Source organism: Pelodiscus sinensis, chromosome 23 (genome assembly GCF_052426305.1).
Source record: "Pelodiscus sinensis isolate ZL-2025 chromosome 23, ASM5242630v1, whole genome shotgun sequence".
Classification (NCBI taxonomy): domain Eukaryota; kingdom Metazoa; phylum Chordata; order Testudines; family Trionychidae; genus Pelodiscus; species Pelodiscus sinensis.
Window position 1 is genome coordinate 21,777,231 of NC_143074.1, and position 110,272 is coordinate 21,887,502.

The 110,272-nt window shown below is 46.5% G+C and overlaps 2 protein-coding genes and 1 long non-coding RNA gene across 6 annotated transcripts; 2 read left to right on the forward strand and 1 right to left on the reverse strand.

Moving 5' to 3' along the window:
- The first annotated feature begins 339 nt into the window (after positions 1–339).
- STOM (stomatin) lies at positions 340–27,101 on the forward strand. Its single transcript, XM_075905467.2, has 7 exons — positions 340–498; positions 14,479–14,582; positions 15,531–15,603; positions 17,171–17,253; positions 22,110–22,313; positions 23,064–23,198; positions 25,240–27,101. The coding sequence occupies exons 1-7, from the start codon at positions 438–440 to the stop codon at positions 25,429–25,431; spliced, it is 852 nt and encodes a 283-aa protein (XP_075761582.2). The 5' UTR covers positions 340–437; the 3' UTR covers positions 25,432–27,101.
- A 1,597-nt stretch (positions 27,102–28,698) lies between these two features.
- GSN (gelsolin) lies at positions 28,699–78,984 on the reverse strand. Of its 3 annotated transcripts, XM_075905465.2 has the most exons (18): positions 78,828–78,924; positions 76,456–76,507; positions 49,733–49,934; positions 48,368–48,522; positions 46,453–46,614; positions 45,917–46,066; positions 45,264–45,356; positions 42,848–42,980; positions 41,443–41,531; positions 40,471–40,686; positions 39,676–39,809; positions 38,467–38,557; positions 36,888–37,058; positions 35,789–35,963; positions 34,005–34,129; positions 30,608–30,685; positions 29,841–29,901; positions 28,699–29,073 (listed from the first exon to the last, which is right to left on the reverse strand). In XM_075905465.2, exons 2-18 carry the CDS (start codon positions 76,486–76,488, stop codon positions 28,904–28,906), a joined length of 2,238 nt encoding a protein of 745 aa, XP_075761580.2. In that variant the 5' UTR covers positions 76,489–76,507; positions 78,828–78,924; the 3' UTR covers positions 28,699–28,903. The 3 variants fall into 3 exon arrangements, with proteins under 3 accessions (XP_075761580.2, XP_089629091.1, XP_089629092.1); XM_089772965.1 differs by lacking the exon at positions 76,456–76,507 and having other exon boundaries at positions 78,828–78,984; XM_089772966.1 differs by lacking the exons at positions 76,456–76,507; positions 78,828–78,924 and adding an exon at positions 51,255–51,497.
- LOC112545416 (uncharacterized) lies at positions 67,969–100,358 on the forward strand. 2 transcript variants are annotated; one of them, XR_003088878.3, is made up of 8 exons: positions 67,969–68,025; positions 72,659–72,788; positions 75,346–75,485; positions 87,551–87,621; positions 93,574–93,620; positions 95,808–95,876; positions 97,237–97,439; positions 100,149–100,358. It is a non-coding gene; the product is annotated as an uncharacterized LOC112545416 (long non-coding RNA). The 2 variants fall into 2 exon arrangements; XR_003088876.3 differs by having other exon boundaries at positions 68,011–68,147.
- The last annotated feature ends 9,914 nt before the right edge of the window (positions 100,359–110,272 follow it).

The window sequence follows — 110,272 nt, forward strand, 5'->3', positions numbered from 1 at the left end:
CTCTCCTAGCCCCACTTCCCAGTGACACCCCTATTCCTGTCACCCATATGCCTGTGTCTTCCCAGTCTCCCCCCTACATGGCTCCTCGCATCCATGTCTCTCTGCTAGCCCCACTTCCCAGTGACACCCCCCATCCCTGTCACCCATATGCCTGTCTCCCCCATACATTCCCCAAAGCCCTGTAGCTGTGTCCCCCCACGTCCCTGCCTGCTGCTGCCCCCAGGCCTCTGACACGCCTCAACCCCCCTCCCCAGCGGGGGAAATGAGGGCGGGGACTCCCCTCCCTCAGGCAGCCAGAAATGGCGGGAGGGGCGAGCTCCGCCTCGAGGCCTGGGGGCGGGGCGGGGCCTGGCGCAGGGGCGGCTCCGGGCGGAGGGAAACGCGGGGCGGGCGGCCGCGGAACGGGCACTCGGCGGAGCGGAGGGGCGCGGGCGGCGATGGCGGACAAGCAGGGGGACAGAGCCGACCGCAGCCGGCGGGTGCCGGACACGTTCAGCGGTAAGAGGCGGGAATGGGCCGCTCGCGCGCCCGTTACTCCCCCCCGCGCGCCCGTTACTCCCCCCGCGCGAGCCGCGCGCTCGGTGCCCTGGCGGGATTCTCTCCCCTCAGGGCCGGGCCTCGCGGGCAGCGCCTGGGCGACGCTCGCTCCAGGCGCCCAGCAGCTTCCCCAGCTCGCCCCTTCCCGCCCTCCCGTCGCCAGCCCGGAGGCTTCCCCGCCGCGCCCCGAAAGTCCCCTCACAACCCCCCCCCCTTGCCCGGCTTGCATGGGCAGAGCCTCCCTCAGGAACCGGGACCGGTTCGTCCCTGCGGGGCTGGCCGCCCTCGTGGGCGGCTGCAATGAGGGCAGCAGCCAACCGCCCCACTGCACGGTCGCCGAGTGGCCAAAACCGTCCTGGGGCACCTCTGGATTAAGGCGCCCGCTTCCCTGGGTTGAAACCCGCCTTGTCCGTCGCATGAATGCGCCCGAGTGGTACAAACACCCCAACTCCACCGCAAACCCCTTTGGGGGGGGGGGGTTTGCAATCAGGCAACAGCAGAGTTGTGACACACACACACAAACGACCAAAACACATTCAGGAGGCTGCTTTGTTAAACAACACCTGTTCACAAAGTAAAGGGGGAAACAACATGTTTTTCCCCTTCTGCGTAGGAGAGTTGCCCCCCAGGCTATGTCTAGACTGCAGGCTTCTTTCGAAAGAGCCTCTTTCGAACGCATCTTTCGAAAGAGCCTCTTTCGAAAGAGAGCGTCTAGACTGCACGGAGAAATTTCGAAAAAGCGGCTTGCTTTTTCGAAAGAAAGCATCCAGTGAGTCTGGATGCTCTCTTTTGAAGAAGCCCTATTTACATTGAAGAACGCCTTCTTTCGAAAGAGGAACTTTCGAAAGAAGGCGTTCTTCCTCGTGAAATGAGGTTTACCGCCATCGAAAGAAAAGCCGCGTTCTTTCGAATTAATTTCGAAAGAACGCGGCTTGAGTCTGGACGCAGGGGAAGTTTTTTCGAAAAAAGGCTACTTTTTTCGAAAAAACCCCTGAGTCTGGACACAGCCCCAGTGTGAGATCAGGGTTCGGGTGTACACTTTAGAAAGAGCCACCCTAATTGGGGCTGATGAGAGACTTGACTGGAGCTGCCTCTGGGACCTCCAGAAGGGGTGAGAAGGGGGAATTGCCTCCCCCAGCTAGCCCTTCTGCACCGCTGGGGCTGCAAAGCATGCGCTGCTGGAGCCAACGGTGATTTAAAAGGCCCAGGACTTTAGCCACGGTAGTACCAAGGACATCCAGTGGCCCTAGGCTCTTTTAAATCACCAGGCCTTGGAGCAGCTGCCGCCTTTGGCCCCATCTCTGCCCCCCATCAGCATCCCTGACTAATGTTTTGTTTAGAGTTACAAACAACCTCCATTCCCATGGTGTTCGTAACTTTGAGATCCTACTTTATGCTCAGTCTAAGAAGAAAATATGTGGCCTCCGAATGGGATACCTGGCAAAAATGGATGAGAAGGAGGTTTGAAACTGGGTTACATTTTTAAATAAGTCTAAAGTTTTCACAGCTCCTTGTATGAGATGTCAACTTGTAGTGTGAATAAGAAGGTAGGCAAGGAGGTTTACTTCATTAGCAAATGGCCGGTAGGCTGGTGTACCGGCTATGCAGTTTTTCTTTGAAAGGAAATAACATGGCATTATCAGAAAGAAGTGAAACTCAAGGTATCATTAAGATCATTGTCAACAAAGCTAATCCTCTTGGGAAATTCTAATTGTAAATGAGAATAAGAACTTCTCATTTGTTTACTCCACTTAGTGCATGTTAGTTAATACAATCCATCTAACATTTTGCTAAACCAGATGAAAATAATTTGTTGGGGAAAAGTCAACAAATGGTTGACTGTAGAGGGAAATCATGCCTCACTAATCTACTAGAATTCTTTGAGGAGAGTCAACAAGCATGTGGACAAGGGAGATCCAGTGTATATAGTGTGCTTAGATTTCCAGAAAGCCTTTGACAAGGTCTCTTACCAAAGCCTTTTAAGCAAAGTAAGCTCTCATGAAAGAAGAGCGAAGATCCTCTCTTGGATTGGTAACTGGTTGAAAGAGAGGAAACAAAGGGTAGGAATAAATGGTAAGTTTTCAGAATGAAGAGGTAAATAAATAGTGGTGTTCCACAGGGTCCTGTACCGAGACCAGTCCTATTCAACATATTCAGAAATGATCTGGAGAATGGGATAAGTAGTGAGGTGCCAACATTTGAAGCTAATACTAAACTGCTCAAGATAGGCAAGTCCAATGCAAGCTGTAAAAAGCTTCAAAAGGATATAAAAAACTAGGTGAATGGGGAAATGAAATATCAGATGAATTTTAGTGTTGATAAATGCAAAGTAATGTATATTGGAAAACATAATCCCAACTATACATATAAAATGATAGGGAATAAATTAGCTGCTCTCAAAAGAAAGATCTTGGCATCATTGTGAATAGTTCTCTGAAAACATTCACTCAGTGTGCTGCAGCACTCAAAAAAAGCAAATAGAATGTTAAGAATCAGTTTTTAAAAGGGATAGAGAATATCTTATTGCTTCTATATCAGGGGTGGCCAACCTGTGGCTCCAGAGCCATATGTGGCTCTTCAGAAGTTAATATGCAGCTACTTATATAGGTACCAAATCCAGGGCTGGAGCTACGGCTGCCAACTTTCCACTGGGCTGGAGGGTGCTCACTGTTCAACCCCCAGCTCTGATCTAGGCGCTGTCCCCTTCCACCCTTTCCACCTAGGATCCTGCCACTTCCCGCCCTCTACACCCATACTCTTTCCTCCCCTCCCCCCAGTGTCTCCCACTGAGAGAGAGCTGATCCCAGTGGGCAGAAGGAAAAGGAGAAGGAGGCACTGACTGGTGAGGTTGCCAGTGGGCAGGATGTGCTGAGAGTGGTGGTGGGGAGATGATCAGGGCTGATGACATATAACTGGCTCTTTGGCAATGTGCATTGGTCAATTCTGGCTCCTCAGGTTTAAGTTGGCCACCGCTGCTCTGTATAAATCCACATCTAAAATTGGTGCAGATGTGGTCACTTCATCTCAAAAAAATCTTGGCATTGGAAAAAGTTAAGAAAAGGGCAACAAAAATTATTAGGGGTTTGGAATGTTTGCCATATGAGGTGAGATTAATAAAACTGGGACTTTTCAGCTTGGAAAAAAAAAGCCTAAGGTGGATATGACAGAGGTCTATACAATCATGATTGATGTGGAGAAAGTGAATAATTAAAAGTTATTTACTTATTCCCATAACATTAGAATGAGGGGTCACCAAATGAAATGAATAGGTAGCAGGTTTAAAACAAACAAAAGAAGTATTTCTTCATGCAACACACAGTCAACCTGTGGAACTCCTTGCCAGAGTATGTTTTGAAGACCAAGCCTTTAACAGAGTTCAAAATGAACTAGATAAATGAATGGAGGATAGGTCCATCAATGGCTGTTAGCCAGAATGGGCAGGGTTGGTTTCCCCAGCCTCTGTTTGTCAGAAGCTGGGAATGGGTGACGAGGGATTACCTGTTCATTTCATTCCCTCAGAGGCACCTGGCATTGGCCACTGTCAGAAGATACTAGGCTAGAGGAACCTTTGGTATGACCTATTGTGGCTGTTGTTATGTTCAGATTATTCAAACAACAAATGGTTTAATTAAGGATGAGGTGGTGGTGGTGGTGTACTTTCTGAAAATAGCACCCATATGCTTATAAATTAGGAAGTGCACAATGGTTCTTTAGGATTGGATGGAAGTGAAACAACCCTGAGAGCAAGATTTCAAAATAATTGTATTGGAAGTTCATACAACTTTATTTTAACCAGATATTGATTTGTATGTCCATATATGCATGCTTTCATCGCTAGAGACAGATCAGTAATAGATATATAGTCGGATTAGTCTGGTCTAGCTGAAACAAAAAACAGGACTATGTATCACTTTAAAGGCTAACAAGATGGTTTATTAGGCGATGAGCTTTCGTGGGCCAGACCCACTTCCTCAGATCAAATTGTGGAAGAAAATTGGCACGACCATATATACCAAAGGACACAATCAAAAAAATGAACACACATGAAAAGGACAAATCAAATTTCAGAACGGAAAGGGGATGGGGGGTGGGGAGGTAAATGTCTGTGAGCTAATGATATTAGAGGTGATAATTGGGGAAGCTATCTTTGTAATGGCTAAGGTAATTAGCATCCTTGTTAAGACCTAGGTGTAAAGTGTCAAATTTAAGCATTAATTACAGTTCAGAGGATTCTCTTTCAAGTCTTCAATTTCCGTTTTTTATCATGATGCTTTATGCTAGCAGTTCGGGCTATACTAGAAAAAGTTAGAAGATTCAACATTCTTTGGTATTTTGGTTGTCATGTAGTATCTGCTCTTATCACTTTAACATCTCATTTGACCTTTCCAGAGTTGGTTTTCAGAGGATGAACTCTATATAACAGGGTATTTTCCACATCTACCATCCTACAATACTAATTTGACTACTGAAAACAAGTTTATTTTGGCATTAAATACATGATGTAATGGAGATTGAGAGCCAGAATGCAACTAAATATGGGTTTGTTCTTCACTCTTGCTAATTTGGGGTGGAGGGAATTATTCATAAGATAGTGTAAATATAAAGGTTTAGTTAAGCAGCTTGTGTTGTGTAAATATGAGCAGGTCGGTGGTGTAAGGCGTGGGGCTAACGCCTAGTTCTGGTATTCACTAACAGGATCTATATAACTCTTTACGTATTTTGTATATTAATAACTAAATCAGTCAGTTTGAATAAGTGCCTAGAATAAGATTAAGTGAATTTCTCTCTCACCTTTTCACAGTCCAAGTTGTTGGTATCAGTCATTCTGAAGTTATTGTATGCTTTATGTTATTATAGAGGCTGAGGTACTGACTATACATTATTTTTGCTATGATAGATAAAGTACATTGATTCAGCATACTGATGTCTGTAACTATTTTGATTCAGTACAATTTGCCATCACTAAATCCATTTGTCGCTCCATGGGTTAATGTAGAATGGAATATTGCTTATGAAGAGATAGAAATACTTAACTGTAATCATGGCGAACTGGAGAAGCTTATGTAAAAGTTCTGTTGCTGGCTCCAGCTGACAGGATCTTACCCAAGGGACTAGGAGAGAATCAGCAATAGGAATTCACTAGAGACCAGAATACCAAATTTGCATAAGGGAACAAAGAATAGAACATAAGAACGGCCGTACTGGGTCAGACCAAAGGTCCATCTAGCCCAGTAGCCTGTCTGCCGACAGTGGCCAACACCAGGTGCCCCAGAGAGGGTGGACCGAAGACAATGATCAAGCGATTTGTCTCCTGCCATCCCTCTCCAGCCTCTGACAAACAGAGGCCAAGGACGCCATTTTATCCTCTGGCTAATAGGCTTTTATGGACCTAACCTCCATGAAATTATCTAGCTTCTCGTTAAACTCTGTTATAGTCCTAGCCTTCACAGCCTTCTCTGGCAAGGAGTTCCACAGGTTGACTACATGTTGTGTGAAGAAGAACTTTCTTTTATTAGTTTTAAACCTGCTACCCATTAATTTCATTTGGTGTCCTCAAGTTATTTATTAGTTCCCATAATAGAAGAACTATTCTTTATCTGCCCTCTCCACACCACTCATGATTTTATAGACCTCTATCATATCCCCCCTCAGTCTCCTCTTTTCTAAACTGAAAAGTCCCAGTCGCTTTAACCTCTCCAACAGTTATCAGTGGGTGTGTCCCTGTTGGATGGATACATCGTAAAGCAGGGCTACTCACAGGTGGGCCGTTTGTTTGCAGCCCACAGGGAGGTTAGGGTTTATGAAGGGCTCAACGCGCGGCCCCCAGGTGGGAGCCAAAACAAAAAAGTAGTCCATATAGTGGTCTTCTTTTGCGTTTTAGTGGTTAAATTCCTGGACTGTCATTGCTTATTAAAAGTGCTGTCATATGGGTGGAAATCGGGTAAATATTGCATTTTATTAATATCAGCAGAACTGACTTAAATGGGGCCTGTGTGTTGTGTAGTGTTGCCTTAATCTTTGTATTCATGCCTGTCAGTGTGAACGCAGCTACAGTACTTGCATATATATTTGCATGTGTATGCAATCACATTTCAGTCGCAGCCCTCCACATGTGCTATGAGTATCATTGTGGCCCACGCGACTTCCAAAGTTGAGTAGCCCTGTCCTAAAGAGACAGATACTCAATCCTCCTCCTGTTAACTTTTTTTTTAAATCGATATTAGTGAAATGTGTTGAACTGATCTACCTGGAGAGTTAAGTCATCTGTCTTAATTACAAATACAGCATGGGCAATACAAATATACGTTTCTGCCACAACGCTGACTTATAGAGAGACCTTCTTTTAGGGATGAGTGGTCAATTAAGTCCTTGCTTTTCAATTCTGTTTGTGATCTTGCTGCTAAGGGGATAAATTGGTGCCGGTGTTTAACTGGTTAACCAATGGGAGGCAGGCAGTGGGACTGCTCCAGCCCCTCCACCTCCTGTTAAAGGCAGTTAGCAGGACGTTTAATCATTTAACCAATTAAAAGGGATTTTGCATCCCTAGTATTTACAGAGAAGAATTTAGAATTTGTGTTACAACAAGACAGGCTGAAGCTTCACCTGTGCTAAGCTGCTAGCACACATGGACTCAGATATTTCTGCCTTAGTCATTAAAACCTGCTCAGAGCAGTGTTAGCTAGCACTGTGATAACCAGCTTGCGGCTGGTACAGCTGCTGGGGCGGCTGGGGCTGATAGTACCTATATTACAGCAACTGAATTTTGTAGAGCTTGACTGATGTAGGGAGTTATGGTGTTAAAAAAATGGACAAAGACATTTTTACCACTATATAAAACTACTGTCAGTTTTTGGTTTAAGTGAATTTCTCTTTTACCTTTTCATAGTCCAAGTTGTTGATATCAGCCATTCCGAAGTTTTTATATTTTATGTGGTTGTGCAGGCGGTGATACTGAACGGTAATTTTTTTGCCATAGTAGACAAAGTATTTATACTGTAAATTGATACGGCATACTGATGTCTGTAATTATTGTGATTCAGTATAATTTGCCATTATTAAATCCATTTAACTGAAGGAATTAAAGGATTTTTTTTGTTCATTATTAAAGTCAGTCTTTTAGCAGTTGCCTAAAAGATTGATGTATATTAAAGCTTAAATATGTATCCTAAGCAATAAATGTTAGTGATGGTGCAGTATGCGTGTGTGACTTTTTTTTTCTTCTGAGATGGAGTGGGACAATAGTTGCCCTTCTCAGATTCGAGTATGTAGAAACATGGTAACGTTCATTCCTACTAATATTTAATATGAAATGCTGTTGGAATTTGCATGTGATTAACTAATCAGACGTTACACAGAGCCCTCCTTTCTCCATGAATGCTAGGAATTCTCAGATAAGCTAATTCTGCGGAGTTCACTGGGTGTAAAAAGCCAACTGCGGCATGAACTGTTCTGAATGGCCTCTTGAGCTCATCCTGCCAAATTCTTTTTTTGATCTCATGAGTATCCTATCGCTGAAATGTGCACAGCAGTAAAATACTGACATAATTTGTGTAAATAACCTTTCCATTCTCACAATAAAGGTCTGACTTGAATTTCGCTCGCATTGCAGAGCTGTATTCTACCCAGTTTTATTTTGAGGTTGACTTTAAAGAAGCGAATTGAAAGATTTTTTTTTTTTTAAAACACCTTTTTTAAAAGTAGGCTAATTTCTCAAGCACATGTGAAATAACTTCCATTCAGAAAAGAGCTTTCTATTTACCTGTTTCAGTAGCTCTGAGATGCAGGAGTGTGGTAGGAAGTTGATTATGGGGAAAATTTTCTGGGATTTGGGGAAGGGTAGAAGCCTGATTGGCCACTGGAAAATCTGATTCTATTACTCTACTACATCAAATAGCTCTTTGGGAGGTGTAAGACAAAAACCTTCTGTGATTCTTTTCAGAATCTGAATACTCATAGAAAAGACAAAATACATAGGGTCAGCAAAACACAGTTGAATAACCCAGAGGTTGCCCAAGAAATGTAGGAAATAGCTTGAGTTTTGGTAAACTGCAATTCCTTCCCAAATATACATTTTGTGTCCAATTTACACAATTTCTTTGTGGAGGAAGATACAATGTTACCTTTTGAAGCCTATTAGAAAACAGAAGGACCAAAACTTAATTTAAGAAGAACAGATTGCTCTTAGTTTTCCATAATACAAGATGCAGCACTTGAGCTGCTGACATAGCTACATCCAGTTCTGCGGCTCCATTAAACAGACAAATAACCATGAACATATTATGGGTGTATAGTTTAGTCATTCTTTGGTAACCTAATTCTTAATATATAACTGAATGATAATATAGTTAATAGAGGTACCAAATCTTCACAATTGATTTCCCCAATTTCTCTGTCATGATGGAATATGTAATTATATTCACCTGCTTTACAGATTATCTGAACATGAAGGTATTCCACATAACTTGACATGAGTGGGAATTTGTTAAATCAATCTTATAAGCATTGTAGATAGCATGCACTTGTGAAGATGATTGTGTGGCTGTGAGGACCACAGAACTGTATGATCAGCTTCTCGCTTGTGTATGTTTTATGTCCGTTTGGAGTCTCTGGAAGCTTGTGCAAAGAATCTAAGGCAAATGCTCCTTATATCCATACAGTAGTACTCCCTTTTGGTATCTTCCCTCCTCCCACAAGAGTCGCTGCCCCTTTGGTATTTCTCTCATAAGAGTTCCAAATGTGTAGGGAGACCAGAATATTGAAGTTCAGTACACTGATACCTGTATAGGAACTTATTAGTTCCTGTTCCTTATTAGGCAACTTTTTGTATAAGATGTGGCCTAAAAGAAACAGAAGTGGTACCCAATTTTACTCAGTATAAGCAGCCAGATTTTGTCAGTCCCATGTTTGGTCGTGTAAACCAGATTTCACTGAACTAATTTGTGGAAACAAAGATAAACTTACTCTGAATTTGCAGAAATCAATTTCTTTCAGAGCTCACCTGTTTGTTTGGAAGAGATGCCCTCTTATTTACTAAATACAGTAGAGTCCTATTTCTTGATCTCTTCTGTGGCCCCAGATGGCACTGCAGCAATTAATTTTCCAATTGTCTGGATTATCTGGATTTTTTTTTATTATCCTGTCTAACCATGGTCACAATTAAATCAGATAAATGGGGTTCTGTTGCACTGAGTCTTAAAGTTTGGATTTCCATATTTTGTATGATAACACTAAATCCTTCTTGTTAGGTTGCTGGTGTGCTGAGGCCATTGCCAATTGTACTGACTAATGCTCTTTTCTTGTACTCCCATCTCTATCCATCTGTTGACTCTTTATGCTTCAGTTGTAGGATTCTTGGGGCAGAGACTCTCTTTTTATTCTGTATTTGTACAGCACCTAACACAATGGCATCCTGCCATGACTAAGACTCCTAGGCTGTGCAATAATACAACTAATAATAATTTGTCTTTCAGCTTTTATATGGTGCTTACTGCTGTAGTATCAAATGATATCATGGACCCACAGGTAAATCTTCACAATATGCTGCTGGGATTGGAGGAGTGTTTTACAGATAGGAAAGTGAGGCACCTGCAGTGAAACTGGGGAAGCTATGGTAGAACACAGAACCTAATTCTCAGAATCCCAATCCAGGGCCTTCTCCATAGAAAGTTCGTCTTCTCTGATAATTTCTAGTTTAGTCTATTAATCTGTCTTGATCCAGTTCCACAAGAACAAGAGAATCAGAACTCCATTCTTTAGTTACCTTTGCTGAAACCAAAGTAGGTGTCTTTATTCATCTGCAGCTGCTTCATCCTGGAACCTAATATGCTGCAAGTCTTTTTGCTTAGTAATTCTATAGTCAATTATTTGGTGGGCATTTAGAGTACGGCTAGTCTGCGGGGGGGGTTTCAGGATACCAGAGGTCCGCGTCCGGGGCCGCATTGACTCATCTGCTTTTTTTTTTTTCTTGTGGAAAAGCAAACACGCTTTCAGAACCCCTGTATTCCTCGTTCTACGAGGAAGAAGGGGACTTTCGAAAAAGGGTTTTTTTTTCCAACATTTGGCCCAGTCTGGACAGGCCAAATATCGGAAAAGCCTCTTCCGACAAAAACTTGTAGTCTAGCCGTACCCTTAGTGAAAAGAATGAGTTGTTCTTTGTTACACTCTGCCTAGCACTACAGTACTATAGATAGAATCTGTTAAAAGTGGATGTGAGATGGACTGAGTCCAGAATTGAGTGCTGTATTTAAACTGTGAACTCTTTTAAAAAATCTGTTTGATCTGAGCACATGTAGCATCTGTCCAAGCAAGAGGCACAGGGCTGAGACTGTACACCAAACATATTACAATATCATCTTCCTTTTTCCCCCCCAAATGACTTTAGTGCCTCCGAATGGTATTGAAATCACTGTACCAAGGACCCAGTCTGAGTCTGGCCACCAAAAATGCAATTTAAAACCCCCAACTGGCCCATGCCAGCTAATTCAGTTTTCACAAGGCTCAGACTCATGGACTGTTCTATTGCAATGTGGACATACCCTGAAAAGCCAGTTTCTGACAGCTGGTTGCTTAATAGTTCTGAGCACCGTCATTTATCATTTCCTTGATTACTAAATTGCATTAGTAACTTCCTTGTCCTCTCTATGCCCTGTTACCCACAAGTAACATTATTACTCAAAGTTCATGAGCAACGGGTCATGGGGATTTTCCTTCAGGAAGCCTTTAGTTGGTATTGTGAGCACATTCCTGAGCTTGAACTAACTTGTCTTTGATTCTTTTCGTTCTTGGCCAAAGACAGGACACTAATTGGTTCTTCCCATATATCTGAGTAATACTGTATTCTGATGTCAATCCCCATTCAAGAACAAGCTAGTTACATTGTCTTATCTGAAAGGCCAAAGAATAGCTCAGAGAAGCATAATCCGTTGACTGGAGGAGAAAACTAGAACTCAGAGCTTCTATTCTTAATACTTTTACTGATTTTTTTGGGTGAGTTTGGTCAGATCAATTTATGCCTACGTTTTCAAATTTTTGGTGTGTCAGTTTTTAAGAACATAACATAAGAACATAACAATGGTCATACAGGTCAGACCAGACCAAAGGTTCACCTGGCCCAGTATTCTGTCCTGTGACAGTGACCAAAGTCAGGTGTCCCAGAGGGAATGAACAGAATAAATGATTTCTTCTCTGTCACCCGTTCCCAGCTTCTGATAAATGGTGGCTAGGGTTGGGACTCTATTGGTGTACCTATCCCCCATTCATTTATCTAGTTCTTTTTTGAATCCTGTTAAACGTCTGGTCTTCACAACATCCTCTGACGAGGAGTTCACAGATTGACTGTGCGTTGCTTGAAGAAATACTTCCTTTTGTTTGTTTTAAACCTACTGCTTATTAATTTCATTTGATGGCCCCTAATTCATGTGTTATGGGAACAAAACTTTTTCTTCTTCACTTTTTTCACACCAGTTATGATTTTTAAAAACCTCTATCATATCCCCTCTCTTTTATAAGCTGAAAAGTCCCAGTCTTTTTAGTTTCTCCACATATGGCAGCTGTTCCAAACCCCCTAATAATTTGTGTTGCCCTTTTCTTAACTTCTTTAAATGTGAAGATCTCTTTTTGGAGATGAGGCGACCACATCTGTATACAGTATTCAAGATGCGGGTGTACCATGGATTTATAATTTTTGAGACTATGGAGTTTGAATTTTTGAAGGCACTGAGTAGATGGCAGATCTTACTGATTTCAGTTGGGTTTTTGGGTGCCCAGTTCCTCTAAAAAGTAGTCCCTAGGTATCTATGGTTAGGTGACCAAAATCAGTGGACACTCATGAAAATGTAGACGTAAACCTCTCTAATAAGTATTCCTGTGTATAAAAAGGAACTACACTTACCCGCAGGACCTGATAGAAAAGGGAACATGACGGTTAATCCTTTGTAAAGCAATTGAGTTATAGGGAACGCTGGCTGACGCTGATAGGTTCTCTGACCACTGTTCTTAGTAGAGATGTTAAATATCGGTTAATTGAATAGTTGATTAACCTCATGAATTATCAGTTACTCATTTATTCTGTAGTGCCCGGGGATGGGGCTGTCTGGCAGTGCGTTCCTGCCCCACTCCCAAGGAGCTCCCTGCCATTCTTCGCTACTGCCTCTGTATTAGAGACAGCTGTGTGGGGTACCAGGCAGGAGCTGATCCGTGAGGATTCCCAGTTTAAAAACCAGCTCCCCTTGCAGGCCTTCTGCCTGTTGCTGATACAGCGTGGGGTGGCAGCAGCCCCTGTACCAGGGGCTCCCAGACCCGTCATGAGCTGTAGCCAAACCGGGCTGCCTGCCTGCCTGGCTCCTAATATACTTTAAATGAAGAGCTAGCAGCGGGAGTAGGTTCCGAACCCGGCGCAAGCCAAGACTGAGCCAGGCTGTTGGCTAACCTGCTAAAAAACTTATGGGCGGGGGGATGCGTGTAGTCTATAGCATTAATGGATAAGCTTTTGCTTATCAGTTAATCAACTACATTATTACATCCCTAGTTCTTAGGATTCTAATGTCTGGCTAATGCAATCCATTGCTTAATAAATCCCAGGTCTTCTGAATTGGATTGAAAAACTGAGTTTGCTTCGAATGACAATTAAGTCAGAATAAGGATCTTTTTGTTTGCAATTGAGCATGCAGCATCTTGATGTTGTAGAATAGCAAAACCCAGAATCAGGATCCAAAGAAAAGTTAGATGTTAAAGTATTGTGTTCTAAGATGCCTGCTAAAATATACAGCCTTGTGATTTTTATATCCTTATTTATTTTTGTATAGCTATTCTTGTACCACGTCAGACTTTTGTTTCTAGGAATTTTAGAGGTTCAGGAGTGTGGGAAGGATGAAGTTGGGAAATGAGTTTCAATGATTAGATGATGTTTTATTCACTTAATAGCCATGCAGCATTTGCCCACAATTGCTTTGACCCTGGGAACTCTAGAGTTGGCAACAGAGCTTGGCCACGAGTTGAGAATTTTAGCTGGAATGGATATGGAACTTCCTCCTCAATGAGTGTCCATTTTCACTGTCTGCACCTGACAGCTCAGCATCATTCTAGCATGGCAGTTGGCACACTCTACTCAAGCTCTGAACCATTCAGAACGACTGGCTCTTGTTCTTCTTTGCTCCAGGAATTCTTTCTTGTTGAGTGTGGTTGGAAATGAGAGAGCAGACATTTCACAGTAGAGGACTGGCATGGTGTATTCCTGATCTAATATCAGTGGGAAGCTGCTGAACAGGAACATGGCCTATGCTGAATGGCCAAGCTACCTTCCTAACTCTTTTATCTCACCCTGCCTTCTAGAATTTTTTTGATGGGATATCTCTAAGAATGGGCATCTTCCCAGGTGTTCAGGTGACTTTTTGGGGGGTGGAGGGAAAGGGGATAGCTGCAGCACTATGCACCTTCTAGTGATTTATGTCTCTGACTCTTAACTAACTTATTACAGAATTATTTGCAAAAGCAACTAGTGTTTTACTCCTTTCTTGGGCACACGTAGCAATGTGTTCCTCTTACTTTTAAATCAGACTCACAGACAGGTGTCTACTATTATTACTTCACAATCTCTGGCAGAGAGAGAAGAAATTGATTTGGGTAAAATATTGCAGTGTCTTACCTTAAAGATATGAAGATATACATTTGTGGAATAAATCTACATCACTTGTGCATTATCATTCATTGACCCAAATTCTGGTCTCAGAGATTTACAAATGCAGCTTTAGTGACTTCAGTAGACGCAAAAGCAGAATTAAGTCCATAATGTGGCCAACATGGTCTAATGCTAATGGGGTTTGGCTTTGTCCTAAGGGATATGTCTCATGATGACTTATGGCATGGAATATTTCATTGTCTCTTTAAATTGCAAAACCAAAGATGATTGTTTTAATTTCTAAAATATCTACATTTCTCTTCCAGAAGAGACCAACGTTGGCCTTGGTGTGTGTGGATGGCTGCTAGTGATCATTTCATTCTTCTTCGTCCTTGTTACCTTTCCAATCTCAATCTGGATGTGCATAAAGGTAAAGAAACTTAATCTGAAGTTTAAAAAGTGCAAGGTGTTTCCTAATAGTTTAACAACATTATCCAGCTCACTGTTGGCTTCTTCTCAAAATCCAGCTGTTCCTGATCCTTCTTATTTTGACCATAACATATGGCTTACAGCAATCCTTAACATCTCAGTGAATTCAGGCCCAGCATGCAAGAATTGCCATGTTTCTGTAATATTGGCCAGAAACTAATTTCAGTGGCATCTCAATCACTACTCCGTCAATAGGAAGAGGCAAGAGAAGACACTGAGAGGTTGTGCGAAGAAAGAGGAATCCCAAATTTTCATTCCTGTCTAAACAGCTTTGGAAGGTCAAAATAATAGCAAGAACAAGTATTAATTTTGAGGAGCCACTCTTTAAATGTGTAATGGATGACAAGCACTTACAGAGTTGTGTCATAACTCAATTCCTTAACCTTGGAGTTATTGGTGCTGGGGAATGCCAACTTCTGTTTATGTTTTGGCTTAATCTAAATCCACCCTGCTTTTTTGAATGCATTTTTATTGGGACAGAAGAAATTACAAACCTTTTATTGAAAAGAAAAAACAAACACAACATGAAAAATCAGAAATCAAAAGGCCTATTAAACCTATCAAGTCCATCTGCCCTCCTCTGTGCATGAGTGCTCCTTACAGTATATTTCCGAAACTTTGACCCCTCCAGGTGACAGAGTTGTCACTTGGATCCTTGGAAAATTACTCCACTCCCAAAATGATTTAATCCATTAGAATATTTTTCTGATAGATAACCCTGTTTGGTATGTTCTGCTTAGAACAGGTAGGTGGAGACAGGAACAGTATGCACGTTATGTTCTGCAAAACCGGAGACTGTTCAGCATTATCCTTAATATATTCGGAAGCCAAGATTTTATATATAAATTGATAATGACTCATGTATTAAACATCTGTTTTCTCCTTACAGATCATAAAGGAATATGAGCGAGCCATCATCTTCAGACTTGGACGCATTTTAAGGGGGGGAGCAAAAGGACCAGGTCAGTTCTGTGTAGGATCAAGTATAAGGCATGTGATTCAGTAACATGATGATCTGCAAGATGAAGGCACTTTGACAGTGGAAAGGAACTTTATTAGCTTGGTATTTTTTTAATTATTCGCAAAAATTAATGAATGGATTTATTTGAAATTTAACTCAAGCAAATTGGCATTGGGTAGCAATAAAACAAATGGCCTAAAACAAATGTTCATTGCCTAGAAAATAAAATATTTCAAAATTATATGTCAGGTCCTCTCAATATAAATTGGAGTTCAGTGGTGGTAATTTTCTAAGCAAAACTGAAGATATTTCTATTTCCTCCTATAATTTATAAGAACGACTGTATGCTGCTGGACATGTCTTTGAGATGAGTTTCAGTAAAACTCCTCCTATCAAATTATATTTAGTGGAGGTAATGTCTTCAACTTTCATTGGTTACATTAAGTGGCTTTTTGTTATTTAGAGATTTCCTATCCCCAAAGCTATATGGATATATAGGACTCTACTCTTTACTCCAGTTCTGATTTCTTTTAGAACATGTTCCTACCTTTAGGGTACATGAGATCTGGAGGCTAAATTGCCTCATAAATACATAAAATTATACATTGTTGTAATTTTGTAGGGATTAATAAAATAAGAGTCCCTGTAGTTTAACCTTAAATGAATTGCATGCTCGTGTAAGTCACTGGATTCATAGCCCTGGAGAATGAAGGCTTCTGCTTATCCAGGGAGTGGTATGTTCCAAGCAGTGACTGCCTAGCTTTCCTGTCTCCTCCTGACCAAAGTGAGTCTCATCCAGCCACCCCCTTGGCCTATGAATATTTTAGGGGTGTGGCTGGGGAATAGTGCCTGAAATAAGCAATCTGATTAAATTAAGGCTTTTTGGGGGGAGGGTGGTACTTGCTATGTGAGGTAAAGTTTTCAAAAATGCCTATATGACTTAAGAGCCTAGATGCTTTTGAAAATGGGATTTAGGTTCCTGTGTCACTTAGGCACTTTTGAAGACTTTATCAGTGTACTTTAGAAGTGATGCCAAGACCTTAAAGACTTACTACATTGATTTCAGCTGTCAGCCTACAGCTGGGAATAAGCATTAGAAGCATTAATTTACTGTCATATTATCCCTTGAACTTGGTGCTTCTGGACTGTTTCTCCATGTATGACACATTGGAAGTAAATAATGACATCTGCTCTCCAGTGCCGTAGAATGTGAATATATCCTGTATAAGTAGCACTTGGGACCAGATTTTCAAAAGAGCACCTAAACAAAAGATAGATTTTTCAGAAGAGCTGAATGCACTGTCACACTGCTGTTGTCTTTTGAAAATGCTAAGTGGGAGTGCTAATAAGTCTGGCCCCTGATAAATGTCTGATCCCTATTTAAGACTTACTAAGTGTAGTGCAACACCATGCTGCTTAAAAAAAAAAATCCGATGCTGGTGGGAACCTTACAAGCATAGCAGCACCTAGAAATGTTGAATTAGGATGAGATGATATACAAGTTTATTTTACCAGCAATTTGGAAAGGGATCCAGTGTCTCATTGTGTTGGATGGATTTTGTGTACAGGTTTATTCTTTGTCCTGCCCTGCACAGACAGTTTTATCAAGGTGGATATGAGGACAATCTCATTTGATATTCCTCCCCAGGAGGTAAGTTTTTCCTTTCCTAAATGTCCTTACTTATTACCAAATGAAACAGAGCTCCACACTATGTACCCCATTCTTCTCCTTAAGATTCTCTGACTCCCCTTTCTACATCCTGATTTGCTAGAAAATGTTTTCTTCCCAGCTATTGTTGCCCAACTAAAATCTGTTGATATTGACCAAATCCATTTTGTAAGACATGTCACTGGAAGTATGTGAGTTAGATTCTGAGCTGTGTCATATGACACATTCAAAACTCTTTCCTTATGATGTTACTGAGAAAGAGATCTTGGAGCTATCGTGGATAGTTCTCTGAAAACTTCCACTCAGTGTGCAGCGGTGGTCAAAAAGGCAAATAGGATGCTAGGAATTATTAAGAAAGGGATAGAAAATAAGACCCACAATATCTTACTGCCCCTGTATAAAACTATGGTACGCCCACATCTTGAATACTGTGTACAGATGTGATCTCCTCACCTCAAAAAAAGATATTTTGGCTTTGGAAAGGGTTCAGAAAAGGGCAACTAAAATGATTAGGGGTTTGGAACGGGTCCCATATGAGGAGAGGTTAAAGCGACTGGGACTCTTCAGTTTAGAAAAGAGGAGACTGAGGGGGGATATGATAGAGGTATATAAAATCATGAGTGGTGTGGAGAGGGCGGATAAAGAAAAGTTATTTATTAGTTCCCATAATAGAAGAACTAGAGGACACCAAATGAAATTAATGGGTAGCATATTTAAAACTAATAAAAGAAAGTTCTTCACACAGCGTGTAGTCAACCTGTGGAACTCCTTGCCAGAGGAGGCTGTGAAGGCTAAGACTATAACAGAGTTTTAAAGAGAAGCTAGATAATTTCATGGAGGTTAGGTCCATAAAAGGCTATTAGCCAGGGGATAGAATTGGTGTCCCTGGCCTCTGTTTGTCAGAGGCTGGAGAAGGATGGCAGGAGACAATTTGCTTGATCATTGTCTTCGGTCCACCCTCTCTGGGACACCTGGTGCTGGCCACTGTCGGCAGACAGGCTCCTGGGCTAGATAGACCTTTGGTCTGCCCCAATACGGCCGTTCTTGTGTTCTTATGTACAGCTCCTGTAGGCTTATAATAATATATTTTTGGGTGTAAGAGCAGCATTTGGGGTGAAGTTGATCCTCTTCCTCCATGTCCCTTGTAAAAAGCCACAAACCCTTAGACATGGCCTCTATTTTTTCCAGCCCTGCACAGTGTCGTGTGTTTTTTATTATCATCTAAAAAGGAACTAACATAAACAGCCTTGTGACTTTATTTTTTATGTCATTTTCCCTTTTCAAATGTCATCTCTTGCTAAGTCACGTTCATTGTATCTATCCTTAGTTATAAACTTCTTGAAAGTAGCAGTGTCTTTGCTTGCTCAAGTGTGTCTCTTGCACTGTTTACAAATATTAAATAATTTTAAAAAACATAATAGACCATTAGAACTTACCTTGGAAAGTCTCTGCAGCATACCATTCCCACTGCAGTCAAGGATGACACCCTAGTCCAATTAATAGCATGCAGTGGATGTTTGGCAAATCCATTTCTCATTCAGTAAATAAAACTGGTGCCAGGCTGGCCAGATGAAATGCATCAAGCTTTCTGGCTGGCAAAAGGAGGCATTTCTTAAGTTGCTAAGTGATGGGAGTGGTTACTCACAAGCTTTTCTAGAGTAGTTTTGAAGCATTTACGCCCCCCCCCCCTCCTCCCCTCATTCCTCCTGTTGACCAAGAGAACCAAATTCAGTGTTTTAAACAGTTTTTTTTAAGAAGTCATAACCTTGCTCCAGTTTGCTCCTGCTATTCAGAGAGCCTGTTGAAAGGATCCCATGAAACCCTTGAAGAGTCATCGTTATGTCTTCTGTTTTCTTTGCATTTTTTTAAGGCTGACTGCTTTTAAGCATTCCAGCTACTCTTCATATCTGTGGAGGCATCTGAATGCAGAGCTATATTCCTTGGCAAACTGCAGTGTTTTCTTCTCTCCTTTGAACCCATTTAAAAATTGAAATAAGCATTTGGCCCTGAAGAAGAGAAAGGGCCAAGGCTGGTTGTTATCATACGAGCGTTTGAATTTTATGTTGTATTTATTGAAATTTAAAACTTCATCTAATCAAAACTGTTTTATGCTCAAAGAGAAAGAGCACAGTTAAATATTGGGTTGGGCTTTCCCGTTTCTGTATATGTACTGTTGTAACACTTCCTTTAAACAGTAGAATGGAAACAATCAAAGTCCTTTCTCTGTGGCAACCAGTTGATGGTGTTGTAATAAACTGACGTAAGTTCATTGCCTCTTGCTATACTTGGAGTGCCAGATTATGCAACATGTACTTCAGCTATTTGTCACTGTAAAGTCCTCCAACAATAAGGAAAAAGGATTTGACATTATGGATGTCATTAACTGGTAGGAGCCGGAGCAGCTCCCTGACTGCTCTAGGCAGGGGCTGCTCCAACCCCACAGGGCCTACTGCAGTGAGCTGCTCCAGACGGCTGGCAAGAGCAGCTCCTGTCTATGGTGGGCCCAGTCTGGATGGCATGCCAAAGGTTACATACTGGCTCCCCATGAGCTGGCTGCAGAACCTACAGTGAAGTCTCCCTGGGAGCAGGACCAGCAGCCCTTCTATATAAACTTTATATTGCATGTAACTGTGTAATCACTAGCATTTTTGTGGTTACATGGTTAAATTTTTAAATGACTTTTTGCATCTCTATTAGACATTCTTACTCAGAAGAAAAGCATCTGCAGTTGCACAAATTAGGAAAATGCTTGCAAGGGTAATTTAAGGGTTTCTCCCAGTTAATGCCTATCTATTGTATAGCTTTATACAGCAAGGTATCTTATGGGGGGGAAGGGTTTAAACTTCTCTCTAAAGAAGATGGCATTGGCCACTGCTGAGACAGGAACTCTGGCTAGATTGGTTTGTCAGAAAGGTACTGTGTAAGGGTGTTATTTTCTGTGTTACCCACAGCTACACAGACATTCCTCTTTGAGGAACTCCTTTTAAAGAGCAGAGTGAAAATATCGCTTGCTTTTTTTTTTTTTTTTCTTATGTAGGTCACCTACTTTATTCTTGACGCACATAGTCAGGTGCATCTTATCTGATGAGTGTGGTTTCACAAATAATGTACCATGGATGTGAAAATCACAAGCACACTATACTTAAGTTATAGGTGACTTCCCCACACAGGCAAACCTCAAATAAGTCATCTATCATTATAAGTTATTTGGATATTCGCTTTTTTTTTGCTTTTAACCATAGAACAGTCCTTAACCATGTGCAAATGGCATGGGTCCTTTGCATTTAACACTAACAGACAAAAAATTTTGGAGTGTTTCTCAGCCAGATTGTTCTCAGAGTCTCCTCTAGCAGAAGGACTTGGGGCCCTCAGTGATGCACACTGACTCACAATACTGTTCAGTCCAGGGTGCTAATGCAGGCTTTTGCCCACTCTCTGATGTATGCTATCTATCCTTGCCTTTTTGCTTATGACAAATTAGTCTGCTCTGCTTCTGGGAAATATCCAGGAACTAGCAAAGCTTCCTATCTTCGGGACAGATATATTTGGTGTAAATCTTTTTACTGAGGACTTTTTGTTGTTTGTTTGTTTACCTGCAGGTGGATTGTTAATACCTTGTGGCCTTGAGGTCAATAACACCTTAGTGCAAATCTAGAAACAAGTTATTTTTCCTTTACAAATTTTTCCATGACCCCAAATTCATTCTTGTCTAAAGAAGTTTAAACTGGAGATGGTTCTTTCACATACCTATGTATATATAAATATATACACATATGTATGTGCACACATACATGTTGCATTCTTTGTGCACCTGTTCATTTTGAGATGGAAATAACATACAGTTTTAGGATTACCAGAAGGCTGGGTAGACTCAGGATTTGTGCCTCACATGGTATTACCAACATATAGTTGTGAGGGATAAAGATGCTAATTTAGGTACAGAACTGAGTAGTTCTTAAATACTTTACTAAATTACCTTTAACTCTGGGGAAAGTGTTGTGACTCTTGTTGCAATTTGGAAAGAAAAACAGCTTTATTGTTTTATGGATTTTATTATAAATTAAAAGGCAAACTTAAACTCTAAATTTGTAACTATAACTATAATTTTTACTGAACTAATTAAAGATTAAAGAGCACACGTATCAAACCAAAATTACAGTTACAATAGAATCAGCTATTTTAACCATCTTATTGTATGACTCATAAAGTCAGTGTCACACATTATCAGTTGTATAGTACACTCCCTGGAAACCTGAGGAGGTGTGGCTGTCTGTCCTTTTACCAGGTGATTTCTACAGCTGACTAATTTCGCTGACCAATTTATTTCTACTATGCTACCTAATGATTAACAACCCATAAGTTCCCTTGGGAGCAGAGTAGTTTGCACAGACACATTTGTATTGTCCATGTTAACACACAAGTGATTTAAAGTAGCACTTAGAATTTGGATATGCATGTGCTATTTCTTACACACACATACACCCCTTAGAAAGGGGCTTTGGTCGTAAGTGCGGATGGTCGTAAGTGGAGGTGGTTGTAACTTGGGGAGCGGCTGTATTGAAAATATTCTGGGCTGCTTGTTGGCAGAGAATTGGGGGAGTAACAGTTGGTGGCCTGATTGGATGAAGGGTCATCTCTGAGGGAAAAAACTGGCAGATTCTATTAATATAAATCCCATTGAAGCTTAAAAGAAGGAAAAGTTTACAAAAACTGAAAGATAATTGGAACTTATAGATGAGGTCTGAAAGAGGTCCATTTCCCCTTCATAGTATTTCTGTTGTCTTTTCCATTCATCACTGTTGTTCAGTTTAATTGTTAGATTTCTTACCTCCCTACAGATCCTTACCAAGGACTCTGTGACAGTTAACGTGGATGGAGTGGTTTATTACAAGGTTCAGAATGCCACCCTTGCCGTTGCAAACATCACAAATGCAGATTCAGCCACTCGGCTCCTGGCACAAACGACGCTGAGGAACGTTCTGGGGACCAAGAACCTCTCTCAGATCCTGTCTGATCGAGAGGAAATTGCACACAGCATGCAGGTATGATCAGCGTTGGGTGCACGGCTTCAGTGATCGGAAAAGTTAAACTATAAGGCTGTGAGTACCTTGCAGGCTCAGGTCTGTACTCCAATACAGCAAAGAGCCAAGCAGATCCAGATGAATCTTGGATTTAGAGTTTTGTATAAAGCTTCCATGAGAGCTGTTGCAACAATGTACAACTAAAAAAAGAGCAAACTAGGCAATAATGGGCTAGTGAGCCAATGACATCTACAGCTTTTAGCTTTAAAAGTAGGTGGCAGAGTAAAGAAAAATAACCCAAAAGAGGCAAAATGACTGCGTAATAAAAGGGTGGTGCCCGGAGCTGTGGAGACCAGCTTCAAAGGGATGCTGGAATCATGTTCATGGACTCTTGAGAAGACTCTCCCAGCTTGATAGAGACAGAATCTTGGGATGGAGAGAGGACCACTGTGCTGACCCTAACTGCCTGAAGGGTGGGTTGTATCAGCTTTTCAGGCCTGTGTTGTTTATAGTGTATAGAGGTGGCTTCCAGCTTATTCACCCTTCTCAGTGTTTATGATATTACATGGGTCAGTAGTGACACAACACCCAGCTACATGCACTGAAGTTCTCAGATACCAGGTAGTAATATTATTTATTGACCCTCAGTTAATTTGTTTTATGTCTTTGTTTTAAATGCTAAGATTTTTTTTTTAAAAGCCATTGCTTTTTTTTTTTTTTTTAATGGAGTCAAGTAAATTATTTTAGCATATTTGTCCTGGGTCTTAACAGGCTACTCTCGATGATGCAACGGATGAATGGGGAATTAAGGTGGAACGTGTGGAGATTAAGGATGTGAAGTTGCCAATCCAGTTACAGAGAGCAATGGCAGCTGAAGCAGAAGCTGCCCGTGAGGCACGAGCCAAGGTAATAGCTTCATCATACTTTGTGTGTTCATCAGTAACTTCATGTGACGATTTCTCTGAGGGATGGAGACCTTCAACCAGAACAGCAGAGGGAGTGCAGGGCAAGACTTTGGGAGAGCTGTCTTTGGAAGCTAGCACTCATCCTGGGTCACCCCATCTGTCTCACTTTTGTGAACTCTGAAATCCCTATCTCCCCTCAGTAGCAAGTTCTGAAAAACTTAAGAGTATGGCATCTTGAAAGATCATGTGATCTAGTGGCTGAAGTGTGAAACTGGCATGACTTCTGCATTGTTTCCAGCTCTTCTGTTAACTTGCTGTGGCTTTAGGCAAGCCACTTATGCGCTCTGGCTCTCTGCCATTTAGAAAAAAAAAGCACAGTGCATTGTGGATGTCATGTGACTAAATGTTCGTAGAGTACTCCAAGCTCCTCTGCCTTTCTGCAGCTCTTTTAATCCATTGGGTGGTGTTACTCCTTTTGCTTGTAATGTAGGGTGGGAAAATCTGATGTAAAGCATTTAAGATCCCCCTGAGACTTTTGGCTTTGATATTTGAAACTCAGCCTGGTTGCCAAGCTCTGGGAAGCTTTCTCACCAAAAGGCCCTTGTGCTGTGGAACTTGCTCCCTCTGGTGATTTCCTTATCCTCTGGGGAATGTAGAAAGCATTGTTTACTGAGTTAGCTTGAATGTGAAATGGCAGGTTATGTTTAAGAATTCCAGTCTGAGACAAAGGTTCCGAAGTTTGTCTCTCACTAGTAGGAGCACGTTAATCATCTGCTTAGAGCCTCATCTGATCCGAAAAACAGAATTTCCTTGTGAAACCCCTAGATCACAATTCAGCAGTGGGAGGTCTCACTATAGTCCATTGGATGCTATGGAACTTATCTCTGACTTAAGAATATCCTTTTATTTCGTTTTGAATCTTGGCATCTAACTTACCATGTATAGAGGAGAGATTCACTCCAAGGGAAATAATTAATGAGACCCCCTTGAGCTCCTTGTATATTCTTTTTTTTTTTTAAATTTTCAGACTTTCTTGTACTTCTGTGGGGAAATAAAAATGAGAGCAAATATGTATTTCATTGGATCCAGGTGCTGTAACCTATAGAAGGTGAACTTGGGAGGGCAGCTAGAGAGAGACCTTGGTTCGAAGCAATAACTTGTAGTCTCCATATACCCCAAATCAAGTCTAGGAGTTAAGCAATATGAAATCTGCAAAAAATTTAATTTGGTCTGATGGTTAAAAGGATGGAGAACCATTGCATAGTGGACTAGACTGTATAGAAAGAAGTATTCTCCACACACGTACCTTGCCCCATGCAGGAACCAGTTCACTATTGCTTATCATACTGCCACCCTCATCCTATCCAGTCTGGCTTCTGTAGGTTTAAAGGGAGCTGGTGTTGATGCACAGTCACAGATTTGGATCCCATTTGGGATTACTGGCTGGTGAGGTCTAGAATCATGAGGTCTGATGATGTTGGTTTAGCTGTTTAGTATGTTGCAGTCAAGAACAGCCCGTTTATATTCACCTCTTGACTTGTTTTGTGACTTGATATTCTCTAAATGACTCTTAGGGCATTGAAATCTAAAGATGTTTATTCCTCTCTCCCATCCCATCTCTCCTAGGGTGTAGCAGTAGAGTCAGTGTACATGCTGCTTTGATTTAGCTCACAGTAGAAAGCATGTTTAATGTATAACCTTGTGGCACAGCTGTGGATTCAGGTTTAATTGGCCCCTCATGGCTCCTCTGCTCAAGTTTCTATACTGCAGTTTCCATTAATATCCACAAGAAGGGCCTACACGGCGTAGCAGCAGCAGGTATTCTAGTCCCTTCAGTTGTTTGGCAGGGTCCTGGCAGCTATTTCGTAAGGTACAAATCTCTTAAGTTGTAAAGCAAATCTGCCCAAAGGGTGCCCGGAACTTGTTTGAAGCCCTCCCATTTGAGCACTGCCTTCTCTTACAACTGATGAGACTGAAAGAGTTAAACTATCCTCCATTTTAGCACTGATAGACCTGCTAATTCTTGCATTTTTCCTCCTCAGGTAATAGCGGCTGAGGGTGAAATGAACGCCTCCAGGGCCCTGAAAGAAGCCTCTATAGTTATTTCTGAGTCCCCTGCTGCCCTTCAGCTTCGCTACCTGCAGACTCTGACCACTATCGCAGCAGAGAAGAACTCCACCATCGTCTTCCCGCTACCTGTGGACTTGCTACAGGGCCTCTTTGCAAAACACTAACCTGGTTGGGAGGTAGTGGAAAGGGGATCTTTCCCCAGCAGGCATGATCTGTGAAACCAAATTAGCTGCGAAAGCTTAAAGCAATGATAAGAGGGAGCTTTTAAGGCACCTTTTTTTTGTGTGAAACTCGAGTGTGTATGTGAATGTCAGTTATCAAAATCCTCTGCAATTTATATAAACGAACTCTGCTCTTAATTTAAAATAGAGGCTTATTTTAATGTTCCTATGGGGTCGCAAGTTTTTGTAACCTACACACATACACCCTGTTTGCAAATGGCATGACCACTTTGTATGAAGAGCTCACACTTGGAAGGGCTGTGAGGTTATCTTCCTTTTAGAGAAGAAGGTCCCTGGTGCTGGCTGTGGAGGAAAAATGGTTCCTTACCACCTGCTTCATGGCCAGTTGCCTTGTAAGCTGAAATCTTTTGGTAAGCACACAAACTGCTCCTTCAATTCTGTCTGTTTGCTGAAGTAGAACAATGTGTATGCTCAGTATGTCTGAAAATGCAGTCTTCCCTCTCACAAGATGTAGCAGTTACCCGGTTGGAATGAAACTTTCCACTCCTGCCTTGCTGTGACACTGGGAAAAGTATGAACACACTGTAGTTATGGAAACAATGTTTGTATATGTTATCCAGCTGTCACAGTTTGTGTGTCTGGCTGTATTGATTAATGCCTTTTTTTAAAGCACTTAAAATATCTCTGGATCTGCCTTTAATTTGTACATCCTTTTTTTAAAAGAATATTCCTTTTTTTAAAAACAATTCTGAGTTTCATTTGTAAATTATTTGTCTTGATTTTAAATATGTTCGATAAATAATTCAAAGTGCTGTAACTTACTCCTAGAACTTGTATCTCCTGCAGATAAGGTAATTTTAGAGTCTTATATTTTATTTTAATTTCCTTTTTTTACAAAATACCCTGTACACAGCTTTTCTGTCTGTTAGAGGAAATTGGTGACTATTTTTAATCTGTATTCTGCTGAAAAGCAAAATTTGGCATTCAACTTGTGATTGCATTCTATGTGAAGATTTCATATTTTAACCTTGTCTTGTTAATCTTAATGCAGTGTATGTGTTGTACAAATTAAAACATTTCTATGTTCCAGTGATAACTATGCTGATGCAAGAAAAGAGGATTAGCTATTTGGCCCACTATTTCAAAATTCAGTCAACTCCCCTTCTTTTCTGTGGGATTACTTGTCTGTAGTTTGGATTCCCTCTGATTCCTTTTCTAAAGTAATACTAGAAGTTTTATTGCTTTGATCTTTCTAATTGCTCTGTGTAGTGCTATTAGTTCTACAAATCTCTGATCTGACTGGAAGCAAATGAACATAACAGAGCAAACAGGAAATAAAAATTCTCATATGTGATTTGCATATGTAGCTAAACCAGAAGCACGTGGCTGCTTCTGCTAGTCCTCGCCTGTATGTGCATTATCTGTGAAGTGCACAGCCATATCTTGCACCTGTTTGGCAGATGTAATTAAAGTCTGTTGAGAGATGTTGAGTCAAGAGTCTGGACTGGAACAACTCTACTAAACTGGGTCCCTCATCTGTAAGTAGGGAGAGTTGGAGTGGAAGACACAAAGCAAACATAAAGAAGATGGATGGATTCCAGAAGTGCCCTTGTTATCACACTGCCCTTAATAAAATGTCTTTTCTTTGTTCATTCACTTCTCAGGTGTGGTTCATTTTGTGTATACATCACTTCTATTTAGTAATGGCATGATGAACTGAAAATCAATAAGCTTATTGTGCTTGATCGGCATTTTCTGGATGAATTCCTACTGCACTATACAATGTGTGTGCATTAAGCACTGTTGATACAACACTCTCTTCTATGTTGTATGTGACTACTGACATACATGCTATGAGTCAGAATTTCAAACTACCCAAAGTCCAATTCTAATGCAAAGTGCACTTCAGTGCCTGGCATTTGTTCAACAGCTGTAATTAGAGGTTGAACTCTAGTTGCCTGGCTTGGTGGTGGTGGGGTATGTCACTGCCCCACCCCCCCTCCTCCTCCTGCTGTGGCGCTCAGCTGACTTCTGCGCCGCTCAGCCGGGCTGCCACGGGGGAGCCCAAACAGCCGCTTGCTCCCCCGTGGCGGCCCGGCTGAGCAGCGCAGAAGTTCAGCCGAGCACCACGGCGGGAGGCGAAGGGGGGGGGGGTGGGCGGGGCGGTGACATGCGGTGTGACAGCAGCTCCAGGCCTCACCCCCTGGACGTCACCACCCTGCCCCCCTTCGTCTCCCGCCATGGCACTCAGCTGACTTCTGCACTGCTTAGCCAGGCTACCGCATGGGAGCAAGTGGCACAAGCAACCGTTTGAGCTCCACGTTCCCCCGAGTGAGAGGGGGGAGGAGAAGAGAGAGGCAGGAGGCAGAGGAACGCTTAGAGAGAAAGAGGGGGAGGCAATAGGAGGAGGGGGGGGGGAGGAGAGAGAGACGGAGCGAGAGACCGGAGGCTCAGGAGAGAAGACTGACATGGAGGAGACACCTGAAAATCTCGTCTTATGACGGACTAATTGGCTAGTGCGTTAAAAGATTTAGCATTTAGTGCTGGAGTTTTGAGCCTGCTAATAGCAACAGGTTAATAAAATGAAAATTCCTGCAAGGATCAAGAGTGAGAGCATGTCTATGCTAGAAATACAGAACTCTAGCTATGTAGAGTATGTAGCTAGTGTTGGCTTACCTTAAGCCAAGCTTGGTGCTGGCTTTCCTTATGCCTCAATACTGCGAGAAGAACAGGCACCAGCCAGGGCTGCCCTCTGCATTCAATTTACGGGTCTATACTAGACCTGCTAAATTGAGTGCCAGAACGTCTATCATCAGGGTGAGTGAAGATGTGCCCTTAGCTCTTTAAAACACCTTAAGCGAGTAGACCAAACCTCAGTTGCTTCTTTGATATACTGTAAACAAAAGAGGCAACCTCTTGTTCATTGCTGCTTTCCATAATACATTCCTACTAAGTCAGTCCTTTTCCACACACTTAGAAAGCACTGGAATTTAAAAAAACAAAACCTTCAAAAGACTAATTTGGTCCCCAATCATTGGCTAGTTTTGTACAATAATGTAACATTAATAACATCTGCACTAAAAGGGACTTTCAAGTGTGGCAGCTAATGCATTTGTGAAAGTGGCACACTGAAGACAGTTTGGGGTTTTTTTTAAGTCTCAGGGTAGTCCAAATTTTAGACCAAGGATGCTATACCTTCTATTTAACCCAGTTTCTTGCAAGTTGCCATAACAAAACAAACGTGAACACTTTTAGTATTCCATGTAAGCTTTATTGTATTAAATACCGTATTCAAAGCAACGGGTAGGGTGATAGGTCTCATCATGAATTTCTTTAATTATTGCACAGCTAGTTGGCTATTAAAAACATGAATGTTTATCCTGCAGGAGGAAGTAGCTCTTGTAGGCAGTGAAGGCACCAAACTTGCTCTATTTAAAAAAGGATCCTCTTTTACTTAGGCAGCCAGCTCTGCCATGGCCCTCTCCAGAGGATCAACAGTCCAGTAATCGTCATCCCAACCCAGGAACCAGCCAGAGAAGGTGGGAGGTTCGAATCCTTGCTTGATGATAGTGATAGGAGTTCTCTTATCTCTGTTGGCAGGATCAGTTTCAATGTACCTTTTAGCTGTAAATACACAAAAAGAGCCCATAAAATCACTACAGCTGCTTATGGAGCAAGCAGAGAAAGAGGTTCTGGAAAAGCTAAATGCGGAACACAGGCTCTAGGTTCTAAAAAGTTTTTTTTATTTTTTAAACAGGCGATGCTACTAGTGGGGTTTTATCTAGGTTTGCTGACAGACTGTCCCAGGAGATGCTTTCAACCACACGCTGAACAGTATGAAAGGTTTCAATCAGGCATATAAACTGCTCTTTTCACGTGTGATTTACATAATGAATATTCGTATTTAAACAGCAGAGCACCATCCTATCCTGTCAGCCACAAAATGATCATTTAGCTCCCATTAGGGATTTAATTTTTCCATTAAGAACAGATTACCTACTTTGCTGCCTTTGTTTTTTAACTGCACATGTCAATGTGATATGTCTGTACTGCACATCTGTGCATTTAGGTATAGGGCTTAGAGCGGCAGCAAAGACAAAAAATGATGGATTCTCTCACAGTCAAGGAATAAAGGAATGATTTTTACAAAAGAGTAATTTTGTCACTGCTGGAAGTTGAACGCAGTATGTAAAACCACCAGTAGCTTCTGGGGCAAAACTAGAGGGATCCTTCCAGACGTTCAGTGACTTCTTGTACATGTATTAGTCTGTCAATTTTATGCGGTCATGAAGACAGGAGTTTTTCAAAACATTCTGCCCTCTACTCCAAGTGATCAAGCTGGAGGTGAAGAAAGAGAAGAGTTATTTAGGAGAGGGCCATGTGATTGTTACCAGATGTCACGGCCTCAGTCTTTTCTTCTTCATGAGCCTCATTTCCAATCCAGACAAAGACCTACAGATTAAAAATCAAACAGTGTCAGCTACAAAATGCCTCTCTCTGAAGTGAAACAGAAGTCCAAAGTCTCAGGGAACACAACAAGAATAAATCCATGCCACTTTGACTCAATTACCCACCTACTCATAGCAATAAATAGAGATTGCTACTGCTAGTGAAGTTTGAGAGAAAGTGTCCAACAGGGGAACAATTCCATGCTAATCAGATACATGGAAGAATCAGCCGATGTCTGAACTGCATCTTTACACTGAACAGCTACCCTGTGCCTCTCTACAAGCTGCCTTTTGGTTAACCGGGGCAAAGCAATCAAGGCGCTGTCCTGTTCCCACAGGAAATGAGGAGCCAACTTAATTATGTACTGAATTCTGACTACATGCTCAGGCAAATACAGACAAGGCATGAGATCAGCCCTTCATGAGTTCACAATGTGAGAGAGACAACAGATGGTGCTGGGAACTCCCATAGCCTGTCTCTTTCAGTCTCTCATCTGACCCAAGCAAGTGGCAGAATCCCAACTCAATCCTCAACCTTTGGGTTAATATTAATATAGTTTAATATCTGACCCATCCTCTGTTGGGTGACTTGGTCCCATGCGTGCAAGGGGGGGTGGGTGTCATCTTATCCATATCTATTGCAGCTGTGAGTCTGTCAAACTAAAGCCATATGGTCCATGTGCCCTCCTAGTCAATATAGTTGAAGGTACCTGGTCCCATGTGTCAAGGATCATAACATCATCTGTAGCAAGGTCATCCTGGGTCAACTCTCCAGGAACTTCTTCAATCTGAAAAGAATGAGGTTAGAGGGGGATCAGCTACTTCAGGGAAAGCACCCAAGTCTGCATCATTTTATGTGAAACAAGTTCATGGAGATGCTGGTAATGCCATGAAGCGTATGCTGATAACAGTCTGTCCTCTTATGGGCAGTGGCACCTAAGTGTCAGTCCTCCCCAATCACCTGGCCTGGCCCTTTAAGATTTTGGGACATCTGAAGTGTAAAAACCTGAATTCGATCTGTGTTAACATGTGGCTGAGAAACGCGGACATTCAAAGGGCATAATAAAGAAACGACATTCCTTCAAATTACGGGGCTACAGAAGAATTCTGAAGATACCAAGGACAGAACACATAGTCAATTAACGTGTACTGGTATTTGTAGGGCACATCTTAAGAAGTTCATTGCCTGGTGTGTGTTTACAGGCACTGGAAGGGAAAGCCGATGACAAAAGAACATGAGGCAAATGATCGTGGCTGGACCATGTGATATCAGGTGGCTCAAAAGATGTAGCCATCCACAAACAGTCGCAGAAAATGGTACAGAATGGGCTACCATGGTTACAAACCCCCAGGAATGGACATCCACCCAAGAGAAGTGTGCAAAAACCTCAGAAATAGTGGAACAGGATTTATAGGAATAAATAGAATTTGAGAGGAAAGCTCATTACTGCCTCTTTAAGGATCTGGAACCGGGGCACTTTGGAGTGGATGGGGCAATGCTCCCCTCTCTCCCAGCCAATTGGGATGAGCTTTGGGAAGGAGACCAGCTTATATGCTGCCTGCTCCCACATAGTAAGGGAAACTTGGTGGGAGAAAGCTCTGGCCTCCCAAATCCTGCTAATAGGAGGAGGAGAGGTGTCAGCTGAAGGAGAAATTGGCTAAGGGCCTACAGCTGATCTAAATCACCACCCCAACTCCAAGGAGGCTTGGGGGAGGAGCAATTGAGCAGGGGCTCTTGTTTTAAGGAAAGAGAGAGAGAAAGAGGCTGCCAGCCTGCCTGCAGCACAGCCCAGCGGCTGCCAAGGAAGCTGAGAAGGGCCTTAAACTCCTCTGTAGCCAGCTGGGAGGAAGCTGCATGAGGAGCCATTGTTCTGAGTGGGTGTGTGCAGCCCTGTGAGGGACACTGATACACAGGGGAAAGCTCGGAGCTGCCCAAGGAAGTGGATTGGAATAAGCAGCCTTTAGATGTGCAACACAGGATCCCAGGGCTGGAGCCTAGAAGAGCAGGTAGGTTCCCCCAGTAAAGGAGGGTCGCTCATAGGGCCAGCTTAGCCTTTATTCGTGTATTTAGCTGTAACACCAGGAAGCTACTGGCTTGTATCCTGTCAGACCGTAGCTAAGGCATGTTAGCACAAGGATAGTCAGGTAGAGCAAACCTGTGACCTTCGGCTAGATAAATGGCCTGATAGTTCGGCTTAGTTTGCTTAATAGCAGGCGGTGAAGCCTAACAGTAAAACTGCAATTGCAAGAACATGGAAGTGATCACCACAAACCTGCCTGAGCTAGCGGTGACTGTTCTAGTGAGTTAAATGTCATGAACATGTATTAATACGTTAACCCATAGGCTAAGTGATCCCAATATTGTAAAAGTGAGGAAGTTAATGTGGGCCCGTAAGGCTGAGCCTTCCCATGACTATTCCGGATGGTGTTCACCAGCGTTCCCACCCAGCAGTGGCTTGGCTTTTCCCCTCGTTGGTGGTGTTCCATCATTTCCCCTCCCCCCCAGCTCTATCGTTCTCTACCATCAGCCTTGGGCATTGAGGAACCTGAGCCATTGGACTCCAGCCAGGGACAGGACTGGTCCTTTGTCCCTTAGCCCCAGAGCCTCCGGGAAGGGTGTGAGCATGCAAATGTAAGAGTTCATAGAAAGAACAACTCAGACAGCCCCAGTGCAATATTATTCCTGTCTGTTCATGGGATGGGAGCTTTTCTGGCTTTATTCCTTATTTTAATACAAGTCTCTAAGGGCTGACTTTGCCCTCGGTGGGCATGTCCCTCCCATGTGCCCTGACCGTCCCTACAAGCTATTGAATTCATTGGTTCTAGTTCTATGGCGCCTGATTCTGGAACAAGAACCGTATTCCCTACAACAGCCCATCACTGGACATGCTACTGGCTATTAACAAGGATCAGGCAACAAGAAGCACAAGCCCTGGGATTTAAAGAGGCAAAGACAGATGAGTCTTTGGGAGCTGAAGGCCTGGCATACAGAGCGTTAGCCTTTGGTTTTTCCCTGTTACCTCAGAGAAGACCCGGCAAGAGGACTAGGTCTTCCACAGTACCTGTGCACACAACACCTACAGCTGGCTAGTGGGAGCAGCCTGTTTTTGCCATGGAAACACACAGTTCATTCACAATTCCTCTGGTAAACGACAGAGTTTAGGCCCTGGTTTTGTGTAGTCATTCACATACCCTGTACTTCCAATCCTACCACCAGTTCCAGCCAACAGAGCGGGAGTACTTGCATCCTGCAAACCAGACGTAGCTTGATGCTACGGAAATTTGGTGTAGTGGGAAGGCGGCTTCGGGGTGTGCTGCTTTCTTTGCGGCAGGTGACACTAACACAGGGCTGGGCAAAATACGTCCTGTGGGCCGAATCTGGCCCACTGAGACGCTGGATCCGGCCCACAAACACAGGGGGAGCCTCAGGCAAGCCCTCTCCTCCCTCCCCCCAAACGCCACTTCAAAGGCAAATGGCCGAGCAGCTGCTTTTCCACCAGCTGTGAGCCTGGGGGAGATTTGAAGACCAGGCAGCATCTGAAGTATCTCTCCTCCTCCCCTCAGGCTCATAGCTATTCACAGACTCACACGGCCCCTGCCATGGCCGAGCAGCGAGCCTGGCTGAGAAACACACTGGGCTGCTGGCTGGGAGTCACCCACGTAAGTCTCCTGGCCAAATCCTGCCTCTGGCACCCCAGCCCCTCTCCCCCCCAAACCCTCCGCCCCCCCCCTTTTGTACCCCAGTTGCCTGCTACAGGTCACAACTGCTTCACCCAAACTCCTTCCCAGACCCCACATCCTCTCCTGCACCCCAATCCCTTACTCCAAGCTCCCTTCTGCACCCAACCTCCATCCCAGTCCCGGCACCTCCTCCTTGAATATCACGGAAGACTTGATCGCTTTCCAAATTCTGGGAGTGGCCTTCCCATCAAAAATGATTGCCCACCCCTGTGCTAACACTCTCCTTGGGGAGGAGCCCGCTGGGCATTTGCTGGGGGGTGGCCTGGGAGGCAGAGCTGTAGCCTCCTGCCTGGCCACGACGGGTCCTGGCAGCTAGCGGCTCCGTAACGTATGAAACGCCGCCTCTTTAATCGGTCTCACACTCACAATGAAGCGCCCGCTCTTGTTTGAGCAGGCGAAGAGGCGAGGCGGGTGAACGTCCATCTTCCTGTCCTTCAGCCGGGGGGAGGTGCGATATGCTGCTTTTCCACCCAGAGCCTCCCAGAAGCTATCTGCAAGAGAGAAGGGTTGGCTGATGCTGCTGCCACGTACGCCACGCCCACCCAGCCTCACGCCACGGGGGGGGAGGGGGAGGGAAGAGTCACCCATCAGGATCTCAAAAATCCACTCTGCGTGGCTGAGACCTGGATGGCAGAGGGACACACTGCCCATGCACAGAGGTTGGCCGGGACTGGTTGCTCTGCTTATGCCCATGGCAAAAATCCCCAATGGCTGCTCCCCACAAGCGCAATGGAGGTGCCAGGTCATGCCCGTGCAATGCCCCAGACTGTTCCCAAGCCGGGGGGGCTGCAGTGGCAGGGGACAGGGCTCGCCATAACGTGCTTTATCCAGAACATTGCGACTCCCCTTGCCCACTCCCAGCCGGCAAGGGACTATGGGCAGAGTCTGATCACGAGCGCCAATGACTTCTGCATTGGAGCTGCCTCAGTGGCACGTCTTCTCAATCCAGCCGGGCGGAGGGAGGGATGCACATGCCTCTAGCAAGGAAGCGAACGTAGGCTGGGGAGTGGCACAGGATCCTTGGCATGGCAGGGCACTGCCCAGGCAGGGAAGAATCACACAGGACAGCAGGGTCAGAGCACATGAGAGCCCCAGCGTCCGGCGTGCACTTAGATCAGGTGGTCGGAAGGTTCGAATGCTTGTGGCTCAGGGTAAGGGCTGGGGGTTAGACCGTCCCCCGGTCATGTCCAGTCTCTAGCAATGAGTTGAGCGGAGATGTGGGGACAGGGCCGGACTAAGGGGTGGGCTAGCCAGGCAGCTGCCCGGGGTGCCCAGCTCCCGGTGGGCTGCAGCAGCCACCCAGGGCAGGGGCCGTGTTGACCCCTGCAGCACCCTTTCCCCCGCGGCAGCAGGGCCCTGCACGGCCAGGCGCAGACCACCCTGGACGGCCCCAGGCTGCGCGCCATCGGCGGTGGCTGGGCTGACTGGGCAGTGCATGCGTTGTGTGCCCAGAGGCGGGGCTGTACGTCTCGGGGGTGGGTCTGCGCATGCGCCATGCGCCTGGAGATCCCGCCGTGCGCCTGGGGCCCGGAGCACCAAAATGGCTCGGGCCAGCCCCGTGTGGGGAAACAAAGATTGAGGCTACAGCTGCATTGCCATTTTTTTGCGGAAGGAGATATGCAAATCGCACTCACATTTGCATATCTTCTTCTGGTTCTTTTTGCAGAAGGGGTTTTGCTGCTATTTGGCCCCGTGTAGACAGGGCCAAATGTCGGGGGAAACCCCCTCTCTTTCACAAGACTCCTTATTCCTCGTAAATCGAGGTTTACAGGGTCTTGCGAAAGAGGGTTTTTTTCCCAACATTTGGCCCCGTCTACATGGGGCCAAATAGCGGCAAAACCCCTTCCGCAAAACGAATTGGAAGAAGATATGCAAATGCGAGCGTAATTTGCATATCTTCTTCCGCCAAAAAAAAACAAAAACGGCAGCATAGCCATAGGCTCCTACCTGGACTCCCCCTATAGGACGTGCTCGTATCTTCTGCGGCCCAGTAGGGTGAGCTCCCCAGAGGCAGAACCACTGGTCACCTCTTTGCCTGACCTTTGTGTGGGAAGCCCCCAAGTAAATACCCGTTGGGCAACTGTCAAGGAGAGCAAGAACTGGTGGCTACAACGGAAGGAATCCCCGCGGCCCAGCCACGCCTCCCTCACCTGGCTCGCTGCCCTCGGCGATTTGCACCGGGCGCGCCCCCAGGATCTTCAGCAGCTCTTGTGCCCCAGCTAGCTCGGTGTCGCTGGCTGCTTGGCCCACCCAGAGATAAGCAGCAGATGGAGTTTTCAGGACAAAGGCATCGTTGGAGTTCAGCTCGCTGGCCACAGCCTCCAGCTGGAAAGCAACAGCACCGCAGCCATCCCGCGGGTCAGGAGTTTTGCCTCTGAGAGATCTCTGATTAGCACCCCGGGCGCTCCTGAGCAAACGTGAACCACCCACCATTCAAACACCGATGACTAAGGATAACGCCCTCGGCCAGGTGCAGTCCAGCTGTCGGAGCGGAAAGTTTCTATAACATGCATGAGAAGATTAAACTGTCGACTGTGCCTGTGGGCACGTGAAGCCCTGACGCCGGAAAGGCAGGGCTGAGACCTTGCCACACCTCACCAGTGACAGCAGGATACTTATGGACTTGGAGGGGAGACCGCCACAGAGCAAACCCCAGCGGCTGCCAGTGGTGATGGTGTATTTGGCTTTATCCCCCTCCCCCCAAGTCAGTAATGAACCAGGACCCCAGCATGGAGCTAGGAGGCTCCATGAATTCTTGGCTAATGAGCAGGATTCTTTTCTATTATTTTTGAAAGATTGGGGGGCGGAAACCTGTATCCTGGCTCCAATTCTCTTTGGATACAAGACGCTTGTCACGTCCTACCCTCAGCTGTGAAGTGCCATTGTTGTGTGCTGTTAAACGCCCGGCTGCATCCCACGCCTGCAGTTTTCAATAGTGGGTGAAAGTCTCACTTGATATTAGTCTGCAAAGTCCTTTGGGAACTTTGGAGAAAAGCCTTTAACGGCATAAAATAGCATTAATAAATGCCTGGGAACGAGGCGATTATTAGTACTAACCCACGGGAAAAGAGGAAGCTCCCGATAGCTTATCTAGACTCCAAAGTTTGTTTCAATTGCACTCAAGTCCCACTGGAAGTTGAACTCGGCCTTGCCCCGGCCCCCAGAGGGAACATGCTGTGACAGGACATCAGATCTCATGTTCCAACTGCTGTCAGTGTTCCGGGTCAGCTGGGCTTTCCCATCACGTACCTCCACGGCTCTGGTGGCCCCGGACGTGCTGGAGCGGACCTGGAACAGCCGTGTGGCGGCAGGTGCCGTCTGGCCTCCATCCCTGGAGGTTCCACCATTGTAGACAATCAAAGGTTTCCCGCCAAACATGCTCATCAAATGAGGAGGCTCTTTTCCCTGCACCACGCGTTTCTGGGGGGGAAGGAAACTCAGAGTCACACATGAGAGGACGCAGAGCAGCCTCGGATTCCCAAAGGGGCTGCTCCTTTTCCACCTCAGGTCAGATCCCCTCTAGGAGCAGGGAACCAGCCCTATTCTCGCACCTGATCCGTGGGTAAATTAACCCCCTTAAAATCCCATAGCAGGGACCCCACCTGACACGCAGCAATGAACACGAGTGTAAAGTGTTTGCTGCCTTCTAGCTACACAGCTGAGCTGCCACCTTCTTAGGCCTCTTACTGGGATCTGTGCCGCTTGATGTCGATGCAGCAAAGAAAAGACCCGTGTCACGCGGCAGACACCACTTGCACAGGTGGCCGCTGGCACAGCAACTGGAGCAGACACTAAGAGCAATCAGGACCTCAGCTGTCCATAACCCAGAGCACAGCTGGCCAGGGCCAAGTCAGTAACTTCTCCTTTGCTTGGGCTAGTGGTTTTGCTAGATACAGAGCCTCTCTCTCGCGACTCTGGCAGCGCCGGGTGTGCAAAGGCTGCTGGGGTCGGAGGGCAGAGAACTGCGTGGGGAAATGAATGTGCAAACAGGCCTGTATTTTTCATGCAGTGCATAGTTAACCTGTGGAACTCCTTGCCAGAGGATGTGGTGAAGATCAGGACTTTAACAGGGTTCAGAAAAGAGCTAGATACATTCACAGAGGTTAAGTGTAGCAATGGCTATTAGCCGGGGTGGTGTCCCTAGCCTCTGTTTGTCAGGGGCTGGAAATAGATGACAGGGAAGAGATCATATGATAATTCCCTCTGGGGCGCTGGCATTAGCCACTGTTGGAAGACTGGCCTAGATGAGCCTTTGGTCTGACCCAGTCTGGTCATTGTTATGTGGCATTTGCTCTGAAGACGCTACTGAAACCGTCACGGGATGGATTTCAGTCCCCATGGCTCCTTTTGAGTCACGAGACCATACACGCAGGGCACTGCAGAGTTACACATTTTGGTGCTTTCCCTTTAAAGGAAAGCCAGCTGAGAAACTCTGGGATATTCATTCGGCTCGTGGGAACACTTTGCCTCTTTCTCCCGCCTGCACTGACCCTCTGGTGCCAAAGGCTCTCCTCTGACCTTTCTTTTTCCCTTGCGCTTTGATTTTTAAATGCAGCCAAGAACCAGAGCAGATGTCTATGCTGACTCTGGCAGTTTGCACTTCAGTACAGCGGCCTGCGGAAAGGGAAGCTAAATATAACCCCCGTTTTTCCTCTCCTCCCTGCCAGGAAGCAGTGTCAGCTACCAACTCTTCACACTAACTGTGAGGATGCAAAGTTGATGCATCTTGCGCAGGAGGGTGTCCCTCCCCAGAGTGGGGCGCAGGAAACTGGCTTGCTCTGGCAAAGGCACACGCCTCGTTAGTTACAGAAGCAGCGGCTGGAGCTACCTGCACTGGGCTGCCTCCCAGCTCTTCGTCCAGCTGAACGCTGAGGAATGCGGAGGCCGTGATTTCATCCTGGGAGGAATCCGCACCCTGCCTGAAAAACACAGATCAAAACCTCGCAGCCTTGTCCTCGGGCCGCAGTGAGATTCCCAAGCCCTGAGGAGGTCGGGACAAGTCCAGGGCCTCCTGGCTGTTAAGCAACTTGCACAGCATTCCACTGCGGGCCTGGAGGGGGATCCGCTAACATAGGGGAGCAAAGCAGTGGGGGCAAGTGCTACCTATTCACGGTGAGCAGGGATTTCTAGGTCTCCACGTTCTTCCACTGCGCCTCTCCTGCGCAGAGCTGCGGGGCTTAGCAGGAGCCAGGCATTCCACTTCCGCATTGGAACGTTCCCTTAAGGCAGGGGTGGAGAACCTACGGCCTGGGGGCCGGACCTGGCTTCCTTGGATTCCACTCCCCCTCCACCGTCAGGGAGCTGATGCTCCAACCCTGCAGCCCCCCAGCCTGCTGCTGCACCCTACCTCCTGCCCAGCCCTCCCACCCCCAGTCCACTCCCTCCCAGTCCTGCACCCTCCCAGATCCACAAACCTCCCCCCACCCCAAGCCCACTTCTCGGCAGCCCCCTCCCACACACTGAACCCTTCATTTTTGGCCCCAGCCCAGAGTCCCATAAAATCTACGAGCCCCCCCCCCCCCCCCGGCTCTGCTGTGCCAGAGGAATGTGGAAAGTGTCTTTCTGCTACTCAATCAGAAGCCACGTCTGTGAGGTTTTTGCGGGGGGGGGGGGGGTTACTTCTCACTTCTGTGGGCCCCCCCCCCCGACCGATTTTTTTCTGGGGGCCAGTGGCTGAAGATTCCCCACCCCTGCCTTCAGGTTTCAGCTACACAGCTCGTGTGGGTGTGAAAGCCACGTGCAAGAGCTAGCGTGCCCGGGCAGTGGCTGCTGCTTTCTCAGCTCCACGGGGGACTGCCACAGGGCCCAACCACGGGGTGCCCGGTTCCTTTTTACACCGACCCCTTCCTGCCCCACATCCCCCAGCTTTCCCCCTACTTGCATTTGGCCTGCAAGAGGACCCTCTCCGGGGAGAAAGCCAATTCCCAGCGGATGGCGGGGTGAGCAAGGGTGATCTCACAGCAACGAGCTCCAGCCCCCCCCAGGGACAGGGACGGGCATGTGCCTTTTTGGCCTCTCTCCAGAGAACCCCTCTTACCAAGTGTAGATGATCTGTCCCGTTTTCCCTCCATGCTTGTAGTCATACAGGATAATGTAGCTGTCCCCGCCGTAGAACTGGCCGTACGCCGATGGATTCACGGGCACTTTCTCGGAGCCTTCTATTCTCCAGATCTACAAAACCGCCAGCGGGAAGGGGGAGGGGATATAATCCGTGAAATGTGAGAACAGAGCGAACCAAGTTGCATCAAACACGGGACTTTTTTTTTTTCCCCCGTTTCCTTCACATGTTCCACCTCCTCCAAGCCATGGGCCCGCAGTGCCCCCTGCTAGGGAAAGGTGGGAAAAGAACAAGCTGGTGACACACAAGCTCTTTCCAGAAAGACCCAAACCCAAGGCCAAACTGCCCCGGTTTCGTTAAGAACCCCAAGCCTTGGGCCACATGCCCCAAAAGGGTAACTGAGGCAGGGGCAGTGCTTGTGGGCTGGGCGACAAGTCTGGTTGCTGCTTGGTCGTACCTAAGAGTTTCTCCAGCCTAGGGCAACCTGGGATGTAGCTTTGTCCCAGATTTCCAAAGGAGCAAGCCCTGCCTGCTGGGATAGTACAGAAGAGAGAAGAGGACGCCATGGCATTGAGCCCTTCTGATCACAACCTCCGTCTGGCTTCTTGGCACCAACGCAGGAGCCCGCCGAGAGGGAGACGCTACTTGCCCCTCGTGTACTCCCACACGGTCCCCGTCACCTCCTCCCATGCCAACGGAAGAACCGAGAGGGACACGAACTGGCCCCCAGGGCTGCCGAGGCTGCCCGGCTCTCTCCATGCCCTGCCCCCTAACCTGTTTCTTTCCAGAGCCGTCGTCCTCCATGCCGTGCTGGGCAGCCATGGCTGTGGAGTTGTGAAGCGTAGCAGCGTCGAAGGGCACGTTCTCGACCTTGGCGATGTGGCTGGAGACGTAGGCCGTGCCCAGCCCCTCCGTCTGGTCCCTCTCCCGCCAGTTCTTGAAGAACTGCTTGAACAAGGGGGTCTCGCCGCTCTCGGGCAGGACTTGGATCTGAAACGAGGGAGCTGGCCCGTCACGGGGAATCTAGCCCTGACCTCGGCGGTCCTAGCCAATCGAGGGGGGCTTGGTGGCCTGATTTTATACGGAAGTCCCAATATTCAGGGATTTTTCTTATATAGCTGCCAATAACCCCCAACTTCCTGTCCTGATTTTTTCACACTGTCTGTTTGCACCCAAAACTAATCCCAGATGTTACCCAGCCTGCGGCTGGAGAAATCCCTGGAGTGACTCCTCATCAGCTGTCCCAAGGGGGAGTCAGCCAAAAACATCCACTGAGGGGCAGCCCTGAACTGGTAAGTCTCAAACCCACAGCCAGGTGCCTGAGGTGCCCACAGGTCTCACTGGCCTCATTCGGGAAGACTGGGCGATCAATCCTCCGCTATCTCCAGGAGGGAGGTGGCGTTCTACCCCCCTTAGGGCTTGGCTCTCAGAAGGTTTTCACCAGCAAAGTGACCACTGGCTCGTTTGTACCCGGCTCATCTGTCTGTTCACGCCTGTTTTGAACACAAGTCAACCTGGAACGTCTGTGTTACCACAATAAAGCCCTGGAGCTCAAGAGCATGTTACACTGGTGACCACCGCATGGCAGGGCTGAGGGAAGAGGGATCTCTCTGAAGAAAATGCCAGAAAATACCAATAGGGTCCTTCCTTGGTGGGTTCTCTGTTTCTCCTGCTGCCCTTTGGACCATCTGATCCAGTCCCCCACCCCCACCCCAGAGAGTCTGAGGGGTAGCCGGCGCTGTGTACCTGGGTGTGTTTGGGGTACTTCATCTTGGTGATGAAGTCGGAGGCAGTTTTCAGGGCTGCCTTCTTCTCATCGGAGTTGGCCTTCTTGCCTTGAATGAGAACACAGAGGGCAGCGTGGAGGATTGTTAAACAACACACCCTGATTTACAAACAAAACAATCGTCCCTGATTTCCTTCATGCCCGAGGGCAAAGCGAGTCTCTCAGTCCACAAGCAAACCCCTTCTACAGCTGCAGTGCAGCGGGGCAAAGAGAGAACGGCACCCATCTGCGAGGTATCCATTAGGGTCATCTGGGAGAGCACATTAAATCAATTCTCTGCCATTTTGGGGGTCCTCTGGCATTGGAGTTCCTCGGTCCCTCCTGTTCCCTGGCTGTGGCACGCGCTAGTTTAGTTTCCTGATGGCTGATATACTTTGGTGTGATTCCGGTGGCTGGTCTGCAGGTGGAGGTGGCTGGACGGGGTTGGTGTCTTGTGATGCTGGTGGTCCTGTCTGGCCTTGAACTCTGGGATTGCATGTGCCAAGTCCTGTAGCATATGGCCTAGTGACACAAACTCCCACCCCCTGCATCCTCCCAGTCATCCATGAGCCACAGTCCAGCGGACAGGTGTCAAACATCTGTAATGCTCTGACAGGCCACCAGAGGGCAGGAGCCCCACAGCCACGGATCCTCCAACCACACTCTGCGTTGGAGTCTCCAAGACTGCCAGCAAGCATCTCTCCCTTGGAGCTCTGGCATCAGGCGCATTCAGCAGGAAAGAGAAGACTGGCATACCTACTGGAGGGAGCATTTCCACACGAGTGTCCTCACTGCACAGGCAGACCCCCACTGCCACCAGGGCGCCCCACCTAAAGATCCCTGTGCCGGTATCCAGGGATCTTTTCATCTTTTTCTAAAGCTTTGTCTATACTCAATTGCTGCCATGATCAATCTTCTGGAGTTTGATTTAGTGAGTCTAGTTAAGACTCACTAAATTGAACTCAGAGAGCACCCCTGTTGGTGGCCGGCACTCCTATTCCTGCGAGGAGTAAGGGACGTTCCCGTCGGCCTCCCGCTGTGCGGATGTCACCAAGCTCAGCTTAAGGTAAACCAACGCCAGCAATGTATTTTACCTAGTTGGATTCATGCACCGTAAGCCAAGCTGTCGGGTCTAGTGTAGGTCTGGCCTAAGTCTCCGGCCTGAGACCTTCCCTTTGGCTCCCACGTTGTAGCAACCCTCCCTCCACTTGAGGAACGAGATGCCCTTCTGAGCCCTTGCATGCTGTTAATTTCCAGGAGGCACTGCAATTGACGGGCACCACGCCTTCCCTCCCCACCCCATCGTGCAGGAAGCTGGGACCAAGGATTGAAGCTAGATCCCACACCCGGTTAACTGGATCTACTTCTCCTCCCTCCCCGCGGTACCTTTCCAAATGAAGATTTTCCCATCTGAGCCATGGTCCAGAATGAAGCAGTCGTCTGAGTTCAGTGCAACCTGGGAGAACGGATTCTCGTCTGCCACCAGAGAGACGGCCATGGTCCCTGCCCCGTTGGAGACCTGGGACAGTGAAAGACGAGAATCGGTTTAGAGGCGCTGTGTGGAAGAGTCTCCCCTCCACGTTCCACAGCGATTGGAGCCGTGGGAGGCAGACCTCACAATCTGGGTGCTTTGGTTTCTCCCGTGCCTCCTGTCCTTCCAACGTGACGTTCTTGGCACAGCGGTGATGCGATACAAAGGGGCATCTGTCCCAAGGAATTCAGGAATTTCGCCCTCCACGGCAGCTTCCTTAGGAGGCTACAGAAAGGGTGGCACATCTCTCCAACAGTGCTAATGCAGCCAACGGGGCCTTTTCAGCACAACCGTCCTGGACTCCATCCCCAGGAAAGGCCACTGGTGGGGCATGGGGGGGAGGCTCAGACTCTGGAGTTGCTAAGGAACAAGTGCTGATGTCATAAAACTCCTTCCATTTATGAAACCACCTCCCCGTAGAGCAGGCATGTCCAAAGTCCGGCCCGCGGGCCAATTGCGGCCCGTGTTCCGATTTAATACGGCCCCCGCTTCCTCCCCCTCTCCTGGCTCCCTGGTGCTCTTTTGATCTGGCGCGCCCAGCGCGCCGCTTCCGGCCGCGCCGCCACCGCCTCCGCGGTCCTAGAGCCTGCCCTGTAGGGCACGTCCGCAGCCCCGCTCGGCTGCGGGTTCGCCCTGCCCCTGGGTCGCCGTGGGGCCGGCGTACCCTGCGCTCGCCGCCCGCCTCTGACCCGGCCCTCACGCATGTTCACTTCTTCAAATCTGGCCCTCTTTGAAAAAAGTTTGGACACCCCTGCCGTAGAGGAACTAAAAATCGAATGGGCTACGGAGACTGAACTCGCTTCTTGCCCCTTGAAGTGATCCCCCTCCAGGGCAGGGCTGAGGGACACTGGCAGGCCCTAGTGAGACAGTGTTCCCCGCTGCTGCCCGCGCTGGGCCTAGCCACAGCGCTGAGCCCCCAGAGCTGGTGAGCCCATCTGCATGGTGGAGCGGAGGAGATCAGAGTCTGGGTCCCAAGCTCATTGATTCTCCATCACTCCTGACCGGCCAGAGGAGGGCGCTCGTACTTCACGAATAGCTAGCGATGCAGGGAGAGAGACACAGCGCTCCTCTCTCCGCTCCAGCTCTGCCTCGCTACAACAGGTTCGCCCAGGGGTGAGCAATAAAATGGCAGTTCGTCAGGGTTATCCCCTGGCAGGCCCCCCCTACTATCAGGGAGGTAAAAATCTGTTTAATTAGTTAACCAGTTAACCATTACGTTTAACCGGTCATCCAATGAAAAGGAGCGAGTGGAGGGAGAGGGTCAGGGCTGCTCCACCTGGGCTGGAGAAGCCCCCAGCCAATGGCAGGTGGGGGGCTCCTCCAGCCCCCACCGGTTAACCATAACCGATAAGTCTCACCCGTTAAGGGTAAGGCTTGCCGGTTAACCGGTTAAACATTCACATCGCTAGGTGCTATATTTTCTTGCGCCTCTGCAGGTACAGGCGACTGCAGCTCCCATTGGCTGCAGATCGCCATTCTTGGCCAATGGGAGCTGCGGGAAGTGGCGTGCACCAGGACACCACTTCCTGCAGCTCCCGTTAACCAGGAACAGCGATCTGCGGCCAACAGGCGATGCAATTGCTCGTATATGTATTATGCAGGTACATATAGTAGCAGGGGCCTGAAGGGGTAACCCTAAGGAACCGGATCCCTGGGTCAGACATATATTTGTCAAGGACGGTCTAAGTCAAGGCTATTCAACATGCGGCCCGCAGCCTGTTTGTGGTCCGCGGTGCAGTTTAGGTTTATGCAGGGCTCAACATGCAGCCCACGAGTAGGATCCTTTGAACATGGCCTCCACTGGGAACACGCTCCACAACAGCGAGTCAATAGAACGGTCTTCTGTTGAGACGCGTTTTAGTAGTTAAATTCCTGGGCTGTCATTGCTCATTCAAAGTGCTGTCGTGTGGGTGGAATCGGGTCAATAGTGCATTTTATTAATATCAGCAGAACTGACTTGCTTGGGGCCTGCGTGTGGCGTAGTGTTGCCTTAATCTTTGTATTCATGCCCGTCAGCGTGAAGGAAGCTATTTGCATATATTTGCATGTATACTTGCATGTACATGCAACCACACTTAAGTTGTGGCCCTCGGCATGTGCTGTGATTGTCACTGTGGCCCCCGGAGCTTCCAAAATCGAGTAGCCCCGGTCTAAGTTCACTTGGCCCTGCCTTAGCGCCTCTCAATTTCTCTTCCAGCCTGACACTTGAATGGTTCTGTGATTCGACCCTTTGTGGGGCTCCTCTGACAGCAGCCATCTGCTTCGTGTTACCTTGTACAGCTTAGCCAGCTTTCTATTGGATGCGTCAGCTTTCACGTCCTCATCAGAGACTCCTTCTGGCAGATCGGGCTTCGGTCCCAGAACCTGGGAGAGAGGAAAACAATTGCTAGCTGCGAGCATCGATCCAAGAGAGCCACTGCTCCTCCAGATGCTCGGACCGCAAAAAAAAAAAAAAAAAAAACCCACAACCCACACACACAAGAGAAAATTGTGGGTCGACAACATCCAAATTGATACGTTCCGATCTCCAAACCTGGCTTTAACAGTCACTGTTTCCTTGTCCTTCGCATAGAGAATTATGCACTTCGGTAGTCCCTTCCCCCGAGGCTCTCAAAGCACTTCACACACATTAAGTATGCAGGAACCAGGGGAAACCGAGGCACGGAAAGGCCATATGACCTGCCGAAAGCCACACAGCATGTCAGTGGCAAGGCCAGATGTAGAGCCCGATACCGCGACTCACAAGCCTGTTCTGTAGCCATTTTACAGCGTTTCTCCTGCTGATCGTAGATGGGCAGACACATCCTGGATTGCCCACGTGCATGCGAGCCGCCCTTTCACCCGCAGCCCACACTGGCCACCCCGCAGCTCACTGCCCAGGGAGGCCTTTGCTCTGCGGTTCAGTGAAACACAAGGAAAGAGACCTGCAGCATCTGCTCCCGCTCTGACCCTTCCTCTATCACGTAGACTTTGCCACGGCCGCTCCGCTCGTTATCCCGGATTCCCTTGGCCATCTGGGTGGCTTTCAGCCGCTCGAAGCGATTGCTCTTGGCGCCACACCACTGGTGGATGTCCTGTGGGGCAGAAAGAGAACGGGATTTCAGAGTGCCCCACGCCGGGAACACAGGGCTTCTTTAGAACGCGCCCACGGAGGGGTCAGCAGACCTGCGCGATGCAGTGGCAGCATATTAGGACCACATCCTGGCGGCAGGGGAGTGCTTGGGAAGCGTGGATCTAGGGGGCCGGGGTCCCACAGCTCATCCGACCAGGAAAACACGGCTCACTTTCCAGCCAGGCAAGCGGAGAGCGAATAGATCAGCGGAACGGTGTGTGAAACCACGGTGACCTGAGGTAGCCTGGCACCGCTTCACACAGAAGAGGACGAAGAACGAACTGTCCCACCCAGACCTCCTCCGTTCCCCGAAGGTTCGGCACGCGGGAGTTGAACTCGCGGACTTACGCTGCCCAGATCCAGGATGAAACAGTCTCCGTTGTTGAAACTGTCCCAGCTCACCGGGACCTCGGTAGCTCGAACCACTCGCCTGCCTTTGATCTGAAGGAGCCTTTGGACGGTCACCTCATTGGGAACCACGTGCTTGAAGCCAGAAGCCACCCCACCAGCCTAGAAGAACAAAGACGATGGCGACACTGTTCGATGTTGGGTCGATGTCAGAGGCCCACACTTCCCAAGCCAGGCCCCCATCTCTGTCTCACTACAAGTTGAACCTCTCTAGTCCGGCACCCTCAGGACTTAACGGATGCCAAAGCCGACAACTTACCAACCCACAGGAGGTCAATGTTGTCTAGCAGCATTTCTAGCACCTCCACTGCTTCTTGGACTTTTCGGGGTCAATTAGAGCTAAATAATAGCACCGAACACTGAGAGCCAGGACTGGCGGCTGCAAACCCACTTTATGGGATGGCGGGAAACTTGGCCACGCCCATGCCAAGTGGACATCCGGCTAACTAACGTCATGCCAGACCATGGATGTTTCCAGACCGGAGAGTGCCAGACTAGTGAGGTTCAACCTCTACATCAATCATCATGCCCATCTCATATGCAGGGAAATGGGTGCAAAGGATTCTGGGACACACCCAAGAGGTGTGCCGCATGCCTCTGACTATGAATATAAAGGGGGTGAGCAGGAAGTGGAAGAAGCCTGGGGTGTGTTGGTCTTTCTATCGCACAGCGTGTATGAGGTACCAGCCATGCCCCTTTGCCCGTTCCCCGTTACCCATCGCCCCCCATTCACTCTCACTGCGGCTAAGAGAAAGAGCGAACAAAGCGCAGAGTGAATTCAAACAAGAGACCGTATCAGGGCAGAGCTGGGAATAGGACTCACACTTCCCGACCACCCCGCCCCTTGCTCTAACCACTGAAACACGCTGCCCCTCTTTGAACAGTCTGTTTCTGGACAACTGCCTATCGCCCAGTTTTTCACTCTCCATACGGGAAGAGAAAACTCATTCTCTTTTTTGGGGGGGGGGTTGCTATCTGCCATTTTCATGGCTTTTGTCCAAGGCGAGGTTCAAAACATTCTCAAAAGTGAGGTGTCCACAGATTAAAGATCTCAATCTGGTAGGCACTTTGGTACTATTCTGGGACAATTTAGGCAGTAGGTTCATTCAGCCATTCCCCCAAAGTGAAACCAAATTAACACGAGAAAGGAATGGAAAATGCCAGGTTATGAATAAGGAAACAAAAGGATTGCAGGATCGTTGGGACTGGTCCTGCCTAGAGCAGGGGGCTGGACTTGATGATCTTCTAAGGTCTTTTCCAGCTCTATGGTTCTATGATTCTATGAAAATCCCGGAGAAAAGGCCGTGGGGCACAGAACTTTGCTGTGTTTGTGCCGGTGTAAAGCCAATGTAGGTAACTATTCCTGGACAGTCTAATTCCTCCCCCTTGTGTCCACCCTTTTGCAATCCTGTGGAGAAATGACTCCCTGATGCTGTCCCTCACCTCCCGAATATAATGGATGATAGCTGCCCGGAGAGCAGGGAGAGGAAATGTGGCAGGCATAGAAACAGAGATAATGGAAAGACCATGGGAGGTAGGTACGTGGGGATGGAGACAATCATAGGGCAAGGAATTTGCCATTAACTCAGATTTCTATTGCAGACAGCTCCCTTCTTTGAAGAAAAACAAAACCCTACAATGTGGGGCTTTCATGTCTGTCTCATTGAATCCACCCAGGCTCTCTTGCTGAGGGCAGCTGTTCTGCATCCTGCCCATTTTAGAGCTCTGAAAACATCCGGTGAGGGATGTATTCCCCGTGCTCAACAATTTTGACTTCCCCTCAGTGACACGGGCAGGCGGGGACTCCAGCGAATCCGATTCAGACCCGCTCAGTGGATGTCCTGCAATTACATACTTTGTACTTCAGGCCGGATTTGAAGTATCCTAGGAAAGTCGAAGACTCGTGCCCCTGCACCTCCCGATGCTGGATAGCCTTCCCCTGGAGATAGTCGTCCAGCTGGACAGTGAATATGGCAGCTGCACCGCTTTCATCCTGGCTACAGAAATCCCCTAGAAATCAAAGGAAGACCAGGCAGAGTGAAGGGAAGGCCTGTGGAAAGACTAAGTCCCTGAAGGGCTAGTTTCCTGGAAAACCTCTACAGCTAGGTATTTGATTACAGTCAGGGAAAGGGCTCAGTTTCTTTCCTTCTGACATTTTCCCTTTCCCTGGGAGAAAGCCAGGCAAGGACTGACCCTCAGAATCTCACTTTCTCCATCTGTACAAACAGCAACCGCGACCCATATCTCCTTCATAAAGCGCTTTGAGATCAGTGGATGAGAAGTTCCGGATAAGAGCTTGGTGTTACTGTAACGCTGGCCAACCCTGGTTATCTGAGGGTGGAATCAAACCTGGGACCTGGGGAGCTTAGTGCATGAGCCTCTACCACTTGAGCTAAAAGCCAGCTGGCTCTGAGCAAAGCCTGTAGAGCAAACTCATTATTCTCTCTGAGCGTGGTCTCAGTGCCACTAGATGGGACAGTGCGCCCCACTCAGCAGGTGTGTGGGTTACACTAGCTCAGCAGGTGTGTGGGTTACACAACTACCACTGACAGCCTGGCCAGTTGTTGGCAAGAAGGTGCGTCCACTCTGCCCAACAGCCAGGAAATCTAGCAGACCCTTAACGTGGCACTTGGGTATCAGCAGCCTGGCTCTGCAGACTGTCGGGAACCCTTGAGAATTCGGGGGATCTGGTATGGCTACAACACAACTACGACAATGCACTGAACTAAAGCCCCATTTACCGTTAGCAGACTACACTGTTTGATAGCACCCCAGGGCTGCCGGGAGCGGGGGGTATTTTGTATGAGAACTCAACAGAGGTCCTGTCTGCTCTATGCGGGCAGTAAAGATCCCAGGACACTGCACAAAAGCATAAGGATTTGTTGCAGCGTCTGAACAAAATTTTCACTTCTTCTGATGGAGCAAGGGTGTGATTAGTTGCAGCTCTCCACCCCAGAACTGGCTGCATGTCAATTGTGCAATGTACAGAGAAAGCGCAAAACACTTTGGGATGGGAGGCACTTTGGGAACATAACAGTACGTGACCTGAACTGTGCCACTTTCGTCTTCCTTTTCCCCTGTGGCAGGACAGGTTTACCCAACAGTCCCGGACCAGCGAGAGGAAACCGGTGCAAGAATTTTCACCTCCCCGGGTTTAGCACCAGGAGCTGGAAGACCTGCCAATTTCCATGAAGACAGAGACAAGCCCATCGGACCTTACCTAACCAGAAATGCAGGTCATACTGCAGGTTCCCGCTCCGCTGTTTGACGGTGTTCAGAATCAGATACGCATCTCCGGTGAAGAAGTCTCCATACAGGTTTTTTGGCACCGGGACCAAATCAAATTTCTCAATCCGCCAGATCTGTAGGCCTGGCTCCTTTCCAGCCTTCTGAAATTCAGCGTGTTCCACCATGCTGACAGGCTGGGGGAGGGAATGAAAGAGAGAATTCTCCTAGGCATGCGCAGTACAACAAAGCTCTTGTGAAACACAGACCACGTCGGGACTCCTACTTATTGCGATTCCAAACAACGATGGGGAAGTTTCTATGGGCCCTTACACGGAAATCATCGAAGGAAAATCCCTTTTCACTTTTAGTACTTTCCATGGTCACCCACCTCCATTTCCTGACTTCCTTCCTAGCTTCTTTCTGCCTCTATTCCCTATTCTCAGATTACTTTCTCCCTACCCATTCAGCTTTGTAGTTCTTTCCTCTCCGCTGATTAGTCATTTATTTGTAGGGAGGGCAAAGGCGAAGACAAGAAAGACCCCTCTCTGTCTATTTATTCCTTTTCATAAATGTTCCATATGCTAGAAGGCTCCAGGGGAAATTATATATTGTGTTTTATAGATGTTACGTGGTTTGCAAAATCACTGTTCTATTTCCCTAAAACACGTGTGATCTATTACAGGAAAGTGCTTTGAAGCCTCCCATTGCTAGACTGGGAAAACCACAAGAGAGAACTATCTGAAGTTGGCAGGGATAGGTGACCTACTAGGACTTTTGCATCCCTAATGTCTATGCTGCTATGGTATTATGATGCGCTATTTACTCCGGCGCTTTTGTGTGGCTTCTATGAATTACACTAATCCATCACTACGGCTGACAGCCGTTGACTCCCTTTAAATTAGCCTGTCTCTAGCAAACTCTGCAGTTCTAGCTTGCCATGGCTGCCTCTATATTATTGTTATTAAGGACAGATAACATGTCCTCACGTCTTTTGAGAAAATAAAGTTCTAGGAAGAATTCAGGATAATAACGTTAAAAAGAAGTACCCCAATCCTGATGTGTTTTAGATGGAAGTGTCCCCCTTCTAGGGCAGCCTAGCTTACTTCTGAGTACTATAAACTAATAAAGGCGAAGAAGAAAGAAAGAATATTACATCATAAGCAACCAGTACTTCAACAAAGAGGAAAATTCACAGCAGTTAATGAACAAAAATAAAAATGTATGCTCAACTCATAAGGCAGAAATACAAAAGGCTGCAGACTGGAAAGCAATATGGCAAATTAGCCGCTGAATCCACGTCTAAACTGAACCCTGACTCCAAATGCTTAATCCAGTGCTCTCTTACAGTTTCCACTCTGCCGACTGCACAGCCGCATTACTCCCAAATTCCGACCACAGACTCAGGAAAACCTTTTACAAAAGCTTAAAACTCCCCAGGAGACCACGACCTTTGCAAGTATTTTCTTAGCAGAGGAAAAGTTTGACGGTTTTTAATTACAGGCTTGGTCACTTACCACAGCTGAAAAAAGCAGAGCTGCTGTAACGAGACAGCCGAGCCCTGCAACAGATACAGAACTTGCGTAGCATAACCTCAGAGCCATTGTACAAAACACTGTGAGAAGAATGCAACTGTAGCCCTGTCTGCCCGGGACACTAGGAAGTGTGTTTAACAAGCAAAGGGGTTCTTCCCTCTTTCCCCTCCGACAGAAGAGAGGCTGAGCTGTCCCAGTTCTTTTTCTGTTTCCCTGTGAATGAAGATGTGGGGCATAGGCCGGTGTTTTATCACACACGAACACACCCAGCTCCCTCTGGAATACGAGGACGTAACATGCCTATGCACACGGTCCACTTGGAGGCTACACAGATTTATTCTGTACAGTCATTTCTGGAGGCTTAGTCCCAAAAGTCAGTAATATGATATTCATTACAGCGGGCGGTACAATGGACAAATCAACTAAATATTTGGTCAAACGGCCAGTAACAGAGGCAGGCATCCACAGCAGAGACCAAAAATTTATCTGCTGAGGACAGGAACTAAACAGAGAGTTGATGAGGTGCAGAGGGAGAAAAGGATTGTTCCAGATGGCAAAGCCGGCGGAGGAAAAAGAATCTCATGCCAACATCAGTGAACTGCAGAAAGGACAGAGAGTGCTGAAGGGAGCCGGCTGGCTGAGTGGAGGATGCGGACGATGTGCTCCTATTTCCCGGTACATACAGATAAGCAAAAAAAAGCAACGTTTGGCAAATGTGTTGGGTTTCTTGAACAAGGATTTAAGACTCTATCCGAGCTAGCATGAAATTGGAATGGAGCAGAGGGGTCCTAAGGAAGACAAGGGAGGTCCACTGGCAAAAGGGCCCAGACAAGATGGGAGAGCCAGAGTTAACCCGATCATTTCACACCGTACGCGTTAGGGCTTTAGCATCTCTCTCGCAGCCTTTGGGCTTCCACTAAAACAGCACAGAGCTGGTGTCAAAAAGACGGGAGAACCAGGCCTGTTATCTCCTGCCACGAGGTGATCAGAGCCAGAAATGAGCCTGCTTCATCCAAGTAGCACACAAAACTAGAGGACACCAAATGAAGTTAATGGGTAGCAGGTTTAAAATTAATAAAAGAAAGTTCTTCACACAGCGTGTAGTCAACCTGTGGAACTCCTTGCCAGAGGAGGCTGTGAAGGCTAGGACTAGAACAGAGTTTAAAGAGAAGCTAGATAATTTCATGGAGGTTAGGTCCATAAAAGGCTATTAGCCAGGGGATAGAAATGGTGTCCTTGGCCTCTGTTTGTCTGGAGAAGGATGGCAGGAGACAAATTGCTTGATCATTGTCTTCGGTCCACCCTCTCTGGGGCACCTGGTGCTGGCCACTGTCAGCAGACAGGCTGCTGGGCTACATGGACCTTTGGTCTGACCCAATGCGGCCGTTCTTATGTAAAACAAAAAGTGCCCCTATAATAAGACTTCTCACGGAGTGTACCACCAGGCCGCATATATGCGTCATATATGTCAATGGATTAGCCACCCGAGGAGGATAATTGCCTACTACCACTACCACATGATAGAGTTGCTCCTAGAATTCCAAGCACTTCACTGCGGAACTAAAGGCTCGGGGTTGAAATGTTACTGAAGACCCAGGCAAAGGTTTGCTGTAGCCATACCGTACAGTCTGTGATCATAGAATAATAGGACTGGAAGGGACCTCGAGAGGTCATCGAGTCCAGCCCCCCGCCCTCAAGGCAGGACCAAGCTCCGTCTACACCATCCCTGACAGATGTCTATCCAACCTGTTCTTAAATATCTCCAGAGAGGGAGATTCCACCACCTCCCTTGGCAATTTATTCCAATATTTGACCACCCTGACAGTTAGGAATTTTTTCCTAATGTCCAATCTAAACCTCCCCTGCTGCACTTTAAGCCCATTACTCCTTGTCCTGTCCTCAGAAACCAAGAGGAACAATTTTTCTCCTTCCTCCTTGTGACACCCTTTTAGATATTTGAAAACCGCTATCATGTCCCCCCTTAATCTTCTTTTTTCCAAACTAAACAAGCCCAGTTCATGAAGCCTGACTTCATAGGTCATGTTCTCTAAACCTTTAATCATTCTTGTCGCTCTTCTCTGCTCCCTTTCCATGGTAGGCCTACCCTAGGAGGTCAGACAAAGAACGCTGATTGGGTGGAAATAAATCTTTGTATGTGTTTGTACTGCAGCCTGCACTTCCACTTTTAATGTATTTGGAGTGGAATTGAGTGGAATCCTCCAATTAATTACCTGACTCTCTTGGGAAACACTCATACAAAGGTCTGCTGCTCCTCCCACCCCAGCTGACGTCAGTGGCCAAACTTCTGTTTACCTCCGGGAGCAAGATCAGGGATACCCCTGACCTCCAGCATAGGAAGAATCGTGGGAGAATCGTTTTTGATCTCTGTTGTGCTAGAACATTGTGGGGTTTTTTCTAGTTTTCCAGAGCTGGTGGTCTGTGTTTGGACATTGGGCTATTAAGTATTTCAGATCTTGGCACACTCCGGTTGACAGTAAGTATCAAAACAAAATTTCTTTGGACATTCACAAATTTTAACAAAAAATAAAAACAATGTCTTCATCTGGCTGGCTTAGACGGGATTTTTTTCCCCCTCTCCCTGGGGAGGGTGCATCAACGGTCTGTAAAGCAACAAACATTTGCTGGAATTGTAAGTGTTGGCCAAGGCAAGTTGAGCAGTGCTGGGAAGCCATCCGGGAATGGCTCTTCCAGCTGCTCCAGCTGCTGTCCACCCAACTCCAGAGGACTGAAAAACAAATTAGTAACAACAATGGAAAGAGAGACAAGTCCCTTGCAGATGGAAAGACAGCTTCAAGTACTTATTCTTAAACATTTATACAGAGCCAGAACTTTGCATGCAACTCCACCGAGACTGAGGGAAAAAATCCCGGGGTAAAGAGCCTAAGTCATTCAGGAGCCTAAATCCCATTTTCAAAAGTGACACGGGTGCTTACATCTCATAGGCTAAGGCTCCTAAGTCACTTAGGTGGGTTTGAAAATGTTACCCCCTGGTCCTGCAGAGCTTACAATGTCAATCAGACAAATGCGAAGCATGAAGGTAAACCAAGGAAAGAGGTTAAGGAAAGGAGAGTGAAACAAAAATAACATGACCAACATATTTTAGGACATCAAGTGAGAATGTGTAATATTCCAGTGACTGATCCAGCCTATTGCTACTGTCAGCAAATATAGTTATGCCTTGGCTTTTACTAAGATGGCAGAAAACTGAGTTTTGGTGCTGAAGTGTTCAAAGCATTGTTCCCTATAAGCTGTGTGCTTGTGCGGCTGCTCAGGAAAGATTCCAATGACACCCAGCTGATTAGCAGAGTTCCCGCAGCGAGGTTACTTGTTGCTAACAGTGGTGCACATCCGCACCTGTCTTGCTGCACATAACAAAACTTATTCCACACGTGGGTGGAAAAGATTAGTGGGAACAATGGCTCAAAGCCTGTTGTTGACATGTGGCAGAAGTCACCAGATGGATGAGAGAGAAGACGCCACCGGTGGAAAGCATGACAAAGAAGTGGGAGGCAGATACTAGCCTGGCCCCCAGAAACATCCTCACAACTGATGCAAAGTAAAGCCAACGTCTTGCATTCCAGGAGAGCAAAGCTCCATACATACAGGCAGAGATGTAGCCGTGTTAGTCTGGAGCAGCTGAAACAAAAAACAGGACTGTGTAACACGGAATACACAGTGTTAGTGCTGGGGGATTATCGACATGCGGCGGCGCTGCTCAGAGCTGGAAATAAAAGCATGTCAGGAAAGAAGCCCCAGTGTTTTGAACCAACCGCGGAAGACAATCGCTTATTACGGAAGCCAGGTGCGTGATTAACATCTCAGTAAACATGACAAGTCGAGTCGAGAATGTCTTTTTAACGTGCACCTTCCCATCGAGATAATTGTGGGGAAACGCTCGCTCGGTACAGCGCAGAGCACCCCAGACACACAGCGAACGAAAAGTAACATCTACAAGGAAGCTTTAATTATCCGATTGCTCAGCTGCCGCGTACACCCATGTTCTAGTGGGGGGGGCTGCTTTTTTCAAAGTGTTCGGTGAATGCGGTGAGATGTTCACCCCGCACAAGTAGCAAAAGGGTTCATGTGGGCCTCAAAGGCCAATTAACTCCCCGGGCTGAACCTGGAGGATGCCCCAGGCCTAAGGAAAGAAGCAGAGAGGAGCTGGGTGGAGGCCTGGCACAGAAGGGGGCTGCAAGGGAGAGAGAGGAGGATGGTGCAGGTGTGCCCTGGGAATAAGACAGGTCAGAGATGTGGGAGATGCTCCTGCGGGGCCAGGAGGAAGCTTGTGTGGGAAAAGCAGAACTGGAGCAAGCTCCTGTAACTGACCCTGGTACCAGGGCAGAAAGCAGAGCTTGGGAGAGATGCTCTAGGGAGCCCAGTTTGCTACCCAGAGCCCAGCAAGGGGCTTGGGGGAAGGCGCATGGTGGAATGGGGTCCAAGGAGGCTCTGATGGAGTCGACTGTGGCTGCTACCCGCCTGGGAGCCCCTGTATAGGGTGGGCCTGGGTTCCTCTTCTGGCCATTGGGATGATGGTGTGAAACCCCTGACCCAGAAGAATCAGGAGGCTTTAAAGCCTTAAGAGACCTATGTTCACACTGTGGGTGTGGGGCCTGAATTTTTGTGCTGGACTTTCTGTGACCCCAGGAGGGGTGGAACTTCAACGTGACCTGCCTGAGTTGCAAGAAGAGGCAATACCTCTGCCACAGCCAATTCCTGGGGCTAGGGTTGCCAGGTGTCCAGTCCAGTATTTGTGGCCCCTGTCTGGTTAAAAAAAAAAAACCAGAAAATACTGGACATGTAAATACCGGTATTTCTGTTTTTCTTGGACAGAAGGCTGGCAGGGAGGAGGAGCACGGGAATTTAAAGGCACAGAGACCTTTTTTTTTTCTCAACAAGTTTGGTTTCATTTTTGGGGGGTTTTTTGGTCAACCAAATTTCTCCGCTACGTTCAGGATTTTTTGTGAAAGTATCTGGCAACCCTCCCTGGGGCACTTAGAGAAGAAAGAGTCTCAGCCAGGAGGGGGGTCCAGGGGTGGTGAGGCCACACTTCCACGGGCCGTGACTACTACTGAGACGCCAGCTGGCAGCCCTGGGGACCCTGATTAACATTTAACCGGTTAACTGACTAAGCAGGATCCCAGGCAGGGGACTGTTCCTGCTTCCAACCCTGCGTGAGGCTGGCTCCTGGCCCCAGCAACAAGCCGCGCAGGGCAGGCTGCTGGACCCGCATGGGGGCCCGACGGGGTTGGAGCAGCCCTCCATCCGCAGCAGGCCATGGGGGGCTGCTCCCAGGGAACTGGTTAACCATTCCATGGGGGATACTTACCAGTTAACCGGTTACCCGTTCACATCCCTAGTACTGAGGGGTTCGGCAGGGATACTAGTCAGGGTTCTTTCTGCCTCAGCCCGCAAATCCGCCCTTGCCAGAAGCCCCCATTTTCTTCTGATTAGACGCCCTCCAGGAAAGGGGCATTTGGTCTCCTTGTCCCAATTAATTCCTGGTGGCTCGTACAAGCTAGGAACCGGGGGGAGGCGGGGCTGTTGCAGTGACACTTTCTACGATACCAGGATCTGCACCGCAAGTGCCGCATTCCGGTTACAGTGTTACTATCCCTACTGGTTAAAAATGTGGCCTACCCTGCAAGCTGAGATAACAAGCATTTGTTAGTGGATTGGCTGAGGGGGGTGGACTCACTGTCCCTGACCGTGTATGTTTTCTCACATGCTGTCCAGTTCCCTCCCCAAACCCTGATGGGGTGCGGCTCCCACCACTTCTCCCCAGAGACAATTCAACAAACTCGTTTTTTCCCCCTAGGATCCAAGGGAAAAGTTCCTTTTCTTAAGTCCACCCCACTGCCCCAATGATACTTGAGTTTTGCGTCCCGAAAAAATGCTTCTTTATGGGCATTTAAGCCCTTCCTATCTTTGTCTTTCACACTCCGCTGTCATGCAGCCAAGCTACACTCCCACAGACCCCTATAAACCTGATCTTTCTGCACCGTACCCGTGTTTGTGGCACCTTGCACTATGTCTACCCTGCAGAATTTCTGCGTAAAAACTCACAGAGCATCCACACCTCAAGCGCATTTTTGCGCAAGAAAACTTACAGTGAACTGACAGAACAGAGGGGGTTTTGCGGTATAGGTATTCCTCTTTCCACGAGGAATAACTCCTTTTTGCGCAAAAAGGTGCGTGTGACAGGAAATGGGGGGGAGGGGTTGCGCAAAAACAGCCTATCGAAAGACGCACAGATGTCCTGGTGGCCATTCTGTTAATGACAATCAGAGCTTTTTTGCAAGTCTGGACGCTCTCTTGGGGTGCATCTACACTGAGCCTTTAGCTCGAAATCAGCTACACAATCTGAGCTACGCAACTCGCATCGCTTATTTCGAGTTAGTTTCGGAATAGCTTAGTTCGTCATTTGACAGGGCCAAATTTTGAAATAAACCACTATTCCGAAACATCCCTTCATCTTGGTGGAACAAGGTTTCCAGGGACGTCAGAATAGCGAGCCCGTTATATTTCAAAATAATGGGCCTGCTTAAAAGACGCGGAATAGCTACTTCGGGATACCGGGAATATCCCAAAACAGCACCACTGTCTAGACGTACTTTAAGGTGCCACAGGACGACTCGTTTTAAATTAAAGACGATCACAGCTATTCCCCCCCCACCGAAACGTCTTAATCGGTTTTGTTGCTCCGCTCTGAATTCTTTCCCTCCCCTTTGTCTATATGTTTCTGGTAATACATCCGGAGCTGCAGGCGCTTTAGATATACAAATAAAACCAAAATGGACGGAGAGGCGCTATCACCACTCAGGCCCATGCGAGACTCTGTGGGCACGTGTAGCCCAAAATCACATCTGTTCATTTTTCCTGTAAAATCCCACTGCCAAGTCAATTACAGGGTGAGATCTGACCCTGGCATCTGTACATCCAACAGCCTCTGCCTGCCTCCCTCCAAACACCGCCTGCAACAGCTACTAGCCAAAACCCCCTTTTAAAAGGTGGCAACAGGCACTGGAGAAGCATCTGGTGCCCGGGGAGAAAAGGGCGAAGGCTGCAGCCACGGCAGGAAAGAGGATACGTTTTCCAACGTTTTCCATTCAGCTCAAGCTTCTGATTTACACTCGACCACAGACATTCCAGCAGGCTCACCAAAGCTGAAGGAATGCGCAGATTCTCCCAACACATCAGCGACTTGCTGGCAACGCCAGAGCACAGCAGGCCACACTAAGCACAAAACAACAAAACTACCCTAACTGTTTGCAAATTAAAATCCCCTCAAGTGAGATCCAGGTTTAAAGAATCCAGGGGCCTGGCTATTCAAACAGCCCAATAGGAAGAAACAAACAAATATGTGTACGCAGGTCTTCCCGCAGAGCAGCTGCAGCTCAGAAAGCTGTAAGCTCAGCCACCATTCCAGGAAGATGAAGGCTTTTAGTTGCCTTTTATTTACTCATAATGGGGGAGGGAGAGGGTGGAAAATGACTGTTCCACATCTGGTTATAAACAGCCTAATTTGGAAAAACGGGTACAACAGGGAGAGTATCTTGGTTTAGAGAAAGGGGATGTGTGTGTCTGCGCTTGTATGTAAACAAAGTGGGAAGTGGTGGGTGGAATGAGCCGCAAAATGAGTTTCCCAAGCAAAGAGGAAAACAGTCCCTTGTGTTTCTGAAGCAAATTGGAGCGGGAGGAACCGAGTTAAATGCTTCGTGCAACCGTTCACAGGACTATTCAGGCCCGGCCAACGAGTGGGAGGGGCCCAAGGCAGCATGCTGTGATTGGCTGTGCTACATGGCCAGGCGGCTCCCAGCCAGGGCCACGAGCAAGCAGCCAGGCAAGCGGGCAATGGGCCACGCAGGGCCCAAGGCAACCGCCTTGCTCGCCTGGCCCTAAGGCCAGGCCTGTTACTATCCCACTGGGCACCTATTACTCTGCTACAGACCGTTCTGAAGAAACACTGTTTGAAGTAGAGGTGTGAATGGTTAACCAGGAAGCACCCCCCTTAACAGGTGATGTTGGCTACCTCAGCCAGAACAGCCTCCGTCCACTTGACAACTTTGGTCTCCCCCCCCTTTTTTTTTTTTCTCAACAGAGTTTTTTTCCTCAGTGTTTTTTTTGGTGGGGAGAGGGAGGTTCAGTATTTTTTGTTAAACCATCTGGCAACCCTAGCAGCAGGGGGAACCGTGCCAACCCGCTCCCGCCACCCCAGGCTTTTACTCGGTTAACTGGTTAAACATCGTGTCTGACCGGTTAACCAATTACACAGGAGTTTACATCCCTAGGGTGGAGCCGCTCCCCATCTGACACAGAATCCAGCTCAGAGGGGCCCAGCGTAGGCGGGGGGCACTCTGGCATGGGGCACTCCAGCCTGGCCGAAGCAGCCCCCGACTGCAGCGGGCCCGGCCTGACTCGCGCAGGGTGCCACAGGCCGGGTGCTCCGACCCAGCTCCCCACGAGCACTGGCTCCCGTCTAGCGCCTGTGCCGCTGCCTCTAAGACGCAGACAGTTTAGATGTCTCTCGAGATGATGGGGACGTACGTGGTTACACTAGGCATGGTAAAACGTGGGGGGGGGGTTGTAAACCTGTAACCGCTGAAAATGTCAGTGGTTACATGTTTACACATGGGGGGGAAGGCTCCGTGGGAGCCAGTGTTCGCAGGGAGCCAGCTTAGAAGCCGGCTCCCCCAGGACCATCAGCTCCTCTCTATCAGAGGCAGCAGTAGTGGCTGGGGGGGGGGAGCGGGAGGGACGAGAGGGGTGGCTGTATGTAATCCTGAAATCTAAGAGAGCTAACCAGCCACTTAATTTATTTCCCATATGAGCTTTTATTGCTGGGTCTCATTAGCAAGGGGTACGGCTATAAATTCTTTCCCTTCCGCGAAGCAAAGTACATGGTTTGATATCAGAAACTTGAGCCCTTCACATTGCAGGGAAGAACTTGGAAGTAAGTAAATCTCAAAGCTCCTTTTAGCTGCCTTGGTTGGACTGCATCCAGCATGCTGTGTCCAGTCTGCACAAGATCAGCCACAATATGCTGCTCTGTTTGCTTTATGCTGCCTGGTTCTTTAACTGGAATACCCTCTCTTTACCCACATGCCCACTCTACCCTGGAATGCCCCAGTCTAGCTGTGAAGCTGATTGCTTTGTGTTTTGAAAAAGAGAAATCAACTCACCACGAAGCAGCCAGTTTTTCTTTTCGTGTCCCAAAGAAACCAGCTCGCTGCGCTCATAAGCCCTTAGCTTCTGCAGTGCAAGGAATTCCATTTACAGTAATCGGGAAGCTGAGAGTTTGAGGGGTTTTTTGTTTTGTTAAACAAAGCTGTGGAACAATGCAAACCAAGCCGCTGTCTGCAGGCTGAACTACAGGTTGAACCTCTCTAGTTTGGGGCCAAACCAGAGAATTTGCCAAACCCCGGGAGGTCAAAATTGTCTAGCAGCATCACCAAGACTTCCACTGCTTGCTGGGCACTTAGAAGACATTTGGGGTCAATTAGAGCTAAAGAACAGCACAGAGCACTGAGCGCAAAGACTGGCGGCTGTAAACAAACTTTATGGGACCACAGGAAACTTGGCTACACCCATGCTAAGTGGACATCCGGATTACTGAAATCGTGCCGGACCACAGAAGTTGCCGGACCAGAGAGTGCCAGACTAGAGAAATTCAATCTGTACAAGAAATCACTTGCTGGCTAAACTGAGATGATAAAGGCGGCCTCGTTCACTGCAGCTGAATCCCAGGGAAGGTGCAGTTGGCATAGAAATGAATGACATTGTCACACCCACACTCTTGCCTTCTCTCCCCCTTTGTGCACACTCGTCTGGGTCTTGCAGCTCTTTAAAGACTAATTAGGGATAAGCTTTCATGTACCTGAGAAAGTGGGGTTTGACCCACAAAAGCCGACGCCCAAATAAAACTGCTGAGTCTTTGAGGTGCCACAAGACTCCTTGTTTGGAACCAGAATAACAGAGACCCCTCTCGGACTCGTCTGGGTCTGTCCCTTCCCTTTCCCTCACGCTTCATCTGACTCCTGCTGGCTGCTAACAAAAGGGGACCCTCCCCCTCCCCCCTGAAGCCCCAGCTGTCTCTGCTGTGGAGGCTGGGATCGGGGCAAGGAGTCTGGGGGAAGGCAGGCAGCAGGCTGGAGATGTAACCCTGACGGTCCCTAGTGACGGGCCAGCCTTATTCCAGGAGGTGTCCGACCCACATGTCTGCTGCAGTAAGTACCCCTTGGAAGCAGCACCCTGCAGGCCCGCCCACAGCCGTCTGTGAAAGGCAGTTCTCTAGCTCAGACACTCGGCTGCCTTTGCACAGCCCTGGAGTGGGAGGGGAGCCGGGCAGAGATGCACACCCCGAGGGAAGGCTCGGGGCTGTTTCGCCCCGGGGAGCTCCGGGTTCCCAGATTCCTTTCTGGACTGCAAGGAAAACCCCTCCATGCAGCTGGTGTGCAGGGGAGGTAGTCAAAGCCCTGCCTCCTCATCACCCCCTTTGGGACGCTATGCACCTTCCGGGTGACAACTCCCATGACCGTGCACTGGAAAGTCTCTTAGGCTACGTCTCCACGACAAGTTTTCTTGGCAAAAAATATGCTAATGAGGGACTCATTTGCCTGAGTCGTGATCTCATTTGCATATTTTCTGCCAATCCATTTTTGCACTAGGGGTTTTTGCGCAAAAACAAGCCGCATGGACGTTTTCTTTTTGCGCAAAAACCCCTTTTCCCGCAAGTTCCGTATACATGCATCAGGATCTTGCGGGAAAAGGGGGTTTTGCGCAAAAAGAAAACGTCCACGCGGCTTGTTTTTGCGCAAAAACCCCTAGTGCAAAAACAGATCAGCAGAAAATGTGCAAATGAGATTGTGACTCATGCAAATGAGTCCCTCATTAGCATATTTTTGCCAAAAAACCGCATAGGGTAGATGCAGCCTTAGAGAGCCCCTCTGAAGGGCACATGGGAAACAGTCAGTGCATTCTTTCCCTGACCTGTATGCGATCCTAGCGTGGCATAGGCTCTGAGTCTATTAACCCTTTTCCAGATGAAGGGGGGGACTTCCCAGCATGCATCTCTGCAGACAGGAAACAACAAGTCTGTGGTCAGGACAGGCAGGCCTGGACTGAAATAAGGCTTTTCAGTTCACAAAGTCCTGCCCCAAGCTAGACGTTGGAACGAACCCCTCTACCCAGCCTAGCTACTTGCTGCTGAGCGTGGTAGCCTGCTGGAGAGCCCCGGGAGCCAACTGCGCCTCCTTCTGGAGAGGAGCGCTCCAGCCGGCTCTTCCCGGAGCTCTGCGCCGGGGCAAACCATCTTCCTTTCACCTCTGGCGTTCACACGAGCCCAGAAGTTGAGCCCAGGTTTGCAGAGAACTTTTTGAGGAACCTGGTCTGAGTTTGTAACGAAAGCTGAAACCACAGTAACGTGAGCTTGGCTGGAACATTTTACAGAGCTCTCCCCAAGTCTTCATCATGCATTATATTTGTCCTTCATCACTGAGCTCTCTGCATTGTGCAGAATACAATCAATGACCTGGTTAAAATAATAACAGTAAGTGGCCCTGTAAATTACTACAGCGATAACACCGGGTTCAAGAATAGCAAGATGGCTTGCGCCAACATACTTGTCCAAACGTCCTGCTCATAGAAAAATGGTTCCTTAAAAGAGGGATTTTTTTTCAAGTTAGGTACTCAGGAAAGTAAGAGCTGCAAAGTTCTTGTCTGTCCTATACATGTTCCACTCAATGGAAAAAAAGCCTTAATTACATGTTTGTATGAATGGCTTTGCGAATATTCTGGACATTTTTTAGATATATTTTCCTTTTGGCTTAGTAAAGGCTTTTACAATCTGTCTGATTTTATCCAGAGACACAGAAAAGCCAGTGTCACAGGTATAATCACGAACGATGCAGCAATGTGTTTTCTATGTCTATATAATGTCCATGGAGCCTACTGTTCTGTGGATACGCTGCTCCTATGTTATTTGACATTGCCTAACTTCCTACCTTGAACTCTTCCTCCGCTGCTTCTGCTGCAGCCTTATTTTGCTTTTGTTACTTGAAAAGTGCGTATTTTGCACATCGCTTTCTACTCAGCTTATAGTTTCCAAACACACTTTACAAGAGTATTGTTCTGCTAGAAAGACAGGAGGGCAGTGTGGCAGGGCTCTATTAATGGGAATAACCCCTGGCTGGCTTTACTGACCTTTTGTCTACCGACTAATGCTGCTTTGCATGGTTATAAATAGCTAGTTAGAGAAAAGCATCAAGAATAAAAAGCACAAGCAGCCTTGCTCTGGACTTCCAGCTGCAACGGACAAGCTGGTTCGGAAGGCAGATAACAGAAAACTCTTTGGCAAGCATTGTGCAGGGTTATTCTCCATAATCAAGTCTGCACGTAGGTTCAAGCTGCTGGATGCAGAGAGCAGCAATCACTGAGAAGTCTCACTTTTCTCACTTTTCTCCACATCCGTTCTGCACCAGCGATCAGTGAAAAGCCTTGGTGAATTTGCCACAAAGGGAGGGAATTTGCACTGTGGGATCAGCAAAGCATCTCTGCAGCTTTACAGAAACCCTGTCATACTCCACAAGACAGCATAGTGACAGAGAGCAATTCGGTACTTAACAGCTGATGACACTGCATCCTGGAAACAAATATTTGTCTTTATTTTTTCTGGCGCTTTGCCAAATGTGGGTATTGCGTGAGTAACAAAGTCTTAAGTCAGCCACGAAAAACCAACTATATGGACTTTCAGGTTTATCACCACAGTGACAAACACTGAAAAATATCTGAAACGGTAGACTGGATCCGTCTTTGCTCTCCACACAGCACTAAATTCACATATACACAAGTAAAAACAAACCCGCTTGAGGACAACCATGGTGACTCCATAATCTATTTTAGTTTTGTCTCTCACTGTCTGAGGAACAGCATTGCTAATGGGGTTCAGAATACTGGCTGCTCTTAGCTTATGCCTGCTATGAACAGTAACTACTGCGCTAAGAATTCATAATAATAAAAACCAACATCCATGTGGAATATATAAAAACATGGTACAAATGTACATTTAAAACAAAATTCAGGACACGAACTGAAGGGGGCTTTATTAAAATTTCAGAACATTCAACTTGACAGTGTCCTTTCAGCAGCTCTCCCTTCAACTTTAAAAACTAAATCCTATAGGGAACAGATTAAAATCCCCACCCCCCTAAAGTTTAGCAATGTCTTTGTCATGAGCAAAGTTGAGTTTTGCAGTCTCTGATTATAATTCCTTTGGGATTCTTTTAACCAATGAGAATAGCTAGGTGAAACAGGACAAATTATAATATGCTTATTCTGGGTGCAGCCTACCTGTGGAACTCCTTGCCAAAGGATAATGTGAAGGCCAAGACTGTAATAGAGTTTTAAAAACTAGATAAGTTCATGGAGGATAGGTCCATCAATGCCTGAAGAAGGGCCACACTTGCCGCCCACTCATTAGTGTAGGTTGCCCATCACTGGGCTAACAAGTGTGTCCAGCTTGGTGCAGTTACACAGAAATAAGAATGACACATCTCTTTAGTAAAAGATAAGTGACAGTACGAGAAGAGAGGCTACAACCTGCTTTAATGCCTTTGCCCAGCAATAGCGGATGAGGCATTTTGCAATGTTAGAAGCAACCTGGCTCTTCTTTCAGAGAAGGAAAGAACGTCTCTGTGCAACATCTGTGGATCTCGCCAAAGCAGAGGTTGGAGGTAAACAAGTCTGGATCTGCACTGAGCCTGTAGCTTTTCATCTAGGCTAGCTGAGAGAGACGGAGGAGCCTCATTGCCTGTTACTCTGAATCTTTTGTGGCCATTTATATGTATGCAGAGGGAGAGAGGGTGAAGCGCGCAAGTCAGAACTGTGACATGTTTACCCTTCCTTGGCATGGTGTCATGGTGATGCAACATGCAAGTCTATGGAGAATCAAACCCACTGTTCCTCATACTATCCCACGGGACCAGAAGTGCAGCCAGCTAAGAGAAAGGCTCTGACCTTCTGCAGGAGTGTCACTAAAATGGGTGTTGATGGCAGAGCTCCTCAGCACCCCTAAAAATCCATCTCCAAAGCTGAGATCCTGAAAACCAGTGGCCACTTTTAACCCAAGAGACGTGCCCTTGGCCACAAAGGGTGTGTGTGACAGAACCAGGAAGAGAGAGGCCAGATCACCTGACCTGATCTCAAAGACCCGTACGTCAGCCTCAAGACTTTCCCGCCTTTCGCGCCACTTGCTGAATTCCAGCTTTCAAGCAGGCCCGAGTGCCTCTCTCAATCACTTAAGCGACCGGTGATTGCTTCAGTTGTGAAAGTCAAATCCTACCCCCTCTTTACAGATGGCGCACACACTTTGGCTATGTCTACGCTACAGGCTTGTTGCGCAAGAAGCTTTTTGCGGAAGAAATCTTCCGCAAAATCTTTGTGCGCAAGAGCACGTCCGCACTACAAAAGCGCATCGAAAAAGTGATGCGCTTTTGTGCAAGAGAGCGTCCAGACTGCACGGACTCTCTCTCAAAAGGAAACTCTGATTGCTATGCACAGAATGGCCACCAGGATACCTGTGCGTTTTTCACTTGCCTCTTTCTGCGCAAAAATCCCCTATTCCCCATCCACACACACCTTTTTGTTCAAGAGCTTTTGTGCAGGTATTCTGCTTTCCCAAAGTGCACCTATATACACACACACAAATCCTTTTAAGAGAGTTTGTTCCTGATTACAGGTGTAAACGCATCTTACTGGAATCTATCCAGAGCACCTTCTCCAAATGGCAGAAGACCTGGTTATTTATTCTACAAGAACGAGGCTCTTTTGACATGCTTCCCACTGTGGTAAACATGTAAACAAGAATCTGCTTTTGGCATAGTAGCCCAGAATTATTTTTTCACCGCAGCCCTATTGGGCACAACTGGCCTGGATATGCACACTGCCACATGCTGGCTTCTAGAGACAGACGTATGTACCCAGTGATATACAATTCTCCACAACAATCTTGCCACAGTATAAACTGCTTTAAGATTGGGAGGCAACAGCAAAACACAAAAGCTGAGCTGTCGATGTAAGAGGTAGTCACACGCCCAGGCTCTAAACAGCGTCAGCTGGAGGGAAACAGACACATGTTCTCCCCACCAGCCCCCATAACACCACACAAACAGGAGCAACGTTTTCCAGGGTCAGGTGATTCTTTGGACTCCTGGAATGGTAAAGCTGGCAAAGCTGTACGTCCCCCCACAATGAAGATTTTCTTGTTCCATTCACTAACAGTGGGACACTGCGGCAAAAAAGGCAAACACGAGTCTGGGAGGCATTTACAGGAGTGTTGAGAGCAAGATACGAGAAGTCGTTCTTCCGCTCTGCTCTGTGCTGATTAGGCCTCAGTTGGAGTATTGTGTCCAGTTCTGGGCACCACATTCAGGGCTGGCCTTACCATGAGGCGAACTGAGGCAGCCGCCTCAGGTGCCAGACTGGGAAGGGCACCACTAGGACCCAGAGTGTAGAAAATTGTGTCTGTTGCTGATGCGTATGTATTCTCTCTGCTCTAGATGCACAGAGACGGTGCAGTGCTGTGCTGGAGGAAGGAGGGCACAAGAAACTTTTCAAAGTTTTGGCCCAAGCGAGGGGGTATGGGGGCGTCATTTGAGCTCCCCGCCTCAAGTGCCAAAATGTTGTGGGCCGGCCCTGACCACGTCAAGAAAGACGTTGAGAAATTGGAGAGGGTCCAGAGAAAAACGATTAAAGGTCTAGAAAACATGAGCTGTGAGGGAAGACTAAAAGGGGACAGGATAGCGGTTTTCAAGTACTTAAAAGGGTGTTACAAGGAGGAGGGAAAAAAATTGGCCTCTGAGGACAGGAGAAGCAGCAAATGGGCTTAAATTGTGGCAAGGGAGGTTTAGGTTGGACATTAGGAAAAATATCCTATCAGGGTGGTTAAATACTGGAATAAATTGCCTAGGGAGGTTGTGGAATCTCCACCACTGGAGACAGTTAAGAGTAGGTTAGACAGACACCTGTCAGGGATGATCTAGATGGTGCTCGTGTAACCCACACGTCTACTGAGTGTGGTTCACTGTCCCATGGAATGGCATTTAGACCACTTACAGAGAGAGAGAAGAAGAAGTGAGCTCTACAGCCTAAGCTGGGAGCCAACTGGCTTTATAGCTCAAGCTGTAGACGACTCCTACACTCAGCTCCAAAGGGCCCAGGTTCAGTTCTGCCTACTGCCAGTTATACATGCTCCTGCTAGGAGGGCAGGGGACTAGATTTGATTTAACCCTCTCCAGGTCTATGATTCTATAATCTACTAGCCAAATCAAGGCTCAAGAAATAAGTCACAGAAAGGAACTGGAATCCATGCCAGAAATGCCCATCCGAGGAGTTGGGATGAAATACGTCTCCAGGGGTGTAGACCAGGGCCCTCCACTGTAACACAAAACTGGAGGATACAAGTTGTTCAGGCTGGTAAACTCTGACAACAAAGTGCTGATATCTGCCCAGCAAGGGGTGAGAGGTAGAAGTGGTTCCTAGGTTTGCACAGGAGTGGCCCGAGGCCGGCTGGTGCCCTAGGTGGGGAGGTGCAATTCCTGCCCCTGCCTGCACAGCTGTCAATGGCTGTGATGACATCACAAGGTGCCCCTGGAACTCCATGACATCATCATTGGACACCTGGGGCAGTGGTGCCCTAGGCAACGGCCTGGCTCACGGGCCACCCCTGGGTTTGCAGAGGGTATGTTTGCGATTTAGCTATAACTTTGTCATATCATAGTAGTCGACCTTCTCTGAGTGCAAGCGCTAAGCACTAATCCCTATGGTGTCTACAACTTATGCTACCCATAGTGCCCGTGACAGGTAAGGGTCACAACTGCGCTGGTCAGCAAGCACCCATGTCCCAACTGTCTGCTTCCCCCCTTTACAAGCCCTAAAGCAGCATTGAAAATATACAGCCTAAACTTAAGGAAGCTCAAACCTATATGTTCAAGACCCAAAATAAGTCTCAGGGTAGGGAGATTGTTTTAATTCTTGCCACATGTCCTTTGCTTAGATCAGCCACTATGTAAGCCCTCGGTGCTTGCATTTAGTTTTTGGTTCGTTCATCTCAATCACCAGTTCTCGACCTGCGTGCTACTTGCGGCCCAATCAGCATACAGCTGCAGTCCATGTGACATGCTCAGGGCCAGACAGTATATATACTGCATAAATGCAGCCCCCATTAACACAGAGACAGCTGCATATGCAGCCCACATTACAGGGAAAGCCACTGTTCTAAATACAAGCAAAACAAACTGCCTGCCAATCAAACATTTCTCAAGCCCCTACCCCAAATGCTCACAAGCACAAATTGTCCCTGTTTTTGCTACAGCATCTTTCTTAAAAGCAACTCCGCTTTTACTCCGCTGCTTTCAGGGTGTGTCTCCCCATGGAGCTATGCTGGGAGAGCGGTATAGCACAGTAGGCGTAATGAGAGAGGCAGTGTAGTCTACTAAATAGAGTATTGGACTGGGCCTCAGACTACACCAGTTAATTCATGGCTTGCCGCTGACTTCGGGTGAGTTCATTCAGTTCTTTGTGCCTCTTTTTCTCCCCTCTGGTTACTTGGGCAGCAATTTGGAGCAGAAACGGTCTCTCTCAGTGTTTATACAACATCTCTCACGCTGGAGACCCCGATCTACGACTGAAATGGAACACAAACAACTTTTGTTGCAAGCGGAATGCGGCAGGTTAGCTGTTGTTAATCCTTCTTGCCGGTGGCTCATCCCTCCTGAAGCAAAATTGAAAGTAAACATTTTCAGGCCTCTGGGGAGAAGAGGTTAATTACGGCCTCTCCGTCCAGGGACTGTGGTTACACTGGTTGTTAAATGCAGAGTGCTCATCTGTCCGCACGCAGTTTTCACTCATGCCGCTCTGTAAATCTAAAGGACCAGCTGAATCTTTTCTATTAGGTCTCTCTCAAGAAACAACAAACTTCGGTGCAATTACGGTATTCACCAGACACTCCTGAGCAGCCAGGACTGGAGTGCTTGATTTAGTTGCAGAAGAGAGTCCAGCCACAACCCAAGCTAAGGAAGTAGACCCTTTCCAGCTAGCGGTTAGTAATCTCTGCCCGCCAGTCCCTAGAAGGCAATATCATTAACACTACGGAACCAACGTGCTGCCTGGTTCCTCTTCCCATGAAGGTGTGTCGAGTTCTCCTTGCAGCGATGACACAGAGAGCTCGGGAAGGGGTTTTTTTGTAAGTCTGAACTTTTAGTGTTGAGGAACCTAAGTGTTCCTCAGGCTTTGTCCACACTTAACACGTCAAAATGCAGCCGCAGCAGGGCTTTGAATTGAAAGCGTGGGCATGACACAACCGCTACACAAACCACCTCCACGAGGGGAGTAGCTGACAACAGTGGGAATGCAGCTCCCAGCCTTGTGGCTTGGTTCACACTGGTGCTTTACAGCGCTGTTGCCTGTTGCGCTGGAGCGGAAGTGGGGTTTCCACACCCGAGCCAGACAGTTACAGGCCAATGTAGACTTGGCCTCAGATCAGAAAGCAGGAAAAAGAACAAAGCCCCCAAATGATTTTGATTTCAGCTACGATGTGGGTCTTTGTCCAATCCGAAAGAGTTTGCTTCTTTTGGATGATTCACTTCCGCCTGTGTTTTCTAGATTTTGTTTTGAATCGTGGCTATCATTTTGGGGTGGAAACATTCACCCATATGTTTAAACTGTCGGATGATTTCCCACGGACTCGCTCCTAATATGGAGGAGCACGTCTCTCTCCAGTAACAGCTGGGCACAGAATGGACCCTGCCATGCCTGAAATTAATCGGGATTCTTCAGGCTCCCCCTCGAGGAGATGGATGATCACAAACCCAGATCGTCCTAAAGACTGGGGCAGGAAGGGAGTTACTTTTCCAGGCAGGGAGGCAGGAAGGAATCAGTTTTCTTGAGAGTTCACCAAAGCAAGTTCTTCTCCCACCCCAACACGGCTCAGAGTTCTGTCGGCGTCACTGACGCCTGCTCGGAATATCTCGCACACATCCAACTGGACGCCCCTCGGTGTAGCTGCAAACAGAGAGAACCGCTACGCCTAGGCAGAATGATCCCTGGGACCACAGAGAGCTACCGTTATCACTTCACGGGGCCAATACTGACCTGCTAGAGATGGAGGTGACATTTCAAGTTCTCCATACTGCTCCACAAAGCCTGCTCGCAAAACCTTGTGCCATACGCTACAAAGAATCACCGGCTGCCCTGCAATTAGCGCAAATTAGTCCCTGTGAAAGACAGTCACAGGCTAGCGCTTTCCTTCCCCCGGAGCCTACCTTTGTGTCAGTCACAAGTGATTTCCCCAGGGAAGGTGTGTCCCTAGAAATTTAATATTTGTACAGATACGAGGCCAGTCTGTTGCTTTCCTTAACTGGGTGCCGAAAACTCATAACTTCTCCAGGAGCCTGCTATGACTCAGTATTACTAGGCACACCTACGACACCTGAAGGAATCAGGTCGAAGGGTAGGCAATTCAATTCTAGAAACAGGTGCTTCTGAAATGCCTATTCTATAGCCACAGTAGCCTTGAGCTAGAGTGTGGGAGCCTGACAATGCAACGTGGGTGCCCTGGGAAAACCAGCTAATTTATTAAAACACCTGTTAAAAACCCACCCTGAAAAATAATCCTCTCTCAATAGAACTAGCAAACAAGCGGTGCTCTGCAAACAGAACAGGTACAGGTTACAGCAGGTATAAGCTCTTTTGGGCAGGGTTCACAGCTTCATATATGTTTACATCACCCCTCCCATAATGCTCCCGAGGGCAGAAGGCAAGAGTAAATCAATAGCAATGTATGTGGGAACAGGTGCACAGAGCGGAATACGTAAGCACTTGGTGGGGGAGTTACAGTAGACAGAGTCCTCCAGCCGTGTGCTAACAGGAAGCCTGACAAACCTACCCCGCCAACCCAGACATCAGGAATTGGGATGTGATGTCAATATCGTCTGTTTGCCAACATGCCTTTCCAAAGGCAGGGGGTGAACAGGTAATGTCTTCCGCAGTCTAAGGCCCGTGCGGCATTTGCCCCTGCTGACTTATTGCTTTTATTTTCCCTTTTCCTGTGAAAAATCTCTTCTCCCCATATTTTCTAGGGCTTGGATGGAGACGCCCACAGGAAATCAAGTGTAGGAAGCAGGGTAGGCACGCTGCACTCCAGCAAAAACAAGGAGGCGTCCTGTGGCATTTTGCAGGCGAACACCTTTCTTTGGGTGTAAGCTATCGTGGGCGGGGACCCACTTTGTCACTTCAAAAGCTGACGCCCAAATAACAGTGCTGGCCTTTAAAGTGCCCCAGGACTCCTGGTTGTTTTTGCTGAAACAGACTAACCCAGCGACCCCTCTCAAGCTTGTCACACTCCATTTCGTTCTCCTTTCTGTCTTGCTCTGGGTTTTCTTTTTCCCGGTGTTGCGTTAAAGGAGCTTTCTGCTCAGAGAACACTTTTGGAAAGACACGTTTTTCATTCCAACAAACTCCACAGGCTGTGCGAGTCAGTGTGATCGCTGGGGAGCAGCCTGTCTTTTCTGCGGTGGACCACGTGGGAGGGGGAAGAAGTTATGCAGGCTGCATTTTAAGGTAACAGCATTCCTAGTGGGCATGCCGAGTAAGTTCCAAGGGGACGCTGCTCTGAGACCCGTCATGGAGGACGCAGACGTAACAAATATAGACCCCCCCTCTCTGACATCTTGACAAGGGTTGCAGAGTCTGTTTGGAAACAGCAAAATAGGCAAGGCTGTCTATCTGAACCATCCTTGACCTACCAAAACCTGGCATGAGGCATATGCTGTGTACCATTTGCATCCAAGAACTTCTCTTTTTTTAAATCTAGTCTCTGATATCCTTTCCAAATAGCACAGTACATCACACACAGTGCAAGTCCGTCCCTTGATGGAGAAGCCGAAGATCATTTTAAGTAGGGATGTAAATAACCATGAAAATAGTTAACCGGTTAAACAGACCAGTTTAATTATACCTGTCTGATGGTCCAGCAGGGCCAGATTTCCACCTGGCTGGCTGGGCCGTCTCGCTGGTCCAGCCGCACCCCGCGGTGTGTGGGGCGAGGATTTCAGGGCCGGAGTCTTGTCTGGCCACCAGGGCTGTTCTGATGCAGCCAGGGCGATGGTCCTGCTGAGGATACTCTGGCATGACAGGGCCAGGGTCTTGCGTGACAACCTGGGCCACCCCAGCAGCCGGGACTGGGGGCTTGAGACAGGAGCAGCCTGGCACTGTTGGTTGGTTACCCGGTAAGCATTCGGATAAGCCTAATGCATACCAGGTAACGGTTAACCTTTACATCTCTAATTTTAAGCTCTTTTTCTCTATCCCCTCAGCCTCCTAAAACTGTTTATACCTGTAAGTGTGGAGTGATAAACACACAAGACCGGGACTTTGTGGAGGAGAACAAGAGAAGACAAGGTGGCAGTGCGCAAAATAATTTTTTGCACAGAAAAGATAAATCAGGTATGTCTATGTATCCCTCCTGGTAAGACAAGTACAAGGGGAGAACAAACGACACTGAAAAGCAGTAAATTTACAAAGGATAAAGAGACATTTTAGGTAGGACATAACCATAGACATGTAGGGCTAGAAGAGACCTCACAAGGTCACCAAGCCCTGCCCCCATGCTGAGGCAGGTAAACCGAGACCATCTCTGACAGGTGTTTGTCTAACCTCATCTTAAAAACCTCCAGGGATGGGGACACTCTGATCTCCTGAGGTAACCTGTTCCAAAGATTAACTACCCTTGTAGTCAGAAAGCTTTTGTTTCTAATATCAAACCTAAATCTCTCTTGCTGCAAACTGAGCTGACTTACTTCTTGTCCTACGTTAGGTGGACATGAACAGCCCAACAAATCACTTTATATTATTTATATATTTTATACTATATGTTTATATGTTTGAAAATTGTGTCTCCCACCCCTTTCCATTCTTCTCTCCTCCAGACGGACTCAACTTGCCCAATTCTTTCAGCCTTTCCTCAGAGGTTTTGTTTGCCAAACTTTGTATCATTTGTTGCTCTTCTATGAACCCCTTTAATTTAGTCAGATCTGTCTTAAAGAGTGGTGCCCAAAGCTAGATGCACTATTCCAGTTGATGCTTGTGGAACTCACTGCCACTGGATATCACTGAATCAGGAGTTCAGAAAGATTCAAAATAGGATGAGAAATGTATACAGAAAATGAGAACATCCACAGTGTAGTTTCCCTAACTCTTCCTTTGGAGCATCTGATATTGCTAGTGTCAGACAACACTGAACTAGACAGTGGCAATTCCTGCATTTCTAAATGGGGATGTTAATTATATTTGTATAAACGTGTAACCATTTGAAATTTTAGCAGTTACACGTTTACACACAAGGGGGCAGGCGGGAGCCGGTGCTCACGGGGAGCTGGCTTAAAAGCCGGCTCTCTGCGAGCACTGGCTCCTTCCCACTCCCACCCCCATTGCCTCTGATAAAGAGGCAGCAGCATAGGGGGAAGCCGATACATGTGAGGAGCTGACTTGAAAGCTACTTACCATGTATACCAGCCTCCCTTCCCCTCACTGCCTGTGTCGGAGGGGGAGGGGGAGGTGGCTCCGCAGAAGCTGGCACACACAGCCCTGCCTCCCTCCCTCCCCCCCCCCCCGTGCTGCTGCCTCTGATACAGAGGCAGCAGGGAGGGGGGAGTTCATGTAGTCAATAGGATTAACCAGTAAGCCCAGGCTTATCTGTTAATCATGCAGTCGACTACACATTGTCAACCCGTTTTTAAATGCTGTACAAATGAACAAAAACTAGCTTGAAATGGCTGCTTTTTGCTGTCCAGCGTTACCCAGCGTCTTACAGAAGTTATTCGACAATTACATTAATAGTGATTTGGATCTGACTTGAATGAAGGACTCAAAGTTCCACTGGCTTCAATGCAATTTGCTAACTCTTGCCCCATTCCAAAAAAGCTGCTTCTTGAGGCAAGAGTAAAAATGGGGACATGCTGAAGTGCTAAGTGGCCCATCCCTGCCCGGCATGTTCCTCCAGCTGACAGCTCTTGATTAGCTGCCCTGATGTTCAAGCTCAGGCTGCAAACCAGAAAGATCAGATTTGCAGAGAATGAAAAAGCAAATCTAACCACCAAGTGCATGGCAGTTATTTTCAGAATGGCATGGTTCCCACCAAAAAGATCAGATCACTTTCCTGCACCACAAAAGAAACTGTTGTATTCAAATCCATATAAGGCAGCACTCAGAATGGGCTTTTTTTTTTTTTAATATATTAAAAACTGCTTTGTGCGTTATCAAAGGGCTCTTATCACACGGTTAGCACTTCTCCTTTTGCAGCTGTTGCATCCAACTTTGTGAAGTTGGCAGACACATTCACAATTTGTGAGCTGCCTGAAGTATTTGCTTATGAATCTATATAAAATATTTATGATGTCAGGATTTTGTAGTGGAAAGCGTTAGACTGGATTATAGGTGGAGCTGACAGCAACACTTCTGTACTATGAAAGTAGTTTGTAGCATGGTGTAAAGCAGTGGTCCCCAACGTGGTGCCCAAGGGCGTCATGGCGCCTGCTGGGGCATTTATGTGCGCCTGCCGAACCATCTGGGCTAGCCCTGCCCCCGGGCGCACAGCCCATGCACGGTGCTGGCCCCGGGCAGCCCCTACCCTGGGCTCATGGCACATGGGCAGCCCCTACCCTGGGCACGCGACACTTGCCAGTGCCAGCCCCAGGCGCGAGGCGCATGGGCGGCCCCGCCCCCAGGCGCACGGCACATGTGTGACCCCGCCACCGGGCGTGCGGCGCATGAGCGGCCCCGAAAGGTTGGGGACCACTGGTGTAAAGTACTGGGCTGGGTTCCCTAGGGAGGGGGGGTGGAATCTCCATCCCTAGCGGTGTTTAAGTCTCAGCTTGACAAAGCCCTGGCTGGGTTGATTTAGTTGGGTTGGTCCTGCCTCGGGCAGGGGGCTGGACTTGATGACTCCTGAGGTCTCTTCCAGCTCTATGGTTCTATGAAAATAAATGCAACCTCTCCCTTCTAGGAATTCGTCTATAGAAGACAACTGCCCATTACTGCAATCAGCTCACGCTGCCCCCACCTTCAGCTCAGCTGGTAGAGATGTGCGCTTTGGTAATGACAGTCCTGGGTTAAAACACGCATGATGACAAGGGTTGAGTTTAGGTAACATTAAGATTACAGTTGAAACAAACAGAACTCTCCCTAATTTCTGCCTTGCTGTTCTTTAGTCGTTTAAAAAGAGGAAAGTTTTGATTTCTGCTTCGGTTAGTCCCTCTTCCCTCCCCACATGTTGATTGGCATCATGGTGTGGGAAATAGCCACTCATTGTGCCAGGTTTGTTTGACAAGTTCAGCTTTATGACGGGCTAGTTTTTCAAAGACACAGGTGGCAGGTGGGTACCCACCTAGCTCCCAGTGCATTCAATGCAGTTGAATCCCTGAGAATCTCTAAGCACGGTGCTTTCTTGCAGGGCAGGGGCAGGGAGTGAGAGACTTCACGTGCTCCCCCACCCCAGGTCCTGACTGACCTGGGAGCAGCAGGGGATAACACGTGGAGTCTTCTCCCGCTGCCAGGGACACGGATACCTAGAGGGAACTGCCAGCTGTTCAGAACAGCTGGTGGTTCTCTTGGGGCGGGGGGGAGACTTAGTGTGATCCCCAGACAAATCAGGGTCTGTGGGAGTGGAAGCACAGAAGTGTCCTGGCCCCGCCCCTTTTGCCTGAGGCTCCGCCTCTTCTGGGGCGGCCTAAGGCCACTTGAACCATTTCTGATGTAGCCCCCAGTCAAAAATGATTGCCCACTCCTGTTATAGACTCGTTGCTTTGTAAAGCCGCTTGAGAAACCTAGAGGAGGAAAGATGGTACAAGCTCCCCCTTTTATCCTGAAGTAGGAATATCCTGAGCTGAGCCATGCCATCCCCCAGCAAAAGGAAGTTTGTTTGCCAATAAACTTGCATCATGCATAAAGCTGGCTATGGAGGATGGAAAGAACTGCAATTATCAGGTAGAGAAATAACAGACTCAGGAAAAAGAATGATGGTAGGATCCTTGTTAGCAAAGTTGGATTTTTTTTTTTTTTACATCCAAAAGCAAGTTAACATTCAAAGCAGTTTATTCAAAGAGGATCTACTTACTAATGAGGCCTCCTTGAAACAAGTCATCCCCATAACTTTATAAACACTCTTCCTAGGAAACATTTTAAATACATTTAAGTGTATACATCTTTGAAATTTCCATTCAAATAGTGTTTTCAAAACATATTTACTCCAGGCCGAAGACAAACACAAAGCTCCCAGTATTCCCGGCACTAATGTGAATAGACTTGTGCTATTTTTACCAGCATTTGGCATCTAGCCTAAATCAGTTGTAAAGCACTGGAAGATGATCCTTTGCCCGCTCATCTCCTCTGCAAATCCACCAATACAATCTTCGCAGATTTCTTATTATTAAGATTTGCAAGAATAGCAGGGGGGATGTTATGGAATAGAGGCTTCTGCAGGATTTCTATATCAGATTTCACCAGAGTAATTTTGGTTCTGAGCCACAAAAACAGGCATATTTCAATCTTTCTAAGTTTTGGGGGGAAACGTAAACAACACTGTCAGTGATTTTATGAGAATTTTAAAAAAAAGTCCTTGAAACACACAAACTGTTGTGTAAAGATGTCACAAAATATATGATGTGTTGCTAGTTTACTTATGTAATGACAAATCACACAGCAGGTGCCCTGTCACTAATCTCACCTGCCGCACATTACACAGCTGATTTTGAACATACATATTTTGTTCACGTCCGGGGACGTTTATCCTAAGCAATACATTCTCTTCACTCTTAGATGGTACGATTCTAAGGATAGAGCGCTTGTCTGCTCCACATACTGTACAGTGCTGTGCTCATTACAAAACAGGATTTCTACTTTGAATCAGTTTGCCTTCCAAAGTTAATAATTTCTTTTGAGATTTCTCCAATCTGTCTATACTGCACTCAACACCTTACTGTGCATTTGAAATCATCCCTGTGATCAGCCATTAATATCAATCAATTTGAACTGATACCAAAAGCTATTCCATCAGCTGTTCTGTATTACTATATTTTCTCAAAAGGAGACTATTCTGTTTGCATGTTTGTTTTCAAGGCACCAAAAAATAATCATAATCAAAAACCCTGCCCTGCTGCAGTCTTAGATTTCTATTTCCACTATGGTTTGCCATCCAAAACCATTTCAGTAATGCCCATTGATGTGGGTGTGTGCATATGCAAACAATGACTCACAGTGACCTTCCATCTTGTCTGCTAGAATTTACAACAATATAAAATTCACAGCAGCAGTTATTACCCTAGAGTGCTACATAATTACCAAAAAGAACACCCAGAATAGGCACCCAAAAAGCAGTCTGGTCCATTCTGCGGCTAAGACTGAAAACAAAACTTTAAACAAAATGTTATCTGTTAATATTTGTACCGCTGACTCTTATGTTTTGTGTCGCTGGGCTAAGGAAAGGTTTGTGGACTGGCTATGTAAAATATGTAAATATTCTTTCAATTCCAATGAGCCACTCAGTTTCAGTGTAAATGCAGCATCTAACTTTCACCATTAAGCCAAAAGGGGTGCGCCAAAAAACAAAGTTAGCTCTGCAGCCAGCACCATTAGTAACTTGCAGGGGGGGTTGATTTTTTTTTTTTAATGAGTTGTATTGCAGATTTTGAAATACTGTCAGCGCCTCAGGACGGAGAGTTTATTTAAATATCGACATACCCCGCCCTTCTGGGATTAGGAAGAAGCATTCACGATGCATCCGAAAAGAATCAAGGCTGGGTCCTGCAGGCAGCTGCGCACCTTCGCCTCCCCGGGCAGGCCGGGAGAGTGTAGGGCGCCCAGCTCCTGGCCAGGATGTGGTCCCGCCCGGTCACTACGATACCAGCCAGGGCGGGGCGGGCACCCGGGCACTATTTTAGGTGGGTTTGTGGACAGGGGATGAGCGGCAGCAGCAGCCTTCGCCCTCCCGTAGCTCCCTGCGGCGCATCTGCGGGGGGTCCCCCCTGCGCGCAACCCAGGGCGCACGGCGGGTCTCCCCTGCGCGCAACCCAGGGCGCACGGCGGGTCCCCCCTGCGCGCAACCCAGGGCGCACGGCGGCTCTTGGGGACCCCCCTCCAGGGCGCACACGGCCTCCCCGCACTTCGGGGCGCGGCTGCCTCCCGCTCCTGCCCTTCTGGGGGAGCTGCCGCGACTTCTGACCAAGGATCAGAACTCCGGGACCCCTCCTGACTCGCTGCGTCCCATTGGGCCCAGCAGTGGCGGGATCGGGGCCCTTATTCCCCAGACGGGACCGGAAGGCTCTTTACGCCCCCTCCCCTTTGTTCCCCAGCAGCTGGGGGGGGGGGGGAAGCGACACGCCCCCGCTGTGCCCGCCTGGATCAGGGCAGCTCCTGCGCCCGAGACGGGCTCCAGGCTGCAGCAGGGAGCGGCCGGGGGAGACGAGCCCGGGGCTAGCGCCTAGGACCTACCTGCAGCTGTTGCTTAAAGGCAGGAGACCCCTTGGCAAGCTACTGCAGCGCCCGGCTGGCTGGAGGAAGGCGGCGCAGGGGCTGGGCTGGGCTGGGGCGTGGGCCGGCGGTGGGAAGGGCCTTGCACATGGGCACGGAGCGATTCGCGGCTCTGTCCTCCACTGAGCAGCCGCAGGGGGAGGATCCTGGGGTGGGGCCGGGCCGGGGTGCAGGAGGGCGGGCGGGGTAGCAAGCGGGGAGGATGCAGAGGCGACAGGAGGAAGCCGGAGAGGTTAGGCGCAAAAGCCTCGGCGCAGCAGCGAGCGATGCTCTTGGTGGCTTTGTGGCCTGAGCTCCGGGGTCCCTGTTGTCGGGGCAAAAGGACACAAGCGAGCGACTGGATGAGAACGAGCTCAGAGCAGGCTCAGCTGCTGAGGATGAGCTGCAGTAGCCAGCAGGGCTAGTGGTCTGAGTGGAGACATGCGTGAGCTTCCTCTAGGCTCCTCGGGGTTCTTGGACCCAGGGCCTGGGGGGTGGTGGCCAGCTGACGGGGGGAGGGTTCCTGAAGTTATGGGGGACGGGGTTAAATGGCCAGCAAGCCAAGCCACTACCTGCCTTTCACACGCTCTTTCATGGGTCTGTAATTCTGGGGGAGAACAGCTGCGGACAAATTAGAAACAACTGAAACATGTTTTTACAGGTCCCAGATGCCATTAAAACCAGGGCTACACGTGGCACGAATCAGCCCGACAAAGGGGGGGGCAAAGAGGGGCAGTTGCCCCTGGGCTTAGCAATTCAAAGGCTGCTGCTGCCTTTAAATTGCTGCTGGAGCGCTGCACCAAGGGCTGGGGGGCATGCTGCACTCTGCGGGCTTGCTGAGCTAGATGGATCATTGGTCCGACCCGGTATCATGGGCGGCTGGGGCTGGGGGAGGGAGACCCCAGCCCTACCTACAGCCCTGCCCCCTTTGCTGAGGCTCCGCCCCCCACCACAGGGAGGGGAGGAGGAGGCGCAGCAGGCGCATGTCCCACCACAGGGAGGGGAAGAGCGCATGTATGCATCCTAGCATCCCCAGACCAGTGGGGAGGGAGGAGGCCGCATGACCTGAGTCTCCCTCCCCCAGGAGCAGCAGGGAAGGAGGAGGCCACATGGCTCCAGCCTTCCCAGCTCCAGAGCAACGGGAAGGGAGGTGGCAGCGTGGCTTGAGCCACCCCAGAGTGCAGGGAAGGCAGGCGCTGGGGGCAGCAACATTCTGCCCCCCGTATGCCTACAGCAGGTGTTCTGGGGGCGTAGTGTAGGCAGGACCAGGGTGGCAGTTTTGGAAAGCAAAACCTCCCCCCGCCTAAGCCACTGGACGCCCAGGCCCAGTATGGCTGTTTTTACATCAGTGGGAGAAGTCTATATTCCTGCTTTTCATGCTGCACCTGTTCTGTGCATTTAGGGAGGGTTTCATTCCACAGGCTTGTGTCTAACGCGAACGATTCACACCCACAGTCACTCGGCATTTCGAAAGCACCTGCAGAATGTGACTTTCATTCAGCGTCTCATGCAGAGGATCCAACAAAATCCGGAATGAATCTTTCTTTGCCAAATCTGAGCAAGCGTTAAAAAGAACGGTATAGAACTGCGAACACTAAGATGCATTACGCGATTAGCACAGGAAACCCACGAGATGAGATACGAGTCTGACAGCACACCTATGTCAGATGTGAAGAAGCTGACCACAGACACCAAAGAGCCTTGATCGTTTCAAGTAGCAGCCTGAGCCAGTTCAATTCAGCCCCAGCTGTTCTTCAAGGTTGACGCTTGAAACAATGTTGTCTGATAGATATTGCACATGAAATGAGACGCCTAGTTACCAGCTTTTCATTTTTTGGCTGGTAAAGTGTATCAGCCTTGGGATTTATTTGTGGCGGGTACGGAGGTGCAGGAGACATGGAAACCCTCCGACTTGGAACAATTCTCTGTATTTAGGGCCGGCCCTCAACATTTTGGCACTTGAGGCAGGGAGCCATGCACCCTTGCTTGGGCCAGCAGCAGACACAATTTTCTACACTCTGGGTTCTAGGGGTGCCACCCACACACAGTCTGGCACCGGAGGCAGCTGCCTCAGTTTGGCTCATGGTAAGGCCAGCCCTGTCTGTATTCCATGTCTTCTTCCCTACGTGCCGCTCCATGTGCAGAAGAGTCTCCAACGCGCCACATGCCGAGTCCTTTCTTCTCCTCAAACCCCTCTGCTTCCTTCCTCAGGCCTTCCTACGTTTCCTTCCTGACGGCATCTCCTGATGCTTCCTCTCTATCTTATCACATTCAAGCTGTTGGCCTAAATATTGTAGTTGCCCAAACATGAGGTCAGTGGGTTTGTGCACTGGTTCAGGGGTCTGCCCAATTCAGAGACTCTGAGGCTATGTCTAGACTGCAAGCCTCTTTCGAAAGATACTTTCGAAAGAGCCTCTTTCGAAAGAGAGCGTCTAGACTGCACACGGAATTTCGAAAAAGCAAGTCGCTTTTTCGAAAGAAAGCACCCAGTGAGTCTGGATGCTCTCTTTCTAAAAAGCCTGTTTGCTTTCAAGAACGCCTTCTTTTGAAAGAGCACTTTGGAAAGAAGGCGTTCTTCCTCGTGGAATTAGGTTTACCACCGTCGAAAGAAAAGCCGCGTTCTTTCGATTTAATTTCGAAAGAACGCGGCTGCAGTCTAGACGCAGGTGAAGATTTTTCGAAAAAAGGCTACTTTTTTCGAAAAAACCCCTGAGTCTGGACACAGCATCCGTTACAGACCTTCCACACAGGCAACCTTGTGGCAGCATTGCAGAGGCCAAGGAGTGAATGAATTGGGGGGGGGGGGTTGTTATCTGGCATCTCCAGTAAAGCTGTGTGGGTATGCGGGGGGGAGGGTACTAGATTGATAATTACAATTTAAGTAACTTCTCACCCAGGGAATGTGGTTCTTTTCTGCCACTTGTTTGTCTGTAGGTTGCATTATCATTTGCTTAGTATCTTATTACATATTCTTCTTTTACCTCCGTCTGCAGCTTACAAACTTTTGCATGGTTTCCTCCAATACGTTAGGTTTTACAAACATAAAACAGAGCTTAACAGCCCTCCTGATTGACACAGGACCTACCTCCTGTCTTAAGTGAGTGCTATCTTTCATATGATTAGCATCTGGAGATTATTGGCAGAAAAAAACCAAGTGGCTTCTACGTTCCCTTTTTCATATATTATATAAAATACCATGCAACAGCTGCAATGTAAAAGTTACACAATTCTGGCTTTTGGCTGTAAGCCTGAGAAATGTTGCCTCCCGATTTCTACACATATACACACTGTGCAACTGTATTGTAGCTCATCTCTGCTGCTGAATGAAAGAAAACATACACCTCACGTGTGAGAAACCAACTAGACACCCACTCCTTTTTTATCGGTGATGTTCGGTTGCTTGGGGGAGGGCAGCTGCAGTCTTAAAATGGAGCCGGTGTCTCTGTTCTAGGGTTTACATTTAGCTCTCCTGGCGTTCTAAATTCTCAGTACAATATTACATTAAAAGAATGTTAGGGTTGGGAGACCTACCAACAAATACAAAGGACACGGCAAACAACCAAGCTACACAAAGTAAGCTTAGATTGAGGTCAGTGCTGCTTTTGTGCCAGGGCTCAGCTCTGGCACCTCTAGGCTTGGCAGTTTGTAGCCCCTGCACCTCTGGGCTTGCTATATCAGTTATGAATGTTAAAAAAAACAACCTGCTTGAGCCCCAGTAACCAGGGGCAGATGAGAGTACCACGGGGCCCCGGGCAGCGAAATTTTGCGGGGCCCCTCCTTTGACACGGCACATGCGCCGTGGCGCCACGGCCCATGTGCAGGGCCTCGGGAAGCGCGGGGCCCGGGGCAGCCGCCCCGCTCGCCCTGCCCTAAATCTGCCGCTGCCAGTACCTCTTTCACTGCAAATGAAGCACCAATTGGGATGGTTCATTGTTGGTCTAGTTCCTGGAAATTCCATCCTGTTCTGACTCAGAGGCTACGTCTACACTGGCATGATTTTCCAAAAATGCTTTTAACGGAAAAGTTTTCCGTTAAAAGCATTTTCAGAAAAGCACGTCTAGATTGACAGGATGCTTTTCCGCAAAAGCACTTTTTGCAGAAAAGCATCCGTGGCCAATCTAGACGCGGTTTTCCGCAAAAAGCCCCGATTGCCATTTTCGCGATCGGGGCTTTTTGGCGGAAAACAGTACTGTGCTGTCTACACTGGCCCTTTTGCGCAAAAATCTTTCGGAAAAAGACTTTTGCCCGAAGGGGAGCATCATAGTATTTCCGGAAAAGCACTGATAATTTTACATGAGATCGTCAGTGCTTTTCCGGAAATTCAAGCTGCCAGTGTAGACAGCTGGCAAGTTTTTCCGCAAAATCAGGTGATTTTGCGGAAAAACTTGCCAGTCTAGACACAGCCAGATAGTTTTTATGGTGTTTGGGTTAGGCAGATACCTGGGCCTAGCCTACACTAGAGAGGAAGGTTGCCCCAAGATACGCAACTCCAGCTGCGTTAACTGCACAGCTGGAGTTGACATATCTTAAATCGCCATCCACACAGTAGAAGGTCAACAGGAGCAAATGTTCCCATTGGCTTCCTTACTCCTCGTGAGGAACAGGAGTACCGGTGCCAACGGTGGCACCCTCTTAAGTTTGATTTTGCACGTCCTCACTAAATCGAACCCCGGAAAATCGACCATGGCAGCGTCGATCTTCCCTGTAGAATAGACATGCTCCTGATGTCTCCTGCAGGCAGATATTAACTAGTATGAATGCAGTTATGTAAGGTGTTAAGCTATCTGTCATGTTACTAAAGCCTGAACCTTGCTCCACCTTAGTCTAGTACCTTACTCTAGCTCTAGAACAAACATTTCTAAATTGTTGACTACTATTATCTCTAGCTCATAAAATTACTTGTTTATTTGTTTTCCCAGGTCGTGAGCCAGATTGCTCTGGATGGCAGATATTTTATATCCCTCAATGTATCCCCATAGACCCACCTAAAAAGAATTTATGTCGGTGACATCTTCCTACCTCTGTTTAATCATTTTGAATTCTGTTTAACTTTCTCTTAGTGTGAAATTTGTTTTAATAGGTTTTTGTTGCATTTTGAGGTCAAGTAACTTTTAATCATTGGATCTATATGTACTAAAACCCTGTCTAGTAATTGAGTGATAACTTAGATTCACAGAGCTAGATAATCACATCACATCCTTCTGTAAATATGTTGTATAATGATGCCATAACAATTCTGAGTAACCTGCATGAGAAGCTGTATTGCACATGCATGCCATATGGTTATGTTGTATATACTGGATGGATGTTCTTTATACTTCTAGATCTCAGCCATGAGAGGGCCCTCCCCAAAGTATTACATTAACAGAATAGACTCATCCTGCAAAAATTATTGTTAATCTTTGATTTTTTGGTAAGCATTTTTGGGTGAAAATGTATTTTCACAAACAGGACTGCTGACAAGGGGGAGTAAAGGGGGCATAGCCCCGGGGCCTGGCGATTCAAAGGGCCCTAGGTTCCCAGCCACTGCTACCACAGCAACCTGAGCCCTTTAAATCACCGTTGTCACGTTTCAGGGGCTGCCTGGAAGGTGTGGGGACCAGCACAGTGTGCGGTGGGCAGCGCTAAGGCTGGCTGCCACGAGCCCCACCCCTTCTGCCTGAAGCTCCGCCCCTTCCATAAGCACAGAACCAGTCCCTCCCCATCTTGTCTACGAGCCTGGCAAGTCTGTCAGCCCCCCGTTCATAAAAAAACATTTTCTGTTCATGTAAATGAAGGTACAGCAGAAATAGCTCAACCCAGGCATAAAGTAGACAGATGCTTTACAATATTGACACACACACAGCTCTGAATGGCTCCTCAGATTGCAATTCCATGTATGATTCTAGTCCTTCATATGCCTATCAATGCAAGGCACTCCTGAAGTGCACTCCCCGCATCCAAACATACCTATTACAAAAGTTAACATAAAGATGTTTCTTTTTCTGTCAAAGCAATGAGGCATTAGTGTTCAATTCAAGAAATTGCTTGACTTTTTTTAGAAAGAAAATCTGAGATCCCAGGATGGATGGCATGTTTAAAATAAACTTAATTTGCCACTAATCTGGCAGTGTTCTTTTAAGCATCCTACATGGGCAGTTTTTGCACACTGGCTTTGGAGTGTCTAGGGTTTTCAGCTGAGCACTGTCACTGAATTAAAACCCTATTACATGGGTTCATCCAGTCTACTCTGATGTTGGCTCATTGGGCCATCAAGCTCTTGTGGCCAAATGGTGAATGATCGCTACAGCTGATTGGTTGGCTAAACGTTGAAGCTGAGAGACTGCCACTGAGGCTATGTCTACACTACAAAGTTTTTTTGGAAAAATGGCCATTTTTCCGAAAACACTTACGTCCACACTGCAATCGTGTTCTTTCGGAAAAAAAAATCAAAAGAACAGAGAGGGTTTTCCGACATTGGTAAATTACTTTCTAGGAGGAAGAAGCCTTATTCCAAAAGAGCTCTTTCGGAAAGATGCGTGTGTGGACGGAGATGAGGGAGTTCTTTCGAAAGAAGAGGAAAGAGGAAAAAGCACAGATGCCCTGGTGGCCACTCCGTCCATAGCAATCACAGCTGAAATGTGAGATAGCACTGCACCTTACCTCAAAACTTTAGAACACTAGGTTAATCTAAAGCAAAAACTCACACATTGTCAGGTTAAAAGCCCAAATCAGTCATTCGGCTGACTTGTAGTAATGATGAGGTCAGTGTTAATTCCAGCCAGTGGTACAGAAAGAGCAGCTGATTTTGTCAACCCTACCAAGCCATTTCTGAATGAACGCTTTCATTCTTCTGTACTCAATGATCATGACTTTGTGTTTTTTCCTGCTGCAGCACAAGAGTGAAAGCTTTAAACACAAGCTAGATAGACTGACAGTAAAAGAAGTTTGGCTTCCATTGTAGCGTCAGGAAAAGCATCCAATTGCAATTTACTGCAAGAATGGAGGTTTTGAGCACCGTCACCTCGCTAAAATTTAGTTTGGGTAATTACATTCTGCCTGACGTAATTCCCCGTGGAGTTCTCAATGGCAACGTTATTCTCCGCTGACTTATCTAATGGTTGGTTAGTTCTGTTGTGCACTGTTGTTATGAGTCACGCCAGAAGTTGCGTCTTGTAAGGGCTGGGTGAAGTGATCCCTGGGTATATAATGTATGTATCAGTTTGGTAAACACATCGATATCCTTCAGGATAAAAGGTGCTCTGTTTAAGCTACTGTTATTTGTTGGGCAATCCACTTGGGGCTCCGAGAAATTAAACATGATTTTTCACTTGTGAGGCATTTCAGCAGTAGATAGTTTACAATTGTATCCAAAGGGAGTCACTGCTTTGTGATTCTTCTGTACTTGTGCCTAAAGCAAATCAGGCTAGATACATCCCTCATTCCACTCCATTGATGCCCCTGGGGGTGAATGTGGCCTATTGAAATTCATTACGCCTCATATGAGTGTCGTGTTTCACATGCAAGTATACAAGGTCTACTGATACATTTTCAACACCCCTCAAACACAGTGTAATGTTTAAGTCATTACATTTTTGCAAAGCTTTTTTTACTTACAGCTGTGTGATGGCAAATATGACACAATCAGAAACATACACATCTGGCTGTGTTTTCTTCTTTCTCGGCACTTTGCATCAGAGGAGTGTGCGGTCCCACGCCGACAGAAGCATTCTACAGTGAGAAACTGACACAGGGCCACAATGCGTTGGCAACTTACAAAATTCCTATTCCATTCACAAAGCCTTCTATAATTGCTGGAGTTGTAAGAGAAATGTAACAAGGCCAATTGCCAGTTTGTTTCTCCTGGGTGATTATTGAAGCTAAAGGGTGCAGTTCATATTTTAAGCAGAAAGGCATTATCCCGAATATTTTCAGGGAGCATAAAGTTTAACTGCATTTCATTTTACAACTAGATATGTAATGATGTATGAACCAGGGTAGGGGCCTCTTGGCCATATCAGTAGCATATTCTATGCTATGAGGTCAGATACAAAGGCTTTTACATATCTACAGACTCAGATTTCTGCTTTCATAGTATGGGACTTCCATTTATTTTCTGAGGGGAGACTTCATCTCCACCTCATTTATCTCACTGTTAATCTAGATACTAGACACATATAACCCAGCTCAAATAGATAGCTGCAGTCCCCTCTCTTTGATCTTAGTTTGTTTCACCTATTTCTTCATCTGAAAGTCTCAGCCTCGACTGAAAGCCCAGTGTTTTTTTGGCTGGGCTCATATGGAAAAATTAAACATGCTGAATTTTGGATTTTCACTTACTGGAACACTTGGAAAAGCAAGGCCATAGCCTGCATTTCTCAAACAGACAGTGCTAGGAGTTATGCCCAAGTAAAGAGTAAAAGGACAGATTATAAAAAAAAGCTCCTGACTAGAGCTTAAAAAACACCAGAATTTTGATTCTGTGGAACATTCAGAAATTTCAAAAATGGCTTTAGTTCCAAATCAGAACAAAACAAACATTTCCTAATGATCAGTTGTTTCAAAATGAAAAAATTTGAAATGTTTCACTCTGATAAGATCCTTAGGGGAGTGCTTCATATTGATTTTCCTTAAATGTTGTTGAAATTCAAACAAAAAGTTTCAATTCTGATGTAACCGCCAAACCCGTCGATTGTAAAATTTCTAACCAGCTTTTCTTCTCACAGTGCAAACAACTGCACCTTGAGCACTGATGGAGCTGAGTCACTTACCTCCCAAAGGGCTGTGTTGACAAAAGGTGCGTGAGAGGAAATTATAACTAAGCATCTTATCCAGTAGTTAGTGTCACCAGGGCAAGTTTTCAGAATGAATGAGAAAGGAAACTTGGTGACGTTAATTATTTAATATCTGTAAAAGGCTTTGAAAGTAGGAAGCTCTGTGAGAGATCTGTGTAAGCTGGGAAGCTTGTCTCTTTTACCCACAGTAGCTGTTACAATAAAAGATATTACCTCACCCACCTTTTCTTGCTAATAAGTTACAACAACACTGCATAGAATTATTATATCATTGCTCCCTGCAAAGGAAAGAGCTAACACTTTCAGATCTGTGCACATAGTATCTGACACATTACCAGCCTAATTTATCTTTCCTTTCATTGGTGTTCCTAGAGAGGACTGTTAATATGTGTTATATCAGTGGTCCCCAACACGGTGCCTGCGGGTGCCATGGCACCCGCCGGGGCATTTATATGCGCCCACCTAGTGACCAGGGCTAGCCCGAGCCATTCTTGGGCCCCGGGCCCTGGGCGCCTGGTGCATACGTGGCCCACGCCCCGGGCACGCAGCACATGTGCGGTGCCTCCCCCAGGCACATGGCGCATGTGCAGTGCCTCCACCAGGCACATGGCGGCCCCACCCCCAGGCGCCCAGCAGCCCCAAAAGGTTGGGGACCACTGTGTTATATGATTGAAATATTAGGTACAGGTGTTTATAGAGAGAGTATGCATATTTAAAATAAATCATAAGAAGGAATAATCAAATTACAGAAATCTCTTGGTGCCACTGTTGACTACCATTATGTTCTTTGATAGCTAAGAAAATACCACACTGATCTTGCCTTAATTCGTGCAAGAGAATCTGACTCATCTGTCCTGTCACAGATTTTGGTAAGGTCTGGTCTGCAGATGTATTGTCATCCTGCAAGAAGATGATAAAATTCTCTTAGATCTCAAAGGTAGACACTGTGGTAGTTAGCAGATAGCGTTAGTGTGGCAGTAGGTCTTTTTTATGGGGTCAGATGTACCTGTGCTACTTGCTTTGTGAGGCATGAGAGCATAACCATAATGTTGAGGATTTAAGCTAAGGTAGGAATACACTGGCCTCAAAGACAAGCACTTTTCATGATCTGGTTCATGGGGAATCTAGAGTCGGTTTGGATTGTGAAGAAAGTGAATAATGAACATAAGAAGGGCCGTACTGGGTCAGACCAAAGGTCTATCTAGCCCAGTATCCTGTCTGCCGACAGTGGCCAGCACCAGGTGCCCCAGAGAGGGTGGACCGAAGACAATGATCAAGTGATTTGTCTCCTGCCATCCTTCTCCAGCCTCTGACAAACAGAGGCCAGGGACACCATTTCTATCCCCTGGCTAATAGCCTTTTATGGACCTAACCTCCATGAAATTATCTAGCTTCTCTTTAAACTCTGTTATAGCCCTAGTCTTTACAGCCTCCTCTGGCAAGGAGTTCCACAGGTTGAAAATGTTATTTACTTGTTCCCATAACATAAGAACTAGGGGATCACCAAATGAAATTAACAGACTTAATACAAACAAAAGGAACTATGTATTCATGTAACGCACAGTCAAGCTGCGGAACTCCTTGCCGGAGGATGTTGCGAAGACCAGGACTTTAACAGGGTTCAAAAAAGAACTAGACAAATTCATGAAGGATCGGTCTATCAATAGTTATCAGCCAGGATGGGTAGGAATGGTGTCCCTAGCCTCTGTTAGTCAGGGTAGGGTTCACATGATGATTCCCTGTTCTGATCATTCCCTCTGGGGCACCTGGCATTGGCCACTGTGGGCAGACAGGACACTGGGATAGATGGACCTTTAGTTTGACCCAGTCTGGCCGATCTTATGGTAGCTCATATTACTTATCCTGTGCTCAAGAGAGACCATTTGAAAGCAATTTGTTGTATATACCTGAGGTTAAAATTAAAAAGCTGGCTAATAAAGAGAGAAAAAGCCCCAAATCTGCTTTTCAATATTTCACTGGCTTCCGTGCAGCTGCCCCATTAACAGCGATTTCAGTAAAAGCAACGAGGAGTCATTTGGCACCTTGAAGTCTAAGCGTACGTCTACACTAGCCTCCTAGTTTGAACTAGGGAGGCTAATGAGGGTGACCGAAATTATAAATGAAGCGTGGGATTTAAATAGCTCATGCTTCATTAGGACGTTCCCGGCCGGTCACCATTTTGGAAATTGACTAGCCCGGAGTAACTGCCCACATCTACACGCGGCAGTGAAACGGGAGTTCGAAGTAAAGCCCTAACTCGAATTAGCTGTTATTCCGGGCTAGTCAGTTTCCAAAATGGCGACTGCCCAGGAACATGCTAATGAAGCGCGGGATATTTAAATCCCGCGCTTCATTTGCAATTTCAGTAACCCTCGTTAGCCTCCCTAGTTCGAACTAGGGGGCTAGTATAGACGTACCCTAATAGATTTATTTAGGCATAAGCCTTTGCGGGTAAAACCACTTTGTCAGATGCATTCCACAAAAGCCTATGCCCAAATACAACTGTTTGTCTCTCAGTTACTATAGGACTCCTCATTGTTTTTGCAGATACACATTAACCTGAATACACCTCTGAGGGTATGTCTACACTACCCCGCTAGTTCGAACTAGCGGGGTAATGTATGCATACCGCACTTGCTAATGAAGCCCGGGATTTGAATTTCCCGGGCTTCATTAGCATAAGCGGGGAGCGGCCATTTTTAAATCCCCGCTGCTTCGAACCCCGTGTAGCGCGGCTACACGGGGCTCGAACTAGGTAGTTCGGACTAGGGTCCTATTCCGAACTACCGGTACTCCTCGTGAAACGAGGTGTACCGGTAGTTCGGAATAGGCACCCTAGTCCGAACTACCTAGTTCGAGCCCCGTGTAGCCGCGCTACACGGGGTTCGAAGCAGCGGGGATTTAAAAATGGCCGCTCCCCGCTTATGCTAATGAAGCCCGGGAAATTCAAATCCCGGGCTTCATTAGCAAGTGCGGTATGCATACATTACCCCGCTAGTTCGAACTAGCGGGGTAGTGTAGACATACCCTGGGAGACTTCAGTGGATTTCTAGCTACTTACCCAGGACTGCAATTGGTCCATATATGTTCATGCAATTCTTAACTATCATTTGAAATCTATAGATCGAGTAGGCATAAATGGAACACAATTTGGCACACATACTGTACAGCAATTAAAGAGCTGTTAAGAAAGAATAAGCCATTATATCAAAAAGAGGAACAAAATAAAAACTGCAGAAGAAAATTTCTACAGCAACCACAAAACTGAAATGACAAATCAATGGCAGAAAAGCTCAGCAACTTAAAATAGAAAAGAAGGAAATGCCAAACAATTAGTCATTTCAAAGTGATTCGATAGCATAAAAGAAGGAAAGAAATAAGTGATTAATTCTTGGAGAAGTAACTTCCACATTTACTATTTCTAAATAGTTCCTGAAATATCATATGGTTCTTTCTCGTTACTTAGCAGTGTGTATATATACATATATATGCACAAAATCACTGGGAGAAAAAGACACTGACAGAAGAAGAGAGACGGAATTTAAACATTTATTGTCAAAATATTTTTACTTTTTCATCAATGATTTTTAACATCAGTAAGTTAATACCTACAATTACTTCCAAGCTTTTGTTACTTTTGGTTAATTTTCCTTTCATGTTATCTGATAATGAGTGGCAATGAGAATCCTATATTACTCACAAATGCCAACAATGGTCAAGTTTTCTGTAACTGTGCATTTGGATCACTTTATTATAACAAGGAAAGGGAGGAATAAGTCTCCTATGCTAGCAACCCTAACACTTTCACCTGTACACTGCAGAAACTGGATGTTTCATGTGCAATAAACAATATCATGTTATTAATATTGGGTATCTATGTTATGGCCATACAGCTGCTATTACACTGGTCTACAATTTTTTAGAAGTTGTCTGCTTCAGAGATAAAATGTGCTATTTATTATGTATGTTGATGTGCTGAATTCAAATATGACAATTAAAACAACCGATTGACTACTGTTTCCAAGATATTTAAGTTTTTACATTTTACGTCTATATATATTGTGTAGATAGTAGAGTTTTAACCATAAATTGTAAACCTAGGTCTTTTCATGTGTTTATGGTTGCTTTACATGATAATATTTCACCTGTCCTGTTTATGTAACACTTTAAAAATCAGCAAAAGGGTTATATAAATAACATTTATTATGAAACAAAAGGCAAAAAACTATTATGTACATAGTTTAGTCCTATTCAGTGTCTACTCGGCGCTTCTTGGCTTGTCTCTTGTAGTCATTAAATGGAGCATCTCTTGTCACTGTCCAGCAATAGTCTGCAAGCATTCATGGGCTCCATTTGCCCTGATAGCTTTTCTCCATTGTTGCAATGTCCTGGTGAAATCGCTCGCCGTGCTCGTCACTCATTGCTCCGCAGTTCGGTGGAAAAAAAATCTAGATGAGAATGCAAAAAATGTATCTTTAGTGACATGTTGCAACCAAGGCTTTTGTATGCCTTGAGGAGGTTTTCCACCAACAACCAGTAGTTGTCTGCCTTGTTGTTTCCGAGAAAATTTATTGCCACTAACTGGAAGGCTTTTCATGCCGTCTTTTCCTTGCCACGCAGTGCATGGTCAAATGCATCATCTCGACAAAGTTCACGAATCTGAGGACCAACAAAGACACCTTCCTTTATCTTAGCTTCACTTAACCTTAGAAATTTTCCACGGAGGTACTTGAAAGCTGCTTGTGTTTTGTCCATGGTCTTGACAAAGTTCTTCATCAGACCCAGCTTCATGTGTAAGGGTGGTAACAAAATCTTCCTTGATTCAAGTGGTGGATGCTGAACACTTTTCCTCCCAGGCTCCAATGACTGTCGGAGTGGCCAATCTATCTTGATGTAGTGGGAATCTCTTGCATGACTATCCCATTCGCAGAGAAAACAGTAGTACTTTGTGTATCCAGTCTGCAGACCAAGAAAGAGAGCAACAACCTTCAAATCACCACAAAGCTGCCACTGATGTTGATTTTAGTTTATGCACCTCAAAAGTTGTTTCATGTTGTCATAGGTTTCCTTCATATGGACTGCATGACCAACTGGAATTGATGGCAAAACATTGCCATTATGCAGCAAAACATCCGTGGCTTCTAGGAATAACATGATGCAATTCATATCATGTATGATGCAATACCAGCTTCAGATTGCATCATTCATTGTTTTACCTAAAAAGCAAGTACTGTCCAAACCCAGTCATAGATTTATTAATAGAGCCAGTCAAAGATGTATTTTAGTCATTTCTGGTTTAAATTGAGATCCCTTCCCTTTATAACTCACTTATCCTCCACCATTCGCAAGTCAAGGGTCGTATATACTGACCCAATAGCATATCTTGAAAACTAGAGCCAATCAACAATTTTAAGCATCATTTTCGTTCTCAGTGACCCAGAATTAGTAAGGTTTGACTACATTTATTTCAGAAGCATTTTGGCTGTAGAGCAGTGTTATTGGCTTTAAAGCTGATGCCATCAGAGACACTGCGTGATGTTAATACCTATTCAGACAACTTCTCTACATATGCAATTAATTAAATAATGAAACATAGTACTTCAAACTATAATAGTACTTTGCACTTCTATATCAACTTTCATTCTAAAATCTCAAAGCACTTTATACATATTAACAAAGTTCCCCAACACCTCATCAAGGAAATATTTTATCCTAGTTTTAAAATTGGGTAAACTGTTCTGCAGAGAGTTTAAATAACTTGCTGACTGACATACAGCAAGTATTCACAAAGATTGAGTAGAACAACTCTCAGTTTGTGCTTTAATCACACATCCAACTTTCTTCCATACTATGAGTATAGTATAATTTAATATCAGCATTACTTAGACTTAGGTAAAAATTATAATGGACTCTGTGTTGCACTAATTGTTGAGCGATCCTTTTTATACTTCCAGGGCTACAGCCTACAATCATTTTTCATATGGAACATCCATTGACTTTGGTAGGTGTTATGTGTGCATGAGGAACGGAAGTTCAAACTCTACTTTTGCAGCGCACCGGTAACAAATTTCCAGTAGAAGGGGCATTTAGATGTGAATGTGATCTTGTCTTATGCCTCAGTGGGGTTTCTTCCTACTGCTGTTCTGGTGTGTGGGTTTTGATAATAATAAATCAGATCCCTTTGAGTAAGAAAAGGTCATTACAAAAATCCTGCAAAACCAAAGGAAAAGGAGGTGGGCAAAAGCTACTTTTTCAGGAAGATTCATCATCAGAAGATCATAGAGGCGTTCAGAAATCTTAAGACCCAGATATCTTATTTTCCTGTCCCCCATCCACAAATAGGATGCTTCAGCTGACAAAGAGGCTGTGTCTACACTGGCACCTTTTTCCGGAAATGCTTAAAACGGAACAGTTTTCCATTATAAGTATTTCCGGAAAAAGAGCGTCTACATTGGCAGAATGCTTTTCCGGAAAAGCCCTTTTTCCGGAAAAGCATCCATGGCCAATGTAGACGCGCTTTTCCGGAAAAAAGCCCCGATCGTCATTTTCGTGATCGGGGCTTTTTTGAGGAAAAGACTACTGTGCTAACTACACTGGCCCTTTTCCGGAACAGTTTTCCGGAAAAAGGACTTTTGCCTGAGCGGGAGCAGCATAGTTTTTCCAGAAAAGCAGCTGATTTCTTACAGTAAATCGTCAGTGCTTTTCCGGAAATTCAAGGGGCCAGTGTAGACAGCTCGCAGCTTATTCCGGAAAAGTGACGGCTTTTCCGGAATAAGTGGCCCAGTGTAGACACAGCCAGATTGTTTGGTCACCTCAGGATCAGAGTGTTGTCACTGTGGCTAAGGAATTCACTTCTGCTAGAGATCAGGCTAAACCCTAATTTGACCACCTCCAGAGTGTGGTGAAAGACTCACCTATTCACACAGATCAAGTGATAAGTGTCCCTGACAATGCTTTGCTGAAAGTTACCTAGTGGGATATAGTCATGATAAGGATCTGCTATAATGAAGGGAGGTGAATAGTGTTCTCAAGCAGGACAGAAAGAGATTTCACTTAATTTTGAGGGCCCATAGATATTATGGTGAGAAAACGATGAAAAATGTTACCTCAAAAGACAGCTTAACGTTTATTTCCATGGTTGAAAAAAACCGTGAAACTGAAAAATTGCAGATGCACTGCTCAGTATTAACAGAATCGAGTTCTGTACAGAAGCAGAACCAAGCATCTCTTGAGGATAAATATACCTAAAATGTCATAGTCTGATTTATTACAAGCTTTGATACAGTTTTCTAGAGGAAAAGAGCAACCCCTCTAGAAAAGGAAATTTCCTTCCTCAGGCAAAAAAAAAAAATACTGCCAGCAAATATCACAACTCCTTCATGGAGTGTCAGGACAAAGAAGTGATAGAAATGTAGCCGTGTTAGTCTGGTGTAGCTGAGACAAAATACAGGACTATGTAGCACTTTAAAGACTAACAAGATGGTTTATTAGATGATGAGCTTTCGTGGGCCAGACCCAGCTTGTTAGTCTTTAAAGTGCTACATAGTCCTGTATTATGTCTCAGGACAAAGAAGATAGCTAATCTAAATACCTGTGAGCTAAATAATGCTCTGTAATGTTTTATAATCAGTAGATGGTGCTGTTGTTTAAATGGTAGCTCAGCTACTCCTGTAGCTACTCCATTTCTATCACTATTCTACTCCTGTTGTGAGAGTCAAAGTCAGCCAAGGGGCTAGGTCTGTGTGTGCATGTTTTCCTAGCAGGCTGAGAGTAATTTGTATTATGCAAGAGTGAGGGAGTTAGTGTCAGCTTTAAGCACAAACAACAGCAATTTCTGTACTACGCCTGTTTTGCGCAAAAAATATGCAAGTGAGGCGAAGCGTGGAATATCGCCGTGTCTTATTTGCATAATTAATGAGGCTCCGTTTTTGCACAAGAGCCGTGTAGATGGCTCCTTTTTGCGCAAAAGCCTCTTGCGTAGAAACAGAACCTCATTAATTATGCAAATGAGGCATGGCGATATTCCACACTTTCTCTCATTTGCATATTTTTTGCGCAAAACGGGAGCAGTACAGACATAGTGCTTTGGGGTGCCACAGCCTCACTGTCCCTGGGCCAGGGAATCTGGAAGAGAAGGCATCTCTGCTGACTGATCCTTTGGCCATCTTGAGGCCTGTCTCTTATTTAGGGCCTGCAAACTATGAAGTCACCCTTGGTGGGAGGATTCATGTGCATGTGAACAAGTCTCAAGAGAATGGTGAGTGGAAATATGCAGACGAGTTGTTCCTGTTTCTCCGGGCCTTCCTGCTCCGTGTTTCCATGTACTCGAAACTTAAGGAATGTCCCCCTAATTTTTAACCCTGGTTGTCCTTTTTTGTTTCTTTTAAATAGTGGCAAGACAAGAGTATGAAAACAGGCCTATACGCAGGAATTTCTGTGTGTGTGTGTGTGTGTGTGTGTGTGTGTGCGCGCGTGTTTTTTTTGCAAATGTGGACTGCAAGGGTGCGAATGCACCCCCCCTCCAAAATTTCCCATCGCTGGCCTCATTCCTGAGGGAGGGAGAGAATTAGCCACCGCCTTCTCCCGCCCAGCTGGACCTTAGGGGAGGGAGGCTCAGATAGCATGCGGCTCCTGTTTTACCCCGGCGGAGAGAGCATGCTTACTTGGAGGTCATTGGGAAGGGGGCGTGTTTGCACCCTTCACACACCCCCTGCATACGGACCTGGAATACTGCAGTGCAGGTAGAAACGAGGATGCACACCAGCTCTCGTGGAGCTTTGCTGCTACCACTGAAACACATACAGATCCCATAGGATCTGAGGAAGTGGGTCTGGCCCATGAAAGCTCATCACCTAATAAGCCATCTTGTTAGTTTTTAAAGTGCTGCATAGTCCTGTCTTTTGTTACATACAGCCTTGACTATGTAAGCCCGACAGGTGGAACCAAACTTGGGACTTCAGGGCTGTGTCTAGACTGGCAAGTTTTTCTGCAAAATCATCTGATTTTGCGGAAAAACTTGCCAGCTGTCTACACTGGCCGCTTGAATTTCCGGAAAAGCACTGACGATCTGTAAAATCATCAGCGCTTTTCCGGAAATACTATGCTGCTCCTCTTCGGGCAAAAGTCTTTTTCCGAAAGACTTTTGCGTGAAAGGGCCAGTGTAGACAGCATAGTATTGTTTTCCACAAAAAAGCCCCGATCGCAAAAATGGCGATCGGGGCTTTTTTGCGGAAAACCGCGTCTAGATTGGCCATGGACGCTTTTCTGCAAAAAGTGCTTTTGCGGAATAGCATCCTGCCAATCTAGACGTGCTTTTCCGAAAATGCTTTTAACGGAAAACTTTTCCGTTAAAAGCATTGCTGGAAATTCATGCCAGTCTAGACGTAGCCCAGGAGTTTAGCACATGAATCTCTACTGCATGAGCTAAAAGCCAGCTGGCTGTTAGCTAAGGCTATAGAGCAGACTCATTATTCACTCTCTATGTGGTCTCAGTGCCACTAGATGGAACCGTGCATCCCACCCAAAAGGTGTATTGGTTACCACTACATACAATCAGAAGCACAAATGTGAAAGAATCTTAGATTGATCTCTCTGTTAAATATGCCATTTCCTTGCAGGCTACAGAATCGTTGGCAGGAGGGCAAAAGGATGAACACACTTAAAAACCAAGTGCATGTTATTTGTGTTGTAGGATAGTCTTTCATCTCTCCCTACTCCCCACTCTAAACTGATGTGTCATTTTGTTGTGTGCTGTTAATCAGTAGCTGGTTCTTATGATAGAATTGCTGCACCTCAGTAGTGGGTGGCATCATTTCATATGGTAAGTAAATTTTGTAGAGCACTTGGGATCATTTTGGATGGAAAATACTGTCAAAGTGCATAATATTGTCTTTATTATTTTTGTTGTAATTCAGCAGACTTTGTAATATGGCACCAGGTTGACTGGAAAAATGAGCGAAGCAGCCTGTCATGTTAGCATCCGAAAGCTTGGCACGTTGCTCCACTCATTGCTGTTCATTGAAAAATTAATGCTAATCCTCACTGGGTTCAGTCCAAGAAATCTTGTCAATGAACTGAACAATCTTTTTTTTATGTTGCTTGGTGCTCGTCTCTTTCAAGAAGTGTTAGATAGAGGATAGATGAGTGGCCATCTTCAATACAACTCCATGGACATTGTAACTTCGTTAAAGTAGAAAAGGGCAATGGAGCTAGAGGAAAAGAAATAGCTGAAAATCAATATTCCTATTGCCTACATATTTCCTAAGACAGAGAACAATAGCAACAATTAATAAAACACTAAACATATCCTTTTAATCTCAAGTTAACTAATTAGTCCTTACAGAATCCTTGTGAGGTAGATAACTAAGCCCTGGTCTATACTAGGGAGTTATTTCGAAATAATAAGCGGAACATCCACACTACCTAGCCCGTTATTTTGAAATAACAGGCTGGTAATTTCGAAATCTGTACTCCTGCTTTCCTTGGGGGATAACACTGATTTCAAAATAGTTGTTTTGAAATAGCATTAGTGTGGGCGCTTCACTGTTGCTATTTTGAAGTAATTACTTCCCAGAGTAATTTGAAGTAATTACTCCCCAGTATTTCCTGGGGCTCTAAGCCAAGATAGCGTGCCCACAATAATGGATTCTGCCTCAGACTAATTTTGAGGCTCCCCCATAGCAGGGACACACTATTTCAATTTTGTTATTTCAGGATTTATTATTTCAAATTTAGTTATTTTGAAATAATTTCCTAATGTAGACGTGCCCTAAGTGTTGTTATTCCTATTTTCACATTAATAACCTCATGCTTCAAGAGGGAATGCAAAATTTACAAGAAGATAAGAAAATCCTTTATTTTAACCATCCTGAATATATTTCTCAATCCCTTATGAAATCATAATTTCTGTGTATATTCTGAGCTTGGGCTACATTTCCTTTTGTCTCTGTGTCTCTGCTATGAACATTTTCCTAATACAGGCAGTCCCCGGGTTACATGGATCCGACTTACATCGGATCCCTACTTAGAAATGGGGTGAGGCAACTCCGCACTAGCTGTGTCCCCCCCCCCCCCAGCAGATCGCCGAGACGCGCTGCGGTCCCGCCGCCCGCGTCCTCCGCGGCGAGAAAAGCCGCTCCGCGTCTCCCTGGTCTGCAGGACTGAGGGAAGTGAGGTGTGGGAGAATAAAACTGAGCTCTGGAGAAATGTTTGGCTAGAGTTTCCCCTACAATATGTACCAGTTCCGACTTACATACAAATTCAACTTAAGAACAAACCTACAGTCCCTATCTTGTACGTAACCTGGGGACTTCCTGTATTATAAAGTAAAAACCAACAGCGATTGCTATTAGCATAGTGGCTGTGTGGTTTGGACTCCCAAATTTTATTTGTGACTTTGCTGTAGATTTGATGTACAGGAGACCCCCGACTTGCGACCGCCTGAGTTCCAACCCCCAAGACTTACAACCATTTTTGTAAGTGAGAAAGGGGCTGTAACCCCCTGACTTATGTCTTCAGCCCGCATTTACAACAGCGCCTATTGTGAATGAGGATTTGAGTTACGATGCCCCCAACTTGCGATGCTTCCCGCAGAACCAATGGTGTCGCAAGTCGGGGTCCTCCTGTATTACCTTGGGCAAATCATTTAACTTCTCTGTGTTTTACTCTGTTCATCTGCATAACTGATATAAAATTACCTGCCTACCTCACAGAGGTTTTGTGAGACTTAATTAGATACTGTTTGTAAAGCACCTTGAGCTTTTTAAGTGAAAGAGGTTACAGAAATTCACAGAATTATTCTGATTGGTTTTGCTGTTTTTTCTGTGCAAATCTTGATAAATAAAGAAACCATCTGCTGATGGAGATTTGACTATGTCTAATTGAAGGACCCGTTTACAGGGTGAGGAGGGATGTGACTGTTCACTAGAACAGATTGGCAAGACCAGGCCTTCACTGCGGGGGGAAGATTGGCTTCAGGTACGCAACTCCAGTTACGTAAATAATGTAGCTGGAGTCAATGTACGTTAAGCCAAGCTTGGCACCATCTCCACAGTGGGAGGTCCACAGGAGAAATGCTCCTGTTGACTTCTCTTACTCATCATGAGGAATACCGCCACCGATAGGGGGGGCCCTCAGCATTCGATTTAGTGGGTCTTTACTAGGCCAGCTAAATTGAACCCGGGAAGTTTGATTACCAGAGCATTGAGTCTCTAGTAAGTGGAGCCGTGGCCTAAGAGTAGGAATCCTGGGCCCAACTCCAAGATCTGTCACTGGTTTTCTTTGTGTCTTTGTGTCACTTAATTTCTCTGTGCTTTCTACAAAAGGGAATTAATTATTGCTTCCTTGCTTAACAGGGTTGTTGAGAGGATTACAGCATGTTTTTAAAAGCACGTTGAGATCCTTGAATGTGTCTAGCTATAAAGTATATTATTATAGCAGGGGGATGTGTTCACTGTGGAGTAAAGCAGAAAAATATAATCGCCTTTTTCTGGAGTAAGGTGTAAATAAAACAATTGTGTTACTTTTTCAGAGAGATCAAAGCACGACACCTCAGCATGTAAAAGAGGAACTCCAGGAACTGAACTCCTTGCAAGTAATACTGTTGGTTGGTTGTATCATTAGCAATGTGACAGTCAGCGGATCTCTGCAGAAAGAATTTAGTTGTTTGGCTTATTTGAAAGCCTTTTGTTACAAGAGGTCATTAAATATTGCTCTAGGGGATTGGTATAAAACAGACGCCGTTCTCTTCTGTCTTGGAAGCCTGCAGCATGTATTTCTTGAAGAAGGGATAGAAGAGTGTATTTGGGAGTTCAGTTGTTTTCAATTCTATTTATATTTTTATTCAATGTGAAATGCTTGGCCACCTCACCCAATTTCTATTTGCACTCTCCCTTGCTGTTTAGCAAGAAGAACGTTCTGAACCAATCAGCCTTCAAAGGAGGCATGGAGCCCTGCAAAAAAGGCACGACTCTTCTCACAGCTCAGGAATAAATGTATGAAACGTGTAATTGCCATGGGGCGTATTTTAACTTTGGCCCTCTGGAGCTTAGTAAAGGAGCCTCTACTACTTGCGCTAAAAGCCAGCTAGCTTTTAGCTCAGGCTGTAGAGCTCCCTTGTTGTTATCTCTCACTATAAGTGGTCTCTGTGCCACTACGTGGGACAGTGACTTACACTGTAGCATCTTTGCGAAAGAGGAAATGCAAATGAAGCGCTCATTAGCATTTCTCGTGCTCTCATTTGCATAGTCTCTTCTGATCCGTTTTGTGGAAGAGGTTTTTGTGGAAAAAAACACAATGTAGACGAGGCCATTTTGCGCAAACCCCCCCTCTTTTGCCAAGATCCTGTATACCTTCTTTTTTGAGGGATAAGGGATCTTGCGCAAAAGTAAACTCCCCTCTCTCCACTGGGGTAGTTCTTCTCTTTGGGGTTCAGGTACTGTAACATGTTGTGAGGAAGGTTTCTCCTGCCTCTTCCTTGATGTAAATGTTCTCTGGATAAGCAGGAATCTTCAGTCTTCACATGTTTTAATGCCACATCTTTCACAAATACTGGCACATACTTTAAATAGCCAAAACCACAAGGAGTCTGGTGGCACCTTAAAGACTAACACATGTATTATGGCATGAGCTTTCATGAGTTGCAACTCGTGAAAGCTCATGCTGTAATAAATGTGTTAGTCTTTATGGTGCCACCAGACTCCTTGTTGTTTTTGATGAAATAGACTAACACAGCTAGCTCTGCAATCTTTACAAAACCCTTCATTCAAAAACTATACATGAATTTTAAAACAAAGAAACAAATAATCTACCACATATCTGAGAGAGCTTGTGCATCTGTCCAGCCATCCGTCTGTGAGTCCATTTGTTCAAGAATTCCTAAATGGTAAGAATGAGGACCACCAAATTTAGTATATAGCTTCCTCTTCTAATTTAATGCAAGGTCAGGTTTTGGTTATGCCTTGAAATTGGGATGTGTGTGGAATGTGATTGTTTCTCATCAAACAGAAAGGGAAGGGTGTGATAGCAGGGACAGTTATACTCATGAATGTCTGGGGCGGGGGCAGTAAACATAAGGGACAGTTATATCCAGAATGACTACAAGGAGGCAGCAAGCGGTCCAGCCCTGGGGAGCAGCCACAGGCTGGCAACATGACTCATACCACTCCAGCCTGTCCCAGGGAGCAGCCATTGGCTAGGCCACACGGCCCCCATCACCCCAGGTTGGTGCTGTTAAGCAGTCACGAGCTGGGCCATGCATGGGCTGGTCCCAGGGAGAACCCAGCGGGAAGGCTGTATGGCTCCTGCGGCCCAGGGCTGGCTCTGGGGAGCAACCACTGGCCACCCCATCTCCTTTCCCTAGCCTCCTCTCCTGAGCCATCTCCCCAGCAAGGGTGGAAAAAGAAACAGATATCTACCGTATTTTCCGGCGTATAGGGCGACTGGGCGTATAAGACGACCCCCTATCTTTTTAATTAAAAGATAGGGTTTCATCTTATACCCCAGCGCCCTTCCGCCTCCTTTGCTCCCGGTGTCCCTGGTCTGCTGGAGATGGTCCCCAGCAGACCAGAGGCACCGGGAGCAAAGCCGCCAGGAGCGCCTGGGCTCCCCCCCGCCGGAGCCCCTCCGCGGCTTTGAAAGCCTCGGGGGAAGCCGGCGGGGGGGCATCCCAGGAGCGCATGGGCTGCCCCCCCTCCGGAGCCCCTCCGCGGGGCTCCGGAGGGGGGGCAGCCCATGCGCGCCTGGGATGCCCCGCCGCCGGCTTCCCCCAAGGCTTTCAAAGCCGCGGAGGGGCTCCGGCGGGCGGGCAGCCCATGCGCGCCTGGGATGCCCCCCCGCCGGCTTCCCCCGAGGCTTTCAAAGCCGCGGAGGGGCTCCGGCGGGCGGGCAGCCCATGCGCGCCTGGGATGCCCCCCCGCCGGCTTCCCCCGAGGCTTTCAAAGCCGCGGAGGGGCTCCGGCGGCGGGGCATCCGGCGTACAAGATGACCCCCGATTTTTGGGGGATGTTTTTTAACTTCAGAGGTCGTCTTGTACGCCGGAATATACGGTATTATATATTTTAGAGAGTCTGTCTGTCTGCCCCTCAGCCAGGGGGCATGCACCCCAGCCTTAGCTCTGCCTGTTGCTAAGTGGACAAGCACTTCACCCCTGCTCCCAACCTCCTTCCAGTGAGAGAGAGCTGGGGTTGTCCTCTCCCACCTGGGCAGCCTGTATGCTGAATTCCTCATCTCCAGGGCCCACCTCTGAACAATGATTTAAATGAAGAAAAACAAAACTTACTTGAGTTAAGGACCCGAGCAATGCTGGGTAAATCTTCTAGCATACACATATTTAAAAGAAAGCCCTTTACCAACCGTTCGCATATAAGGCTGTATTTTTCCTGGGGTTTGTGATGAGAAAATAAAGAGAGCAATGCTTACGTAACTGGAGCCCTGAGTCTGAAGTAGAGTTTTGGTATATGTACAGATAAGGTGTGATTCTCCTTTTATAGCAACATCAGAAACACAGACACAGAGGGACAAGGTTTTCAAAAGCACTCAGTGTCAGCCTAATTGTAAACCCCTCCCATACAGGAGAGTTCCCTGTGACTTCGGTACTACACGCCCACTCGCCTTTGCCACCAGCTCCCAGAATGGTTCTGTCAAAGGAAGCTCTCTGCCAGAACCACAGATCTGACTCTATTAGCTCGACAGCCCCAAGCAGTTTAAACTTAGCCCGTTAGCACATGCCAAAGTAGAACTTGTCTTGTTTACACTTGAATTTTAGGACCTGTAGTTAGAATGCAGTAGCTAAAATATTCTAAAAACAAGAAACAAACAAACAAGCTCCATTTTGTATCCTAGTTTAGGCATATCCTGGTATCATCTTCTGCAGCAATATATCATAAATATGGTGACTATATATTTTTTTTACAAAAGGTTACTTGATATTTGCATTTAAAATATTTTTCTCAGAAAAGTGTTACTAATTCCTGGGAATGTTTTGCATAATACATTAGAAGTAATTAGATTAAAGACCATAGTTGGATAGCTGGTTAAATTTACTTTATTGTTTGGATTAATTATGTTTATTATTTTATTATTGCTGTGAAAATTAAAAAGTGCATAATATAAAAAAAGAACACTGTGAAACATTAAATGAATCGTACAATGCTATCTGCATTTTTGTTGCATTAGCATGCAAATATAGTGGTAGAACTGCAAACTATGTTTCCCCTTTCCTCCCACCCAACACAAGAAAAAAATGTAATCAGGTCTGTAAGTAAAATTAAACCTATTATTTCAAAGTAACTTTTCCATAGTTATTATCGTGTTCTGAAGTTATATTGAAACAAGAAACTTACGTAAACTAAACAAAGTGTCCAAAAGTATGACATCATTTCCCTTGTCCTACATATGTACGAAGGATAAGAAACTGCTATTTGGTATAGTCTGTACTTTCAGATTTCTATTATTTTTACTGGACAATATTTTTTAAATAATGCCATAGTTACACAAAGCAGGACACGTAATTTAACAGTCTCTGCTTGCTACTGTGAATTCTGTTTTTGATATGTTGAATTCCTGCACTGCCTGCTAAAAGTATATTTTGTACCATATAAGCCACTAAAGTCTGTCTGCCTCTTGCCCTCTTTTTAACTTAAAAGTGATTAAACACTTAAGACAAGACTTTGTTATATTTCCACTATTAGCTGTTCTGTGTAGTGTACAGGGTGTCCCCACTATAGGTCGCCCCAGTATACATCTGTTCTGAACTAATGTCATTGACGCTTGTGAGAACTGATGCGTTCTAAGTCTTCCCATTCCCCGCTCTTAAGTTGTGCTAAAAAAACCCCCAAAACAACCAATTTGCACAAAAGTAAGTCAGCCCCGGGAAAAATATTCCCTGCTATAAGTTGTTTCACTATAAGTCCAAGTTTTTTGGAACATATCTTGGACTTATAGCAAGGACGGCCTGTATAGCATTTCCTTCTGGTTAGTCAAAATACAAGTCTCCTGTTGCAATATACAATCCACAGAGAAGAGTAGATCAACATACTCCATCTCAAGCAATTTGGTATTCTTTCCAATTTAGCGGGTTTTAATTACTGTTGTTAGGATCCTCTCAGATGTCCACAATGACTAAGCTGAGGGCTGCCTTTTCTGAAAACTTTAGTTTACAAGACTTTGGAAGGCTTTCAACAATGTGCTAGAATAAACAGGTCAAAAGAAAAATAATACATACTATTTGGATACACAAAAAACAATGTCTAATTCAAATCCACAAACACAAGGAAAGTGAAATGTAAAGCTAATTTGTACTGTTCCTTATCTGATTTGGCAATATGTTTTAAATAAGATTGTGCCTATACTATAACCTTCAGCTGATGCAACTTATATTGGTATATCACTGCTGAAGCGTGTATATCACTGGTTGCTGGTGTTGGTACTATGGTTGTTTGTGTTGGTACTTGGGACAGATGTAATACCTACGAATTCAAAAGACTATATTGAAAATGTGCCAGTCAATTATGGATTTTTAGGAGAATTAGTGAATGTGAATAACTATCCAAGTGATGTAAATAACTATTGTCCAGTCGCTAATATTCCCTTCTTGGGCAAGGTACTCGAACGGACAGTAGCGTTGCAACACCTAGCTTTCTTGGAAGAAATGGATTATCTAGATTCATTTTGGTCTGGCTTTTAGGCCTGGTTTTAGAACAGAAACGGCCTTGGTCCCCCAGTAGATGACCTGCGCTGGGAGACAGACAGGAGTGCATCCCTGTTGATTCTTTTGGACCTCTTGACAGCTTTTGATACCATCGACCATGATATCTTTTTGGAGCACCTGGCAGAGTTGAGTATTGGAGGCACTGTCTTGCAACGGTTCCAGTCCTTCCTATCAGGACACTTTCAGAAGCTGGGAGCTGCTGCTCAACTCCGTGGCAATTGTGCTATGGCAGGGGTGGGCAATAATTTTTTGCTGGGGGCTACTTCGGAAATTTTTGAAGTGGCCCCAGGCAGCACTGGAAGGGGCATCAAGCGGAAGGGGCGGGGCATCGAGCGGAAGGGGCGGGGCCAGGATATTTCCGGTTTTCCCCACCCCGGACAATGATTGGTCTGGGGGTGAGGGAATGCCTTTGCCCCCAACCCAAGTTCCCCCAAGGTGCCCATGTCACTGGCATGGAAGGAGACTTCCCACACTCCCCTACCCCTAGGCCAATTAGGTCCTTGGGGGCAGGGGAGCACGCAAAGCCTCTCCCCACCCTGCCAGGAGCATGCAGCACTATGAAGCACTGCACACAGCTCACAGGGCGGGGGCAGAGTGGAGAAAGCTTTGCATGCTTCCCTGCCTCCAGAACCTAATTGGCCCCTTTCCTATGGAGTCCCACAAGGTTCAATTTTGTCCTCTATGCTGTTTCACATATACATGAAACCGCTGGGAGAGGTCATAAGGAGATTTGGAGGATGGTGCTGTCAATATGCTGATGACACCCAACTCTATTTCTCTGTGACATCAGATCCAGGTATGGCGGTGATCAATCTGAACCAGTGTCTGGAGGCAGTGATGAACTGGATGAGGTGAAATAGGCTGAAGCTGAATCCAGATAAGATCAAGGTCCTGTGGATCAGGAAGCCATCTATCCAGGCGTGTGGTGGTTACCTGTTCTTGACAGGTAATACTTCCTCTGAAAGAACAGGCATGCAGCTTGGGAGTCCTCCTGGACCCTTTTTTAACATTGTAATGCGCTCTATGTGGGGCTGCCTTTGAAGAGTCTTTGGAAGCGTCAACTGGTCCAGAATGCAGCTGCTCGAGTTTTAACTAATACTTGTTATATGCAGGGCTGGCTCGAGCCATTCCTGCGCCCCAGGCAGCGGGCGCATGACACATGTGCAGCTCTGCCCCTGGGCGTACAGCGCACCTTACAGCTGCAATTGGGCACGCGGCCCCCAGACCTGGGCACACAGTGCCCCTTAGAGCTGCCATCAGGCGCCGCGCACCCCCTGGTCCCAGGTACATGATGCCTGATGGTAGCTCTAAGGGGCGCCACGCAGCTGGTCACGTGGTGCCCCTTACAGCTGCCATCAGGCGCTTCCCATAGGTTGGTGCCCCGGGCAGCTGCCTGGCTAGCCCCCCTCTTAATCCAGCCCTGGTTATATGGAGCACATTATGCAGGTATTCCAGCAGCTGCAATGGCTTCCAGTATGTTTCCAGGACTATTCAAGGTCTTGGTTATGATTTGTAAAGCCCTAAATGGATTGGGACCAGGGTATTTGAAGGATTGTCTTCTCCCAAACGAACCCACCTGGGGATTGAGATCAGCCAGGGAGGCTCTGCTCCGTGTTTGTCCACTTACGGAGATAAGGTTGACATCTGCGCAGGGCAAGGCCTTCTCAGCCTTTGCCCCTAAGCTATGGAATTCTCTCCCCCGGGACATTAGCCTGGCACCAGCATCGGCACTGTTTCAGCTCCAGGCCCCCCTTTTTACCTGTGCTTTTATTGGTGTGTGTGTGTGTGTGTGTGTGTGTGTGTGTGTGTGTGTGTGTGTGTGTGTCCCTTCTCTTGAGGTGTTTTAGCAGGTTTTATGCCCCCTCTTTGGGATCCTGTATTTTACTTTTATATATATAAAAAGGTTTGGGGGAAGAGGTGAGGCAGGTCAGGGTGGAGTTAGGAAGAGGTAGAGCAGGGCTTGGACCTGGGATGGAGGTACTGTTGTCCTAGCCCTACCCTAGGTGCAAGGAGAAGTCACGGGGTCACATGACCAGTGCCCCGTCTACATCCTTCTTCACCAGTTGCCCTGATGATTAATATTGATTTTTAAAAAATATTATTTTAATAATATTGAGAATAATTTGTGGCCCCTCATTTTTATGTTCCCAAGTTGCCCCAAATAAGCATGAGCTTCCCAACATGTGAAAAATCCACACCCTCAAGTGATGTAGTTATAGCAACCTAACCTCTGATGTAGACAGTGCTGTCTCAGTGGGAAAACTTCTTTACCGTACCGATAAAAGAAGCTCTTCTATTGGCGTAATAGTATCTTCACTAAAGCACTCCAGTGGCACAGCTGCACGGGTGTAGCTGCACAGCTGCAGCATGATAGGGGAAGACAAGCCCTAAATTTGAAAGCTTGTCTCTCTCACCAACAGAAGTTGTTCCAATAAAAAATGTTAACTCAGCTGTGAGTCATTTTCTCTGAGAAACTCCCTCTGGTGGAAATTCTTCCTCGTGTTTTGCTTGGAATTATTTTGCTACTAAAACTGATTCCATATAAGGTAGTGCAATTGGAATTTTTTCTGCTGCATCTATGTTATTGGTTTAAGATTATTCTATTGATACGTTTTATACTGTACTCATCACCATAATATTTGAAGTACCATAGTTAGGGCCTTGACCGTAACGACTGTGAAGAAAACAAGTTGAGGGACAGCAGTAATACACATGTAATCAATTTTTCTAATGTGCCTATCACTGTGGTAGCTGCTTTTTTATTGCTTGTACATATTTTGTATTTATTTTTGCTATACATGTAAAAAACGTATTCTTTCTTCTGTAGTTGTTTTCAGACTCATGCTATAACTCTACCCACATATTCTTGGCGGTAGAATTCCAGTGCTTGCACAAAGAGGGCGTGAATCGTGAGCAGGGACCCACCGATCACAGCTGATTGAGATCAGTTCAGTTGAGAGGGGGATTTCCCACACAACCTTACACTAAGGAAAAGGAATTCATTGGGTCAAAGTAGTTAGAAATCGAAAATTCTCAATAGAGCTCCTGGAAGGACAGACTATTGCCATGGGAAGTTTACTATTAATTGGCATGGACAGCAAGTATTTCAAATTAATGCCCCATGGAAAAGCTGGATTTGTATCTTATTTATAGCTTGAAAAATATGCTACTATATAGGAACCATAATCACAGTGTATTGATTTGTCAGAATATGTGTTGCTGTGGTTTATATGTCTGGGATAAGAATTAAGGCCTTATTATCCTTCAATAGCTTGGTAGGAGGAAAAATTACAGAATCTAGATTTAGTATGAAATATATGTTCAAACATGCAGAACCAATCATTACCTCTTTCCAAAGTCACTGAAATTTTAGTGCACTTTTAATCCCAAAACTAATCAATGGAATCTCTTTTTCACCTGTCTTGAGGCTTTTGCTTTTGGCACAATGACGCTAACAAAGCAGAAAGACTGCTCATTTTCAGTATCATAAATCATGCACTGAAACCATGTTACATGGCTGCCCTCTAGCAGTTATTATAAGATTCTCTCTCTCAATAGAAATGTAACTATTCTAAACAGGTTTTCTAGGCTCTTAAGGTTTCAAAACAGAGCAATACTACAGACATTTCAACTGAAATAAAACAATATATAATTAAGTAACACGGCAATGGTTAGTCTTGAATGCTATTAATCTTGATTTCTAATGACTTAAGACAGTAAATGTTTCTATAATTTATGTGTTCGCATAATTAAAAGTCATATGTTAAGAAAGCTGGTAGTTTTATTAAATTACAAACACACAGAAGGTTACTTTTGTCACATCTGGTCATCTTTTGAGCCACTCAATTTCAGGGCTCTTTATCTTCTTCTTTCAATATATTTTATTCAGACGTTAGTCTGCCTATCTGTTCATCTGTGAGTCCATTTGTTCAAGAACTCCTTCTAAACAGTAAGAGCTAGGGCCACCAAATTAGGTATGCAGCTTCTTCTTATCATAATTTAAATCAAGGTAATGGTGTGGTTGTGCCAGGAAAATGGGATGTGCCTGGAATTTGAATGGTTCTCATAAAATGGAATGGGAGGAGTCTGGTAGGAGGGACAGTTATACTACAGAATGATGACAGGGGGCAGCAAAGGGTCAGAGATGAGGACCAGGACAGCTATAATGCCATAGGGCCAGCAGGGGGTAAGAGTGGAGAAAGAGACAGCTATCTACTATATATTTTAGAACAGTGTTTCTTAAACTTTTTTAGATCGAGGAACACCAAACAATAATTTTTTTTATGGGGAACACCAAGGTCTCAGGAGGGGAAGTTATTGAGAAAAAAAAAAAAAAAGGTCGCCTGCCCCAGTAAGGGTGGCCATTTTGAATTCTGTGGCACACCTCCAACTGCCTTGCGGCACACCCGTGTACCATGGAATAGAGTTTAAAAAACACTGTTTTAGAGAGTCTGTCTACAGGAGTGGCCTGAAGCCAGTTGTGGCATTTGGTGCCCCAGGCAGAAGGCGCGATTGGCACCCCCGCCTGCACGGCCGTCAATGGCCATGACGTAATCACGGGGCACCCCGGCACCCTGTGACGTCATTGTCGGGCGCCCGGGCCGGCGGCGCCCTAGGCAACTGCTTAGTTTGCCTAGGCTCATGGGCCGCCCCGTCTCTCTATCCCCCAGCCAGTGACCATGCACCCTTCCTCCGTTGTACCTGCTGCAGCTGCAGCGGCCATTGAAGCAGTGCTTCTCATCTGGCCCCAAGCTGCTGCTGTGAGAAAGGGTTGTCCTCTCTCCCTGGGGCAGCCTGTATACTGGACTCCTCATTCCAGCCCCACCCCAGAACAATGATTTAAATGAAGAAAAACAAAACTTATTTAAGGACCCAAGCAGCACTGGGTAAATCTTCTAGATCCACATGTTGTAGCTTTCTGTATTTTACACTTTCAGTATTGCCAG

Excerpts from the sequence above, each read along its gene's own strand:
- GSN (XM_089772966.1), bottom strand. The coding sequence starts at position 51,341 with ATGGCTCTGAGGTTATGCTACGCAAGTTCTGTATCTGTTGCAGGGCTC. Across the intron at positions 35,964-36,887 it reads GGGCCACCAGAGCCGTGGAG|CTGGAGGCTGTGGCCAGCGA; the intron begins GTACGTGATGGG and ends GTTGCTTTCCAG. Across the intron at positions 29,902-30,607 it reads TCCTTGACACATGGGACCAG|GTCTTTGTCTGGATTGGAAA; the intron begins GTACCTTCAACT and ends TTTAATCTGTAG.
- STOM (XM_075905467.2), top strand. The coding sequence starts at position 438 with ATGGCGGACAAGCAGGGGGACAGAGCCGACCGCAGCCGGCGGGTGCCG. Across the intron at positions 499-14,478 it reads GGTGCCGGACACGTTCAGCG|AAGAGACCAACGTTGGCCTT; the intron begins GTAAGAGGCGGG and ends TTTCTCTTCCAG. Across the intron at positions 22,314-23,063 it reads AAATTGCACACAGCATGCAG|GCTACTCTCGATGATGCAAC; the intron begins GTATGATCAGCG and ends GGGTCTTAACAG.